Here is a 144,179-nt window from a genome sequence, read left to right as displayed (position 1 = left end):
AAAAAACAAAGGAGGAATGATCTCGCTGATAAGTGGATGATGATACATAATGGGGGGTGAGAGGGGTTAGTGTTAGGGTTAGGGTTAGGGTTAGGGAGGGGGGCAAGAATGGAGGAAGGAAGGACTGTATAGAGGGAAAAGAGGGGTGGGAGGGGTGGGGGGAAGGGAAAAATAACAGAATGAATCAAACAACATTACCCTATGTAAATTTATGATTACACAAATGGTATGCCTTTACTCCATGTACAAACAGAGAAACAACATGTATTCCATTTGTTTACGATTAAAAAAAAAAAAAGAATAGCTTGTACCTCATTCTTTACACTCATCATTTACAAAGCTTCTTACTGGAATATCATTTATTTTGGAATATGCTACTGAGCATTGGTGATAAAGATTGAGTAGGGACTGGGCATGGTGGTGCATACCTATAATCCCAGCAACTTGGGAGACTGAGGCAGGAGGATCACAATTTCAAGACCAACCTCAGCAACTTATTGAGGTCCTTAGCAACTTAGCCAGACCCTGTATCAAAACAAAAAATAAAAAGACTAGGATGTTTGTGGGTCAGTGTTAAAGCACCTCTGGGTTCAATCCCCCCACCAAAAAAAAAAAAAGATTGAGTAGGAAATATATTAGGCTCAGCAAATATAAGTAGTATTTCTTTAGTTATTTCTAACATGATCAGTTTTTAATTTTGATTTTTAAACAAAATTACATGGACATATTTTCTACAAATCTTTCACTATCAAATACTTCTCTGTAATTTTTCTAGTAATCACTCGCAGTTTAAGTATCCCATACTTTTCTTCTATCTCTGTTATCAGGTTCCAATTTAACTAGAGATAGAAAATATTACCAGAAGCTGGGAATAGAATTACATAGCTGGAAGAAGAGAATTCCTATGATTGGCTATAGGTTTCCTCCTCCACAATGTTAGATTTTCTTCACTTTTGGGATCTGGACTCGTTACTGATTGAAATTTACAGTACTGTCTACATCTGATAAATTTTTGCAGCTAGACTGGGTCTTCATTGCAGTCACAGCTCCCACCATGTTCTATAACCTTCCCTTCTTGACACATCCTTCCCAGTTTTATAGCTGGTCCTTGGGAAAAACATCCCCTTTACGCAACTCAGAACTTAACTCCAAACTCCACACCTCCAGTTCTGACCTCCCTTGTCTGTGCTCTGTGAGTTTTAGTTGAATAACCTATTTCCTTTTTAACCTATGAAACTTTGAAGAGACCATGACTTGCTAAAAGAAGGACTAATTTTTTTTGTGGTGCTGGTGATTGAACCCAGGGCTTTATGCTTGCAAGGCAAACACTCTACCAACTGAACTATCTCCCCAGTTTTTCAACAATAATGAGAGATCTGTATGTATAATATTAGTTTCCAAATTATAATAAGTAAAATAGAATAGAATAGAATAACTGAACACCAGTTTATCTCCTTTTTTTCCTTTTCAACTTTTAAAACATGAATTTATTTTTAATTTGAAAATAATAGTTGTGCATATTTGCAGAGTGAAATGTAGTGTTTTTATCTATATATATGTAGAAAGATTCAAATGAAATAGCTAATATATTCATTATTGCACCAACTCCTCTTTTTGTGGCAAGGATATTAAAAATCTATCCTTCCATCAGTTTTCAAACATACATTATTATTATTAATCATGGTCAACAGTCAGTGTCATGTGTCACTAAAGCTCATTCCTCCAATCTAACTGAAATGCCATACTTTTTTATCAACTTGTTTCCTTTTTCTAGCCCTTCCTCTTTCTCCTAGACTCTGCTGGTACATACCTTCCTATTCTATTTCCATGAGATCATTTTTTAAAATTTAGATTTCACATATAAATGAGATCATATCGTATTTGTCTTTCTGCCTGGCTTACTTCACTTAGCACATTGTCCTCCAGTTCCCTCCATATTTCCATATTGTTACAAATGACAGATTTCTTTTTTAAAGATAGTTTAGCATTCTACTCTCTCTATATGCCACTGTACATATAAACCACATTTCCTTTATCCATTCATCTGCTGTTGTACACATAAACTGCCTCTTTATTCTGGTCAATGTGAATGCTGAAATGAACATGGGAATACAGATGTTCTTGTGATATACCGATTTCCGTTCCCCAAAATTTTGTCCATTAGGTGCAACTGGATAACTTCATTTGGGATGGGAGAATTGCCAGGATGAAGCAATTTAATCTGTACAAAAGAATGAAAAGAAATTTCTGAAGCATTTAGTAAATTTGGGAATCAGTTTTGATGGAACAACCAAACTGTGTCATGGACATATGAACACTCCTCTCTCTGGGTGAACTTTCTGGGTAGTTCCATTTCCTGTTGACTGCATGACATAGACCATCAATATTTTGCTGACTTTCAACTCTATTTCCTCTTCCCATAAAGATCTTTGGAAATTCAGGGCCATATAGATAATTGTATCCTGAATGTTTTACTATATAATTATGATATTAAACCCTCAAAATGTCATGATTTCTTGCTATATCATACCTTCTGTTCTTTCTTTTTCTCTTCTTTATTTCAATGACAAGTCCAACCATTCATTTAGCGACTGAAATAAAACCTACAATTTTTAATTGTTAATAAAATATTTTCAATTTAAAAAAAGAAAGGACTAATTTAACTTGAAAATATTACTTTTCAATCTAGTTTCTAAGAATTTATTTTTCATATATAAACATAAATAGTTGAATAAACAAAGTAAACATAAAGAGTTGAATGAACAAAGAAATGAAGAAAAGAAAGAAAAAAATAGAAACGGAGAAAGGAAGTGAGGGAGGAAGGAAGGGGAGGAAGGGAAGCTTTTCTCACAGGAGGATACACGGTGAGATCATGGCATAAGCAAGGTCAGTGACAGCAACCTCAGCAACAAGAATGAGGGCAATCTTCATTGGTATTGGTTTTTCAAAACTCAACTTAGAGCAGTCCTTACAGAGTCACGTACTGCATTAGTGATACCATGAAACAAACATCATTAGTGATGCAATCAAATATTTTCAGAATTTATTAGCAAACAGCAACTTATTTGGCAGACACTGGTGAAATGTTTCACTTAAGAAAAATCGTGAACCATAAATGGTGGAAGAAACTAAAGAAAATGACAGCTTTCATAGGACTTGTATTTAGGAATAGATTTTGGAAGCATAAGTAAAAAAAGACTCTCTAGGGATTTTCAAATCAAGAGGAAATTTAAATGGAGTTCCACTAAAATGAAAAAATTTCAATATTCACTCCATTTACATATTAACATTTTCAATTTCAAAATTCTTTCCATTTACATATTAATATTTTATCATGGTTCTATATTTACTTATTATCCTTGAGATGGAAGAGAAGTGAAATTCTAACACTTATATAGTCTACTGTTCTTGATTTTCTTGCTGCAATGATAAATGGATTCTCAGCTAGATTTAATGAATTACACCAGGAAGATGTATACAAGTTCTAACTTATTCATCTGAATTCCTCACAGTAGGCAAGCTTTGTAGGCAATACTGTAATGATTAATATCAGACATTTCTTTATAGTCTTAATCTAAAATTAAACACAGATCTTCATTAACACAGATCTTCCTCCTTCATTTCTCTTAGTCTATATGGCGCTACAATCCTTTCATAGTCCAGGTAAAACATTTTAGTCATCTAACTTCATTTTATTGTGAATCTATATAACACATCTACAAAGTTCGATAAGTTATCCTAAATCACTAACATACAAATCTCTATTTTAATCTTACAACCAGAACATGAATTAAGAGAGTAATTGTTTTCCTTTCTGAATGCAATCAATAATCACTTCTTTACAATCTCTTGTTACCCCTTTCTCATTCTCAATTATTTCTACATATTACTATTAGATTAATTTTCTTTTCTTTTTAGTACTAGGGATTGAACCCAGGGGTGCTTAACCGCTATATCTCCAGCTCTTTTTTTATATTTTATTTACAGACAGGGCCTCTCTAGGTTGCTTCAATACCTCACTAACTTGCTGTGACAGGCTTTGAAATTGGGATTCTTCTGGCTCAGCCTCCCAAACCTCTGGATTACAGACATGTGCAACCAGACTGGGTTAGTAGACTAATTTCCCCAAAAGTAATTTTATTTTGATATATAACAAAAATATTTCAATTCTCTACTAAAACACCTATAATAACTTTATATTATCTATCATACTAAATTTGAATTCCTAATTCATGTAATTTCCAAATTATCTGGTCCTAGGATATATTTCTTATTAGGTTCATTAATTAAACAGGAATTATTTTGGTGATTTAGTAAATGTAGTAAACAGAAACATTAATTTGGTGATTTTTGCCTTCTTTTTTTTTTTAATTAATTAATTAATTTATTTTTTTATTTTTTTACGTTTACATAGGGTAATGATGTTTATTTCATTTTTCCCCTCCCCCCCACCCCTCCCACCCCTCCCACCCCTCCCACCCCTCTTTTCCCTCTACACAGTCCTTCTTTCCTTCATTCTTACCGCTCTCCTTAGCCTAACTCTAAACCTAACCCTAAACCTAATGCTAGCCCGTCCCACCCCCCATTATATGTCCTCATCCGCTTATCAGCGAGATCATTCGTCTTTTAGTTTTTTGAGATTGGCTTATCTCACTTAGCATGATATTCTCCAATTTCGACCATTTGCCTGTAAATGCCATAATTTTATCATTCTTCATTGCGGAGTAATATTTATTGTATATATATATATATGCCACAGTTTCTTTATCCATTCATCAACTGAAGGGCATCTAGGTTGCTTCCACAATCTGGCTATGGTGAATTGAGCAGCAATGAACATTGATGTGGCTGTATCTCTGTAGTATGCTGATTTTAAGTCCTTTGGGTATAGGCCAAGGAGTGGGATACCTGGGTCAAATGGTGTTTCCATTCCAAGCTTTCTGAGGAATCTCCACACTGCTTTCCAGAGTGGCTGCACTAATTTGCAACCCCACCAGCAATGTATGAGTGTTCCTTTTTCACCACATCCTCGCCAACACCTATTGTTGCTTGTATTCTTGATAATCGCCATTCTAAATGGGGTGAGATGAAATCTTAGGGTAGTTTTGATTTGCATTTCCCTTATTACTAGGGATGTTGAACATTTTTTCATATATCTGTTGATTACTTGTACATCTTCTTCTGTGAAGTGTCTGTTCATTTCCTTAGCCCATTTGTTGATTGGATTATTTGTATTCTTCGTGTAGAGTTTTTTGAGTTCTTTATAGATTCTGGAAATTAGCGCTCTATCTGAGGTATGGTTGGCAAAGATATTCTCCCACTCTGTAGGCTCTCTCTTCACATTTCTGATAGTTTCCATTGCTGAGAGAAAGCTTTTTAGTTTGAATCTATCCCAGTTGTTGATTCTTGCTTTTATTTCTTGTGCTATGGGAGTCCTGTTAAGGAAATCTGATCCTAAGCCAACAAGTTGAAGATTTGGACCTACTTTTTCTTCTATAAGATGCAGGGTCTCTGGTCTGATTCCGAGGTCCTTGATCCACTTTGAGTTGAGTTTTGTGTAGGGTGAGAGATAGGGGTTTAATTTCATTCTATTGCATATAGTTTTCCAGTTTTCCCAGCACCATTTGTTGAAGAGGCTATCTTTCCTCCATTGCATATTTTTGGAACCTTTGTCTAGTATGAGAAAATTGTATTTATTTGGGTTTGTGTCCATGTCCTCTATTCTGTACCATTGATCTACCTGTCTATTTTGGTACCAATACCATGCCGTTTTTGTTACTATTGCTTTGTAGTAGAGTTGAAGATCTGGTATTGCAATACCCCCTGCTTCGCTCTTGCTATTTAGGATTGCTTTAACTATTCTAGGTTTTTTATTCTTCCAGATGAATTTCATAATTGCTTGCTCTATTTCTGCAAGGTACATCATTGGGATTTTAATTGGAATTGCATTGAATCTGTATAGCACTTTAGGTAGTATAGCCATTTTGACAATATTAATTCTGCCTATCCAGGAACATGGGAGATCTTTCCATCTTCTAAGGTTTTCTTTAATTTCTTTCTTTAGTGTTCTGTAGTTCTCATTGTAGAGGTCTTTCACCTCTTTTGTGAGATTGATTCCCAAGTATTTTATTTTTTTCAATGCTATTGTGAATGGGGTAGTTTTCCTAATTTCTCTTTCTGAGGATTCATCACTTATGTACAAAAATGCATTGGATTTATGAGCATTGATCTTGTAGCCTGCTACTTTACTGAATTCACTTATGAGTTCTAAAAGTTTTCTGGTGGAATTTCCAGGTTCCTCTAAATATATAATCATGTCATCAGCGAACAGGGATAGTTTGAGTTCTTCTTTTCCAATTCGTATCCCTTTAATTTCTTTGGTTTGTCTAATTGCTCTGACTAGAGTTTCAAGGACGATATTGAATAGAAGTGGTAAAAGAGGGCATCCCTGCCTTGTTCCAGGTTTTAGGGAGAATGCTTTCAGTTTTTCACCATTTAGAATGATATTAGCCATGGGCTTAGCATAGGTGGCCTTTACAATGTTAAGGAATGTTCCTACTATCCCAATTTTTTCTACTGTTTTGAGCATGAAGGGATGCAATATTTTATCGAATGCTTTTTCTGCTTCTATCGTAATAATCATGTGGTTCTTAACTTTAAGTCTGTTGATATGGTGAATGACATTTATTGATTTCCGAATGTTGAACCAACCTTGCATCCCTGGGATAAAAACCACTTGATCGTGGTGCACTATCTTTTTAATACATATTTGTATGCGATTTGCTAAAATTTTGTTGAGAATTTTTGCGTCGATGTTCATTAAGGATATTGGTCTGAAATTTTCTTTCCTCCATGTGTCTCTGTCTGGTTTAGGTATCAGGGTGATATTGGCTTCATAGAACGAGTTTGGTAGAGTTCCCTCCTCTTCTATTTCATGGAATAGTTTGAGGGATTTTTGCCTTCTTAATATGAATATAAACTTCACAAGGGCAAGAATAATATCTAATATTTAACAGAATGTTTCATAATAATTTCAAGTGTATAGTTTTTAAATAATACCATTTAGAAATAAATCTTGGGAAAATAACATCATTTTCCAAATTTTGTAGAAATCAATTTCATATCAATTAAAATAATTTGAAATCAAGTTCAAATTTTATTCAAAAGCAAATAATGTAAGCTGGGATGGTGGCTCCGTGGCAGAGCACTTGCTTAGCATGTGTGAAGCACTGGTTTCAATTCTCAGCATGGCATATTAATAAAATAAAGATCCATCGACAACTAAAATTTCATTAAAAAAAAGCAAATAATTTTTATCGTTCAAAAATTATTACTATCATCATATTTAAAAGTTCCTTTCTATAAATGAAAAAATCAGCTTACCACATATTCAGAAAGATAAATACTTTTCAGACATCTTTCCATGGCTCTATCCACTGTGATTTAATAGGAAAAATGATTTATATGTTCCATGATAGTTGTGGAAGCTCCAAAACATAACTTACAATCTCTTCAATAATTACCTACTATATTGGAATTGCATTTGTCCAGTTCCCTTACAAAATTGATTCTTTTTTAGAAGGTAATGAAAATCAAATGACTTTAGTGTTGTTTTGACTATTTATAATAAACCAGTTTTATCTATTTTTCAAAATAGTTTTCTTCCTAATGAAAAGAAGCTTCTGCTCACTTAAGAGTAAACTACTGTTTCATTTCTCAGTGTCAAACTACATTCACTACATTTGCTGTATATTCTCAGATTTATAGTTTTATTTGGTACTGTGTAGAGAAAAGACTCGATACATTCCATAGACCTTTTGGCATATAAAAATCCTTGCTGTATGGTTTGGAGATAACATGTCTCCCAAAAGCTCCTGAGTTGATGAAGAAGTGTTCAGAGATGAAGTGATTGAATTCTGAAAACTGCAACCTATTCAGTCCATCTGAGTTCATATGGACTAAGTGGTAACTATAGACAGATCGGGCTTAACTGGAAGAAGTGGACCACTGGGGAGTGTCCTATAAGAGTGCACGTTCCCTGGGGTTCCTTCCTCTGACCCCCTTTCCTGACCATGCCATTAGTTGAGCAGCTTTCCCCTACTGGGTTATTCTCCCATATATACAGCCTCACCTTAGGCCCAGACCAATGGGGTCAGTCATCTCTGGACTGACACTGCTGAGAAAGAGCCCCAAACAAACTTTTCCCATTCTGAGTTGTTCTTGTTGGGTATTTTTGTCCTAGAAACATAAAGCTGACTAAAACACTTGCTTTTAATCTACTGAAATGTGTTTGTTTTTCTTCCCCAGCACACACTCAACTAAATGCTATTTTGTTTGCACTTATTTCTTGTAAGAAGTTAAGCTCATTATTTTCAACAAGTATATTCCTTGTTTCTCAAATAATCCAAGGTTCTCAATCACACATTTCTTCTTTCTTCTTTAGATAATATATTGGATGATTGTCTTTCCTGAAGATATTAAAAAGAGTGAGAAATTTTAAAAACCTATAAAATTGGTAGTATATAGGAGTATATAGACATAAGAAAGTCCCAACTATTTCTCTTGAATACTAGTGCTGACATCTGGTCACTAAATGGCCAGAAGAAATAAGATCCTGTTTTCTTTAATAGAAGTCTGGAAGGTCAAAATCTCCAGTTCTACCAAATGGTGAGTAGAAGTGAGTAGTGGAATCTCTTTTTCTTCATTGTCTCAGTTGTATAATTACATTGTAGAAGTGTGTCTTGGAAGTTCTTTTAACCTTGAAACTGGTCATAATTAATTCAGTGATTAGTGAGAAGACTCATTCTTATGGCTGAGCAGTCATGAATGACCAATATTGGAACTACCACAAGCAATACTACCCACAAATAGAGACTTGTCTCAGGCAATTATTTGTCACCTTGCATGTAAATTTCATATTGCTAAATTGAAAGAATGATGAATTTTAATCATAGTACTATGAAGCTTAATTATGACACATTATAAAAATATGCATTCTTATAATTAGCATTTCTCCTCAAAAGCATTTAAATTTTCCTGAGTTCCGTCTCCTTTTTACTAATGTGGCATAGGAGATCCTTTTCATTCTCTGAAAGTAGAATGAATTTAGAAAGGGGGAAAGAAACTATATTCTTTTGGCAAGATCCCCAGGGTTAGGATGCCAGTTTCATTTTTCTTTTTTGTTCAGTGTTAATTTGGTTCAGCTTTGTTTGCTGCCAGTGCAGTGCTATTTGAAATCCAGAAAACAAGAAAAGAAATTGCATCCTAGTAATTCAACATATTTGACACTTGAGGTATTCTGATTCTTAAGGTTTTAATAATCTAGTTGTTTATTTCTATTTATGAAATATCATTGGAAAATATAATTTGAATATGAAGATTTTTAAATATAATTTTAATATAAAGAATATTAAAATAATTCCATGAAATCTGCATAATGCCAAGTGTTATTTCTATCTAACCAGGCAGTTGACTCAGAAATTCATAACTACAATTCTTTGTCTTCTCATGTAGAATTTTGAAAAACAGAAAATATAACAAAATCTCTGCTAAAATAGGAGAAATGATTCTATTTTTGTAACTTTCTATTGAAGTCAAAATGCATAAACACATAATTATTCTGGTAGGAACCCTACAATGGATTTTATGGAGTTAGCATAAAAGGAGGTACTATTAATAAAATTATGTTCTACATGTAACTCTTTGATGATGTTTAAAGAAATGTAGTGTTGCTCCCACTAATAATCTATTTGGTTTTCTCCCACATAAAAATAAGAGTCTAATTTGGGGTTTTATTTCAGTTCTATGAAATTTTCTTCAGAGTTGGATTTGTTTTTGTTTTTTTTTTTTAAGAGTTTCTAAAAGAAACAGACAATGTTGAAAAAATAGTGTCATTTGAATCTTTTTATTTAGGTTAGCTTATGAGAAAGGAAAAGGTGGCAGTTGAAAAATCTCTCTCCCATTGTTGTTGTCCTAATTGCACCCTCTCCCTACCTCCCCCACGCCACTCAGCTGTGGACTTCAGAGGCTGACAGTGATACCTCAGACTTCCCTGAATCGGGCAGGAGGGATCTGGTTTAATCTTTTCCCCACTGGTCTTGATATCACTTTGGAATAAGTGGAAGGATGTTTATGATCTTTATCTAAAGAAATCAGATTCAAAAAAGAAGCAGGCCTGAAGATCCCAGTTCCTTCAAAGGCAGAAGCTGGCTCTGTCTTCCTGGGTGCTGCTCCTTGGAGGACTTGCTGGTCATTCTGCATTAGAAGAGGTTTGGGACACAAATCTGGCCTGTTGAATTCCTCCTACCACATCCCCCACCTTCAAGCCTGGAGCAGGAAACCTGGCTTGACCTCTTTTATAGAAAATACCTTATTTTGTACCTCTTTCCAGATTACTCCATTATTTGGACTGAGCCTTAGTGAGAAGGTAGAAGACTACTTGTGTTCCTGAGGGATCCCAGCAGATAGAGCAAAGGAAGAAGAGACAAAAGCAGCAGTTTCTAACAAAATACCACTGCTTTTAGGGGGATGACATTTTAAAGAAAAACAGCAGCTTTAATTGAACAAGAGTTCGTTTAAAATAGAAAAAGTATTTTAAGTCTGTGATTTGATGATATTGATCATATTTGAGAAGTTCACAACCAATATTTCCTCAGTAAGTATCTGCCCTAATACTTCTGTCCTTCTTTGTTGCAACTTCTATTACATGAATAAGAACCATTACCATTGTTCTCTGCCCCGCCTCCGCCCATGTTTGTTCCTCTACTGTTCCTACCTGGCCTGTCTTCCCTTCTGTTTGCTATTCTGTTTTGATCAATTCATTCAATGTTTAATTTCGGTTTACTTTATTTCTCAGCTTTAGGTTTTTCCAAGTATTTTCCCTCCCTTCTCCCCTTCCTTTCTTTTCTTTCTTTTCTGCTAATGTTTGAACCCAGTGTTTCCAGCATACTAACCATATCTCAATGGTTGTTTTATACCCCCAGACCAAATAACTTTCTGCTCTTGAAAATTCTAGTTTTATAGCACAGGTCTTCTTATTTTCCCTCTTAAGTATACTAATCATGGTAATTTAAAAATTCTTGTCTAAATTCTTATATCATAACTTCAATTTTCATCATTTTTATCACATCTTTTGGAGTTTTTGGAAATTATTTAATGCTAGCATTGTGATGGAAAAATTGCAGAAGCTCCGTATGATCCTATGGCAGTCTATTTACTGGGCTTGTAGAATCAGTTACAAGTAAAACCCTTTTGTGGGTCCAATAGAAGTAGAATAATTCCATCTTTGTGAAAGTTCTCAATTTCCTTTTGACTTTTATTATAGGTAATTATAATTTATGTCTCTGTTCTTGGCATAATTATTGCAGATCTCTTTACTACAATAAAATATTGGTTGAGACCAGGAGTCAGCAACCTTTTTCTATAAGGAATAAATGTTTTAGTCTTTGTAGGTTATTTGATCTCTGTTATAACAACTCAGTTCTGCTGCTGGGGCACAAAATCATCCATAGATAACATCCATGAATGACTGAGCATTTGTTCTAAATAAACATTATTTACAAAAACAGAAGCTGAGCTAAATTTAACCTGGGTATCACAGATTGCCAATATCTAGTTTATATCATAGATATTTGTTCCTATCATTTCTTAGCCTCTACACCATGATTGTAAGACATAGCTAAAGCATCAAGAAGAGAAGCAGCACAGAATAGCAGGCTCATTTTCCACAGTTTTGTTTTCCAGACTATCTTTTTCTTTCCTGTCTTAGGGTAGGTTGTAACTTTGAATTGCAATTATTAGCACCCTAACTCCATGAGAGCATCATAAATTTTGAACTACAGTGTTTGCTTGTTTACTGTTTCCTGCTCTTGCTAATCAACAAAAGCCTGAAAGGAAAAGTGGGAGGGAATGTCAACACTTCTGTCTCCTCTCTGTGATCTTGAACCTGTAAAATTTTGGTTTTCTAAATTGTGCTACATCACTTGGAATAACTATTTTTGGTATTTCTTATGGCTTTTCTTTTTATTTTTAAAGAGCTAAATTGATCTCATGTGTAATAATTTATCATTATGGAAAGCAGAAGTCCCCAAAGTGATAATTTTTAAAAAGCAATTTGTAGCCAGCTTGAATAATCAGCAAACTATAGCAGTGGAAAATGTAGTAAAAATTAAATACATAAAAGCAAACAGTAAATAAGGAAACAGAAGCACAATGAAGAATATCTAGTATTACACTGCAAAAAAAAAAAAAAAGGGAAAACTACTTAATCTTAATAAAGTAAAGTAAAATTTGAATAGTAGGATAATATGCTTTCATAGGAAGATTAATAAAAAGCATTATCTCTTTTGTCTAAATTACAGTAAAATTGCATATAAATTCCATTGTAAATCAAAGTGATTTTGAGTTTTATTTGAAACATAAAAGCCCAGTATAATCAAGAAAATTACAAGAAAGAAAAATACTTTTAGAAGACAACACTATCATAAAACAATCTATATAAAGGCATCAGAATTTTTAAGTCATGGGGCTCTCTTCACGGGGCGATCCAAGATGGCGGCCTAGAGGGAGACTGCACCTCCGGTCGCTCCACAACCCAGGAGTTAAGAAGGGGAGGCATTGAGAGACTCGGACTGAAGTGGAGCCACGGGTGAGTCTGCCCACTGGGTAAAGCTCGGCCCGGGTGGCAGGCCCAGGTAGAGGTGGCTTATCGGAGCCGGGCAGGGCAGCTAGAGTCATCCACAGGCAGTCCTGCGCACTTTGGCGGTGGGCCCCGCCCACACAGCCAGCTTCTCCAGGTTCTCCGAATGGAACTGGCCCGCTAGTGAGAGCCTGTCTGAACAGAGCAGGCTCCGAGTCCCGGAGCCCCTGCAGTGCAGTGTACTCCTGCAAAGAACCAGCGGAGAGCCTCGATCTGCAATCAGCCTCAGGGATAAGGGCAGGGCAGCCGGAGACCTCTTCAGGCGGCTCTGCCCACTCCGGCTGCGGGCTCTCTTCACGGGGCGATCCAAGATGGCGGCCTAGAGGGAGACTGCACCCCCAGTCGCTCCACAACCCAGGAGTTAAGAAGGGGAGGCATTGAGAGACTCGGACTGAAGTGGAGCCACGGGTGAGTCTGCCCACTGGGTAAAGCTCGGCCCGGGTGGCAGGCCCAGATAGAGGTGGCTTATCGGAGCCGGGCAGGGCAGCTAGAGTCATCCACAGGCAGTCCTGCGCACTCCGGCGGTGGGCCCCGCCCACACAGCCAGCTTCTCCAGGTTCTCGGAACGGAACTGGCCCACTAGTGAGAGCCTGTCTGAACAGAGCAGGCTCCGAGTCCCGGAGCCCCTGCAGTGCAGTGTACTCCTGCAAAGAACCAGCGGAGAGCCTCGATCTGCAATCAGCCTCAGGGATAAGGGCAGGGCAGCCGGAGACCTCTTCAGGCGGCTCTGCCCACTCCGGCTGCGGGCTCTCTTCACGGGGCGATCCAAGATGGCGGCCTAGAGGGAGACTGCACCCCCAGTCGCTCCACAACCCAGGAGTTAAGAAGGGGAGGCATTGAGAGACTCGGACTGAAGTGGAGCCACGGGTGAGTCTGCCCACTGGGTAAAGCTCAGCCCGGGTGGCAGGCCCAGATAGAGGTGGCATAGCAGAGCCGGGCAGGGCAGCTTGAGTCTTCCCAAGGTAGTCTTCCACACTCCGGCAGTGGGCTCTTCCCACACGGCCAGCTGCACGGTGCAGGCCCACAGTGAGAGCATTTCCGCACAGAGCCAGTTCCAAAACGTGGAACCAGTAGGGGGCTAGGGGCAGTATTCTTTGAATGAGCTGCTTTATCAGATTCCTCCAAGACATCAGGCTACTGAAGGCTGGGAGGTGATACACTGGAAATCTACTGGGACACTATAAGCCAATAGTGGAAAACTGCAATATCTCAGGGTCCCACTGACAACTGACCATTATGAGAAAACAAGGGAAGAAAATGTCCCAAACAAACCTAGATACTACATCAATAAAACCCAATGACAGCACAGCAGAAGAAATGTCAGAAAGGGAGTTCAGAATGTACGTAATTAAAACGATCAGGGAAGCTAATGAGGAGATGAAAGAGCAAATGCAGGCATTGAAGGAGGAGATGAAAGAGCAAATGCAGGCATTAAATGATCGCACCAATCAACAGTTAAAAGACCAAATACGGGAAGCAAGAGATCATTTCAATAAAGAGTTAGAGATACTGAAAAAAAACCAAACTGAAATCCTTGAAATGAAGGAAACAATAAACCAAGTTAAAAACTCCATAGAAAGCATAACCAATAGGATAGAACACCTGGAAGACAGAACCTCAGACATTGAAGACAAAATATTTAACCTTGAAAACAAAGTGGAACAAACAGAGAAGATGGTAAGAAATCATGAACAGAATCTCCAAGAACTATGGGATATCATGAAAAGGCCAAATTTGAGAATTATTGGGATTGAGGAAGGCTTAGAGAAACAAACCAAAGGAATGAACAATCTATTCAATGAAATAATAACAGAAAATTTCCCAAATCTGAAGAACGAAATGGAAAACCAAGTACAAGAGGCTTATAGAACTCCAAACATACAAAATTACTACAGACCCACACCAAGGCACATTATTATGAAAATACCTAACATACAAAATAAAGACAGAATTTTAAAGGCCGCGAGAGAAAAGAATCAAATTACATTCAGAGGGAAACCAATAAGAATATCAGCAGATTTTTCAATCCAGACCCTAAAAGCTAGAAGGGCCTGGAACAACATATACCAAGCCCTGAAAGAAAATGGATGCCAACCAAGAATCTTATACCCAGCAAAACTTACCTTCAAATTTGACGATGAAATAAGATCCTTCCATGATAAACAAAAGCTAAAGGAATTTACAAAAAGAAAGCCAGCATTACAGAACATTCTCAGCAAAATATTCCATGAGGAAGAGATGAAAAACAACGATGCAAATCAGCAACAGGAGGCGCTAGCCTAAAGGAATAGCCAAATAAAGGAGAAACCAAATCATGTCAAAAACAAATATGAGTCAATTGACTGGGAATACAAATCATATCACAATAATAACCCTGAATGTTAATGGCCTGAATTCATCAATCAAAAGACACAGACTGGCAGATTGGATTAAAAAGAAAAATCCAACAATATGCTGCCTGCAAGAGACTCATCTCATAGAAAGAGACACCCATAGACTAAAGGTGAAAGGATGGGGACAAACATACCATGCACACGGACACAGCAAAAAAGCTGGAGTATCCATCCTCATCTCAGATAATGTGGACTTCAAACCAAAACTAGTCAGAAGGGATAAAGAAGGACATTACATGCTGCTTAAGGGAAGCATAAATCAGCAAGACATAACAATCATAAATATCTATGCCCCGAACATTGGCTCATCCACGTACGTCAAACAAATCCTTCTCAATTCCAGAAACCAAATAGACCACAACACAATAATACTAGGCGATTTTAACACACCTCTCTCACCACTGGATAGATCGTCCAAACAAAAATTGAATAAAGAAACTATAGATCTCAACAACACAATCAGCAATTTAGACTTAACGGACATATATAGAATATACCATCCAACACAGAATGAATACACTTTCTTCTCAGCAGCACATGGATCCTTCTCTAAAATAGACCATATTTTATGCCACAAAACTACTGTTAGTAAATACAAGAAGATAGAGATACTACCTTGTACTCTATCAGATCATAATGGATTGAAATTAGAAATAAATGACAGAATAAAAAACAGAAACTTCTCCAATACCTGGAGACTAAATAATACACTATTATATGATGAATGGATAACAGAAGACATCAGGAGGGAAATAAAAAAATTCTTAGAAGTAAACGAGAACAAAGACACATCATATCAAAATCTCTGGGACACTATGAAAGCAGTACTTAGAGGAAGATTTATTTCATGGGGTGCATTCAAAAAAGAAGTAGAAATCAACAAATAAACGAGTTAACACTACAGCTCAAAGCACTAGAAAAAGAAGAGCAGACCAATACCAAAAGTAGTAGAAGACAGGAAATAGTTAAAATCAGAGCCGAAATCAACGAAATCGAAACAAAAGAAACAATCGGAAAAATTAATAAAATAAATAGTTGGTTCTTTGAAAAAATAAATAAAATTGATAAACCCTTAGCCACACTAACAAAGAGAAAGAGGGAGAAAACTCAAATTACTAAAATTCGGAATGAACAAGGAAACATCACAACAGACACGAGTGAAATACAAAACATAATTAGAAGCTATTTCGAAAATCTATACTCCAACAAAACAGAAAACCTTGAAGACATCAACAAATTTCTAGAGACATATGAACTACCTAAACTGAACGAGGAGGACATACACAACTTAAATAAACCAATTTCAAGCAATGAAATAGAAGAGGTCATCAAAAGCCTACCAACAAAGAAAAGTCCAGGACCAGATGGGTTCTCAGCCGAGTTCTACAAAACCTTTAAAGAAGAGCTCATTCCAATACTCCTCAAACTATTCCATGAAATAGAAGAGGAGGGAACCCTACCAAACTCGTTCTATGAAGCCAATATCACCCTGATACCTAAACCAGACAGAGACACATCAAGGAAAGAAAATTTCAGACCAATATCCTTAATGAACATCGATGCAAAAATTCTCAACAAAATTTTAGCAAATCGCATACAAATATATATTAAAAAGATAGTGCACCACGATCAAGTGGGTTTTATCCCAGGGATGCAAGGTTGGTTCAACATTCGGAAATCAATAAATGTCATTCACCATATCAACAGACTTAAAGTTAAGAATCACATGATTATTTCAATAGATGCAGAAAAAGCATTTGATAAAATACAGCATCCCTTCATGCTCAAAACACTAGAAAAAATTGGGGTAATGGGAACATTCCTAAACATTATAAAGGCCATCTACGCTAAGCCCATGGCTAATATCATTCTAAATGGTGAAAAACTGAAAGCGTTCCCCCTAAAAACTGGAACAAGGCAGGGATGCCCTCTTTCACCGCTTCTATTCAACATCGTCCTTGAGACTCTAGCCAGAGCAATCAGACAAACCAAAGAAATTAAAGGGATACGAATAGGAAAAGAAGAACTCAAACTATCCCTGTTCGCTGATGACATGATTATATATTTAGAGGAACCTGGAAATTCCACCAGAAAACTTTTAGAACTCATAAGTGAATTCAGTAAAGTAGCAGGTTACAAGATCAATGCTCATAAATCCAATGCATTTTTATACATAAGTGATGAATCTTCAGAAAGAGAAATTAGGAAAACTACCCCATTCACAATAGCATCAAAGAAAATAAAATACTTGGGAATCAATCTCACAAAAGAGGTGAAAGACCTCTACAATGAGAACTACAGAACACTAAAGAAAGAAATTAAAGAAAACCTTAGAAGATGGAAAGATCTCCCATGTTCCTGGATAGGCAGAATTAATATCGTCAAAATGGCTATACTACCTAAAGTTCTATACAGATTCAATGCAATTCCAATTAAAATCCCAATGATGTACCTCGCAGAAATAGAGCAAGCAATTATGAAATTCATCTGGAAGAATAAAAAACCTAGAATAGCTAAAGCAATCCTCAGTAGCAAGAGCGAAGCAGGGGGTATTGCAATACCAGATCTTCAACTCTACTACAAAGCAATAGTAACAAAAACGGCATGGTATTGGTACCAAAATAGACAGGTAGATCAATGGTACAGAATAGAGGACATGGACACAAACCCAAATAAATACAATTTTCTCATACCAGACAAAGGTTCCAACAATATGCAATGGAGAAAAGATAGCCTCTTCAACAAATGGTGCTGGGAAAACTGGAAAACTATATGCAATAGAATGAAATTAAACCCCTATCTCTCACCCTACACAAAACTCAACTCAAAATGGATCAAGGACCTCGGAATCAGACCAGAGACCCTGCATCTTATAGAAGAAAAAGTAGGTCCAAATCTTCAACTTGTTGGCTCAGGATCAGATTTCCTTAACAGGACTCCCATAGCACAAGAAATAAAAGCAAGAATCAACAACTGGGATAGATTCAAACTAAAAAGCTTTCTGTCAGCAAAGGAAACTATCAGAAATGTGAAGAGAGAGCCTACAGAGTGGGAGAATATCTTTGCCAACCATACCTCAGATAGAGCGCTAATTTCCAGAATCTATAAAGAACTCAAAAAACTCTACACGAAGAATACAAATAATCCAATCAACAAATGGGCTAAGGAAATGAACAGACACTTCACAGAAGAAGATGTACAAGTAATCAACAGATATATGAAAAAATGTTCAACATCCCTAGTAATAAGGGAAATGCAAATCAAAACTACCCTAAGATTTCATCTCACCCCATTTAGAATGGCGATTATCAAGAATACAAGCAACAATAGGTGTTGGCGAGGATGTGGTGAAAAAGGAACACTCATACATTGCTGGTGGGGTTGCAAATTAGTGCAACCACTCTGGAAAGCAGTGTGGAGATTCCTCAGAAAGCTTGGAATGGAAACACCATTTGACCCAGGTATCCCACTCCTTGGCCTATACCCAAAGGACTTAAAATCAGCATACTACAGAGATACAGCCACATCAATGTTCATTGCTGCTCAATTCACCATAGCCAGATTGTGGAACCAACCTAGATGTCCTTCGGTTGATGAATGGATAAAGAAACTGTGGCATATTTATACAATGGAATATTACTCCGCAATGAAGAATGATAAAATTATGGCATTTGTAGGCAAATGGTCGAAATTGGAGAATATCATGCTAAGTGAGATAAGCCAATCTCAGAAAACTAAAGGACGAATGATCTCGCTGATAAGCGGATGAGGACATATAATGGGGGGTGGGACGGGCTAGCATTAGGTTTAGGGTTAGGTTTAGAGTTAGGCTAAGGAGAGCAGTAAGAATGAAGGAAAGAAGGACTGTGTAGAGGGAAAAGAGGGGTGGGAGGGGTGGGAGGGGTGGGAGGAGTGGGGGGGAGGGGAAAAATATAATAAACATCATTACCCTATGTAAACGTAAAAAAAAAAGAAATAAAAAAAAAGACAAAAAAAAAAAAAGACAAAAAAAAAAAAAAAAAAAAGAATTTTTAAGTCATTGGTATAAGAATAGAAAAACCCAAGAGTGAAACAATGTAGAAAACAAATAGTTTCCAGTATATACGTAATTTATAATTTTATGTTTGATAGCATATTTTAATTTTGTGGGATCATGACTGTTATAACAAATTCATCGACCCAAATGACTTTTCGAATGTGAGAAAATAGATTGTCATCTCACTATACTTACAAAAATATTTTAAATGAAATAAAAGTAAATAAAAAAATTAAACATTTTAAAATGACATTTTAAAGATTAAACATTCTATTTATTGTGAACTTTTTTAATCATTTCAGAAAATCTAAAAGATACGAAAAATACACATTTGACTGTATAATACTTAAAATATATATTGCATCAAAAACTATACCAAAAACAAGGTTAAATTACCTGTGATTGACTAAGATTAAAATTTAAAACTGAGTTAGTATCTATAATATGGCAAAACCAGACATTCAGAAAGTGGGAAAACATGCATAGTCAAATAGTTTATTAATTTTGCATTACAATATATGACACATTCAATATGTTTTACTCTCATGAGCAACAATTATTGGTGGCACAACAAAAGAAGGCATTGCAATATATTGCAAGTAGAAATATAAATGTTACAATACTTGGAAATTTGGATGGCAAAACTCATTAAAATAAGAGTGTGCATATTCTACATTTCTTCTGTGAATATATCTGATAGCAATACAAACCTCACTCACATAGGGTATTTATTATAATTACATTGAGGTACAACTCAAATGAGATGGATGTTAATCTATAGGAAAATGGCTTAATATAATATGGCATATCCAAACTATGGAAAACATGATGATATCAAAAAAGAACGTTCACTTAAAAGTTCTTCCAATTTGATCTAGAAGATGAAAACTGTAAATACAATATGATCCCATTTTGTAAAATAAGAAAGTAATTTAAAAATACATATTTATACATCTAAATATGATGTCGTATGTGATTTTATTAGCAAGCATAAACAATAGAGACATATATATATATATTAGCATCTTTGAGTGGAGCTGGGGCAAGGGATGGTGGCTCAGAAAAAGGAGAAACTAAATTTACTTAGCCCCTACAGATCGAATTCAGCAATAAGGAATATATATATATATATATATTTATATATATATATATATATATATAGAGAGAGAGAGAGAGAGAGAGAGAGATTGAAAATTAATAGAAAAATTAGAAAGCTTGAAAAATATGGAATATAGGTAAGAGATCTTCACAGACTGGGAAGTACCAGTTTATCTGGGACACGCAAGAGAATCTTGAATGGTACTGAAACTGATTCCTTAAATACACTTCCTATAAACAACTCTTTAGAGTCTTGCTTCTCAAAGTATGGGTTAGAACTAGCAGCACTGGTATCACCTAAAAAGTTGTTTATATAGACATATATCTGGCTTAGTCCAGAAATATCAAATCAGAATCTTCATTTTTCCATCTCCCAAGATATGGTATGCAGTTGCACATCTGACAAGCAATGCCTTAGTGGACAACTGACAACTGACGGACTAAGGTCAGAACTCACAATACATTTTTCCTATTAGGTATCTACAAATATGCATAGAAAGTATGTACTATAAAGATTTTTATTTTTAAAAATCTTTATAGTACATTAATTTTAAAGAGAAAAGCAGAAATAATCCAACAAAAACTGTGACAGATTTTTATGGGCCACACACCAAGTTTATTGCTGCAAAATAATATAGATTACTTATCACTGAAGCTGTTGACTGAGTCTTATTCATCAAAATGGAATTTTAACAAATTAATATACTTGTTTTGTAGAACAGTCATCAAAGTATGAAAAATAATTTAAACCTTATATCACATAAAAGCATCATTATTTTCATGTTCTTTTCATTAAATGCCCATATATCTTTTCATTCCATTTTTTTACTTTGTTTTTCAAATTTAGTACTTTAAAATTTGAATTTCCCTGATGGTCATGAAAAAATTTTAATCAAAAACAATGAAGGCATAAAACCTATTTAGTCACTGACACACATTCACAGATTCTTAAAATTTTGCCCTAAAATTTATTTTTCTATTTTCCTTCAAAAATACTTATATAACAGAAAAAAGATTTGATGAAAGAAGCAGGGAGACTACTAGAAAAGAGGAAAGGAGACCAGAGAGAAGGGGAGGGGGTGTAATATGATTGGAGTAAGTTAAATGTATTTATAGAGATACTACAATGAGCTCAATTATTCTGTATATTAAAATACACAAATAAAAACTATTTTTATGATTTGCATTAATCTCATGTTGCTTTTTACCAACTTTTAATTTTTTATAATTAATGAATGCATATTGAATAGTTACATACAATTATAAATTGGATTTATTGTTAATTACAAATAATATATCTGGAAGATAAAATGATGTGATATGTGATTGTGTATTTATCTCAATACCAACAAAAATAAATCACAGGTCACAGTATAAATGAAACAATCTCTTCATTGGTAAATGAAATAATTTCTAATTTTTAAAACTGTCAATGAGCTAATAATACCAATCTCATTGCCAAGATGTCTGTTGGGTAAATCTTCTTTTATTTTTTGTCTTTCCTACATATAAGTATTATTGTTTAATATTTGAATAGCAGTATGCATTACAGAGCTTTTATTACAGAACCATCACAAACTAAACTATGGTCATTTTCTCAAACCCAAAAGAAATGTGAGGAAACTCTTACAAGTTTATAAATATTGGGTTATTCACATAAATAGCTATGATATAAGTTGTTATGAAGTTGACCAAGGGAGATGCAAAAGGAATCAACAAGAGGACAGAGAGAGAGAGAGAGAAAGAGAGAAAGAGAGAGAGAGAGAGAGAGAGAGAGAGAGAGAGAGAGAGAGAGAGAGAGAGAGAGGAAGAGAGGGGAAGAGAGACAGAGGGAGAGAGAGTGAGGGCACTCATTGTCAGTATTTCTGGACCAGTGAAACAGTTGGAGGAATGAAGGAACTAGAAGGAGATAATTCAAAAGTTTGAGAATAGTAGTAATGGTGTAAGTAGCAAATAAGCAAGAAAGTACAGAATAAACATAGGGGAAATCTTGAGTTTCCAACAGAAAGGCGCTATGAAAAATATCAGAAACATAAGAACCTTTTAGTCAATCCTAGTAAAAAAAATAAAGTATATATCACAAAGTTTTTTAATAAACATTTCAAAAATGGAATCTTCCATGAGATTCTAGAACTTCTTTTTTTTTTTTTTTTTTTTTTGAGAGAGATTAAATTCTGTTTATTCCTCTGCTTATAGGCCACTGCTGCCCAGGCACGGGCAATCCAGAGGGTTGGCCCAGAACGGGAACAGCTGGGACATTTTGCTCTTGTCAGAATGATGCAGTCTGTATACAACGTGCCTGTCCTTGTGAAAGTCATCCTTGTGACCTGTGGGAATTCCAGTCACTCACTGCCATCCATGCAGCTAGACTCATCTCAGTAAGGTGAGGAGCAACAGTAACACATGAAAGGGAAGTGTCTGAGAGGAATGGGTCCAGGTGGGAAGAGCCATTCAGTCCTACAGTCTAAATTCTCACAACTGGAAGGAGCTATGCATTAGTGTAAAAAGAAAAGTGGGAGACTGGCAACACGAGTTCTGTACTGACATTTGGTTCTCAACAATAACATCCGAAATGCATTCTGTTCTTATAGCATTGGGTGGAGGGTGTATGTTGCCGGAGTCTCTCTGGTGGTGAGAGACACACACTGATTTCTCTTTGGGACCTATATGCAGCCAGGTGGAGGGCTGCTGTACCTTGGTTCTGATAAGGGACGGGGAGGCAATCCCAGCCAGCCTGCAAATATGTGGGCAGAGTCCCTTGCCCCCAGCCCGCGAGAACACGGTTGCTGATGGGGCCGGTGGTGGCAGCTCCAGGGGGGTGGAGGGGAGGCTGGGATGTTACATTCTTGATGCCTTCACAGGTACATGTCATCAAAGCCCGGCGGGAGGAGGTGGTCTGGGTTGGGTCCAGAGGGGCTGGTCCCAATGGGCCCCAAGGGGTCAAAGTGAGCTCCTGGGGGCACAGCGCCTGGAGGAAGACGGTTTGGGAGGCCTGAAGATGGGTCAATAAGTGCTCTTGGGAAGCCATATCTCAGGGGGTCCACAACCATGCCACCTTTCCGACACCCAAAAGGGTCCAGGTCTTCTCCCCCGACAGCAAATGGGCCCAGGGGATCACACCAGGGAAGCTGCCAGCTGGTGTGCGAATGGTGAGGGGGAATCCGGAGGGGGTCCACCTCTCTGGCAGTGGCAGGGGGGAACTCCCGATAGGGACTGCTTACACTGGCCTTGTCCCACTGCTCATGGAGGGGTGTGATGAGCCCAGACACGATGCGGGACCGCAGCTCCTCACTGTTCTTGTAGGTCCTGTGGAAGTCCTGCAGGTCTTCTGCACTGATTTAATCATCTAAGTTCAGGGTCACGTCTGCCACCTGCTGTGAGCCATATTCCAGCACAAAATCTTTATTTCCATATTGTCTTCATAATCTGAGAATTAACCTATGGCTAGTCATTGAGGTTACCCTGGAGATGTAAGAATGAATGATGCTACTAGAAAGGGGTTCAGTGTTTTTCATTAAGTGTACTGTTCAGAAGTTATACACACAATGCTTTCAAATACATCCCTTTGGCTAGAATTTAATCACATGGCAACACCATGATAGAACAGAGACTGCTACATGTCTTCTTTCTTTTGGGTGGTCACATGTCTAGCTATTGTTTGGGGGTTATTACCATAGGCAAAGGGAGAACAGTTTTTGGACTAAATTAGCAAAAAATTAGGAGGGAAGATCCAAATCTCAGCAGATCAAGAAATTAAGGTATAAATAGGTTTATGTTTTCTTACAACCCTAATAGAATGGTGGAGCCAGCACTATAATTAGTGACTACTTTTCCTGAACGTAATTTTGTTTTCCATAAATTAAACTCAATACCAGAGAGAACTAGACCTAAACCAATACCAGATTTAGAATAAGAATATTAAAATATTTTCCATAGTAACTGGTGATAAATGTGAATATGAAAATTGCTATTTGTGAAATGCACATTTGTTCTAGAAAAATATTTTAAAATCTCAGGCTAAGCTTTTCTAGCATCATGATATACTGTATTAGGCTTTTTTTTTTTTTAATGAGAAAGAACTTTTGATTAAACATGAAACTTGATGACTTCTAGATGAAAATATGTCAAATGGGGAAAAAAAGTAGCTCTCAATTTTACCAGATACCTTACTTTTTATAACTAAATGTGCGACATTAAAATATTTTCTTTTCATAATACTTTTTTTAAATGCACACCCTGCTTTAATTTATTGCCCCACAATATACCACTATATCAAGAACTTTCCCAGTTGTACTCAGTTCTACTTAAGAGCTCTACTTAATTCAGGTAATGGGATGACTATTTCTGCCCTAAAACTAGAACACAACCTACAGACAGTCATATTGCTCCATGTTTTTCTGCAGAATTTTGCAGGAGCAATAACAATGAGAAAGAACTTGCTTGTTTTCTCCTGGTCCTCAGAGCACAGAAAACCTGAATCAAGATGAACTGGCAGAAGTTCTCCTGGAGTGGTTGAGTTGTGAAAGACTTTTTTTTTTCCAACTGAAAGTACAGACCTCATAGATTAGATCCAAAGTCCATAATTTCCATCACTGTCAACAAATTTTATCTTCATTTTTAAGACTCGTTCCTCAGGGTGAAGTTTATATTTCAATATATCTATGCTGAAACGAAATACAAAAGATACTAAGACATTAGTTAGCAAAAGATCTTAGCACAAATAGTTTAACAGTTCTCTTAAATGAGGGCTAACCACAGAGAGCAGTAGAATTCAGAAGGATACTTGTATGGTTCACAAAGAAAAAAATCCTCTGTGAGATGACACACTGATAACTGAGGCTGCGATTGGATACTATGGAGCTGTCACAGAAAGACTCTGAAGGAAATATATAGATTTTCCAGGAAACTTTCTTTTACCTAGAATTTTGTATAGATGTTTTAATGAAGGGAATTAAAATACTTGACCCATGATTCTCCTTTATTTAAAGTAATACCGCACATGATTTTTTCATGAAAGATGTATGAACTGAAGCTCCCCATGCATCACAGACCCTAGATTATGTTAAAAGATGTTTTTGAAAAAATTATTTGATTTTTGATGAATGGATAAGATTGTTCTAGATATATTTGTATTTGTAAAGGAAAGGTAAATGTATTTATTTAAACACATTTATAATAAAATGAAAAATATAACTTTAAAGAAAAAGACTAGATTTGATAATTTTCAGGATCCTATGAATTCTGTATCACAAAGTTCTGTGGCATGATCAAATTATTTAAACCATTACTGAACTAATTTTCTGATCTTGTAAAATGGAGTATCAATACCTAAACTTAGATGCCTCCAGTTTTAAAAAACACATTTTGTGATTTAGGAATACAGCCTTAAAATAAAATTTTAGTTTTCTTGGTATTTATGTAAAAGTCTTTACATAAAGGAAGAATAATTGTGTTTGAAACATACATTTTATATGACATTAGCAAATAAGGCAAATTGGATTCAGTTTCAAGAAAATATGTGAAACATATTAAAGAAGAGAAATACGCTTTGCAGAAATCAAGTGGTTCAATAGAAAGAATAAAATTAGAACTATGAAAGTGTAATTGTTAATTGGAATTATTGACTTGGTTGGATTAATAATACCAATGTTTAAGAGGTTTCTGGGTGTGTCAATGAGGGTGTGTCTAGGACTGATTGGAATGTGGGATTAGAACCTAAGTGGAGGCCCTCCCTAAGCATGGGCAGCACTGTCCAATAGGATGGTGGCTTGGATGGAATAAAAGTTGGAAGAACAAGGGAGCAGATGCAGTTGCAAGCTTGATTCTTTTTGAATGGGTTCTTGATTGCTGCTCTGATTATCTGAGGATAGTGGACTCTCACTCTTCCAAAGCAGACTGTGCCAGTGATTCTGCAGGGAGTTTCCAGAAGCCTTTGTCTCAGACTGGGGTAGCACAGTTGATCCCTCCTGTACTGGGGCTTCTTCTTCTTCTTCTTCTTTTTTAAATTATTTATTTATTTATTTATTTATTTTTCCAGACTGCATTTTGACTCATTGTACACAAATGGGGTATATCATTTTCTTTCTATGGTTGTACATGATGTAGATTCATACCATTCATGTAATCTTACATGTACATAGGGTAATGATGTCTGTCTCATTCCACTATTTTTCATACAAATGGATGGAGTTGGAGAATATCATGCTAAGTGAAATAAGCCAATCCCAAAAAACCAAAGGCCAAATGTTTTCCCTGATAAGTGAATGATGATATGTAATGGGGGAGGGGAGTGAGAGAAGAATGGAGGAACTTTAGATTATGTAGAAGGAAATGTTCTGGGGTTTCTGTCTCTTGGACTGCACACCTGCAGCGTCTTCCAGCTCTCCAACTGCAGATGACCATTGTGGACTATTCAACTACTGGTCATGTAAGTCAATCTAATAAATCCCCTTTTTATAATCATACTTCCTGTTGATTCTCTTCCTCTAGAGAACCCTTACTAATACAGAAGGCCAAAATTCAAAATTCAAGTTTCCTCTGACAGAGAATGAAGTGGGAGACAACAGAGCTGTCATCAAGATGCATCTAGAACCCAACACTAAGATTTAAATTCAGTCTCTTTGTCCTATTAATTCTTTGAACATGAATGTGTTTATTTATCTTCCTCATATTCAGTTCACTCATGTATAAAATGAGAGTTTTGGGAATTAAATGATATAACATGTTAGCAGTGTGTAAGAGAGTGCTTAGCACTTATTTCTGTTTTAGTTCTCATTGCTTAACTAGTGCCATAATATTCCAAAGGAGAAAGGACATTTGCCATTCAAAAGAAATATTGAACTACTGTGTAAGTGTTGTGAGACAATTTAACCAAGGTCTTTCTTTACAGATTGTGTTTCTAAAGTTAATTCAGATATATAAAACCTCTCTTATGTTAGAGTTCCTATATATTTCTTAAAATGTGATTATGTTTCAAAAGTCTGAAGAGACCAGGAGCTGAGGTACCAGGCCTGGGAAACAGCATATATTCTAGAGTTTACTCATGAGAGTGAGAAAATCGTCAGCCTAGTAGGAGCCTGGGGCTAGTGAGTGACCCTATGTGGAATGGAATGGTCAAGGACTTTAGTGTCAGTAGTGTATATATGAAGTTTTATTGTGTGTCCTGATATACTCTAAGAGTTATGAAGTATCTTTAGCTTTAGGGGAAAGACTACTACAGGAGGTTTGTGTTAGTTGAAGTTTGAGGAAGAAGATCCTGCCATCCCATCCTATACCTTCTACTCTGCTACAAGATTGCAAGAGAAGACACAGAAGCATGGGTCGGTTTGAAGATATTCCTTCCCAAGAGGCTAAACTAGAAGCAACAATGCAGAACAAGAGCTTATAGGCAGCATTATGGATTTAAATCATCCTATCACTCTCCCCAGTTACCAGAATGAACCTTGAAATCTAGAGAAACATTTAGGAGGTTCTTGAAGTCTTGGCTATTTTATTTTGTTAATGAAGTTAATTCTGTACATGAAAGAGATACAGAGTGGTACAGGAAATATGCACGAAAAAGTAATGTTTTCATTTAAATATGTTACTTTCAATAGCGTGTTTTAAAAACATCTATCTTCTAAAATAAAAGTTATATGAAAGTAGGTATTCTCAGGTGAGTTTACTGCTGTCACTCCAATCCTAGAGTATTGCCTGATACAAAGGAGTTATTCATCAAGTATCTGGAAATGAATGAATGGATTCTTTATGAATTTTGGAAAATAATTATTTTCTTTGTAATTTGTTAGAACATTTTTGAAAATCAAAAGTTTATTCAGCATCACTTAAATATTTTTTCAATTGAATTTTTAAAATACAGTCATTTCAATCTATCAATTCATTTTTCAAAAGTACAGATTTACCCCTTTTTGCATCAAAACTTACTGTTTTAAAAGTACTTATAATTAAATCACATTAAAAGTGCAGAAAGCATGGTTTAAAAGAATATGTACAAGATTAAGTACAAATAATATTTTTAAGTAAAAATTGTATGAAACAAATTATTTAATTCTTTTTTTTTTCATTTTGGTCTGAACATTTGTGTTTTATTATAGTCTCTAAAATGAGTTTTACATTGTTTCTTTGTCTCTCTGGAGATAGATGTTTCTTTCACAGTTAACTGAGCAGAAATTTAAGAACTTTATCAGAAAACAACTCTGAAAATGAATGCTTTTCAGGAAAACTGGGCTGTGTTTCTTCTATGGAGCCCAGCCAGGATTAGTTAACACTAAGGAAATGAGACAATATTTTCTGTTGTTCACACATACCACATTTGCCACAAGCAGTAAAAGTAAAGCTTCATTTTGGCAACAATGAAATTTGGCCTGGCATTTCCAGCTCTGATGCTCTCAGCTGCATGGAACAACCCCAGAAGAGGTGACTCGGTAGAGCAGCTATTGTTGTCTCTTGCTGCAAACAGGATTTTGAAGTGCAACCAGAAGAAGTATTTTCCTCCATTTATATGCACACTGATAATTAGGCTCAAGGAAATGAAGTGCACAGAATGGGAATTGAGATTTTGTTTTTTAATGTGAACTTGTTTGATATCAGCTTCCACTCTTCTGACAGATGGATTCTTTTTGGCAGATGATTATGCAAACTGTTCCTTTCGTGCCTGTCTACATGAAATGTATTCTATAAACACATTGAAGCATCATGCTCCTCTGAGTCCTCAGTGCTTGGGAATGTATTAGCACCACAGTGATTTGGATGACAGGATTTAAAAGTGTCTGAGAGTGGAAACTGGTAGAATACCAGTGTGATTGCTCTGGGTCTGTCAAGGGCCCTGGTTGATAAAAAGGTGGTTCCCTTGAAATTTGAGATAGGGTATTTTCACACCAAAGGAAAAGAGAGTAATTCACACATAATAGGATAAATCCCAAATAAAAAAAAAATTGTAAATGGTTTTTAATAAGTGTTTTCACAGGTACTGGAAAACTAATGCATTTGGAAAGTAATGAACAGGAAATTCAAAATTCATGACAAACATTCACAGAGATCATTTTGCCATTCAAAATGGAATAATCAGTTATATTTCCTAATGATTTTATAGTTTTATAGTGATTTCTCTAATACTTTGATCACAAAGAGACTTCAGCCTTTATATTTCTATAGTCAAGGAAATAAGAGCTGACTTAGTTGTACATTTGCAATCCAAACTTTAGTGGGAATTTTCTTGATGAACTACCACCAGAAAAAAAAATTAATCTCCATCTTTGGATTAACAACCAGGTTGTTTCAATGAAAACACAGGTAATTTGTGTTAGATAAACAGATTTAGCCATTCTCTTGATGAGCAGTATGAGATCTCTCCATTATAATTTTAGTGGGTCAATTTAAGCATTGGTAAGGTTAGATACCTTATTTAAATTCTGCTAGTTTCCTTGAAGGTACGAGGATAGTATTAAGACTTCTTTTCTTTTACTGATACTGTAGGGGACTTTTTAGAAGGCAAAGGGGAGGAGATGAAAATGAAAGATAACAAGTCCATTCAGTAAAAATTTGGTAGACACCAGACCCTAAAAGAAGTTGGAGATAACAATGAACTATGTTCTATGGATTCCATATACAAAATTTACACGCTAAAGATTAGATTTCTTTTCTTGAAATAGATTATCACCTTTTATTTTCCAGTGACTGGAGCCATATACTACAGAGCGATGATACACAGTTATAGATGTTTCTGGGCAAATGTGATGGTGACGAGAGTGCTCTGAATTATTTTTAAAAAACTGGAGGAAAGCATGTGTGTGAGAAGAACTTTGGAGATATAAAGCCATCATCTTACTGAAAATGCTGTGGTGACATCAAAGAGGTAGGCAATCCATGAGAGATACTTCAGGCACATCTGCAGCCACATACTGCTTAGTTTATTGTGATTGAATTGGAGAAGTTAATGTTGGAGATTTTTCCAATATATCACTATACATTAAATCAGGTAAATTCAACTTATACTAGTTTGTGAACAACAAAAACAACCTAACAAGTATCTGGATATTTAGATTGCATAAAACATTATTGTCTTTGGTAGGTAAATGGAATCAAATTTAGTTAGAATATAGTTAGTGACCCAATATTTGAGAAACAATGGGAAAATTACTTGGGATACAGTATATGAATCCTCAAACTTCTAGAACTCTCTGTTTCTATTCCCACCTAATGAGGTCCTCTTTGATGGTGAAGTTAGTAGAACAGAATTACTAATTCATCTATTCAATAAATATTTGAGCACATATTGAGACATTGCTCTAAGTGAAATAAATATACCAAATAAGACAAACAAATTTCTATATTGTTTGAATCTTTTATTCTAATTGTGATGGGAGAGGGTATAAGTCAATAATAAACTCAGGAAAAAGAAATAAAAATTATAATGTGGTGGGTTTAAGAGGAGATATCTAAAACTGGGAATCTATTCTTATATTATTGCATTGAAATGAGTACTAAATAATGGACACAAATGAACTGAGCAAAGATTTACATGAAGAGAAGTAAACACTAATGGAGCAGAAACACACTACAGTGAGAATACTCTGGGGTTACAATCATCTATTCATGTGTAATAAGGCTGAGACTTGGTGGATGAATACAAATTTATTTTGCACATGACTCTGTGGATGGGGGCCATGGGAAGGGCTCTGTAGTGTTCCCACATTTGTTGTATGTGCTATAGTTGGGAACAGGGATTTGCAATAGTAGATAGAGAAGATACAAATCTGATAAATTGTACTAACTGATAGCTACACACTTAGCTGGGGCTGTTGGCTTGTGGTTTCAATTATTCCTGATATGAATCTCTCCAGGGGCTTGTAACAGCTTCCTTACAATACAGTGACTGGCATTTAAGGGTGAGCATTCCAAAAGAAAGGAAATAGAAACTTCCAGTCTATTATGTGTCACTTCTGGCATGGCCAAAGTAGTCATAGAGTGTACAGATTCCAGGAAAGAGGGTATGCATTTTTACCTTCAATGAAAGAAGTGTAAAGGATGTGTGACTGTGTTAGTAAACTTTTCATTACATTAAATACTTGAGATAATCATCTTAAAAATAGGAAAGGTTGAAATAGGCTTAAAGTTTCGGAGGTTTTAGTCTAGGGTTTATTAAAACTGTTACTTTTAGACCTGTGGCAAGGCATTACAAGGGGTATGTGGCAGAAGAAACCCTTTGTCTCATGGCTAGGAATAAAAGAATCATGAAGCAACCTGTCCCATATTCTCCTTTGAGACAATGCCCCCAGTTATCTAAAACTTCCCATAAGGCTCCACCTTTCAAAGGTTTCTGCCACCTTACAATAGAACCAAGTTGAAGACCAAGTCTCACACATGGGTCTTTGAAGAACATTTAAAATTTGAATTATAATAATGACCATCTTTAATCCGTCATGACAGCTTTCTGATAAAAAAATATATTTACACTGTTCCCACATGAATCATATACTAATGCCTCCCAAGACCCCAGAAGTTTCATTCAGGTACATTATCAGTTTCAAGATCAGGATATAGGATTTAGCACTTTAATCAGATTTTGTTGATGATGGATATCCTCTTATGGAATAGCAAGTGAGTGATGGCTGTTGTCTGGGAACTCAGCCAGGCTAGTCTTCTCCAGCGTCATCTCTGGCTTATTCACAAGATGGTGGCCGCCTTCCAAGAGTGAATGTTCCAAGAAATATGAAGTGGAAACTGCCAGTCTCCAAAGGCCTGGAGCCAGAAGCAGACACAGCAAAACTTCCAATATATTCTGCCAGTCAAAGCAGTCACAGAGACCACCCCTTTGATGGGAGGAAATCAATGAATTTGTCACTTTTCTTTAATTTGCACATCTGGTATATTCAAAGTACAGAAAGATGAATTCACATGCAATATACTATAACTGTCCTTTATGTACATATAATTTAAAATAATGTTCTTTTAAGAGCTCAGGCAGGTTGGTAGTATTCTAAATGGTATTTTTAAGTATAAATTAAATAGCTATTTATAAATTACTTTAGAACTAGGTCAATTCAGAGTGTGAGTCAACCAATGAGCACAGAGTTCTTGGTTCTAGGGTGCAAAGATGAAATGGGGTACGTCTGACCCAAAGTAGTCAGGAGCTCAGTATTGAATCCAGAGCTAAAATGAGATGAGTACAACTTCAAGTCCATTGGATGGAGCATAAGAAACAAATTGAGGTAAAATTAGTTTGAAGGTCAAGTTCAACAACAACACAGGAGGAAGTGAGAACAAGGAGGAGAGAAAAGTAAGGGAATTCTAGTAATTGTCATAGGTAGGGCTGTATTACTAGCTTCCTAGTACTGTCTCTTGATTCCACTGTGGATGATTAGTTAGGCCTGCTTTAAGATTAGATAGTCAGGCTGGGTGCAGTGGCGGATTCCTGTAATTCTAGCAACTTGGGATACTGAGGCAGGAGGATCAAAAGTTCAAAGCCAGCCTCAGCAATTTAGCAAGGCTCCAGGCAACTCAGTTAGACCCTGTCTCAAAATGAAAAAAAAAAAAAATACAGGCTGGTGATGTGACTCAGTGGGTAAGAGCCTCTGGGTTCAATCCCTGGTATCCCCCCCCCAAAAAAAAGAGTAAAAAATAAATTAAAATTACATAGGGAAGAAAGACATAAGAAGTAATGAATAATTTTCTTCCTCTGGGCAACAAAAGTCAGGTGATTATTTATTGCTTAGACTGAAAGATTTTTTTTTTTCTCAAATAAGATTTGGAAAAAAATGGATTACTAAGCTCCAAAATGTGTCCAAGTATTTTTGAAGATCCAACGGAGAACTGCTTTGTTATTTTGAGATACTCTTTAGATCTCACTGGTGGCATTCCCTAACCATTATTTTCTTGTATAGAAAGTATAAGACTAAAAGGAAGAAGTGCTAGAACAAATCACAGTGAATAGAATAAGAAATACAAACAGAAATCATAGTGAATAGAACAATATATTTTTGAAAATGGGCATGGCCAAGAGTCTTTTAACTTGGTAAGAGCAGGAAAGGATCAAGTTGACTCTAACTCCTACTCATCCCTCAGGATAACTGCTTTTCATTCCTTTTGAAATTTCCTTGATGTCTCCCCATTTTTTTAAAACTGAGTTAGAGCACCATTGATACACTCCTTTCATTACTTTATGCCTAATATTATAATTTTCACACTATATTTTAGAATTGAAACTTATCGCTTCAATTGCCCAATATTATAAAAATATGGAAATACTGTTTTTATCATAGAGTTATTAGGTTCAATGTGGTAACCACTAGTTACACATCACTAGTATTTAGATTTAAAAATAATGTATGTGAACTCTTATTAAAATAAAATTCAATTCTCCAGTTGTACAGAAGACATCTCTGATGAATAATGAGTAGATAGTTGTTATCACTTTAAAATGCATAGAAATAAAACATGATAATTATCACACAACTGTATTGGACAATGCTAGTCAAGATTTTTAATAATTTTTATAGAAGGAAAAAATTATTGATAACATTATTATAGTGATTTAGTTGCATGTAGGAAATGATTCATGCATATATATATATACATATACATTATTGTGAAACACATATAAACATATACATTGAATTTTAATTTCCTTGGCATGGAATTGTAATTCAATATAATAGAATATGAGATATAAATGTATTCAATATAAATTACTTCAGAAAATATAAATTAAAACTTGGTTACGTCAAATAAAAGCATTCTCTTTCACCAAAATAGTTAATAGCTACATATAGCTATTAGTTGTATTTGTTTCAGAGATTATTTGGTTAATATGGCTTGATCAATTCTAAAATATAAACTCAATCTCTTCAGTGGTCCTTACTGAGAATCTTACATTGATGAAAAGTAGGTGTAAAAGAAAGACACTATAAAAATCTGCATCATGTAAATTCTGAATTTTATGTCACAAAGAAATGTATCCTGATATTTCTTTGAATCTGTCATCAGAATTAATTTAAGCTATAGAATGCTTTAAAGAGACAATCAGAGACAATGATGAAAACTGCTCAGAGTTACTACAGTGATTTTCACACACAAAGAGGTCTAAGTTATATTAACCAGACATCGAAAAAATATGCACCCAAAAGAAGACACTTTTCTAATGTCTTGTTTTCAGCTGTTTGTAAAACCAGGTATGACTCTACAAGCTATTTTTTTCACTGACCCATATAAAGAGGACAGTGGTGAGGAAACATTTGAAAGAAAACTCTCCTTAGCCCTCAGGGGTACCAGTACTCCTGCCCCCAACCCAGTGAGTCTTCAAAGAACTTCACTTGTTGAACTTGAAATGAACTACAGCCCCTCAATTCTAAATAACTATGGGAGAGGAAACTCTTATGCTTTGGAAAATATGAGAGAAAGAAAATTAAATATTGACTGAAGAGAAAATGTTCTAATTGGATGGGAAAACTTAATTCACTGTGGAATGGAAAATGATACCATATCTCAAAATGGTCTCAGATACATGAGCTCTTGTAGTCATATTTTTCTATTATAGATTGCCATGTATGGAACTGTAAATTTTTTATAATCTCTCTACACATTCCTATATTGCATGCTTTTGCATCTCTGCTTTTTTTAATAATCTGAAGAAAGCACACTTTTGATTAAATATATGTAAATCAATTACTATCTTAAGTTATTCATGCAGAGTTTTCTGCTTTTTCATTCATTTGATGGAAATTTGTATATTCAAATTTTTATTTTTCTTCACATAGTCTTCACCCTTATTGTCTTTATTTATTTATTTTTAAAGTTTTTTTGTTATTTGATTCTATTTAGTTATACATGACAGCAGAATGCCTTTTGATTCATTGTATCCAAATAGGGTACAACTTTTCCTTTCTCTGGTTGTGCACAATGTAGAGTCATGTAATTATTAATTCAATATTTCAAAACTTGCCTCTTAGTCCAATGTTCTTTTCTTTAATCTCTCCATCAACGGTAGTTCTCCCTTCTGAACTACAAAGTATTCTTTTGTCATCCTGAAGTTTTTATGCTTAAGGATCTGATGTATTTATGTGCTAGAATAATGATCTTAAGGATACTGAGTGTAAAAACAAACAACAACAAAAACACATATTGTAACTTATCCTAATGTAAAATCTGTAAAATATATCTTTTGGGAATAAAAATTTACATAATGGGAGTAGAACCAAGAGCTTTCCCCTCATTCTTTGTATCAAGACTATTATATACTACAATTTTATCCTCTCTGTTAAAATTTTAATCTAAGTGTTACTAAGGTCTATAATTTATACACTATTTTTACTTGACAGTAGAGTAGAGTAGTTATTTGTGTCCATTTTCAAATTGCAGTTTCAATGCTGTGTCTGAAGCACAATACCAGCGATCACAGCACCACTCTGTTAAGAAATGTCCATGTCCTAACACCCCTAACTTAAATTACAAATTCCACAGTGTGGTTTACAAGTTTAAAATATATTTCCTAATTATTTTTTCAACCATATCTCCTGCTATCCCCTGCCCCTCATACAATGCTCATACACTGTTCCATAAAATAGCCTTCAGATTTTCAAATCACCATACTGTATACTCTCATAGACTTTAGAATGGGTATTTTTCCTGCTACATTGACAAAACCCATCTTGTTCCTTTCCCAATCCACAGGAAAGTACATAGCTTTTGTTCTTCAGTGTGATTTTCAAATATCTGCTAAGCCTTTTTGTTTACTTCTATGATGAACTCTCTAACCACCTTCTCCTCTATATAGAGCAAAATAACTAGAAATCCTATCATAGGCCTGAAACTGATAGAGAAGAGGAATGGTCCTTTCATCAAGATAGAAAATAAAAGCATATTAATTATTGCATTTGATTAAAGTATGATTCATGTTTTATATTTTGAACAGAGATATTTGTGATGGACTTTTCCTTTGTTTCCCCAAATACCATATATTCCTGCTAGGTAAATGTATTTGTGGTAGATACAGAGATACACTGTCCACACCTCATAAAGAAGAAAGTGTTCCTTGCTTTAAAGATTGTGGTCAGTACTCACCTTCCATTTGTGAGCTGTTTAAGGATCTGCATTGGCTGAAAAACTCACTTTGTCCTTGTCTGAGGCCATGATTTTTCCTGGCGCCGCCTGATGTTGACTCCTTATAGTACAGATGAAAAGTTACTTATTGATATTTTAAAGTAACTTTAAACCAAGAAAAGGGGTTTGCCAAGTTAGAAGAATGAGGATCAGAAAGTATGAAATAAAGACATATGAATGGATGTATATAGATGGGTATGAGGTAAGAAGATTTTCAGATCACACTAATGTTCAGTGGGAGGCATCTACAACAGAGGATGCTCTACAGAGTCAAGTGGACTAAACAGACCAGTCAGATGATATCAGGTTATGTTTGTCCTTGGTTCCACCAATATGAACACCATGAATACATGCATGGAATGACCATGGTTGTTGTAGTTTTGGAGTCTGTTCTTAAATCAAATAATGTATACTCCACTAAGTTTGATCTACAGGAGCTGGCAGCAGATGCCAAAGATGAGCTCTGCATGGAGACCATTGCCAAGGAGATCAAATGATCACTTGATGTCAGGTTGACTACATGTCTCCCCTTGTATCTAGGAGTGGCCAGGGATTTATCAGAAAAAGACACACATAGTCCAAGCACAGTTTTTGTTGTTTTTCTGTCTTTAATATCTCAGCCAACATTGCTATTTGAGGGCTTACAGCATAATTGAATGACTGATCAGGTGACTTCCTTTCTGCAAAGGAGGTCTATTACACATGTCCTCATGTACCATAGTACACAAGCTGTCACCACTATACATTGTTGTAGAGGTTTGCTGAAGACTCAACTGGATGGGTAACCTGGTGGCATCATGCTTCAACTGTGAGAGGTCATAAATCAGTATGCAGTATATGCATTGAATTAAAGAATATCTTTGTCTCTTTAATTGTAATAGGAAGAATATATGGCTTCAGCAGCCTGGAATGAAGAGTGACCTTTTTACCTTCACTCCCAATAATTCCTTGGGTCCCTTCATGATAAGTTAGACAACCTATGAAAAAGGAAATACACTTTCCAGTCAATGCAGTCAGAGTCCCCTTGAATTGTAAGCTAAGGATATGACTATGTAACATGTGTTTCCTAAATTTCATAGAAAATTGGTTTTCGTTCTTTATAGAGAATGTATGATGTGTTACACATTGTGATAGCTTCTAGAGATAACACAGTAAAGATGATAAAACAATATCCCTTCAAAATTATACTATCTACAAAAGGCAAATATTAGTGAACTATTATTACAAGTTTATTCTCCGGATGTAGACACTAAAATAGAATTTTGAGGTGCAAGGTGTTTGTTAGGGATGAACTTCTGTGAAACAAAACAGGTTGTAACAAGATTGAATAGTAGAGAAGCTGAGACTGCAAATTCGGGTCCTTTAAGCATTGACAAAATCTTTGAACAATTTTAGAACAAGTATTGAGCATCAAAGCATCCTGTATCTAGTGAAATGCCAAGGTATTCTTATTACAGCATTTGCCAGTTGCCAAATGTAGATTGCAAAAGAAAGGGTATAGACTTGAAAAATGTGCTCAATGTGGTTGAGATAGCCCCTGAAAACCTGTCAGCCAGAAACTGTCTGGACAGCCTTCCTGGAAGCTGGACAGCTTTTAGTTCAAGGGGGATGAGGGTGACATTTTGTCATATATAGATTCTTCCCCAAGTACATCTAGGGGTAGCTACTCTAGGAAATAGATTAGAAGATTAAAGAGAGGATTGCTTTTGCAACTGATCAAGGAAGCAATTGATATTCATAGTGTCATTCTTCTTTTATCCCATCTAGCTTCTGTTCACCTTCACCTACCATCTGTGTTTTTCTTGGTGGCTTGTCTTAGGGAATGACCTAGAACCTAGAGTGATCTGAGCTCCTACTCAGAATGACATTCTCTGACTAGGTTTATCTTAATTATCTATGTACAGAAAAAAATTAAACACGGAAAGTATAAGGGGGTACCCAAATGGTTCCAGTAGGTTCCATGAATATCTTTCCTAGTCCCTTTGTTATTCACAATCTTAACTCCTGATGAACAGGATCAAATATAGTGACTTTTTTAATAATCATTTGTTTGTTCCTGGATAGAGGAGCTGATAATATATAGATGGAATAGCCTATAACTCTAACACAATTATATTGTTCAGATAGAAAACTATTTTTAAATGAAAAGAAAACCATATTACACATTTTTCTATATGTAAATAAGGGCTACTCCATAATTTTATTGACTCTATATAATGTGATTAAATAAAACTGCCGTGCCTAAAATTTCACAATGCCTCAGAGACAGCCCTGCTGTTTTCTTTAAAAGCATTTATGCCTCTAAGTAATTAGTGGGATATTTAAAATAAGTCCACAGATGGAAGAGAATGGGATAACTTTAAGTTTCTAACTTACTTTCATTAGGTTAGCTTTATTATTTTGAAATATTTAAATTCGGGGTATCTAGAACAACAAAGAAACATTATCTTCTATCATTGGTGGCAAATTCAAACTTTTTATATATATTTGAATTTTTTTTTTCTGGTGAGGAGTACTAGGGATTGAACTCAGGGGCACTTGAACACTAAGCCACATCCTGGCCCTATTTTGTATTTTATTTAGAGGCAGGGTTTCACTGAGTTGCTTAGCACCTCACTTTTGCTGACTCTGGCTTTGAACTCATGATTCTCCTGCCTCAGCCTTGGGAGCTACTGGAATTACAGGCATGTGCCATTGTGCCAGGATTGAATTTGTTTTTAAAGTAATTCTTCATGGTAAAACCGACTACAACAAAATTTCTCCAAAGTAGGGAAAGGAAGGTACTGTTACATTTTGATAAATCATGATAAATTTATAAAGTTTTGCACATTTCCCAAAAATAATATCTTGAAAAAAATTAAACATTGTTATTGAAATATCCTGCTGTGTCTAAAAAAATAGAAGATGGGCTCATTTGACTTCATGAGCAAATAGGTAAATTTTCTCATATTAGAACTTCATATAATTTTGTAATAAAGCTTCTTTTTTAAAAAACATGGAATAGCCACTGTATTAAAATTGATACTTAATCTTTTAAAAAAATTCTGGTACTTGGAATTGAAACCAGGGGAATTTTGTAACTGAGCTACATCCCAGAACTTTTATATATATATTTTTTTTTATTTTGAGAGTCTCACTATGTTCCTTAGGGCCTCACTAAATTGTTGAGACTGATCATGAACTAGCAATCCTCCTTTCTCAGTCTCCCAAGTTGTTGGGATTACAGGCATTTGCCACCATGTTGGACAACATTTTTTCAAAAACTGAACTATTAATATCAAAATGATAGTATGAAAAATGTTATCCCCAAAGTCACATTACTAGAGAATAAATATAGTTATAATTATAAGAAAATGCAATTATCTTAATTCATTATTGCTTTTATGGAATAAAGTCAAGTGTTTTTTTGATGCACATTTTGTATACTGAAGTTATAGGAATTGTGTTAGAAGTACAATACACAATCTTTAACCTTCAGAAGCCTAGCTTAGGCTGCCAAGGTGGCATACACCTGTTATCCCAGGGATTCAGGAAGCTGAGGCAGGAGGATGGAGAGTTCAAAGCCAGTCCCAGCAACTTAGCAAGGCACTTAGCAACTCAGCGAGACCCTGTCTCTAAGTAACATACAAAGGGTTGTGGATGTGGCTCAGTGTTTGAGGACCCCTGGGTTCAATCCCCAGTTCCAAAAAAAAAAAGAGAGAGACTCTAAGTTTGGCAGGATGCCTTCACAGCATTCTTACTGGAAAAAGTACAGTTGTGAAGTAAAATTACTAAAGATCAGATCTTGACTCAGCTAATTTCTAGCTGTAATACTCTCAGCTAATTTCTTCATTTTTCTGTAGTTCAAAGTCCTTACCTGAAATAGTGATGGATAAGATTACCTACCTTTCATTATTGTTGAATTTCCTTTTAGCCTTGTTAATAGGCATTTCTGTATCAATTTGCAGTGCAAACAATTAGATTTGTTCCTTAAATATCTATTCTTGGTTCATTGCTTTTCTTTCTCCACATTTGTGTTGCATGATTCCATTCACTCAAGTTTTCCTTAACATTTATTTAGTGATGAAGGTCAATGTTAACTCACCAGGCTGGATATCTTCCCAGAGTTTGCAACTTCTTCACTGGGCATATTCATCCGGTTGTTTGCACAGGCGCCTCAAACAGCTACATAATTGATTTCCTCATTCTCATTCCACTCTCAGATTTTCCCTCCATTTTAGTAACACCCTAGTAATCAACATATTAGGAAATGTTCCAAGTCAAATTTCATCCCGAAAGCTCCAATACTTGTAATTCCTTCACTCACTTTATCCAACATGCTTTTGTGGGAAGTACAAGTGTCATCCTATGGCATAGTTCACCATGTAAAAGAAAAACAAAATCTTTTTTGTCCAAATTACCATTTTGACATGTCCTTCTTCCAGAACACATTTTTTTTTTATTGCCTTTCTTTTGGTATATAAGGCTTTATATGCCTTAAGACGTTTAAGTCTTCCTCTCACTTCTGCAGTCTGGTAATAGAAAGTTTATGGGCTTACCTTGATTTTCATCACAGACCATATTTTCTCACAGCTATACATTTATCTATTTAATTTTCTTTACTTGGGATAGCCTTTGGTATTAAATTAAAGTATCTTGAAATGAAAATTCAGGAGGTTCCAAGTTGAATTTAGTTTTCCTCCTTTTAGTATCTATCATATTTAAAATTATTTGGTTATACACTGTTTTTCACCTCACCCTCCACCTGTATGCTTATGATATGTACAGGGCAGCTGTCTATCTATTTCATTTATCTTTGAGTATTGAGCAAAGCACCTGTCAGTAATTGGTAGAAATAAAGTTTATAAAGCAATAGGGAAAAAAGTTGTTGGAGTGAGGGACTTTACTCAACATGATCGCCATTAGTTCCTATCAAAAATGACCACAATAATTGTATCAAATAAGTGACAATGGTTATTTACAGGTAATAGTATATGATAGATATTTTAGTCCTCAACTTCCAAAGAGAGTATCACCCATATTCTTTGTATATGAAAATTATAGCAATATCACTAAATGCTGATTAATAGAGTTACTCAAAATAAAACCAAGATTATTAGTTACTTAAAAGTTTCATATTTTTGTTATAATTATTAATATGCTGGCATTTTACATGGTTTGAAATAACAAATTATTTTAATCAAATTTTTAAAGCAAGTCACCAATATTTTAAAATAGTATTTTCCCCAATTTTAATACTAACTTACATGATGTGAATTATTTCTGAAGATATTTCTCTTTTCCATTATTGAAATAGTTTTCTACATCATAAATCCTCTATGATTTGCAGACAAAATAGTAAGAACTAAGTGGAAGAAAAGTAAATAGTTCAGCCTCCTCACAACTTCTAAACTTAAATCACTTTCTACTACTCTGGTTGTTTATATGTTTACACAAACATCATTTTAGAAACATCTGTCAGTATAATCTTAAGTAAAAATGTTCATATTCATTATATTTGAATCAAAATATATTTGAGTTCAATATGACAGTATGTAAACAAGAGAATAAAAATAGCTTCTTTCCTGTATTTTAGTTACTTCCTACTATTTCATCAAAGAAATATTTTCAAAGCCTTAATACGTTCTAATGGGATATTTCATTCTGCTAAGCAAAAGCATCTTTACATTTATAGAAGACTTTTAAAACCTGCTGCAATTTTTTTAATAGCCCTAAGTGGATTCACGACTTGCACTAAGCTCATCTTGAGCTATTCTTAGGTAGGCACTTATGTGCAGAAGGACAGGTCCATACCAAGGATGTGATTCATGCACCTGAAGACCCCAATTATGAGAAGATGTCAACTAGAATCACCAAACCAATTACTTGGAAAAAAGGAGAAGAATGATTTTAACAGCAGGAGAGAACAAAGAAAGAAGTGGTCCTTTGGTACTTGCAGGGGTTGTGAAGAACAATTTCCTAGCTGCTGTGAGATATTTTGTCTTGTCTACAGCACTCCTGATAGGAAATGTCTGAATTATTGCCAAAAAACACTGATACTGAAACAAGTAACTACTTATTGACATTAATGATTCTATCGAAGTACAGTTACTTGAATTCAGCAAATTATTTGAGTTGATTATAAAATCATATTCAAAGTGTTCATTCATTATAAGTAAATGTGACCATTTCCTAATAAAAATATTAGTCTCTATTTTAACTTGTAGATGTAGCATTCATCAACAGTTTTGCATTTTAAAATCTTGGGTGGCATTAAGAATGAAGATGACCCTACTTGCTAAAAAAGATTACAATACATATAATGGAAAGATTTCAAACATACCATTTCTGAAAAGTGAAACAATATGATTTAAAATGTCAGATTTTAGATATATGGATAAACTTTCCATAATCCATCATCCAAAACAAACTATATTATTTAGGAACTTCTTGAAGGCAGACTAGCTAAAATCATGTTTCATAAAATCAAAGGGATTATACTCAGGTGTTAGTGTCAAGAACACAGAATGATATTTTAGAGATGTGTATGTGAGCTGTTGTTTCTTTCTGTTACCTAAGTAGCTTCATATTTTCAAACTCTGCTCTCAAATCCTCCTCTAGTTTTCATTAAAATCATCTAGCCTGTTCAATAAAATCCAGTGGAATCAGCATGAACAGTATTGATGAAAGAAAAAAATAAAACCTGTGTTGCTGAGCAGTATACACAGGGTGATTCCACTGGAGAGAGGTGGTAAACATACATAAATATACAATGTGAATGAAAGGAGATTTTCATGTTACACATGTTCATAGTTTTTAAATTTTCAGTATATTCCAAGTTAAATATGAAATTAGGAAAAAAAAATCTTCATTTGATTTGAATATAAAGTTCTGTATACACGTAGATACTTTATAAAATTCACTACCTCTCAGTGGAAGCTTATCTTGCTTATCTACAGGTTATCCTCTTTATATATCCTTTTACCCTAGTTTCATATTTTTCTCATTAGCATCTTACACTAGCTAAGATAGTATATATTTTCCCTGTATACCATGCCTTCTGTTTTCTGTTTAAAAATCTAATTCCAAGAAAGAGTTTATCTGCTTGTTCATTTCTAAATCTCTAGGACGAAAATATTGATACATGATAGGCAAGTACTCAATACATACTAGACAGATTAAATAGTATGTATAATTTTGTTCTTAAATTTATTATGCATATGTACACACTCTAATATATAAATATGTGTTACATATAGAGAGTCATTGTTCCTTTGTTTTGTTTGTTCCCCGTTTTTTAAATAAGGGGAAGAAAGAGATACAAATAACAAAAATTTCAAAACTGTTTGAAGAATGAAGTTTGTCTATGTAAATAACTGCTGTTTTTAAGTCACATGACAAAGTTTAAAGTGCTTAATGAGAGCATTTGAAAAGTAATCTTTGAAACACCGTAAGAGCAAATGAGGAATGTGATAGATTTATGTTTATAAGCAAAATTGTTGCTCCAAGTGTGCATCTACGGGTTTTCACAATTCATTTCATTTCTATTACAGTCTTTGAAAACAAACCAAATTCCATGATGTGTGCACTGCTTGCTTCCTGCTGAGGAAGAATGTGTATCCAGATGAAAAATGTGCCAGCTATCAGGACAGTGGCCCTTTGTCAGAATCTTGAGCCTTAAAAATTAAACTATGAATTCACTTCGTTCACAAACACCTTTTTGTGTTCTGATAGAGTTAAAAGGCTGGGATGAGTATTTTGAAGTCAGAATGCCAAGATGACCTTAAGTACACATATGAAGAAGAGAGCCACTCATCCTTACCATAGCACATAAATTGAACAGTTCGGTGATCAATTACTAAGAACAAACCACAGTCAAGACACCAGGATAAACCCCAGGGAGGATACAAAGATGAGCACCCCATGACCCTTCCCACCTCTAACAGCATCACCACCATTCCCAACGCTATCATTTACTAAGCTCCTGTTATGTTCCAGACACTAAATGAGGCACAGTAGTTTTACGCATCTTGAAAGTTTCTTGAAAAATTCCTTTGGCAATGTATTGTAATCATCATTTCACAAAAAAGAAATGGAGATACAGAGAGGTTGACTTATTTCTTTCCAAACTCCTATTCATTACCTCTTGGTGTATGTGTCTTTTCTATGAGGAAGCTTTCATCACCCATAAAAGATATGCTTTTCAGTTGCAATGGTCATCATAAGTGTTGATTTCACCTGCGATTCTTTGGTTCAAAAATAGACACTAGAATCCATTTAGGCTATTAATAATCTCTTAGAAATTTCAAATCAGGAATGATAGCTTCCAATTCATTTGACCAGAATATTCAAACACATTAGAAATAAATTCAATATCCTTTGGATGACACTTCATCTGCAAGGGGAAGCAGAAGTTAAATCTGCATAAAGAATGAAGCAAGCAAGCATGTACAGCAAAGAAGATCTGATGCACATTTTGAGAGGATTTCAATTTTCTTTGGTAAAGGTAAGGTATATTTGATTCTTTGGGAAATTTCCTGTATTGATAAAGATTAAAGGAAATTGCTGTGCGGTTCAACAAACATCTGCAACCATGTGGTGGTGCTTTGCTAGTGTACAGAGCAAGCCTCCAGTCTAGTATGCTGTTGTTTTCAAATTCAATTTCTGATCCCTTAAGAGGAATCTAGTATACTTACTATGCTCACTAATATCTCTGAATGTTGATACACTCAAATGGTAACTGCTAATTTTCTTTTCAAATTTTACCACAGAGGTGTAATACACCAAACAGAGCATTATGTGTCAAATTTGGCTCTTTCCTCTATAATATGATTTTAATATTATGTCATCTTTGATGGAACACTATCATATTACTCTTTCTCTAGTAAAATAGAGACATTTTTGTAATGGTGAATTCAAAGATCTACCAGAAATTAATTTTTAAAGAAACATTAAGAAATATGTATTTGGAAGGGAATTAATAGCAACTGTATTCCTTTGGGTTAGAAAATTTAATAAAAGAAAACTGTCCTTAAAACTGCTGATTTATTGCAGATATAATTTCAAAATACATAGCAGAGATAGTGGTGCTGTTGAAACACTACCAATAATAGTTATTACTGTTATTAATATTAAGACTAGCACTAAAACTTGTTTCTACTACTATCATAGCAAACATTTATATAATACTTACTATGTATCAATATTGTTACAGAAGTTAACTCAAAACTCTGGATATAAAATCAGAAAGTATTAGTTCATGTAGTTTATATCTTGAGTTGGTACTGTATTAAATCCAAGCAAGCAAGTCATTTGAAATGATTTCAGAAAAATGTTCCTTGTCACTAACATATCAGAAATTTTTCTACAATTAAATGTGATGATGGAAATGTTAGTGCTGTCTGAAATTCACAACAGTATGCACATAGAATTAATTTTACTCTGCTCCAAAAGCCTGCCATTGTGGTTATTGACTTTAATTAATAGTAAAGAAATTTACATTTTTGATGATTGTGGAATTGTGACTAATGATTTAAATTATCTTTTGGTTATCACTTATGACTAGAAATGTTTACCATTTCAAATCTTTAATGGATTTATCTTTATTCCCTTCAGTGGTCAGGCAATTGTTCATGTAATACCTTACATTACTATTGTTTTAATATCTTTTACATATGTTGTAGTACATTTGAACCTCTGTTCCTATCAGTGTACTCAAAGTTAACATTTGGTGTAATGAATCCCTGAGTTTCTTCAATATGTTTTGAATCTCTTCACATGAAATGAAAATTTCTGTTCTGTAATTAATGATGCCATATACTCCTTTTAAATAAGGATTTTGTCAGGCTATATAACTAATGACAGAGTCACCTAAATGACCAGTTGGCATCATTAAATTTACCAACTGTGCAATCATAAATTCTAATTAAATTCTAAGTATGTCTTTTACCAACATGTAAACACTTTTTCTAATTGGGAAGGACCATGATGAATAAGTTTAATGGTGCCAAGTTGGTCATTTAAGGGCTTTAGTAGTTTAGTGGGAAATCACTTGACTTTGAAGGAATTCCTTTTCTAGTCCTCAAATTTTTTGCCAATGGGAATGCATCCGTGTGATAAAATTTTTCTAGAGAAAATCATGAAAGATTCATCTATAGGCCACTTACTGCATTTGGCAGTGACCAGAGGTGTTTTAGGGACAGCATGTTAGCACAACAGCTGAACTCAAACTATGAAGCACTAAAGGGATACTAAATAGTCAATGCAGAATGCATGTGATGAGTAAAACCCTCAGGTCTTTGACTAGAATTTCGTTCTAGAGAAATTATTTTTCCCTGTGACATATCAAAACAGTTAAGGAAGCTATCTAGTCTTTTCTTATCATTTGTTTCTCCACAGCATCTAGAAAATATTGTCAAACACATACAAGATTGTTGAATGAATGAATGAACTGCAGAAGTAGCTCAGTGACAATATCACTTTTTAGTTTTGAGCATCTAAGTAATAAAAGCAATAATATCTGATATTTATCAAATGAATTATATTCTGGTGGCTAGACTAAGAGTTTTTTACATGTTTTATGGTCTATAATATCTGAAAATATAATCAACCAGGATTTTAGACAGAAATAAGAAACCAGTATAGTTGTTTAAAATTTTAAAAGGTTAAATATAAGGAAGTAGTTTCTTCACCATATTGTAAACATTGGGACTGTGTGGACTCTAGGGTATCCTACAGCAAGACCTGACAACAAAGCAGTTACCCCTGAGCCACAGCGACCTTCAACAGACCAGGGCTAGAGCACTCATATGGACATCTCTCTCTTCAGTTGCTGGCAGAATATGTCAATGCAGTTGGGAGATGATCATTACAACATTTTTACTACCTAAAGCTCAGAGGAAGGGTGTTTCCTAGTAACTTTTTTTATCTAGAACTTTAGCAACAATACCAGTTTTGCATTTTAGCTCAAACTGTACAGGAAGGAACAAGGGAACTAGGTAGAAGGAGATTCTGAGTCCCACTAATCATGTTCCTTGGATTGTATTATTCCCACATGCAGATGTGGAAATTGTGACTCAGATAATTTAAGCAACTTGCTCACAACTGCAAAACTACATGCAGTGAAGAAGGCATTTAAATTAGACAAATCAGTTCACAGGAACTGTAGAAAGGACAATGTGAACATTTCAAAATTTCAAGGGCTTGTATTAGCAGTGGTAAATTGTCTCTCGCATCCTGAGGTGGTTGTAGACTGCAGTGTTTAGGTCATAGGAGCAGAGAAAAAAAGAATGTAACAAACCCAATATTGGCTCTTTAACTTCTGCTCAGAAGTGACACACATTTGAAATAGAAATAAGCATAATAAATTTTGATACTGCACAAAGGCCAACACGAATAGCATTTAAAAATAATTGGTGATAATGACAAGAGGTGAAGTTGAAAACAGAAAGGTCTGTACCACCATGCAGGGGCTAGTGGGGCTGATGTAGGATTTTTGTCTCTGTCTTTAGATTAATAGAAAACCATTAAAGGACTAAAAGCTGGGGACTGACATTATTTGTATTTTACATTCATCATGATTTTCTAAAAATATCAATTTATTCAACTTTCCAGTTCCACATATCTGAGAATTGATGGAAGCTACCCTTCCCAGAATGCTCATCTACAGCAGGATAAACCAGTCATAGAGAAATGATTGTGTGGGGGTTGGTGGTGGTGAGGAAGAGTGTGGTATACTAAAAGTGCAACCTGACAATTTGGAGGGCTGATGAAAAACTAACTATGCAGACACTTTCAGATCAGGCAGGACAGAATAGGTAGGTGTGAGGTGCATTATATCACAAACACCAGAAAAAATTTCACTTTAAGCTTACTACAGCTGTCCTGAAATTATAAATAGGACCATGAGAGAAAAAGAGTGAGATTAGGTTTAATCAACAAGAGTCTAAAAAAAGGAAATTATTTTCCTACTTCTGCACAAAAAGGAAAAGATTTTAGCAGAAAGGAACCAAAAAGTCCAAACCTTTATTTAAAGTGGAAACATGGACTTTCTTTGCATAAAGAAACATTAAGGACTCAAATCAGGGCTAAAGGCTACCCTAATCTGACTTTCTGAACTTGCCAAGCATAGATTTACCTACAGTTCTTGAAAAATCTATCTTTGAAAATGTCTTTAGCTTGGACTATTTTGAACCATTTTATCTGCCAATAAATTATAAAGTTACTTTTTATAAACTGAGAAGAAAATTGAGGCTACTAGAAAATAAAATTCAAGAAATAATTATAAAGCCCAAGACACCAAGAAGGTATGAAAGCAACTAAACTTTAGAAACTCCTGTGACCTAGAAATCAGGTACAACAGAATTTTACTTCATTTCATTTACTTTTGACTGCTGCATCTATCAGCAAGGCAGACAGGCTTTCTTAGCTTGACAGTAAATATAGCTAACATTTAAATTATATTTAATATATTATATTCCCCTCCATTTATGGAAGATACTTCCTGGAACTGCCTTCTAAGGATAAATGTTAAAATGTGGGAGAAGATGTTGCACCAGGTGCTACTCGTAATGGTGGTAAGTGCTGAGCCCCACATACCATGGTATGGGTCACAATTATCCATGCAAGTACTATTTTTGGTGGGGGGATACTTTGGTTGTGGGGAAAAGAAGCATTTCTTGACAGACAAATTCATGGTTTACCATCTGATCAGATAACCTACTTTTTATGCTTCATACATTTGCTAAGATGTATTATCTCTTTATTGAGCATCAAGACTCATATACATATCTCCAACTGTTTCTTTACCTACTCCCATTATGGTTAACACAAAAGGGTATTCAATTTACTTGTTTCTTATTTCATACTTCTGAAGAAATATTAAGACACTTGGAAACAGAGAGTTTACTTTGATAATATAATAGCACAAAGACTTTCAAATAATACAATTTTAATAGGAATTGATCTTTATTTCAGTTGGATATTTTTAAACACTTCATGCTGAGAAACTTAATAAGGATTATTACATTTATTCTTGGTAATCACCCTGTGAATTAGTTACTCTTATTATTGCCACTTTGCATAGTGTAAAATTTAGAGTTTTGAAAGGATATTGAAGTTTGAGATCATAACTGGTACATGTTAGAACTGACTTTTTAAAAATTTTTTTTGATTTGTTCTAGTTTGTTGTACATGACAGAATGCATTTATACATTTTGATAGGTCATACATAAATGGAGTGTGATCTCTCATTTTTCCGATTGTACATATTGTAGGATCACATCAGTCATGCAGTCATATATGTACATGAGGTAATAATGTCTGTTTCACTCTACTATCCTTCCTACCCCCACACCCCTTCCCCTCCCTTCACTCCCCTCTACTAAATATAAAGTAACTCTATTCTCCCCCCCACACACTTATTGTGAATTAGCATCCATATAGAGCTGATTTTAAACCTAAAAAGTCTAACATTATTGTGCTCACTTTTAATCATGATATTAAATCATAGTCTTTCAACCTTAAGAAACATGACAATTATGACACAAATCTGAAACATTTCATTTTGCTTAATGAATGCTTTAATCATGAAAAATTATTATTTATTCAAAGAAGAGAACTTGATTAGTACTGAAAAAGTGAAGGAAAGTGGCACCTGTATAGACAGGGCAAAGACAGAAAACAATTATTTGACTAATATAGGAAATGAAAACAAAGTAAGATGGAAAGAAGCTATTTTTTTTGAAATTTAACAGTATCAGTCATTATTTAGAAATTTGAGTATATATCATTTGCTTTAATCTTTTCAACAAAATTGTTCATTAGGTGGTGATTAAATTGATGCTGAGATAGTAACCAGTTTAAAGAAACAGAATGTTTAAAAGACGGCATAGGATTATATCTGATTCTTGCTTAATAATCATTTTAATATGATAAAAGTAATTTATAAACATAAAATATATGTAGAATTATAAGATATTTGTGTGTAGAGCTCAAATGGGTTTACCCTGTAACCAGAATATTAGAGTAAAAATTCACATAGTAAGTCGCACTGTTTATTGGGTAAAAGATCTTATAGAAAAAGTACATATCCTCAGAATCTGTATTTATAAACATCTATTGATTAACATAGTAGAAATATTTGTAATGCTAATAGTCTTTCATCTTTCAGGATAGGCATATCAAAAGCTTTAGCATTTTGCTCACTAACTTTATAAATACATGAGATATTAGTCTTAATTTTTGCACTATTGATCAAGCAACTCTTTTGCTTTAAAATGCAGTATAAAACTTCTACATTTTTGAAGCTGAAAGGTAGTGGTAAATTCCCCCAACAAAAACAACATCTGTGACTCTAAGACAAAATAATTTGGATTAATAATGACTTACACCACAAAATATATTCACATTCATTTTAACTCATAGATAAATTCCTTTCCTCTTGGAATGTTTCATGTCTTGACTGTGACTTCACAACTCCTTCTGAATCCACAATAATCAGATAATGGAATCAAACTAACAAGGCATTTGAATAATTTTGGTAGCATTTTACCACAATAATGTTAAAATTTAGTAGAAGCTTTTATTATTAATTCTATTTAATTGGAGATACTGAAATGGAAAATCAGGATTTTATAAGATATATGGATAGAGAAATTCTGAAAGATTTATGGTGCTTTTAAAACCACATATCCCATACATAATTTTAGAATTAAAAAGGAAGGTAACTCATATTTTCACAGAAGGAATAATGAAAAAATATTGAAAATATATTGGTCCATGGGCAAAATTTAATCATTTACACAAAATATGTGACCATGAATATTCAGATATTTTTAGCTTATTTGAAGACTACTCAAGGATTCATATCTCTATATATCAAGTCCTTCTTGGGGACAACTGAGAAAAGAACCCATTTTTCTTTTCCTTTTATAACTTTATTGAGGCAAAATTGAAATACGATAAAATGCACATATTTGAGGTATGCAATTTGATTAGTTTTGACATATTTGATACTCATGTAACCAACACATGATCAATATAAAAAGCATTTCCATTACTTTTTTTTTTAAATTTGAAATCACGCAGACTGTTTCTTGCATGCTTTATTATACTAGAAATCAATCACCTTCAGATATATATAATCTCACTCCCACATGTAAATTACTTCAAAATTAAATGGCACACTTATAAATATCTCACAGGTAAAGGAAGAAAGCACAAGAAAAGTAAATAAAAGTAAATAAAAGTAAAAAAAGTAAGTGATAATAAAAGCTTAAAATAACAGAATCTCTGGGATTAAACAGTACGCAAAAGAACATTTATAACTTAAAGTACTTGTATCAGAAAGAAGCTAGAGTAATAATCAAATTATTTTCAAGTTAGGTAGCAGGTAATTAGGTAGTAGGTAAGACTAGGAGCAGAAATATATGAAACAGAGAAAAAATAATATGGTTCAAAGTTGATAAAAATAAAACAATCTAATCAAGAAAAAGCAAGAACAAAAAAATCAATGTCAATGGAAATGGAGCTAGAGATACTAAAAACATATTAAGGTAATATTACAATTGCCTGCAAACATATGTGATAGCTTACATAACATGGTCTATATTAGAGAAGGATTCATGTGCTGTTGAGAGTATATTCAGTCATTGATGGATAAAATATTCTATATATGTCTATAAAATCTAAATTAGCAATTGTATTTTTTTAGTTCTATAGCTTCTTTATTTAGTTTTCGTTTGAAGGATCTATCCAATGGTGACAGAGGCATGTTAATAATACCTAGTATTATTGTGTTGTGGTCTATTTTATTCTCGAAACTCAGAATGGTTTGTTTTGATATATGTTAATATTCCATGATTTGGGGCATAAATATTTACAATTTGTTGTGTCTTATTGATGTATAAATCCCTTAAAGCAGTATCAAATGTCCTTTTGTCCCTTTCTATTAACTTTGACTTGAAGTCCACTTTATCTGCTATGATGGTAGAAATCCCTGCTTGTTTACAAGATCCACGTGAATGATATGTTTTTTCCTATCCTTTTACCTTCAATATGTGGATGTCTTTGCCTATGAGGTGAGTCTCTTGAAGACAGCATGATGTTGGGTCTTGTATTTCAATACAATCTGTTGGTCTCTGTCTTTTTACTGATTGGTTTAGGGCTTTTACATTCGGTGCTATTATTGAGGAATGATTTTTATTCCCTTACATTTTGATTTATTTCTGGTTTTTATTTTGACTTAGTTTCTCCTTTGATTGACTATTCTAATAGTGTAATTTTCCTCCCTTTGCTGGTTTTAACTTTATTTTTTTATTTCTTCTACATGGAATATTTTATTGAGAATGTTTTATAGTGCAGTCTTTCTAGTTGTGAATTCTTTTAACTTTTGTTTATCATGGAAGGGTTTTATTTCATCTTCAGTTCTGAAGCTTAATTTTTCTGGGTGTAGTATTTTTGGCTGGCATGCAGTTTCTTTCAGAATTTGGTCTATATTATTTCAAGATATTCTAGATCAGAGGGTCTGGTTGAGAAGTCACCTGAGATCCGAGTTGGTTTCCCTCTAAATGTTACCCTCTGTTTTTCTCTACTTGTCTTTAAAAATTCTATCCTTATTCCATATGTTAGGGATTTTCATAATATTGTGCCTTCTTCTGGATCTGTTGTAATTTTGTATATTTTGGTTCCTGTAAGCCTCCTGTATTTCATTTTTCATTTCATACTTTAGGTTTGGGAAATTTTCTGATATTATTTCATTGAAAAGACTGTGTATTCCTTTAGTTTGCATCTCTGAGACTTCATCTATCCTGATAAATCCAAAATTTGATCTTTTCAAGTTATTCCATATTTCTTGGAAGTTCTATTCATGGTCTGAGAAAAGAGCCTCTGATAGGACTCCTATGTTAGGGATGTACTTAGGATGTTCCTCTTAAGAATAGAACTCACCCATATTGATTTTTGTACAAGTAGAACAGCAACTTGGGAACAACTCTCATTGGCTTTGGAGCAAACTGAACTGTCTAGATATAGGTTGAGCATGTTTCTTTACATGGGTGTAACAAAGGATGCAAATTATAGATTATATGGGTTCTTTGCCCGTAAAGTTGATTGTGACACACTCAATTAGTTACTGAGGAGAAACATGGATGAATCTGAAGTATTAAGTATTTTCAAATGTAATCAAAGAAAGTCAGACAATTAAAGATTTAAATCCAGCTCCAGAAACAACAGTGCTCAACTTTGAAGGCTGTCTCTTGATACCAACATTAAGGTTGCTACATTTAGTTAGGTCCTTGAGACTTCATTTTTAAAAAGAAATTGTATATCAAATGCAAGTAATTTAAAAATCAAAGAATGCCTAGAGAAAAGAAAGGGAAAGAATAGACAAGTTGAAAGACAGGATAAATATACAATAATTCATCAGTTAATGGGACTGAATGAATATTTATTAAGAACCTATTCTTTATGTAAAACAATCTGTTAGATCTAAATATTAGTAAGATTTTTTATTGTAGATATGACAACAATATGTTACTGAATAAAATTTTTAGGGAATAATGAATATATTTAAGTCAACTTGTCCCAATTCTTTGGGGCCTCTCTTCTGAAAGTAATGCATGACTCAGAATTTGCCCATGTATTTCAAAGAAAGAAAAAAAATCCATAATCCTGTAATGAAAAAGTGAAAATTTATAATAATGCTACGAAGCAAAACTCTGGGAGTAGAGATTTCTAAATCTAAATTAACCATATTCCATGAGCCTCAAATTTTCCTTCCATAAATGCATTTTCATGAAAAAAAATGATAATTTTACAGACCTATAAAAAGAATATTAAAAACTCTAACATGAATTGAATTGATAATTTTTTTATGCTTTGGTGTACTATATACATGTGAAAAAATAATACCCAGTTTCAACATTTAGTACTAAGTAGCCTTCATTGGCAATGTACTAAAAGTATCTTGTAAACGGTGCAGGTCTTGTGATCCCCTGGGGTCACTTGGACTTAGTTTTGGCTTATTATTTAGCTGTCATAGTTATGTGATAAAATAATTTGGGGCTATAGCAACTGACAGACTTGAAAATTTCAAAACACTGTCAAAATTTTACAATAAGATCACATTTTATAACTTCAGCAGTAACTGACTGTTACAAATGAAATGTTATTACAGCATTTATTAAATTGGATTTCAGTTCACAACCCTCTCATATAATTAAAATATGAAGTGCGATAATTCAGAAATTGTCAATGATAAAAATATTTTATTTTCAGCTTCTTTTCTGTTCTTGAAACATGAGCAAACACTTTATGTGACTATTTGAAAAATGATGTTATATTATTGGATTTTAAAGACATCTTACCTCTGGGATCATACATCAAGTACACATACATATTTCAAGATGAGATAGATATTAAGTTGACCATTTTTTATTTGTCAGATATAAACTGATACACAGCATCCCTGTTAAAGTATGTATGCCTTTCTGACATTATATCACTGATTCAATACATGATCTATGTTGCTTAGGGAGACAGTTAACTGTCACAAGGTCCACAATAGCATGGTCTCCAGAGTGATATATTTCCATCATTAAACTGAGCAAACTCATACATGCAAACACATATGTAATTTACATATATTCACCATTATAATAAAATGGTAGACAGTATAAGTCATATATAGCATTAGAAATTAAAATGATGGAGCTATGAAAGATATTTAAAACTTTTTAATTTATTTAACTTATCTGTGGGACCCACTAGTTTTGTTTTTTGCTTTGAATAGTTATGATGTCATATGGGTCATTCTTTATTTTTTGTTAATTTTTATTTTTATAGACTGCATTTTAATTCATTGTACACAAATAGGGTACACCTTTTTGTTTCTTATTATTTTGTGGAGTTTTCTGAGTCAAGACAAAATGTTTTTCATGACCCCTTTTAGTAAGTGATAATTTAAAAATATTATGAAGACCAAGTTAAGTCAATAATTAAATTGTTTTGTCATCCAATGTTTTTGGATCTGTGCCATGTTTTAATGTAAGTCAGAGCTAGCAGGAAGGGAAGAAGCTACAGTACCTAACCATGAAAACAATATAATGTGAAGTGTTTATATTTGTACCTTAATTCTGAGAAAACCAGGATTGTATTGATTCAGAAGAGAACTATATAGCTAATAACACAAAAAGATCTTTCCATAATTACTTCATCTTGTTGAGTCAAGGATTCCAGTTGAAATTCTGAATGTATAACAACCAAAAAACCATAATGTTAGGTATAACAGAAATCTATTTTGAATAAGAAATAACCATGTGAATAGAAAATCAATGTATTTTCCAATATCAAAATTTGATTCACATCTGTGATCTTAACTGACCAGTAGGCTACAGCATTCTTCGTATATGTCTTACATCAATAAATGTGATGACAGTAATATGACAAAAGCATTCTCTTACTTAAATGATTATATTAATATAACATGTATATACAATAAAAACACTTTTTGTTAATATGAAACATACTGGTCTATATGATGGCTCTCAATTTAATAAAGATTCATCTAAACTAGCCATGATTCAACTTATTGCTTAGCATAATAAACAGATCATTAAATATTGTACATAATTGAATTTGAGTAAAGAGCTCTTTATCTAGGTTTCATTGGGCTAGCTTAATTGGCTTTATTAATGAAGATAATTTGTAATAATAGTTAAGGATGAATGTGTACAACCTAATTTTTCACTGTGAGTATCTAAATGATACTTAAATTGAATACTTTGATTTAATGATTAAAAATAAGTCAGGGTAAATGTATAATTATCTTATAAATATTCAAATAATAAAAATTAAAATAACAGATGATTACAAGTGCTTTAAAAAAATACAACTGAGAGACCCTTGGGAATTTTTGTATTAAAATATGCCTAATTATAGATACAGAAAATGATGGTAATAAATAAACAAGAAGTAACAAGAATCTACAGATCCACAAAAATGGGGTGAAGTGAGTAGTGAAATGAGAAATTATCAGTTTTCTATTATTGTTTCAACCTAAGTGTGTAGATGTGTGGGGGAAGAGGAGAGCAGAATGATTACCTGTAAAATATTTCTAGGGAATTTTGCCCTTTATGATTGTGAGTTTTAATGAATATAATTCAACCAATAAACCATTTTATCAATTATCTAAGCATGAAATTTTTATCTTAGTGTTTTTTATTATATTAATGACATGAATTTCTAATAAACAGGAGTAAGCTACAATTAAATAAAACATCTCCTCTAATAAGAAAAGTACATTATGCAATTGTGGAAAAGTTTTGTAGACTATAAATTAATTTTCCCCCATTAGCCCAAGATTACATAATACAGACATCTGAACATCCCCAAATTGTTATAGTATATGTTAAAATAAAAGATCAGGTTTTTCTCACAGTTATGATATGGCATAAGAACTGTGGATCAGCAGAATATTGTGTATAAGGTATTCTTTGGGTTTAACTAAACTCTTTCTGAAATATGTATATTCATTTTGATTTTGAGATTTTATGTAAGTGTGATTATTTTTGTATTAGTGCATTATAGTTATGCATAATATTGGAGTTCATTTTTACTTAATTATACAAGCATGTAAAATAATTTCTTCTAATTTTAGTCCTCAATACTTCCCCTTTCCTCCCTCTCTTCCATTCCAACCCAAATTCCCTTTCCTTTACTGCAGTGGTCTTCTTCTATTTACTTATGTTTTTAAAGTAGTGCTTAATAAATATACATAAAGGTGAAATGTACTATATTATATCCATATGCAAACAAAGGGTAGTTCAGTCAATTTTATTCCCTTCTTCCTCCCTTTTCTCTCCTTCCATTCCCTTCAACCCCCTTCCTCTATTCCATTGGTCTCTATTATTTATATATTTCAATTTCATTTAATTATTCTGCTTTCTATATAAGATATCTAATATCACAAATTTATTTTGTAAAATTGTTTGTATTATTACGTGGTAAAATTGGGAATATATTAAAGAGACTTGAATGTTAATTTCAGAAGGTCTTTTCTTCATGCTTTTTCATTAGTCTTAACAAATTATATAAGAAAGTCTCTTTTCTGTGACCTATTCCCACCTATTAAGAGCCATAAAGATTCATATTTTTATCTTGTAGATCAGTGTATAGTCTTTGTGCTAACTACTACTTAAATGCACTGTAAATTTGATGTATTATTTTCCTCAACTTCCATTAGAAGAAACTCTCTTTTTCCATTGTAAGCACATTTAAAAATAATTTAAGAGTAAAAATAAACTAGAAAATATTGCAAAATTTATTATGTTTTTAAAAGTTATTTTATTAATATTGGAGGAATATTTTCAGATAACTTGTTATAAACTACCAGGATTTCTTAATCCAAATTTTATCTATAAAACTCAACATTTTTTTCTTCTTTTCTTTTCAGTGGTGAGGATCAGACATAGTCTCTTGTGCATGCTATGCAGGCAGTCTGTCACTGAGTACATGCTACATGATTTCTAGAATTTAGCATAGAAAAATATTGCACCTTCATCTGCACTAGTATCTAAATGAAATTTAGCATTTCATTTTGTTATAAAAATATCTACCAGACTGTCATATGAATAGAACCTTTGTCATCATATTACCTGGTTGTGGTACATACCTTAAAACATTATTTATGATCACTATGTTGTCCATAATTTTTCAGTTATTTACACATTTGTAGTTTTCTTATCTTCAGATGCTTGTTGTTTCCAACACAGTTGTATAATCACTGGACAACTCTGTTGCTTTACCAGCTATTGAAAACTGAAGTTTTAGAGTCCCTCCATGAAAATTCAAATCCTATATTTCTTTCTCTATTCTATATTATACTTTCTTTGTTAATTAATATGTAGAAGAAGTGTGTCCTCTCTCAAAATGTTCAAGGCTGTATAAGTCAAGTGAAACTCTTTTTAAAGAATTGTTGTAACATAGATAAGTATGATTGCTGTGTATGTAGTGTAAGTACACTGGAGAAATTCAAATATGTCTCTTGAAAAGCATTCTTTTAATGTACCTGTTGACCATTTGAATGTCTTCCTTTGAAAACCACATCTACTGAGTTCTATTATCCATTTTAATTTAGTTACTTAGTTTTTAAACATAATTTTTAAAACTATTATCCATGTGTTGTATCATGATGAGTTATTTACCAGTCTATAAGTTCTAAAGACTGTTTCTTCTTGATTCCTTTTTAAAATATCATTTGCTTTATGAAGTAAAGAATTTAACATACTGCATATGGTTTAAATCTTGTCTTTGTATTATGATTCTTTGAAAATATTACCTTTAAGAAATAGTTTTGCATAAGAATCTCAGAGTATAACAGAAGTTAGAATCACTATTTCTGGGAAGGCATAAAAACATTTATTTATTTACCCACTCCTTCTTCCCAACAATATAATTTGATTTACATTAAGTCTTATGTACCTCTTGTTAGTGTTGCATAAGTTTAGAAAGTAAAATGCAATTGGTTCTTCTGATAATGCTATCAACTGTCTGTATGCTGAATGACCTAAGATTTAAAAGTAAGAATTAAGAAAAAAATGTATTAGAATGACAAAAATATTTTGGAAAATAATACTATCATAAATATAGATCGGTGGTTTGGATGAGTTAATCTTAAATACAATGATATTTTGACTGATATAATAAATAATGAAACAATAAGATGCCAGGATAAATGATAGTATGTTGATAATTTTAAAAGACATGGGAGAAGAACAAGATTTCCTCCTATGTTTGAGCTTTGATTACACACACACACACACACACACACACACACACATACACATACAGATATATATGTATATACGTATTATATATATATATATGTTATATTGAGTGAAGTTAAAATACATTTAACTATTATTCTGATATTAGGATTTGGTACTTACCTTAAGACATCTCTTTGAAAGTAAGAGGCATAAGGATTGAAACCTAATGACCATTCATCAAGTTCTCATGTGATTATCATTAAAACATACTTACTTTCTGGTATACGTGGTTAATGATTCAATTATTTTCAATTACCAAAAGGTGTCAGGTAATCAATTAAACATGTGGGGAGCACATGGTTATTTTATCCTTAACAATATTAACTACGAGTCAGAATTTAAAAGAAAAAAATTACCTTGTTCAGAATCCAATTTAGGTAGCATGGTGCAATGGCCATGTAAATACTGAAGGGACTATTGTTTACCATTGGCATTTGGCATGTTTACTAATGAACTACCAGACTAGTTACTATAGTGTCCAAATGATTCTTTAAAAATATTGTCAAGAGTTAAAACATCATTGGTAAAAGAAAATGTGAGCTGACCAGAATTCAGAAGAGTGCAATTCCAGTCCCAGCTCTGTTTATCTGTATGATAATAACAAGCCCATTTAGGACATGTTCATTTACCTCCTGGTGTTTGGTTTACATGGTTTAGGAGACATATATAAGACATGTAGGGTCTTTTTTTTTTTTTTTTTTTTGTCTAAGGGTCAAGTTCCTTTTAAAAAATTATAAAGTGACCCAATTAGATAAGTCCACCAATGTAGACATAGATACCTGCCTATAATTGAGGTCAGAGAACACCCAGAAGATAATTGCCATAAATTCCTGTTTAAAAATAAGTTTATTTTTAAACAGTTTTAAACAGTTTAAAGTTTGAATGCAAATTTAATAATGATAACTATTAAATTTCAATCAGAAATATCAGATACAGGAATATCCTTAGTTTATTTTATTTATAACAGTCTTTAATTACTGACTTCTTTTTTAACCCCACAAGCCCATCAGAGAGCTGATGATGCTGAGAATCTTCTCTCAGGAACAAAAAATAATGGGAGGTATTTAAAAGAGTAAGTTAACTAATTAGCTATAGAAAGGATGTAGATTGATTTTATTAATAAAATAAAATATCAAGATGAAAGTATTTGGCATAATGTGTATCTATTGATTTCTTCTGAAAATCAAGGTAATTCTTCATGAGTTAGAATTTAAAGATATCAGTTTGCAATGATTTAAAAAAGTTTGTCTTAGAAGTTCAATAATTAGATTCAAATATAATAATCCATAACACCTATGTCAGCTATTTTTAAGAAGACATACAAGAGTTTCCTAATTAGAATAGCCAGAAATTCATTCTTGTTTTATTTCTACATATATGCAGACAAATCAGTTTCATATTCCTGAGTCATATCTCAAGGTTTATATTAGCACTACATGTTAACAATACAAAAATGAATAATATATTCCATAAAAAGTATTTTCTTTAAAGATAAATCAAATGGGTACATTGAACTGTCAGTTGAAAAGTTGAGTTGACAATAACTGCATAATTTAAATTGTATAATTTGAAAGTTTAATATATTTCCGCACTCAAGAAACTATCACCACACTGAAAGTAAGCAAAACATTATTATCCTAAAGAGTTTCCTTTGGCCTTTTGTAATCTCTCCCTACTACCATTCTGCAATCCCTGCTACCAGTAACAACTGATCTTATTTCTGTATTACAGATCAGTATGCGTTTTCTAGAATCATATGGTTCACTCAGGATATTTGAGATTCATCAAAGTATAGTGTATATTGACAGTTCATTCTTCTTTTATTATTGAGCACCATTGACTCCATGAATATTTTGCACTTTATCCATCTTTATCCATTTGCTTGATGATGAACATTTGGGTTTATTGTAGTTTGGGGTTATTATAAATGAATCTGCTATGAAAACTCCTATCTTTTGTATGAACTAACATATTCTTTCATTTTTCTTCAGTAAATACCTAATAGTACAATGGCTAGGTCATCTAATAGAAATATTTTAATTTTTAAAGAAACTGTATTTTCCCATCCACAATGTAGATCAGTTCTAGTTTCACTACATCTCCAGTTCTTTAACATCTTTACTATCAATTGTAGTTGTGATCATTATTAATTTTAGCAAATTCAATACATGTAGAGTGATATTGTGATTTTAGGTTGCATTTTTCAAATGCTTAATAATGCTAAACTTCATTGTGCACTTAAATTACTATTCATATTATCTTTTTGGTAAAATGTCCATTCAAATATTCTGTCTAATTTAAAATTGGGTTGTTTGCTTTTATATAAGATTTTGAGTTTTCTTTAGACAAATGTGATTAAAGAACCTTTATCACATACATTTGCAAATAATTTTCCCCATTCTGTAGTTTGTCTTTTCATTCTTTTAATGGCACATTTGAAGAGTATACATTTTTAATTTTGATGAAGTTCAACTTACCATTTCATTTTAGTGGTTATTCTTTTAGTATGTTTTTAAAAATCTTTTCCTAACTCAAGGCAACATTTTGTCTTGTTTTAATTATATTATAAATTTGGTTTTATATTTAGGTCTATAATCTATTTTGAATTTTTGATGATGGTATGTGATATATGTGTCAAAGTTTATTTTTGCTTTATGTGGCTATCTACTTGTCCCAGCACCATGCATTTAGATTGTCACTTCTTTACTAATTTGTTTATGCACCTTTGTCAAATATATATTTCTCAACTCTATTTTATTCCATTGATCAATTTGTTAATCTTCATACAAATCAAACTTTATCTGCAATATTATGTCTATTGTATTGTCTTAAGATATTGTTCAATTTCTAAATTTATTCTTCCCTTGCAAACGTATTCAACTGTTCTAAGTCATTTGCATTTATCTATGAATTTTGGATTGACATACCAATTTCTAACAAAATGTGGCTAAAATTTTTAAGCTCAAAGTATATTTATAGCAGCACTTTGAGGACATTGATGTAAGTACAAAGGAAATTTTCACATTTGAAAATCCATTTAGTTGTGCAATGAAGTTCTTCCACCTAACCTTTAATTGGAAGAGATAAATGCATAATGTAGTGACATGTTTAAAGATGAACATCTAGAAAGGAATCTAACACGGAGGACAACAGACATTTTTCTGTTAAAGGATAGTCAACAAATGCTTTAAGACATTGCAGACAACATATTGATTGTTCTAATAAAAAAAACAGATCTTTAAAAATATAAAATCAAGAATTTCTTAGCTTAGGTGTGAACAAAACAGGCTATGTGCTGGAACTGTTCAGGACTTCAGTAGAATTCTTTAATACCTTCCAAACGAGAAGGTACTCAAAATCTGACATTCAGGGTTTGATGTAATTATTTGTACATATATAGTGAAGAAATAAGATGAAATACATAATAACTAAATGACTGGATCTGGGTCTAGGTATTGGGATGTAATCATTCTAGATTGTCACTTATGAATTAGAGTCATAAATATTCACAAATTATTTTAATGTGTTAGTAAGATGTAGAAATGGTGATCCAAGATGGCGGCCTAGAGGGTGACTGCACCCCCAGTCACTCCAGAACCCAGGAGTTAAGAAGGGGAGGCATTGAGAGACTCAGACTGAAATAGAGCCACGGGTGAGTCTGCCCACTGGGTAAACCTCAGCCCGGGTGGCAGGCCCAGATAGAGGTGGCTTATCGGAGCCAGGCAGGGCAGCTAGAGTCTTCCACAGGCAGCCCTGCGCACTCCAGCGGTGGGGCCCGCCCACACAGCCAGCTTCTCAAGGTTCTCGGAGCAGGTCCCCTAGTGAGAGCCTTTCTGACCAGAACAAGCTCCAAATCCCGGAGCCAGCGCAGCGTACTCCCAGCATACTCCAGCACGTAAGCAGCTTCAGGGACCAGGATAGGGCAGCCAGAGACTTCCCCAAGCAGCCTGGACCCCTGCAGTGGGAGGTGCCTTTCAAGGCTAGCTTCTCAGACCAGACCGCCCAGTGAGAGGCTTTCTACATAGAGCCAGCCACAAGTCCCTGAACCAACGAAGAGCTTCGATCCGCAAGCAGCCTCTGGGATCAGGGCAGGGCAGCCAGAGACCTCTTCAGGCGGCTCTGCCCACTCTGGCTGCAGGCTCTTTCAACGGGGTGATCCAAGATGGCGGCCTAGAGGGTGACTGCATCCCCAGTCGCTCCAGAACCCAGGAGTTAAGGAGGGGAGGCATTGAGAGACTCAGACTGAAATAGAGACACGGGTGAGTCTGCCCACTGGGTAAAGCTCGGCCCAGGGGGCAGGCACAGATAGGGGTGACTTATCAGAGCAGGGCAGGGCAGCTAGACCCTTCCCCAGGTAGCCTTCCACACTCCGGCAGTGGACTCCTCCCACACGGCCAGCTGCACGGTGCAGGCCCCCAGTGAAAGCCTTTCCTTCCAGAGCCAGTTCCAAACCCTGGAACCAGTAGGGGTTAGGGGCAGCTTTCTTCAGATGCACTGCATTATCAAATTCCTCCAAGACATCAGGCTACTGAAGACTGGGAGGTGATACACTGGAAATCTACCGGGACACTATAAGCCAATAGCAGAAATCTGCAATATCTCAGGGTCCCACTGACAGCTGACCAATATGAGAAAACGAGGGAAGAAAATGTCCCAAACAAACCTAGATACTACATCAATAAAACCCAATGACAGCACAGCAGAAGAAATGTCAGAAAGGGAGTTCAGAATGTACGTAATTAAAACGATGAGGGAAGCAAATGAGGAGATGAAAGAGCAAATGCAGGCATTGAAGGAGGAGATGAAAGAGCAAATGCAGGCATTGAAGGAGGAGATGAAAGAGCAAATGCAGGCATTAAATGATTGCACCAATCAACAGTTAAAAGACCAAATACAGGAAGCAAGAGATCATTTCAATAAAGAGTTAGAGATACTGAAAAAAAAGCAAAGTGAAATACTTGAAATGAAGGAAACAATAAACCAAGTTAAAAACTCCATAGAAAGCATAACCAATAGGGTAGAACACCTGGAAGACAGAACCTCAGACATTGAAGACAAATTACTTAATCTTGAAAACAAAATTGGCCAAACAGAAAAGATGGTAAGAAATCATGAACAGAATCTACAAGAATTATGGGATATCACGAAAAGGCCAAATTTAAGAATTATTGGGATTGAGGAAGGCTTAGAGAAACAAACCAAAGGAATGAACAATCTATTCAATGAAATAATATCAGAAAATTTCCCAAATCTGAAGAATGAAATGGAAAACCAAGTACAAGAGGCTTATAGAACTCCAAACATACAAAATTACAACAGACCCACACCAAGGCACATTATTATGAAAATACCTAACATACAAAATAAAGACACAATTTTAAAGGCCGCGAGAGAAAAGAATCAAATTACATTCAGAGGGAAACCAATAAGAATATCAGCAGATTTTTCAATCCAGACCCTAAAAACTAGAAGGGCCTGGAACAACATATACCAAGCCCTGAAAGAAAACGGATGCCAACCAAGAATCTTATACCCAGCAAAACTTACCTTCAAATTTGTCAATGAAATAAGATCCTTCCATGATAAACAAAAGCTAAAGGAATTTACAAAAAAAAGTCAGCATTACAGAACATTCTCAGCAAAATATTTCATGAGGAAGAGATGAAAAACAACGATGCAAATCAGCAACAGGAGACGCTAGCCTAAAGAATAGCCAAATAAAGGAGAAACCAAATCATGTCAAAAACAAATATGAGTCAATTGACTGGGAATACAAATCATATCACAATAATAACCCTGAATGTTAATGGCCTGAACTCATCAATCAAAAGACATAGACTGGCAGATTGGATTAAAAAGAAAAATCCAACAATATGCTGCCTGCAAGAGACTCATCTCATAGAAAGAGACACCCATAGACTAAAGGTGAAAGGATGGGGAAAAATATACCATGCACACGGACACAGCAAAAAAGCTGGAGTATCCATCCTCATCTCAGATAATGTGGACTTCAAACCAAAACTAGTCAGAAGGGATAAAGAAGGATATTACATGCTGCTTAAGGGAAGCATAAATCAGCAAGACATAACAATCATAAATATCTATACCCGAACATTGGCTCATCCACGTACGTCAAACAAATCCTTCTCAATTCCAGAAATCAAATAGACCACAACACAATAATACTAGGCGATTTTAACACACCTCTCTCACCACTGGATAGATCGTCCAAACAAAAATTGAATAAAGAAACTATAGATCTCAACAACACAATCAGCAATTTAGACTTAACGGACATATATAGAATATACCATCCAACAAAGAACGAATACACTTTCTTCTCAGCAGCACATGGATCCTTCTCTAAAATAGACCATATTTTATGCCACAAAGCTACTGTTAGCAAATACAAGAAGATAGAGATACTACCTTGTACTCTATCAGATCATAATGGATTGAAATTAGAAATAAATGACAGAATAAAAAACAGAAACTTCTCCAATACCTGGAGACTGAATAATACACTATTATATGATGAATGGATAACAGAAGACATCAGGAGGGAAATAAAAAAATTCTTAGAAGTAAACGAGAACAAAGACACATCATATCAAAATCTCTGGGACACTATGAAAGCAGTACTTAGAGGAAGATTTATTTCATGGGGCGCATTCAAAAAAAGAAGTAGAAATCAACAAATAAACAACTTAACACTACAGCTCAAAGCGCTAGAAAAAGAAGAGCAGACCAATACCAAAAGTAGTAGAAGACAGGAAATAGTTAAAATCAGAGCCGAAATCAACAAAATCGAAACAAAAGAAACAATTGGAAAAATTAACAAAATAAATAGTTGGTTCTTTGAAAAAAAAAATAAAATTGATAAACCCTTAGCCACACTAGCAAAGAGAAAGAGGGAGAAAACTCAAATTACTAAAATTCAGAATGAACAAGGAAACATCACAACAGACACGAGTGAAATACAAAACATAATTAGAAGCTATTTCAAAAATCTATACTCCAACAAAACAGAAAAACTCGAAGACATCAAAAATTTCTAGAGACATATGAATTACCTAAACTGAACGAGGAGGACATATACAACTTAAATAAACCAATTTCAAGCAATGAAATAGAGGAGGTCATCAAAAGCCTACCAACAAAGAAAAGTCCAGGACCAGATGGGTTCTCAGCCGAGTTCTACAAAACCTTTAAAGAAGAGCTCATTCCAATACTCCTCAAACTATTCCATGAAATAGAAGAGGAGGGAACCCTCTGAAATTCGTTCTATGAAGTCAATATCACCCTGATAACTAAACCAGACAGAGACACATCAGGGAAAGAAAATTTCAGACCAATATCCTTAATGAACATCGATGCAAAAATTCTCAACAAAATTTGAGCAAATTGCATACAAATATATATTTAAAAAATAGTGCACCACAATCAAGTGGGTTTTATCCCAGGGATGCAAGGTTGGTTCAACATTCGGAAATCAATAAATGTCATTCTCCATATCAACAGACTTAAAGTTAAGAATCACATGATTATTTCAATAAATGCAGAAAAAGCATTCGATAAAATACAGCATCCCTTCATGCTCAAAACACTAGAAAAAATTGGGGTAGTGGGAACATTCCTTAACATTATAAAGGCCATCTACGCTAAACCCATGGCTAATATCATTCTAAATGGTGAAAAACTGAAAGCGTTCCCCCTAAAAACTGGAACAAGGCAGGGATGCCCTCTTTCACCACTTCTATTCAACATCGTCCTTGAGACTCTAGCCAGAGCAATTAGACAAACCAAAGAAATTAAAGGGATACGAATAGGAAAAGAAGAACTCAAACTATCCCTGTTTGCTGATGACATGATTATATATTTAGAGGAACCTGGAAATTCCACCAGAAAACTTTTAGAACTCATAAGTGAATTCAGTAAAGTAGCAGGTTACAAGATCAATGCTCCTAAATCCAATGCATTTTTATACATAAGTGATGAATCCTCAGAAAGAGAAATTAGGAAAACTACCCCATTCACAATAGCATCGAAAAAAATAAAATACTTGGGAATCAATCTCACAAAAGAGGTGAAAGACGTCTACAATGAGAACTACAGAACACTAAAGAAAGAAATTAAAGAAAACCTTAGAAGATGGAAAGATCTCCCATGTTCCTGGATAGGCAGAATTAATATTGTCAAAATGGCTATACTACCTAAGGTGCTATACAGATTCATTGCAATTCCAATTAAAATCCCAATGATGTACCTTGCAGAAATAGAGCAAGCAATTATGAAATTCATCTGGAAGAATAAAAAACCTAGAATAGCTAAAGCAATCCTCAGTAGCAAGAGCGAAGCAGGGGGTATTGCAATACCAGATCTTCAACTCTACTACAAAGCAATAGTAACAAAAACGGCATGGTATTGGTACCAAAATAGACAGGTAGATCAATGGTACAGAATAGAGGACATGGACACAAACCCAAATAAATACAATTTTCTCATACTAGACAAAGGTTCCAAAAATATGCAATGGAGAAAAGATAGCCTCTTCAACAAATGGTGCTGGGAAAACTGGAAAACCATATGCAATAGAATGAAATTAAACCCCTATCTCTCATGCTGCACAAAAATCAACTCAAAATGGATCAAGGACCTCGGAATCAGACCAGAGACCCTGCATCTTATAGAAGAAAAAGTAGGTCCAAATCTTCAACTTGTTGACTTAGGATCAGACTTCCTTAACAGGACTCCCATAGCACAAGAAATAAAAGCAAGAATCAACAACTGGGATAGATTCAAACTAAAAAGCTTTCTCTCAGCAAAGGAAACTATCAGAAATGTGAAGAGAGAGCCTACAGAGTGGGAGAATATCTTTGCCAACCATACTTCAGATAGAGCGCTAATTTCCAGAATCTATAAAGAACTCAAAAACTCTACAGGAAGAATACAAATAATCCAATCAACAAATGGGCTAAGGAAATGAACAGACACTTCACAGAAGAAGATGTACAAGTAATCAACAGATATATGAAAAAATGTTCAACATAACTAGTAATAAGGGAAATGCAAATCAAAACTACCCTAAGATTTCATCTCACCCCAATTAGAATGGCGATTATCAAGAACACAAGCAACAATAGGTGTTGGCGAGGATGTGGTGAAAAAGGAACACTCATACATTGCTGGTGGAGTTGCAAATTAGTGCAGCCACTCTGGAAAGCAGTGTGGAGATTCCTCAGAAAGCTTGGAATGGAAATACCATTTGACCCAGCTATCCCACTCCTTGGCCTATACCCAAAGGACTTAAAATCAGCATACTACAGAGATACAGCCACATCAATGTTCATTGCTGCTCAATTCACCATAGCCAGATTGTGGAACCTACCTAGATGCCCTTCAGTTGATGAATGGATAAAGAAACTGTGGCATATATATACAATGGAATATTACTCCACAATGAAGAATGATAAAATTATGGCATTTACAGGCAAATGGATGAAATTGGAGAATATCATGCTAAGTGAGATAAGCCAATCTCAAAAAACTAAAGGACAAATGATCTCGCTGATAAGCGGATGAGGACATATAATGGGGGGTGGGAGGGGTTAGCATTAGGTTTAGGGTTAGGTTTAGGGTTAGGGATAAGGAGTGTGGTAAGAATGAAGGAAAGAAGGACTGTATAGAGTGAAAAGAGGAGTGGGAAGGGTGGGGGGGAGGAAAAAAAATAATCAAACATCATTGCCCTATGTAAATGTATGATTACACAAATGGTATGCCTTGACTCTATGTACAAATAGAGAAACAACATGTAAAAAAAAAATTAAGTGAGCTGTAAAAAAAATAAATAAATAAATAAATAAATTCTGTCACTGCTATTTAAAAAAAGAAAAGATGTAGAAACTGCACAAAAATATAGAACAATATTCAGTTTCATCAGTAAAAGGATACTTATGAGGCTTTAACACTGCAAAGGGGTAGATGAGGAAGACATTTTTTGGCATCTCATCTTAGCAAAGATACAAAATTGCCAAGTCCTTTGGATGGTTCTCTTTTGGTATAGTGCCATAGGTGGGAGTGGTAGGAATGTCAGCTTTATAAACTATGGTGTCTCATATGGCTGTCAGTGCATTTCTTACAAAGAAAAATGCAATTTCTCTGGACAATGCAACATGTATTGAAATATCACATATTTGAAATTATATGTTCTTTAAAAATTAAAATATGTTTAAGGAGAGGGAAAGGCTAACAACCTTGCTTTGATCATTACAGATTTTATACATATATCAAATTATCACTGTCACAGATATATATGCAATTAAAACAGTAATTATTAATTTAAAATAGAAATGCTACATTTGAAAAATATTGATTTGATATTGATTTTAATTAGAATTATTATTTTAAAATACATTGTATATTTTACTCACACAACATGATATTACAGAATGCATGATGATAATAAAGTGGTTACTATGATAAAGCAAATTAACCTACCCACCATCTTACATAGGTATCCTTTTTTTTAAAATTTTTGTACAAAAAAAGCAGCTCACATCTAGATTTAGCAGAAGTCTCTAATATTATACAATTTTAGTAACTGTAGCTCTTATATAACGACCATCTTGGCCATCCCTTCATAGCTGTCTTGGTCATCAGGTCAACAGCCATGATATCAGTGCTTGTGTTTAAGTACCCCTTACTTAATAAACTCTCCAGAGCATAAGAATGGTGATGCTAGTCAGGCACAGTGGCATACATCTGTAAACCCAGCGGTTCTAGAAGTTGAGGTAGAAGATCACAAGTTCAAGAGCAGCCTCTGCAACTTAGGGAGACCTTATGCAGATCTTATCTCAAAATAAAATATAAAAAAGATCTGGGAATGTAACCCAGTGATAAAGCACCCCTGGGTCTACTTCCCAGTAACAGAGAAAAAGAAACAAGAAAAGAAGTCATGGCTGACAATATGGATGTGCCACAGAGAAGTGGTGAAGTGCTTTTCTTAGGTGAAAAGGTGAGCATTTTTTATTTAATAAGGAAAGAAAGAACATAGTATGCTGAGATTGCTAATAACTACAGATTACTTTAACTGATTCCTTTGCTTTTAGGAATGTGTTCCATTCCTAAAATTGTGAAGTGGAAAACAGATCCCATTGGTTTCACTGTCATGTGTCAAACTACATGAGTTATGGCCACAGAGCATGGTAAGCACTTGATTGAGATGGAAAAGGAATTAAATTTGTGTTCTATAAGGAAAAACAGTATTTAAAAACTTCAGTACTACTCCAGATTGCCAGCAGTCCCTGGAGGTCTTAGAATGTATCTCCTATGGATAAAATGGGACTGCTGTAATTGTTCTGGAAATTATTAGAATTAAAAGTATGATATAGGTCATGAAGCATGAGACATAAGAAGTTTTCTACATAAATTTTAAATATAATTAATTGTATTGAACTGGTTAGCCATTAACATCTTTAGATAAGAAAGGATGTTGATAAATATTTATTTATATACCAATTAGCACAGAGGTACAAAGGCAAAGATTAGCCAGAAGTTAGATTTGATTTTTCTTTTCTTCTGAAGAAAAAATTGGGAACTGGGATATAGGTAAGCAGCTGATTGCTATGGTTTGAAAGAGCAAGAATAGAGTAATGATGGTGTTTTCATCAGCTTTTTCATTGCTGTGGCCAAAAGGCTGACAAAAACAGTTTTAGAGAGCAAATCTTCCATTCCTCTGAGCTCAAGATAGGGCATGACATCATGGTAGAAGAATGTGGTGGAGGGAAGCAGTTCAAGACCTCACAGCAGGAAGCAGTGAGAGAGCTAAACTCAGTTCACAAAATATATACCCTAAAGGCACATCACCAGGGACCCATGTCTTCCTGGTACACCCTACCTGCCTTCAATTGCAATTGCTGCTCAGTTAATCCCTATGAGGGGATTAATTCACTGACTGGGTTAAGGCAATAATTTCACTCCTAAACCTTCTAGCATTATTTCATACATGAGCTTTTGGGACACACCTAATCTAAACCATAACAAATGATCAGAATCATGGATAATTAATCTTATTTATTCAGGAAGTAATATTAGAGATATAACACTGTTAAACATTGAATGTTTCCTTTTAACTATGCTAAAATAAATATATTAAAGGGTTTTCTAATTCTTCCCTGACAGGCAATCAGTCCTCTATATCTGTAGATTTTATATGTGAAGAGTTAACCAACTGGAGATCTAAAATATTTGAAAAAAATTACATCTATATTGAATATGTACAGAATTTTTCTTGTCGTTTTTGTCTAAATAATACAACATATGAACAATTAGCATTCAATTTACCTTATACTTGGTTAAAAGTAAACTAGAGATTATTCAAAATATGCAGAAAGTGACAGATAGGTTTTATACAAATATTATACTATTTTATATAAGAAACTAGAGCCATCTGTGGACTTTGACAATTAAGGGGTCCCAGGTACATCATTCTAGATCTTCAGAAATTATTAACAGTTTAGGTGTAAAACATATGAGTAAAACCTACCAACCTCTTTGCCAATAATTTTATTTTCTTTAATACTCTGCATTGTATTGGGCTTATAGTTAATAACTACAGATTACTTTAACTGATTCCTTTGCTTTATCTTCAAATACTTTGCTGGAAAAAGCATCATTATCTACCTTTTCATTATGTCCTTAACAATTATCTTCTAAAGCAACCAAAGATTATTAAAATAAAGTTAACTATGCAATTTATTATAAATTCCATGAAAATGCTTCCTAGTTAGAAATACTCAAAGTTCTCATGGATTAGCATCAGGGTCAAGTTATTCTAAAAAAAAAAAAAAGTCATGATTGTCATACCCTACAATTTTTCCTCATGCATTCTCTTAGTCACCAGATATATTAATAAGCATCTATTTAATTAATCAATTAATCTCGGGATTACTAAATTTCCCTTAATGCCATACTAAAATCAAGATAGGTAGCATCTCATTACTAACATCTCCACTCAAATATTGAGATGGCTATCACTCAGCAAAAACATCTAAGTAACAGAATTTCATCACTGTCGTTTTCCTCTAACTTCCTTTATAGGAGGCTCACATAGATATTTTTCAAAGTAGAAAATGTCTCTTAGTATCCTAAATTGAACTTGGACTCTGTCTTTTCATTTCAAAGGACTGTATCCATTTTGTTGATAGAAATAAAAAAGATTAATGACCCATTTTTCTTTGGCAACAGCAGCATTTTACATTATAATAGAGAAATTCAATCAGGCTAGAAATGACAGTCTTTGGTCAGGAAATATATGAGAACATCGGAGGCATATGAATCAAGCATTTAAAATATATTTGTTGACAATGCAGCAAAATTCAATTGTTTTAGGAACTACCTAATGGATAACTCATTCCTCCATCAAATATTAGACAAACAATGCTATTCTTGAGGTTCTTAAAAACCATAGCAGATGATCAAAATATCTTCCTGCTGTTTTCTCTGATCTCTGATACGTAAGGTATTGTTAGAAAATGAAGAGTACCTGAAGTTGTGTGTCAATTTTTTTAGACTACTAGAATTCTATTTAAGGATCTATTCTTTCAGAACTTAAACGATAAGCTTAGTGGTCTTAAAGAATTAATGAAGCTTCTCAAATAAATATCAAATTGTTCTAAGTGAATATTTGGCATATCTGTTTAATATTGGCATATCTTGTCTCTAAAATAAAATAACTAGAAACATTTTAAAGTAGATAATTTTGGTTCAATGTTAATGGATCTATATTTTTCCCAACATAAATAGAAGTAATATTCATTTCCATCTTTAATTTGAAGGAAATATGGAAATCATTTATCATAATAATTAGTTATGAAAATGAAAAATAAGGTTAGGTTCAGAGAGTCATATATTTCTAAGTAAATTTGTCATGTCAGTAGTATGTATGTTTCATTAATTTCTAAAAAAAATTTAATCTGTTGTCATGTTTGTACCTGTCTTGTCACTGTCCTCATCACTACAGACCTCTCAAGAGCCAGCCAGATTATTCCTTGGGGAAAAGTCTGTTTTAGTCATCATGAGAAACTATCAGATTCCACAGCTAGGTTGTGAAATTGGACTTTGTGTAGAACATTTGATCAATTTCACGTTCAGAAACTTGCATTTCCTGCTCTGTTTGTAGGAGAGAGCTGTCTGGGCACCAAAGAGAGAATCACAGTGACCGTGACATCCTCATAGGTGAAGTCACTTGGTAAGCTCTCCCCAAGACTACAGGGTCACAGGAGCAGTGATGCCTAACAAGACTTTAGCCTAACTAGCAAGACAGACCCAATCTCTTCCTATACAGGCACAGATATAGTTGCTTAAAGATTCTAATGTTCTCTGAGTATGTTCACTGCATGTCTTTAGATAAAGATGAGGAGTGAGGATAGAAAATGTGACAACTAATGCTGTTTTGGGCAGGTGGAGACATTTCTTATTGTCTTGTAGGTTTGTAATTGCATTAGAGAAAGACCATTTACTGCTTTTCAGGCTACGTGCTGGATGAAAACTGTCTTGAAATCTGAATAAGGGAGTATGCTGGAGAAGAATAGTATTATGGCATCTGCAAATAAATGGATAGAACTGGAGAATATCATGCTAAGTGAAATAAGCAATTCCAAAAAACCAAAGGTCAAATGTTTTCCCTGATAAGTGGAGAATGATATATAATGGGGTTGGGAGTGTGGGGAGTGAGAGAAGAATGGGGGAAATTTAGATTATGTAGAATGAATGAGAGGGAGGGGGGTATGAAAAAATGGTTGAATGAGGCAGACATCATTACCCTATGTACATGTGTAATTACATGAATGGTATGAATCTACACCGTGTACAACCATAGAAATGAAATGATGTACCCCATTTGTGTACAATGAATCAAAATGCAGTCTGTAAAAAATAAAAAAATAAATAATTAAGAAATGCATGTGAACTAATTAATACACATATGTTGCAATGTTTCAACTTTAATAATAATTATTATTAAATTTCCTGTACTTGGATAATATCTAATTTAATCATCAAAACAATCCTATCAGCAAGCTATATTTATTCTATTTTACGTTTTAGGAAACTGGGGTTTAGAAAGGAAAATGAGTACCATAAGATTAAAATTGTCACTCAAATTTAAATATGTCTAGTCCCAATGCCGTGTCCTTAACCACTACCTGCCTTGCCATCCTCTTCTCTCAGAGGACTGAGATGTGTGTCTCTTGATCTGAACAAAAAGTGATTTCAAAGAAAAAAACCTCCATTTTATCACTGTATCTTCTTTGGAATTTAGCTTATTGAATATTTATACCTCAAGCAAAAAATATCTGCCCAGAACATCTGAAGAGTGAGTTTTTATTTTTTAACATGAAAGACAACACATTTTCTTCTCATAAATTCTCTGGGAGAACCTAGAAAAAAGTGTCAATGCTTTTCAGTTCCTTCCATAACACTGCATCACCCTGAGTCAAAACCCCAAAAAGAAAAAAATGTAAAATCATCGTACTATCTTATTACTTCATATTCTTTAAAATAATCACATCAAGTCAGTCTGAAATTTTCAAAGACTAAACTAGTATAGTTCAATGACATGCAGCAGTGGAGCAATACAAAGCACTATGATGATCATTTCATCTAGTGTTGGTAGGTATATCCAAACCTATTGTTAAAATTTAATAAAAAACAAAATGGGACAGAAACTTAATGGCAAACAAAAAAGTAAGAATTAAATTCTATGAAAAATAGTATTACATAAAATAATAATACATTTATTATTTATTTTGAAAGCTTAAAGGCATCCTCATTATGTCATGCAATGGAAAGTATGTGTTTTTTACCATTATTATTCTAATTGTTCGGAAATTTTAAATAATAATAAGATTTAGAAATATCGACCTGTGTGTATGTCATAAAAATAGTAGACAAAAATTTTGTTCTGATGCACTAATATCATTTAAAGAAAGGTAGATTTTTCTATAAATGGCAACAATGACTGTCTTTCTAAGGTGTTAAAATTCTCCTTGATTTATACAAAGTATATTTTAGATGGACTTAATTATTAAAACAGAAAAAAATAATAAAAAATTATAGTGAAATTACTTTTATTTTTAAATGGTGAAATCATCTAAAAGCAAGGAAACAAGCAGTGGAAATTGATAGAAAATGACTATTAGAAGTTTGGAATGGGATTCTCCGTTCCTTCTCCCCACCCCTTATTTTGCTCTAGCTTTCACATATGAGAGAAAACACTAGACCTCTGACTTTCTGGTTCTGAACTACTTCATTTTGCAAGGCATTTCCAGTTCCATGCATTTACCACCAAATGCCATAATTGAATTCTACTTTATAGTTGAGCAAAATTCCATTTTGAATAGATGCTAACTTTTCCATCCTATACATACATAAATATATCACAGTGAATTTCGCCTGTATTTGTAACAGTAATGTACTAATTTAAAAAAATTGTAAATAGACAAAAGACCAGTAAAATAGAGGAAAGGGAATAGGAGGAGGGAAAAGGAGAGGGAAAGGGGAAGTACTGGGGACTGAAATGGAGCAAATCATACCTCATGCATATATGATTATGTCAAAGTGAATTCCAGTATTATACATAATTACAATGCACCAATAAAATGATTCTTACATATACATACAATGTATACAAATGTATATTAAAGATTTTTTTACAACTTTCAAAAGGTACACTCATACATTGTTGGTGGGACTGCAAATTGGTGCAACCACTCTGGAAAGAAACTTAGAGATTCCTCAAAAAACGAGGAATGGAACTAGCATTCGACCCAGTTATCACACTCTTCAGTATATACTCAAACGACTTAAAATTAGCATACTACAGTGACTCAGTCACATCAATGTTTATAGGAGTTTACAATAGCAAAGCTATGGAACCCACCTAGGTGCCCTTCAATAGGTAAATGGATAAAGAAAATGTAGTATGTATACACAATGGAGTATTACTCAGGCATAAAGAGGAATGAAATTATGGCATTTGTAAATGGATGGATCTGGAGGATATCATGCTAAGTGAGATGAACCAATCTCCAAAAACCAAAGACTGAATGTTCTCTCTGACATGTGGATGCCAAAATACAATAAGGGGTGGTGGGAGGAGAATAGTAGTTCATTGGATTAGACAAAGTGGAATGAAAGGAGCGGAGGGAGATCAGATTAGGGAAGATAGTTAGAATGAATTGTACATAACTTTCCTATGCTCACATGTGAATACACAACCAGTGAAACTCCACATTCTATACAACCCTAAGAATGGGATCCTAATGAGAATAAGTTATACTTCATGTGTATATCATATGTCAAAATATACTCTACTGTTATGTGTATCTAAAAAGAACAAATATAAAATAATAACTAACTAACTAAATATATAAATGAATAAAGAAAGTTTCAAATGGGTTGGGAATGAAACTCAGCATTGAGTGTTTGCCTAGTATGCTTGAGACCCTGAGTTCCATCCCCAGCAGCACCAAAACAGAGAAAAGCAAAACAAACAAATCAGAATTCTACATGGTAGAAGATACTTTAAACAGCTGGGCATCATGGCTCAGACCTGTAAACCCAGCTACTCCAGTGACTGAGGCAGGAGCACGGCAAGTTTCAGGTTAGCCTTGGCAATTTAGGAAGACCCTGCCTCACAGTAAGAAATGAAAAGAGTGGGAGATACAGCTCAGTGATAAAGTGTCCCTGGTTCAATCCCCAGTTCCTAAAAAAACAAAAAAACAAAAAAAAACAAAATTGCAATACAATGACAGCCTCACCACTAGCTATCCATGAGCTCTCAAGGCCTTGAGTGCCGTGGCTACATCCAGCTTCAGAAGCATCTACAAATTAACACAGGTAGGAGAGATAGACTTGCTCTGAGACACTATTTTTGATAGTAGTAAGCAATGCAGATTTGCCCTCAAAATTCAATAGTTACCATATGCATAGCAAATATCAGCAGCTGGAATTGTTGAAAGAAACATGTCAGCAAACAGACGTCTACCTCTGATAATCAGAGAATCAGATCAACAGAGAGCTACAATTTCCTAATCCGTCTTTCAAATCCCCAGTGGAATGTCTTCAGCTAAATGTGCAGTATAGAAAATTTATTTATTATTTTTCATGCTATACTGAACTCTACTTTCTATTTTTAATGATAAAAAAAATTGTATCTAAAACATGTTAAGAATCTTCGCATTGCTGATTTTGAATAACCTCAGAGAGTTTGACTTGACAATGTGAGCCAAGGTTAAATCTCCTGAAAGTCAAGTGCAAGAACAAAGTGAGACAGACATTCAAAATTGCAGAGTTAAAAAACTAAAGACATTAAATTTGGCTTATCTTGAAAGCAAAAATTATAAAATTTTTATCTGAAATAAAAAGAGGAAAGGGATATGAAATATGGGTCATTCCACTTTAGTTCAGAAAATGTGAAAGACCATAAATGTTTACATGATAAAAAATTCCATATTTTTTACTATACTTAGATGAACCTCCAGTTTTTGATGAAATCTATCAAGAATTGTTTCAGATTACTGATTTAACGTTGTTATAGTGTAGACCAGCTTTAATATATCAAGGTTTTCTGTTCTTCTGGGATCTGAATTACATTCTCTGGGGTTTTTGATTTGACATTTCATTTAATTTTCAGTATAATAGTTTTCATGTTCCAGTGATGGGTTAGAATATTAGCCAAATTTAACTATAATTGGTAAATCTGCCCAAAACATGATAATGTCAAAAGGTAGAGTTTCTATCTAACAAAAACAAGAGGTCAGACTCATTGAGCTACTGTATTTAATCTAACTCCAAGAATTAATCTACCTGAAATACTTCAAATGTGGTTTTTTATTCAGTCATGCATAGAGTAAATAAAGCAATTTTTAAGTGGACTATTTTGAATGCATATGTGAGTTTATATTAAAAGGAGGCAACATCTGGAAGAGACAGAAATAAGACAAATCAATATTTGGAAAATAAAGAGTGGAAGCAAACCAGTATTAATGGTTTCATTTACTACTTTCTACTCTGTGTATAAAAAAGCTGTTCTTATACATCTTTATGAATAAGAAAGTCTATGACTGGAAGATTCATTTTATTAATAAATATTCTCAGATACTTAAAAAACACTATGTAGACCAGAATCACATTGGTTCTGTAAAGTAAAACATGTCCTATGCTCATGTACAAGGAACTCGTAACAATGAAATACTCCTGGAGTCTTCAGTTCACAGTTTTAAGTGGATGCTTTTATTGCAGTTCATGCACTTTATCCATGTTCCAAAACAAAGTTCCCCTGGTTAGAGGGAGGACTAGTTTGCTCCCATCACTCTTTCAAGGACTTCTCGACTATTCTTGCTTGTAATTTTTCATATGAACTTAATGATCAACTTGACAAATACCATGAAGAACATTAAAGAAAAACCTTGAAAATATATTTGTTAAGATCAGAGTAAATGTATAATATATGATTCTTAGGCTTTTAAGTCTTGGAATATAAAAAAACAGTATATTTCTTATTCATCTAAGTGTACCCTCGTGTCTTTAAGAAGTATGTGATAGTTTTCCTACATAGATTTTTTTCATATTTTTAGTTTATGCCTTGGGGTTTGGTTTTGTATTTCCTATAGAGAATAGGGAGTTGTAGCATTTGTCTTCTATTAACTATTAAGTTTTATGAAATTCACAAATAAAACATATACAGATCAATGAACATCACTACTTAAAAAAAATACAAGTAATAACATTACCATTCTAGTCATTTTTTAATCAAGAAATGGAACAGAGCCAGGTGCCCCAGTGCATGCTGTAATTCCAGCTACTTGAGAGGCTAAGACAGGAGAATCTCAAGTTTGAGTTCAGCTTGGGTATTGTGGCCAGATCCTGTTCCAACAAAACAAAACGAAGAAAAGAAATGTTAGTAACACCCTAGAAGAGGAGGCCCCTGGTGCCTCTTCAGGAGCATTATCTTTCAGGATTCCGACATGTGATAACATAATCTAATCTGATTTTGATCTTCACTTTAATATAATCATGGAGTATGATCTTTTTTTCTTACTTTTTTGCCCACATTATGTTTGTGATTTTCATTTATGTTTGTGTAGTTGTTGTTTACTCACTGAATATATTCCACTCAATGGAACATTGAAGAATTACAGATTTGAATTAGATTCTATTTTAGATATTGCATGTTGGGGTCTTTAGCCCCCTTGCTCTTCTCCAGCGATAAGGGAAGGGGACACTCCCCAACAAGGCCAGACCGGGAAAGGTAGGGCCCACTGACCACCCACACCCAGCCCTCCGGGCGGAGGACAGTCAGACGTGTCAGGGAGACCAGTCACAGCAGGAACTCATTTATTGAGGAAGTCACACAGCTTTTATGTAGGGTGGAGGCTAGGCGGGAACCAATCAGCTTAAAGGTCAGCAAGGCACAGGGGGTTCACGCAGGTGAGAGTCCCTTAGAACTATATGGCAAACAGGAGCTGATCGCCTTCGGAACTGTTGTTAACCAATCCCTGAAGGCGGTCCAATTTATCGTCATTAACCTTTGAAACTTCCTTGAGGCCTTGATCTTGCTCACCAGCTAGGAAGTAAGGAGTCAGCCTGAGTTAGTTAGTCCCAACGATTGCAAATAATGGTGGTAAAGACCTTCTTGTGTATGCTCTCGGTTAATGTATATATTTGTTTAGCATTTATCTATTTCTGGTAGTTATATATTTATACTAGGATTACAATTGTTGGGTTATGTGATGTATACAATTCAGTTTTAGTAATTAATATTAATCATCGTCCTAAAGTAATTGTACTAATGATTTACAACACTCTCATAATGTTTGAGAATCCAATTATTGTGTGTAAAGATGTGATCTCTGAGCAGGAAACTAGTTTCTAATATTGGATATACAGTGCACAGTCAGGTGACTGCTGTCACCTGGAAGATATCTCATCTTTCTGTTCCTCATATCACTAATGCTTCCATCTCAATAAAAGAATGTTGAAAAGTACAAAACATTGTGAGATTATATTAATGATACTAAAACAGATCTTTTGGTAATTTATGGTATATGTGTATATGCAGATATGAAGTGTGGATACTTTAATTTTCCTGGTACCTGGAATTGAACCCAGGTTTGCTTAACTGCTGAGCTACATCCGTGGTCCTTTTCATGTTTTTTTTTTTTTTTTTTTTTTCAGACAAGTTCTTGCTAAGTTGCTTAGCACCTCACTAACTTGCTGAGGCTGACTTTGAACTCTAGATACTCCTGCCTTAACCTCCCTAGTTGCTAGAATTACAGGAGTATGCCTGAAGCTCTGACTCTTTAATTTACAACATTTAAATATGTATAGCACAATTCAACAGTGAACTTTGAAGTATGTGATACTTTTCTATAAAACGTTTTCATTTCCAAATATATAATATGTTTTCTTATCCTCTATTTTTCACTCAACACTCCAACTTATTGGCTCAAGCTTGGAATTCATTACCAATATCCCTACAGCTCAAGAAATAAAACCAAGAATCAATAAGTGGAATTCCGTCGAATTAAAAAAGTTTCTTTAAACCAAAGGAAATAACTCAGAATTTGAAGAGAAAGCCTACAGAATAGGAGGAATTCTGTCATTGACTCAACCTACAGGGGATTAATATCCAGAATATATGAAGAACTCAAAAACTTCAACACAAAGAAAACACAAATAGCCCAATCAACAAATGGAAAAAATAAAACAGACATCTCTTAAAAGAAGAAAACAAACTGTTAACAAATATGTGAAAAAATGTTCACCATTCCTAGCAAACATGGAATGCAAATCAAAATTATACAGAGATTTCATCTCACTCCCATAAAAATGGCAATCATCAAGAACAAAGATAATAATAAATTCTGGGGTGGATTTGGGTAAAAGGTACAATTATTCCCTTTATCTAAGTTTAACCTCTTCAGAAAGTAAATTTTTTCAGTTGTCCTGGTTAACACATAAATGGAAGAATAACCCAACAAATGTGAAACTATACTCTTATTTATGTCATAAATAATGTGGACTATTATGGAGATCAGATTTAAAATTAATGGCATTTCCATGCCCAAGACACACAAAGCATGTTAGTGTGATGTAAAATTATCTCACCTAGGTAAATGTTGGTAAATTTGAATTCTAATTTTAGTTGAAAATTGAATAGTACACAGTTGTGTTAGTCTACCATGGTTTTACATAGCTACCATTGAAAAAAATTGGAAAAGCATGCATGTTATCTCTCTGTACTCTTTTTAAATTTATTTTTATTGTAAACAAATGGGATACATCTTGTTTCTCTGCTTGTACATGAAGAAGAGGCATACAAATTGTGTAATCATACATTTATATAGGGTAATGGTGATGATTCATTCTGTTATTTATTCCTTCCCCCCCACCTCTCCCACCCCTCTTTTCCCTCTATACAGTCCCTCCTTCTTCCATTCTTGCCTCCCTCCCACCCCCCATTATGTGTCATCATCCCCTTATCAGCGAGATCATTTGTCCTTTGGTTTTTTGAGATTGGCTTATCTCATTTAGCATGATATTCTTCAATTTCATCCATTTGCATGCAAATGTATTCTTTATGGCTGAGTAATATTCCATTTTGTGTATATATATATATATATTTATATATTGTATATATATTTATATATTGTATATATATATTTATATATTGTATATATATATATTTGTGTAATATATATATATATATATATATATATATATATATATATATATCACAGTTTCTTTATCCATTCATCAATTGAAGGGCATATAGATGATTCCACAATCTGGCTATTGTGAATTAAGCAACTATGAACATTGATGTGGCTGCATAACTGTAGTATGCAGATTTTAAGTCCTTTGGGAATAGGCCAAGGAGTGGGATAGCTGGGTCAAATGGTGGTTCCATTCCAAGTGTTCTAAGGAATCTCCACACTGCTTTCCAGAATGGATGCACTAGTTTGCAACCCCACCAGCAATGTATGAGTGTACCTTTTTCTCCACATCCTCGCCAACACCTATTGTTGCTTGTGTTCTTGATAATCGCCATTCTAATTGGGGTGAGATGGAATCTTAGGGTAGTTTTGATTTGCGTTTCTCTTATTACTGAAGATGTTGAATATTTTTTCAAATACCTGTTGATTGCTTGTAGATCTTCTTCTGTGAAGTGTCTGTTCATTTCCTTAGCCCATTCGTTGATTGGGTTATTTGTATTCTTGGTGTAGAGTTTTTTGAGTTCTTTATATTTTCTGGAAATTAGTACTGTATGTGAAGTATGAGTGGCAAAGATTTTCTCCCACTCTGTAGGCTCTCTCTTCACATTGCTGATAGTTTCCTTTGCTGAGAGAAAGCTTTTTAGTTTGAATCTATCTCAGTTATTGATTCTTGCTTTTACTTCGTGTGCTATGGGAGTCCTGTTAAGGAAGTCTGATCCTAAGCTGATATGTTGAGGATTTGGACCTACTTTTTCTTCTATAAGATGCAGGGTCTCTGGTCTGATTCCAAGGGCCTTGATCCATTTTGAGTTGAGTTTTGTGAAGGGTGAGAGATAGGGGTTTAATTTCATTCTGCTGAATATGGAATTCCAGTTGTCCCAACACCCTTGTTGAAGAGACTATCTTTTCTCCATTGCATATTTTTGGAACCTTTGTCTAGTATGAGAAAATTGTATTTATTTGGGTTTGTGTCCATGTCCTCTATTCTGTACCATTGATCTACCTGTCTATTTTGGTACCAATACCATGCTGTTTTTGTTACTATTGCTTTGTAGTATAGTTGAAGTTCTGGTATTGTGATACCCCCTGCTTCATTCTTTCTGCTAAGGATTGCTTTAGCTATTCTGGGTTTCTTATTTTTCCAGATGAATTTCATGATTGCTTGTTCTATTTCTGTAAGGTGTGTCATTGGGATTTTAATTGGAATTGTATTAAATCTGTATAGCACTTTTAGTAGTATGGCCATTTTGATAATATTAATTCTGCCTATCCAAGAACATGGGAGGTCTTTCCATCTTCTAAGGTTTTCTTTAATTTCTTTCTTTAGTGTTCTGTACTTCTCATTGTAGAGGTGTTTCACCTCTTTTGTTAGATTGATTCCCAAGTATTTTATTTTTTTCAAGGCTAATGTAAATGGGGTAGTTTTCCTAACTTCTCTTTCTGAAGATTCATCACTTATAAATAAAAATGCATTAGATTTATGAGCATTGCTCTTATAGCCTGCTATTTTACAAAATTCACTTATGGGTTCTAAAAGTTTTCTGGTGGAATTTTTTGGCTCCTCTAAATATATAATCATGTCATCAGCAAATAGGGATAGTTTGAGTTCTTCTTTTCCTATTCATATCCCTTTAATTTCTTTGTTCTGTTGTAATTGCTCTGGCTAGAGTTTCAAGGACAATGTTGAATAGAAACAGGACATCCCTGCCTTGTTCCAGTTTTTAGGGGCAATGCTTTCAGTTTTTCACCATTTAGAATGATATTGGTCATGGGCTTAGCGTAGATGGCCTTTACAATGTTAAGGAATGTTCCCACTATCCCTATTTTTTCTAGTGTTTTGAGCATGAAGGGGTGCTGTATTTTATTAAATGCTTTCTCTGCATCTATTGAAATAATCATGTGATTCTTGACTTTAAGTCTGTTGATATGGTGAATTACATTTATTGATATCCGAATGTTGAACCAACCTTCCATCCCTGGGATAAAACCCACTTGATCGTGGTGCAGTATCTTTTTAATATATTTTTGTATGTGATTTGCTAAAATTTTGTTGAGAATTTTTGCATCAATGTTCATTAAGGATATTGATCTGAAAATTCCTTTCCTTTATTTGTCTCTGTCTGGTTTAGGTTTCAGGGTGATATTGGCTTCATAGAATGAGTTTGGGTGGTTTCCCTCCTCTTCTATTTCATGACATACTTTGAGGAGTATTGGAATGAGCTCTTCTTTAAAGGTTTTGTAGAACTCAGCTGAAAACCCATCTGGTCCCGGACATTTTTTTGTTGGTAGGCTTTTGATGTCTTTTTCTATTTCCTTACTTGAAATTGATCTATTTAAATTGTGTATGTCCTCCTTGTTCAGTTTGGGTAATTCATATGTCTCTAGAAACCTGTTGATGTCTCGAGATTTTCTATTTTGTTGGAGTATAGATTTTCATAATAGCTTCTATTTTTAACTAGTTTTGTGTTTCAATTGTGTCTGTCATGATATTTCCTTGTTCATTCTGAATTTTAGTAATTTGAGTCTTCTCTCTCCTCTTTGTTAGTGTGGCTAAGGGTTTATCAATTTTGTTTAGTTTTTCAAAGAACGAACTTTTTATTTTGTCAATTTTTTTGATTGTTGCTTTTGTTTCAATTTCATTGATTTCGGCTCTGATTTTAACTATTTCCTGTCTTCTACTACTTTTGGTGTTGCTCTGTTCTTTTTCTAGGGCTTTGAGCTGTAGTGTTAGGTTGTTTATTTGTTGATTTTTTTCTTCTTTTATTGATTGTGCTCCATGAAATAAATTTTCCTCTAAGAACTGCTTTCACAGTGTCCCAGAGATTTTGATATGATGTATCTCTGTTCTCATTTAAGTCTAAGAATTTTTTAATTTCCCCCGATATCTTCTGTTATGTAGTTATTATTCAATAGTGTATTATTTAATCTCCTTTACGTATATGGATGAGTCACTCTTTGGGGCATTGATATTCATGATTGTTGTCTTGCTGATTTATGCTTCCCTTAAGCTGTATGAAATGTCCTTCTTTATCCCTCTGTCTAAACTGGCTTGAAGTCCACAGTATCTGATATGAGGATGGACACTCTGCCTTTTTTACTGAGTCCATGTGCATGGTATGTTTTTTCCCATCCTTTCACCTTTAGTCTATGGGTATTTCTTTCTGTGAGATGAGTCTCTTGCAGGCAGCATATTATTGGATCTTTCTTCTTAATCCAATCTGGCAGTCTATGTTTTTTTATTGATGCGTTCAGGCCATTAACATTCAGGGTTATTATTGCGATATGATTTGTATTCCAGGTCATTTGACTCATTTTTGTTTTTTCACACAACTTGGTTTCTCCTTTATTTGGCTATTCCTTTAAAGTATTTTCTCCCTTTGCTGATTTACATTGTTGTTTCTCATCTCTTCCTTTTGGAATATTTTGCTGAGAATGTTCTGTAGTGCCAGCTTTCCTTTTGTAAATTCTTTTAGCTTTTGTTTATCGTGGAAGGATCTTATTTCATCGTCAAATCTGAAGGTAAGTTTTGCTGGGTATAAGATTCTTGGTTGGCATCCATTTTCTTTCAGGGCTTGAAAAATGTTGTTTCAGTCCCTTCTAGCTTTTAGGGTCTGGATTGAAAAATCTGCTGATATCTATATTGGTTTCCCCCTGAATATAATTTGATTCTTTTCTCTCACAGCCTTTAAAATTCTGTCTTTTTTTTTGTATGTTAGTTATTTTCATTATAATGTGCCTTGGTGTGGGTCTGTTGTAATTTTGTGTATTTGGAGTTCTATAAGCCTCTTGTACTTGGTTTTCCATTTCATTCTTCAGATTTGGGAAATTTTCTGTTATTATTTCATTGAATAGATTGTTCATTTCTTTGGTTTTTTTCTCTGAGCCTTCCTCAATCCCAATAATTCTTAAATTTGACCTTTTCATGATATCCCATAATTCTTGTAGATTCTATTCATGATTTCTTACCATCTTGCGTTTGGTCAACTTTGTTTTCAAGATTAAATATTTTATCTTCAATGTCTGAGGTTCTGTCTTCCAGGTGTTCTATTCTATTGGTTATGCTTTCTATGGAGTTTTTAATTTGTTTTATTGTTTCCTTCATTTCAAGGATTTCTGTTTTTTTTTTTTTTTTTTTTTTTTTTCAGTATCTCTAACTCTTTATTGAAATGATCTTTGCTTCCTGCATTTGCTCTTTTAATTGTTGATTTGTGCAATCATTCAAAGCCTGCCTTTGCTCTTTCATCTCCTCATTTGCTTCTCTGGTCATTTTAATTATGTACATTTTGAACTCCCTTTCTGAGTTTTCTTCTGCCATGCTGACATTGTATTTTATTGATGTAGCATCTAGTTTTGTTTGGGACATTTTCTTCCCTTGTTTTCTCATATTGATAAGGTATCTACTCCTCTAGTAGTGAAACTCTGAGATATTGCAGATTTCCTCTATTGACTTATAGTGTCCCTGTAGATTTCCAATAACTTACCTCCTAGCCTCAGTAGCCTGAAGTCTTGGAGAAACTTGATAATGCAGTGATACACAAGGAAGCTACCCCTCTAGGGGTGGTGACCTTCAGGTGGGGTAAATTCCCTGCTTGTGGGTAGAGGCGCCTCAACTTGTTGACCGATGGTCAGTCAGAAGGGGGACTAGACTGCAGGCTGGGGCATGGCTGGCCTGGGCCTGTGTCTCTGGTTCTACCACCCTGGTGGGAAAGCCCCGCCTGATGGGGAAGACTCACCCAGGGGGGAAGTCTCACTGGACGGCCCTCCTTCAAGAAGCTGCCTGTGTTCGAGTCCTGCCACCGATCCGGGGTCCCTTGCTCTATGCCGAAGCCTCTTGTGAGCGGCCCCTCCTCTACAACGCTCCCAGTTTTCTGGGTTCACATGGGGGAGTCTTACTGGGCAACTCTACTCCACAAAGTTCCCTGCATTATGGGATTATGGCCCTGTCTGGGTAGCCTCACCCAGTGGGAGAGACTCACCCGGTGGCTCTGAGTTGGTCCCAAGTCTCTCAATACCTCCTCTTCTTGAATCCTGAGTCCTGGAGCAACATGAAATGCAGTCATCCTCTAGGCTGCCATCTTGAAAAACCTCTCTATACTCTTTCTTATAGCTACATGTGAATTCACAATTATCTTAAAATTTAAAAAAATGCAAAATAATGATAGTTATGTTGGATTTTAATTTATCATTTAGTTATTATCAGGAATAATTTAGGTAATGCATATTCAAGTGGTTCATAATATACAAAATCTTATAGAAATTAAAGATAAAACATTATATACTGGGTTGGTGAGATAGCTCAGCTGGTAGAGTGCTTGTCTCGTAAGCACAAGGCCCTGAGTTCGATCCCCAGTACTGCAAAAAAAAAAAAAAAAAAAAAAAAAAAAATTATATACTTAAGTAGCCAAAAATTTAAAGAGAGATTCAAAGGTAAACAGCCTAGAGAAAGACACTTATCTTACCTATAACTGTAGGCTATTTCAAAGTTGTTTTCTTTCAAAGAGTACTTAGGTATATGTGCAATGAATAGAATGTCTTCTGGTACACATTCAGTATTTCTTAAGATGATGTCATAATGATTCAGATAATTAAATATTGATGCATAAACAATACTTCACCTTAATTTCTAAACACTGAACACTTCTCATAATTCAGTGGAAATGATACTTTTAAGCAAGATGTAATTGCAATAATCTATTGCAAAAATGTTTGAAAACATAACATAAATTTATTACACAGAAATTCTACCAGGATATGATGATATTAAATGTAAAATTGAGGACTATAAAAATAAAATGCCCATATAATTGGTATTTTTGATATGACCAGAGTTTGAACAATTCAAAGTGAGAAAAAGACTAACATCTAAATAGAAAATATGAAAAGAACATGATTTATATTCTTTTTCTTCTATCACATTGTCAAAGTTCAGTATGTTTGATCACACACTGTTTCAAGGGTGAAAGGAAAAAAATGCCTTCAGCTTCCACTCTTAAAAATACAAATTGTCTTGACAAGTTTGGAGAGCAATTTGACAATACCTATCAAAATATATAATCATAATACCTTTTGATCTAGCAGTGTTATTTCTAGTTTTTAGTCATATAAATGACATCTGGGAATGTTCTTAAAATACATGAAAATTTATTCACTGCTACAGTATTTTTAACATCAAAAGACTAAAAAATTCAAATATCTTGAAATAAAAGATTGGTTATGGTTACACAAAGAAATACCATCTAGTCACTAAAAATCAATATAAATCTCTTTTTCCTTTTATTTTAAAATTGTAAATATGTCTTTGAATAAAGAAAGTAAGTTGTAAAATATTGTATAAGCTGGGTATGACAACATACATCTTTAATCTCAGCAACTCAGGAGAGTGAGGCAGGAGGATCACAAGTTCAAGACCTCCTTGGACAGCTTAGAGAGACTCTGCTAGAAAAATAAATAAAAAATTTAAAAGGGCTGGAGATGTAGCTCAGTGGTAGAATGCCTCTGGGTTTCAATATCCACTACCATAAAAAATGTTTATTACAATATATAACATATATTGTGAGATATATATATATATACATATATACACATGCACATATATATAAATGTAAACCCATGATATACCATATATACATATATATATATATATATATATATATATATAATTTTTATGATACAATTTTTGGATAAATCTTTGAGAAATGTGGTCAAATTCTCTCATATTCTTAACTGAAATGATGGAACTCATAAATAAGATTTGCAAAAGTCCTGACAGAAAAATGGTTTCATTTTTAAAAATTTTAAATTTGTATATTTTTAAAATTTATTTTTCTTTCTTTGGTGGTGCCAGGTATTTAACTTAGGACTGGTTTTACAACCTATATCTAGTCAAGAAAGGGTTCATAGATTTAGAAAGAGAATACTTTCAGATGCTTTAATTGTGTAGGATGGGTAGGCAAATCTTTTACATCATTTGAGGAGGAATTTAATGGGTCTTGTTAAAGCACTTGTCCTCCATAGTGTGGAAGATACTTTGTGATCACTTCTGATTCATGTTTGAGGAGTTAAAGACCAAAGGCTGTGTTTGCATCTTCAAATTCTGGTGGGAAAACAAAGGTAGCTCTTTTCTGCTAGAAATAAATCACTGGTATGAAAAGAGCTGCATGTGACTATTTCCCTGTATTACCTGTGATAAGGGACCTTCAAAATTACTACAAATGCCCCAATTTTTAAAGGATCTGCTTAATAAATGTTGATAAATGCATACAGTCATGTAAATTTTAGAGTAAATAAGACAAAGAAACTTTCAATCATTGCACAAATGTCCTTCACTGCCCTTCGTAATCAACACTTTCCATATTTTGGGCAAAACAAATCTATTTTCTGTGAATATAGATTGGTTTTGTCAGTTCTAAAATTTAACATAATGGAAGACAGCTAGACTCTTAATCAAAGGAAATCACAGATGTAGCAAGCCATTTTCCCCAAGACTTTAGAGTAGCATGGAGAAAGTGGAAGGAAAGCCTATTAGTCTAGGCTTTGTCAGATGATGACAATAAATGTGTGGTTGGTTTACCACAGTGACTTGCCAGGGATATTAAGTTACAGACTTTCCAAATACCTAACAAAATATAAATGCCTTGTCATGGTGATAACAATGTATTGTTCAGGGGAAAATGACAAAAAAGACTGTATGTTCAATATGGATATAGTTTTTTTTCACATAGTCTTGATATGTAGTTGGTTGTATCTGCAAACATAGAACCCATGATGGGACAGCCAGGTGCATCTCCTCCAATACTGGGCTGTCTTTTCATCTGCTAACAGGGGCTGCCAGAGAACAAAATGTTGATTTTCAATTTAATGTAATCTAATTTACTGATTGTTCTCTTTTATGTATCTTTCTTTGTGTATAGTGGAAGAACTTTTCTCCAAGCCAGAGGATACTCTCCTGTTTTGTATTCTCAAAGCTTTGTACTAAAGATGAATATCTTTATACTTCAGGTGAATATCTTATGCGTTTAAATCTATGTTGCATTGTGAAGGACATTTTGAGGGATATGCTCTGTGAATATCTAAGTGCTCTAGCATGATCTGTTGAAGACTCTTTTTTCATTAAATTACATTTGTCCCTTTGTCAGTTGGCCACATTCATGTGGTACTATTTCTGAATTCCCAATTGATCTTTGTCCATCCCTCCATGGTATCATATTCTAGAGCATTAGACCTATATATCTTTTAAACTTGGGTAGGATAATTATCCTCATTTATTATTTTTCAAAGATGTTTTGTTATTCAAAGTTTCTTTTATATTTCCATGTAAATTTTAAAATAATCTTGTCTATTGTTAAAGAAATTATTGATGGAAGAAGTATATGAAGAATTATATTAAGGCATATATTAGTTTGAGAATTAAAATTGTTACTAGATTAAGGGTTCTACTCTATTTAGATAATTAGATTTAGATTTCTTTACTGTTTTATAATATTCAGTGTGGAGGTCCTGTATCTGTGTGTGTTGTGTGTGTGATTTTTTTTAGTTTGTTCAAAAGTATTTGATATATTTTGAGCTAGTGTAAATGGCATGACTTTCATTCCAGTTTTCCAGTATTCACCTTTAGAATCTATACTTATCCAAGTTAATCTTCTATACTAACACCCACTCAATTTATTTATTCATTCTGTGAGTTAATTTATGATTTCTTCTAGTTTTCTACATAAAGCATCATATCTTTGGCAAATCGGGAGAAGTTTATTTCAGTTCTTTATTTGCCACTTACTACATTTTCTTGCAGAATTGTACTATTTAGAACTTCCAGAATTATCTTGAATGACAGTGATAATTGTGGGCATCTTTACTTTATTCAGGATCTTAATGGAAAACATTTCAGTCTCTCACTAGTAACTATGACACTGTTTTCGTATATTCTTTATCAATTTAAGAAGAGCCCCTATATTTCTATTTTTTCTGAGTTTCTTTAATTTTTAGTGGATGTTGATTAGTTCATAATAGTTTCATAAAATTATATTATCATAACATTTCATTCCATTGCATATCAATGCTATGTTTTTCAAATACTGAACTAGCTATGTATATTTGGAATTAGTATCATTTAGGCATGTTGCATTTTTCACTATATTGATGAATTCTACTTATTAGTATTCTATTTACTAAAATTTGCATCTATTTCAGGATGTTATATGAGCTGTACTTTTTCATTCTTTTCATAATACTTCTCTTTTCTAGCACCATTTGTTAGAGTATCCTTTCTCCACTGTGTTCTTGGCATCGTTTTCAAAGATCAGTTGACTTTAAAGATGAGGACTTAATTCTGGGATTTCTACTCCATTCCTTTGAACGACAAGCCTGTTTTCATGCCAGGATTATATATTTTTTTTGGTTACTGTAGCTTTATTACATATTTTTAAATAAAGAAATACTATGTATTACCTTACTCTTTCTGAATATCTATTCTATTTTCTATTGATGTTCTATGGATTCTAATTATAGAATTGTTTTTCATTCCCACCCTCTACTTCTGTGAAATATCATCATAGAGATTTTTCCAAGGAAAGCATTAATCTAGATCAGTTTGGTTAGTTTGGGTAATTTTGTATCTTTAAGTTTTCCTATCTAAGGACAGAAGATGACTTTCCATTTGCTTGGGTCTTTTAAAATTGTTTTCATTAGTTTTATAGTGTGAAAACAACAAATCTTTCACTTTTTTTCTGGGGTGCTGGAGATCCAACCTCAGGCCTTGTGGGTGTGAAGCACAATCCTACCACTGAGTCACATCCCTAGCCTTTCACTTCTTTTATTAAATTTATTTTTAAATATTTTATTTTATTTTTGGGGTACTATTGTAAATGAAATTGTTCTCAAATTCGATTTCAGAGCATTTGTTATTGTGTAAGAACACACTGATATTTATTTTAATTTTGTTTAATTTAATTTTAACTTTGCTAAATTTATTAGTTACATATTTTATAAAATGGAGTCTTTAGTTTTTTCTCCACAAAAGATCATTTTGTCTGCAAACATGGACAGTTTCATTTCTTCCTTTCTGAGTTGGTTGCCTTATTTTTCTTTTTCTTATTTAACTGAATTAGGATTTCCAGTACCATGTTGAACAGAAATGATGAGAGTGACATCCTTGGCTTGTTTTGGATCATAAAAAAAAGTTTTCAGTTTTATTTACTTTCAATAAGTGTCTGTGCAGTTTGTATATGGTCTTTATTGTATTGATGTAGTATTTATCTACTTCTAGATTTTGAGAGATTTTTCTCATTAAACTGTGTAGAATATTTTTCAAATATCTTTATGAATGTTGAAACAAACTTGTGCTCATCATCTTAGTGTGATGTCATATTATTTGATTTTTGTATATTTAAATCCCTTTGCACTCCAGGTATGCAAATCCCATTTGATCATGATGCATGATCTTCTTAATATGCTGTTGTATTTTGTTTGCTCATATTCTATTGAGAAATTATATGCCTATATTCATCAGGGTTACTTTTCTCTAGCTTCTTGTGGTGCCTTTGTCTAGTGTAATATCACGATATTACTAGCCTCTTAAAATGAGTTTGGAAAGCTTCCTCTTATTAAATTATTTGGAAAATTTTGAGAAGGATTGGTATTAATGTTTTATAAAATTCATTCAATGTTTTCTAGAATTTTCCTGTCAAATATGCTGATCTTGGTCTTTTATTTATTAGAAGGATTTTAATTAACAGAAATTAAACCTCAATATACTAATTTTTGCTCTGTTAAAATTTTCTATTTCTTCTTCATTATATAGTCTTGGTAGGTTGTGTGTTTCTAGGAATTTAACAATTCCAGGTTTTCTGTTTAATTAGGATATAGTCAATCATAGTTGTATCTTATGCTCCTTTTTATTTCTGTAGCAGCAGTTGTATCTGTTTGATTATCTGATTTGAATCTTCTTTTCTTTCTTCTTACTGTAGTTAAGGCTTTATTGATTTTGTTTATACTTTCAGAAAAGCAATTCTTGGTTTAATTGATGATTATCACAATTGTTCTATTTTCTCTTGTATTTGCTTTTGCTCAAATATTACCTGCTGTTTTCCATTATATTTACCAACTTGCTCTTATTTTAAATTTTTATTGGTTCTTTTTAGTCATTCATGATAGTAGAATCTATTTTGATATATTTATACAGGTAAAATATGTATCTTATTCTAATCTAATCCCAGTCTTATGGCTGTACATGATGTTGAATACACTGTGATGTACAGAGCAAAGTTATGTCAGATTCATTGCACTTTTTCTAGCAATTTGACATGTAAAATGAGGTTCTTTATTTGGACCATGTTAACAAAGAAGTGTTCATTACAATAATCTCTATTACTCTTCTTCATATATTTCATAAGTTTTTTAATTGTTTCCATTTTTAAAAATTTCACTTGATTTTTAAAAATTGTTTTTTATCCTAAATTTGCTCCAGTAGGTAGTAGTTGGTTAATTTTCATTCTTAGAAATCTTTCAGTTTTCCCTGTGCTCTTGATTCAAGTGTCACAGATTTTCAAGTGTCAAGTGTCAGATTTTAATCATCTTGCATGTGTTAAGACATGTTTTATAAGTTAATCAACAGTTTATTTTGAAAAGAAGATCTTTGTAGTGTTTGAGAATCATATATATATACACACTAGGAATTTCATATATATATATATAGAACTTACATATACACATAGGACTTACATATACACATACACACACACACACACACACACACACACATATATATAGGACTTACATATACACATGTGTGTATATATGCGTATATATGTAATTCCTAGTGTGTTGACCTTGTTTTCATTATGAAACATCCTTCTTTGTCTCTTGTAACAGTTTTTTAGTTGAAACTCTGTTTTGTCTGATGTAGATATTGCCTTCCTGCTCTCTTTTCATTATCATTTGCATTTAACATTTTTTTCCATTGTTTCATTTTTAGCCTATGTGAGTTAGATCCAAAGTGAATTTCATGTGGTCAGACTATGGTTGGGTCTCTGTTGATATTGTTCATTCATCCATTCTAGGTTTTTGTTGGAGATGATTCATCAGTTTAGATGTTTTTTATGTTGTAGATGGATTTATGTATTTTTTTGTGTTGCTAAGGATGGAACCCAGTGCCTCACATGAGCTAGGAAAATGCTCTACCTCTGAGCTACGACCCCAGTCTTCTATTCATATTTAAGTTAATCATCGATAATGAATATTTCCTATTGACATTTTGTTAATTGTTTAATGATTGGTAATTTCTTTTATGTTTCTTGCAACTGTGCTGTCTTCCTTTGTGTTTTATTGATTTTATGTATTACCTTTGGGATAATAGAAAATATTATATCATGAATAATACCCGTTAAGCTGATAAATTAAGTTCAATGAGATGCAAAAGTTCTACATTTTAATTATCTTCCCCTGCCACACACTTTATTTACAGGTGCCACATTTACATCTGTTCACATTTTGTTTTCAATATAACATAGTTGTTTGTAAAGTTTTTCTTTTTTAAATTTTAGACTGAAAGTTATCAACCACTATCATATTAGTACAGTGTTCTGTATTTGTCTATATATTGAACTTCACCAGTTTTCTTTTGTTATCATTTTGCTGTCTAGCACACATTTATTTTAACTGGAAGAACATTATTTAAACTTTGGGTTATAACAGATCTTCTCTGTCACTACTCCATGTTTTGGAGAATAATGACACTTCCTCATTAGGGTCAGGTGGGCTGATTCACCTTGAAATTTTCCACTGCTAATCTTTACCTCCCAGGGCTGGGAGTGGAGGGACTCTTTGTTGCAGGTGAGTTGGTGGATGGACAGATTCCTGGACTGGTTTGCTACTTCAGGGTCCTCTCTAGGACTCTCATTTTAGTCAGCTTTTTTGCTACTGTGACTAAAATATCTGACCAGAACAATTTTAAAGGAGCAAAATTTTATTTGAGGACTCACGGTTTCAGAGGTCTTACTCCATAAAAGGCTGGCTGCATTCCTCTGGGACTGGTGGTGAGGCAGAACATCGTGGCAGAAGAGTGTGGCAGAGGGAAACAGCTCACATGGTGATCAGGAAGCAGAGAGAGAGAGAGAGACTCCACTCTTCACATACCAATATATACCCCATAGCCATGCCTCCAATGAATCACTTACTCCAGCCACACCCCACCTGCCTCCAGTTACCAATCAGCTAATCCCATCATAGATTGATCCACTGGTTAGGTTAAGGCTATGACCCAGTCATTTCTCTTCCAAACCTTCTTGCATTGTCTCACATGTGAGTTTTGGGGGTGCATCTCACATCCAAACCATAACAACTCTGTTGATAATGCCCTGTCTGAAAGAAGGAAGTCACCTCATTACTGCTTAGCAGTTGTGTATTCTGTATTTTCACTAGGCTTCCTCTGAAACCATCACTTTTGGTGGAAAGGAAAAGATACCTTCTGACTGCTAGGTAGGAATAGAGACTTAGTAGTAGATTTGGCTTCCTATTCTCTCATGATCTCACAGAGCTAGTTCAGTACCCCCAGCTGGGATGAAAGGTTCAGGTTCATTTTTGACATCACTTGGCAAAAATTTGTAGTAATCTATATGGACTGATGAGTTGAAAATTTATCTCTCCACTTGACCTTTTAGGGAGACTCCTGGAAGGTCAGCAGTTCTTTGCTAATTTCCTCAAGTGCAGCAGTTTTTTTTTCTGTCTTGCTAGACTGCTCTTTTTTTCAGGTACTTTGATTAGAGAGTATTTTCTTTGGAATTTGATCGTTTTATTCTTTTCTACATTCATTCACATTTCTGGTTTGGTAACCTCACTAGTATCCATGGGGCAAAAAGAAAACCCACAAAAATCACCACTGTCCTCAGTCCTGAGATCCATACTGGGTCCACCCTTTTCTTTCCACTTCCTACAGTCTCATGGCATATATTTTAATTCCCAGGACTTTTAAGTTCTCAAAACATTATAAAAAATAAACATATGAAAGCATAAAAATAAAACTCAGTCAGAAAATTCTAACTGGATTAGGATGAGGGATTTTTTGAAAGAGGTAATATAGATGGCAAATGATGGAAAGAATCTTCAAAATCATTAGTCTTCACGGGGCGATCCAAGATGGCGGCCTAGAGGGAGACTGCACCCCCAGTCGCTCCAGAACCCTGGAGTTAAGAAGGGGAGGCATTGAGAGACTCGGACTGAAGTGGAGCCACGGGTGAGTCTGCCCACTGGGTAAAGCTCGGTCCGGGTGGCAGGCCCAGATAGAGGTGGCTTATCGGAGCCAGGCAGGGCAGCTAGAGTCATCCACAGGCAGCCCTGCGCACTCCGGCGGTGGGCCCCGCCCACACAGCCAGCTTTTCCAGGTACTCGGAACGGAACTGGCCCGCTAGTGAGAGCCTTTCTGACCAGAACAAGCTCCGAGTCCCGGAGCCCCTGCAGCGCAGCGTACTCCGGCAACGAACCAGCGGAGAGCCGCGATCCGCAAACAGCCTCTGGGATTAGGGCAGGGCAGCCAGAGACCTCTTCAGGCGGCTCTGCCCACTCCGGCTGCAGGCTCTCTTCACGGGGCGATCCAAGATGGTGGCCTAGAGGGAGACTGCACCCCAGTCGCTCCAGAACCCTGGAGTTAAGAAGGGGAGGCATTGAGAGACTAGGACTGAAATAGAGCCACGGGTGAGTCTGCCCACTGGGTAAAGCTCGGCCCGGGTGGCAGGCCCAGATAGAGGTGGCTTATTGGAGCCGGGCAGGGCAGCTAGAGTCTTCCCAAGGTAGCCTTCCACACTCCGGCAGTGGGCTCCTCCCACACGGCCAGCTGCACAGCGCAGGCCCACAGTGAGAGCATTTCCGCACAGAGCCAGTTCCAAACCTTGGAACCAGTAGGGGGCTAGGGGCAGTTTTCTTTGGATGCGCTGCTTTATCAGATTCCTCCAAGACATCAGGCTACTGAAGGCTGGGAGGTGATACACTGGAAATCTACTGGAACACTATAAGCCAGTAGCGGAAAACTGCAATATCTCAGGGTCCCACTGACAACTGACCAATATGAGAAAACAAGGGAAGAAAATGTCCCAAACAAACCTAGATACTACATCAATAAAACCCAATGACAGCACAGCAGAAGAAATGTCAGAAAGGGAGTTCTGAATGTACGTAATTAAAACGATCAGGGAAGCTAATGAGGAGATGAAAGAGCAAATGCAGGCATTGAAGGAGGAGATGAAAGAGGAAATGCAGGCATTACATGATCGCACCAATCAACAGTTAAAAGACCAAATACGGGAAGCAAGAGATCATTTCAGTAAAGAGTTAGAGATACTGAAAAAAAAACAAACTGAAATACTTGAAATGAAGGAAACAATAAACCAAGTTAAAAACTCCATAGAAAGCATAACTAATAGGATAGAACACCTGGAAGACAGAACCTCAGACATTGAAGACAAATTATTTAATCTCGAAAGCAAAGTTGGACAAACAGAAAAGATGGTAAGAAATCATGAAGAGAATCTACAAGAATTATGGGATATCATGAAAAGGCCAAATTTAAGAATTATTGGGATTGAGGAAGGCTTAGAGAAACAAACCAAAGGAATGAACAATCTATTCAATGAAATAATAACAGAAAATTTCCCAAATCTGAAGAATGAAATGGAAAACCAAGTACAAGAGGCTTATAGAACTCCAAACATACAAAATTACTACAGACCCACACCAAGGCACATTATTATGAAAATACCTAACATACAAAATAAAGACAGAATTTTAAAGGCCGAGAGAAAAGAATCAAATTACATTCAGAGGGAAGCCAATAAGAATATCAGCAGATTTTTCAATCCAGACCCTAAAAGCTAGAAGGGCCTGGAACAACATATACCAAGCCCTGAAAGAAAACGGATGCCAACCAAGAATCTTATACCCAGCAAAATTTACCTTCAAATTTGACGATGAAATAAGATCCTTCCATGATAAACAAAAACTAAAGGAATTTACAAAAAGAAAGCCAGCATTACAGAACATTCTCAGCAAAATATTCCATGAGGAAGAGATGAAAAACAACGATGCAAATCAGCAACAGGAGGCGCTAGCCTAAAGGAATAGCCAAATAAAGGAGAAACCAAATCATGTCAAAAACAAATATGAGTCAATTGACTGGGAATACAAATCATATCACAATAATAACCCTGAATGTTAATGGCCTGAATTCATCAATCAAAAGACACAGACTGGCAGATTGGATTAAAAAGAAAAATCCAACAATATGCTGCCTGCAAGAGACTCACCTCATAGAAAGAGACACCCATAGACTAAAGGTGAAAGGATGGGGAAAAACATACCATGCACACGGACACAGCAAAAAAGCTGGAGTATCCATCCTCATCTCAGATAATGTGGACTTCAAACCAAAACTAATCAGAAGGGATAAAGAAGGACATTACATGCTGCTTAAGGGAAGCATAAATCAGCAAGACATAACAATCATAAATATCTATGCCCCGAACATTGGCTCATCCACGTACGTCAAACAAATCCTTCAATTACAGAATTACAGAATTCAAATAGATCACAACACAATAATACTAGGCGATTTTAACACACCTCTCTCACCACTGGATATATCGTCCAAACAAAAATTGAATAAAGAAACTATAGATCTCAACAACACAATCAGCAATTTAGACTTAACGGACATATATAGAATATACCATCCAACAAAGAACGAATACACTTTCTTCTCAGCAGCACATGGATCCTTCTCTAAAATAGACCATATTTTATGCCACAAAGCTACTGTTAGCAAATACAAGAAGATAGAGATACTACCTTGTACTCTATCAGATCATAATGGATTGAAATTAGAAATAAATGACAGAATAAAAAACAGAAACTTCTCCAATACCTGGAGACTAAATAATACACTATTATATGATGAATGGATAACAGAAGACATCAGGAGGGAAATAAAAAAATTCTTAGAAGTAAACGAGAACAAAGACACATCATATCAAAATCTCTGGGACACTTTGAAAGCAGTACTTAGAGGAAGATTTATTTCATGGGGTGCATTCAAAAAAAGAAGTAGAAATCAACAAATAAACGACTTAACATTGCAGCTCAAAGCACTAGAAAAAGAAGAGCAGACCAATACCAAAAGTAGTAGAAGACAGGAAATAGTTAAAATCAGAGCCGAAATCAACGAAATCGAAACAAAAGAAACAATTGGAAAAATTAACAAAATAAATAGTTGGTTCTTTGAAAAAATAAATAAAATTGATAAACCCTTAGCCACACTAACAAAGAGAAAGAGGGAGAAAACTCAAATTACTAAAATTCGGAATGAACAAGGAAACATCACAACAGACACAATTGAAATACAAAACATAATTAGAAGCTATTTCGAAGATCTATACTCCAACAAAACAGAAAGCCTCGAAGACATCAACAAATTTCTAGAGACATATGAACTACCTAAACTGAACGAGGAGGACATACACAACTTAAATAAACCAATTTCAAGCAATGAAATAGAAGAGGTCATCAAAAGCCTACCAACAAAGAAAAGTCCAGGACCAGATGGGTTTTCAGCTGAGTTCTACAAAACCTTTAAAGAAGAGCTCATTCCAATACTTCTCAAACTATTCCATGAAATAGAAGAGGAGGGAACCCTCCCAAACTCGTTCTATGAAGCCAATATCACCCTGATACCTAAACCAGACAGAGACACATCGAGGAAAGAAAATTTCAGACCAATATCCTTAATGAACATCGACACAAAAATTCTCAACAAAATTTTAGCAAATCACATACAAAAATATATTAAAAAGATACTGCACCACGATCAAGTGGGTTTTATCCCAAAGATGCAAGGTTGGTTCAACATTCGGAAATCAATAAATGTCATTCTCCATATCAACAGACTTAAAGTTAAGAATCACATGATTATTTCAATAGATGCAGAAAAAGCATTTGATAAAATACAGCATCCCTTCATGCTCAAAACACTAGAAAAAATTGGGGTACTGGGAACATTCCTAAACATTATAAAGGCCATCTACGCTAAGCCCATGGCTAATATCATTCTAAATGGTGAAAAACTGAAAGCGTGCCCCCTAAAAACTGGAACAAGGCAGGGATGCCCTCTTTCACCGCTTCTATTCAGCATCGTCCTTGAGACTCTAGCCAGAGCAATCAGACAAACCAAAGAAATTAAAGGGATACGAATAGGAAAAGAAGAACTCAAACTATCCCTGTTCGCTGATGACATGATTATATATTTAGAGGAACCTGGAAATTCCACCAGAAAACTTTTAGAACTCAAAAGTGAATTCAGTAAAGTAGCAGGTTACAAGATCAATGCTCATAAATCCAATGCATTTTTATACATAAGTGATGAATCTTCAGAAAGAGAAGTTAGGAGAACTACCCCATTCACAATAGCATTGAAAAAAATAAAATACTTGGGAATCAATCTCACAAAAGAGGTGAAAGACCTCTACAATGAGAACTACAGAACACTAAAGAAAGAAATTAAAGAAAACCTTAGAAGATGGAAAGATCTCCCATGTTCCTGGATAGGCAGAATTAATATCGTCAAAATGGCTATACTACCTAAAGTGCTATACAGATTCAATGCAATTCCAATTAAAATCCCAATGATGTACCTTGCAGAAATAGAGCAAGCAATTATGAAATTCATCTGGAAGAATAAAAAACCTAGAATAGCTAAAGCAATCCTCAGTAGCAAGAGCGAAGCAGGGGGTATTGCAATACCAGATCTTCAACTCTACTACAAAGCAATAGTAACAAAAACGGCATGGTATTGGTACCAAAAGAGACAGGTAGATCAATGGTACAGAATAGAGGACACAGACACAAACCCAAATAAATACAATTTTCTCATACTAGACAAAGGTTCCAACAATATGCAATGGAGAAAAGATAGCCTCTTCAACAAATGGTGCTGGGAAAACTGGAAAACCATATGCAATAGAATGAAATTAAACCCCTATCTCTCACCCTACACAAAACTCAACTCAAAATGGATCAAGGACCTCGGAATCAGACCAGAGACCCTGCATCTTATAGAAGAAAAAGTAGGTCCAAATCTTCATCTTGTTGGCTCAGGATCAGATTTCCTTAACAGGACTCCCATAGCACAAGAAATAAAAGCAAGAATCAACAACTGGGATAGATTCAAGCTTAAAAGCTTTCTCTCAGCAAAGGAAACTATCAGAAATGTGAAGAGAGAGCCTACAGAGTGGGAGAATATCTTTGCCAACCATACCTCAGATAGAGCGCTAATTTCCAGAATCTATAAAGAACTCAAAAAACTCTACAGGAAGAATACAAATAATCCAATCAACAAATGGGCTAAGGAAATGAACAGACACTTCACAGAAGAAGATGTACAAGTAATCAACAGATATATGAAAAAATGTTCAACATCCCTAGTAATAAGGGAAATGCAAATCAAAACTACCCTAAGATTTCATCTCACCCCATTTAGAATGGCGATTATCAGGAACACAAGCAACAATAGGTGTTGGTGAGGATGTGGTGAAAAAGGAATACTCATACATTGCTGGTGGGGTTGCAAATTAGTGCAGCCACTCTGGAAAGCAGTGTGGAGATTCCTCAGAAAGCTTGGAATGGAACCACCATTTGACCCAGCTATCGCACTCCTTGGCCTATACCCAAAGGACTTAAAATCAGCATACTACAGAGATACAGCCACATCAATGTTCATTGCTGCTCAATTCACCATATCCAGATTGTGGAACCAACCTAGATGCCCTTCAGTTGATGAATGGATGAAGAAACTGTGGCATATATATACAATGGAATATTACTCCGCAATGAAGAATGATAAAATTATGGCATTTGTAGGCAAATGGTCGAAATTGGAGAATATCATGCTAAGTGAGATAAGCCAATCTCATAAAACTAAAGGTCGAATGATCTCGCTGATGAGCGGATGAGGACATATAATGGGGGGTGGGAGGGGCTAGCATTAGGTTTAGGGTTAGGTTTAGAGTTAGGCTAAGGACAGCGGCAAGAATGAAGGAAAGAAGGACTGTGTAGAGGGAAAAGAGGGGTGGGAGGGGTGGGGGGGAGGGGAAAAATAAAATAAACATCATTACCCTATGTAAATGTAAAAAAAATAAAAAATAAAAAATAAAAATATGAAGTTGAAAAAAAAAATTATCAGAGACCTGGGAAATAATAAAAGAACAACAAATATTACAGTAAAATAGAATGAAATTGCAAAATCTCCTAAATGTTAGTAACCATCATTAAGGAAACCAGTTTCTTGGTGTCCATGTCTCATGGAGTTGAAAATTTAGATGGTCTTTCAGTTGAGTTTATAGACATATGAAATGATCACACACATGTACAAACACAGCCTATATGTAGAGTCTTATTGAATATTTCCATTTTGCAAATCCATACTTAATGCAGTCATTATTTACTTGAATTTGTTTTGTAAGTGAAAAATTCTATTTAATTGGTCTTGGGAACATTTTAAGATTTAAGCAAAGTTAAGCATATGGAAGTATAAGTGTCAATCACATTGGGGATTCTTTTATGCCATAAATTAAGTTAGTTCCTGAAAATAACCTAGACAGTATATTGGTAAAGAAGTAGGTTGTTTGAGGACTGAAGAAGGGAAAATAATAATGTATATTTCTATTTTTTCCACTGCTTCTTACTTTGCCTCCTTAAAGGTACGTGGTCTGTTCTTTACTTAAATTTATTTTTAAATGATACATAAAACCACAAAAGTTTTACATATTAATGGGGTACCATGTGACAATTTGATACATGTATAAATTTTATAATGTTCAAATCAGGTTACACATATCTATCACCCCATTTTTTTTTTAAATAAAAACTTTCAAAATCTTTAAAAAAAAAATCATTAGTCATTAGGGACATACAAATTAAGACCTGGAAGAGATACTATTACACATTCATTATAACACTCGAAATTCAAAACAGTGACCATACCAAGAACTGGCAAAGCTATATACAGAATGAATTTCTTCGCCATTGCTAGTAGGAATGTGAAAGATATAGTCACTTTGGAAAATAGTTTTCTGGTTTCTTAAACAAACGAACAGATAAAAAACTAAGCATTTACTTACCATATGATCCAGCAACCACATTTTAGGTATGTATCCCTGCGAAATGAAAGCACTTGTATAGATAGTTATAGCAGATCTACTTTTAATAGATAAATTGTGGAAATAATAAAATATCCCTTAATAGGTGAATGATTAATCAACCTATGGTATATCAATGTGATGGAGTACCCCTCAGCAATAAAAAGAAATGAACTATTGGCATAAGCAACAACTCGAATGCATTGAAAGAGCTATTACTCTGAGTGAAGAAAGACATTTCAAAAGGTGACATGTTGTTTGTTTCTATTCATGTAAAATTCTCCAAAGGACAAAATTAGAGAGCTATACAGATAAAGAACATGAGAGTAGAAGTTTGGAATTAAGGATGGTATACTTGTTTTTTAGAAGTGCTGTAATAAAGCTCTGCATGCCAAGTGGTTGAAAACAACACAGATTATATTCTTTTATAGTTCTGGAGGCCAGATTTCTGAAAGTAATGTTGGAACCTCTTAAAGAATCTCATAATCTGTTTTGTGCCTCTCTTAGCTTGTGCTGACTGTGGACAGTCATTGACATTCCCAGCTTCTTGTTGTATAACTCCAGTCTCTACCTGTGTTAGCCCATTTTTTCACTGTTGTGACCATAATTGTCAACAAGAACAAACCCAAGTCAAAATTTTTATTTTGGGTTCATAGTTTCAGAGATTCATTCCATGGCTGGTCAATTAAATTAGTCTGGGCTTGATGTAATGCAGAGCATGATGGTGAAAGGAGATGGCAGAGAAAAGTTGTTCGGCTCATGGAATCAAGGAAGGAGAGAAAAAGGGGGAGAGAGAGAGAGGAGAGAGGAGAGAGAGAGAGAGAGAGAGAGACAGAGAGACAGAGAGACAGAGAGAGAGACAGAGAGAGAGACAGAGAGAGAGACAGAGAGAGGCTAAGGTTAAAATATAATTCCTTCCCCAGGGCATACCCTCAGTGGCCTATCTCCTCCAGTCACAGCCTATCTGACTACGTTACCACCCAGTTATCTATTGAAATTGTCACTAATGAGGTTACAACTCTCATGGTCAAATCATTTAACCTGTGAATATTCCTACTTTAGTACATGAGCTTTTGGGGGGATGTTTCCTACCAAAATCACAACACCATCTGTGTTTCAATATGGCCTTTTACTTTATGTTTTTGTGTGTCCTTCCACTTCTTATAAGGACACTAGTCATTTGACTGAGTTTCCATCCATGTGTACTTATGTCACATTCGATGGCTCTGGTTAGCAATGAATTTTCAAAGGACACAATTCAACTCACTACATGGTGAAATGTAAGGATTTCCTCATGGTGTTGATAAGGTTCTGTATCTTATTTGTAGGATGGTTACATGAATATACACATTTGGTCAAAGGGTATAAGACTATAAATAAATAATTTTCTAGTCTTGATATTCAATTGCAATTATAGAAAAAGCAATCATCAGGGAAAATAGGGTACAGGGTATATGAGACCCCTCTGTATCATTTTTTTTAATGCCTTACAAATCTATTATTACTTCAAAATAAAATTTTAATTTTCTTACAGATCACAATCTTTCTCTTAATTATATGTATAGGAATGTATATACTATGTAATATATACTTAATATGTACTAACTATATATATATACATATATAATACACACAAAAACACATATACATATATTCCTCATTCTCTGTGCCTAATACAATGCAAGAATTATTTCTCCCTATTCAAGAAATGAGGAAACATCATTGATAATTGCTAAAGTGTACCACGAATCATGTATTCAGTATGATAGTATATTGTTCATACTGTCAAAGAGTTTGTATATCTTCTCAGAACATGTATGAATGATATACAGCAATTGTCTTACTGACCATTCCTTAATTCAGTATAAAGCCTGGAGTGTCATTTTCTATAAAATAAAAGTAATGTTAAACCCAAATTAATTTTAGAGTGTCAGATTACACTTATATTGTCAAAATACTTTCTATCCTCAAACTAATTTGTGTCTATTGAAGAGGTTTAGTTGAAAAATAGGATGAAAGAAAGATTAAAGACTTTTAAAAACACAACTTTGCCCTGAAGGTAAAAGGTAGCATGTATTCTCTGTATTTGCATAAAACTTTCACAAAATGGGTGAAATACAATGTTGTTCAGGTAAAATTGTTAGCTTTGAAATTTACATCTACACAAAAAACACACACAGAAGCACACACACACACACACACACACACACACACAGTCAGTGCTACATGTCTTTTTACATACAATCAGTGCTAAATGTCTTTTAAAATAACTCAAACATACTATTACCAAAAGTTATTTTTAAATCATTTTTCCACTGAATTTTTTAATAACTTGAATGTTTATGAAGATTTATTCCTGCTTCAAATCCATGTGATGGCTGTATTTAGGTCACTTACAGTCAGGTGTTTGTTACATTAGAAATGAAATTCCTCTTCTGTCCACCTCAAATTTAACACAAAATATTTCACCAAGGAGAATTTAGACCTGATTTGAATTGACATATCTTTGCAGAGAACCTGAATAGGTGAAATCAAAATGTCATGAGGGAAATAAATCTGTAATATAACAGAACTGCAAAGAAAGAAAAAAGAATTATAACTCCAGTTACAGAAAATTTGTGAAAAGAAAAATGCTATTGTACAAATAGACTTGAATTTAAATTTTGTATCTACAAAGAGAAATGAGTCATGGCTGATAATTTAGAACTCTCATTTTTAATCTTAGTGATAACAGGCTTATGATGAGTTTTTAAATTATGTTTTACCACTTAGTATCATAGCATAAATATTAATATCAAGAAGTGTATCCTACATTTATCTAGTATCTCCAATGTTAAAATATCAAAAGATACATTACAGATTAAACTGCCTCACCTCTATTGTACAACTCACTAGAAATTCAAAACTAGGTACAGTGCAATGCAAAGTGATCTCATATGTGAAGCAAAATGTATAATACAGTTTCAAAGTCAAGTCAAGTTGAAGTGGCCAAGATAAAATAATTAAATGAAGAAAAGTGTGAAATATTTGCTATAAATAAAAGTTAAGTCAAATATGAGAAACATTGCATTAGACAAACCTTTTCAAGTTTTTAGGATGTGATTCAGTATTCAAATGTGTTTCAGTACCTTTGTTGTGCAAGGTTACCACTGCAATATGTGATGCTGAAGGTAAATGGTGATTACATAAGAAATCTTGAAGTTTAGGTCTTTGCATGAAGTATCCTCCTTTATTAATTAATTTTAATACACTAATTTAATGTAACAAGAAATGTTCCACCCCCTAACTCCACCCCAAAATAGTGCGTTTAAGATTCTTGTGCTTCTTAAGTTTCAGAGTGTTGAATTAATATTTTTGATTCTGTTATTCCATTGTGTCATCTCACCCCATTTCCACTTCTACTTTATTTCAATCTCCGCCCCAAGGAACTAACTGACCAGCAAAAGAGTGATTAAATAAATGTCAAATAAATTATTGCACTACAATGCATAACTGTAGCATCTCTCTGTTTTCTCTGTTTAACATATATACATTGTAGTGCAATTATGTATTTAAACATTGATCTCCTTTACTGGTCAGTTAGCTCTTTGGACATAAAGACTGTAAATTATCTACATCCATTATCCTGCATACCTAGTACAATGTCTAGGTACTGTCCTTTTGACAGTTTTTTTTTTTTTTTTTTGTCTTGTACTATCTTCTCAAAGATATTTTCATAGAAAACTCCTTCAAAGGAAGAGATCATTTCTCCTGAGGATAATATCAACATCCCAGACAAATAACATATTTGCAGCCAGGGACAGGTGACACATGCCTGTAATCCCAGCGGCTTGTAAGGCTGAGGCAGGAGGATTCAGAGTTCAAAGCCAGCCTCAACAAAAGTGAGGTGCCAAGCAACTATGTGAGACCCTGTCTCTAAATAAAATACAAAATAGGGCTTAGGGGTTGAGTGAACCTGGGTTCAATCCCCAGAATCTCCCCCAAAAGAACATATTTCCCCAAAGCCTATTATAAAATATTTGGATCCCAGAGTTTCTCAGCTACAATTCAAACCTATTACGTACATACTGTCTAACTGAACTACTACATATTGTCCCCATGGTACTTATGAAGAAGAAAAAATGATACTGATACAAAGTTTATATAGTGCCATGAGTAATAAAAACCCTTGTCTCATACCTAGGAATCAAAGGTCTCTTCTGTCAACATCAATGAAGCAATAGCAAGTTAATTTATTAGCATTCAAATAGGATAAAGTCAGACAGTGCACATTTTTTTACATTAGTTACCCATAGATGCTTGTTGAGTACATTTCATTGAATTATGAATGGAAAAAGTAAAAACCTCTTAAATCATCTGCTTTATGCTTCTTGTCATCCATTTTACACATGAAGAAGTGTCTTAATCTCTGAGGTGATAATTAAAGCTTATTTTGTGAGAGCCCTTAATGATCCATGTGTAATTATGAGTTTTTTAATTTTTAAATTTAAATATATTGAATGAATTTTCTGTTCATGCAGAAAATGACTATAAATGCCTACAGCTATATGATGTCCATGATAATATTTATCATTTGCATTTATAATCATTGATTCCATGTTGTGCTTTTTAAAGTATTCAGAATAATAACAAAGAGAAAAGATATCTATTTATCTATATATATACATAGATATATATAGTCATGATTAGACAAGACCATATTATGTTATGACATGCTATATAAACAAAAGTTCTTTAGTAGTATAAATAGAAAGAAAGTGAAATAATTAATTTCCAATTTATCTAAGGTAGCATAAAATATTATTGATTTAAGTTTTATTGATTTTTAAAGTAAGATCATATTTAAATTTATTTTTTTGCGAGATATTGGGGAAACCATGTAAATTTTCAAACCCAGGACCTCATACATGTCAGGCAATGATTCCACCACTGAGCTATACCTTGGTCCCAATTGTGTTGGTGTTTAAAATCTGTATGGAGATAAGGAATCTACATTTACTTTATTTTAAATGTAAATAATACTGTATTATAACAATCTGAATAAACAGGGAAAGTCCACAAGAAAGTTTTCTTTATAAAATTAATATCTTAATTTACAGATAAAATTAAGTAGATTCAGTCATTCTATATGACTGTGTCCTAAACAATAAAAGAATTCAAAATATCTTAAAAGAATTTTCTCAAAGAAATCTGTGCATGTATATTGACTTAGATATTAACTCTATGTTTTGCTCAAAATCAGTTAATGATAGAACACATAGTTTATTCAAGTCAACCTTTTTGAATTGTTACTATTTAACTAGAGAATAGTCAAAAATTTTCCTCTTGTCTCTCGAATTTTGATGAAGTGAAACACTTTCAGAATCTTAAGTAATCTAGTTGTAAAGAGTAGTAAATGATATAATAATGGTGATTAAAATGTTTCAAGTTCTCCTGACAAAAGAAAAGAGCAAAAATATAATAGTATTATTATTGACCATGTATTGCAATATACTTTAAAGCAGATGTGTGGAAAAAATCAATATTCAACTAAATTTGTGCAATCCCTTTATTTTCTCATCAAACATCATAACTTAAACATATAACTAAGATTCTTCCTATTCTCAAACATTTCATTCATCAAAAGATAAAAACAATCATTAGTCAAATAATCTCACATTCTAGTAATGAGTGCAATTTTACTTTGGTGTGTTTATCCAATAATGTTTATCAAGTTAAGTGTTCACAACCCCACACTCATTCTCTATGACACATACCATTTATACTAACATCTTTTCCAACATACCTCTGCTTTGCTTCTTACTTTTGACAGTTATTGCACTGATAGGATGGCTGACTAAAGTAAAACATTCCTAGAAATTATTCTTAGTAAATGCAATATAGGTAAAAGCATATTTTGAAAACTTACACATTTTAAACAGACTTTACACTTTGAAATTTAATCAGTGATCTCTATTAGCACGATGTATACCAAAACTGATGATGTTTCTCAACAGCAGAGTCAGAAGGAATCAATCTTTTCCTGACAAATGTTTAACTGGAGGATTTATTTTCCTTAAAAAGTAGTAATATTAAATCAGTGGTGCTGAAATGCCATTGACTTTCATACTATATAAATCTTAATAACTGAACCCTGTCGAAAGACTGGACTGGTATAATGTCATGCAGAGGATTATTCTGATGTCTGTTATATTAAAATAAACTTGGTTTTATTAAGGATGTTTGTATTTATTAAAATGAGATTAATAAGAAAAAACTATACCTCTTTTGAGTAATAATATATTAGCAACCAAAATCCTACAATTTTTCTGTGACTCAAAATATGTTGATTGTCTTTCATTGATAGTGGAAACCCCAGCAGCATAGTCTCAATAAAACACACAGAAACAGTTGGAAGCAGTGGCATATACCTGTAATCCCAGCAACTCCAGAGGCTGAGGCAGGAGGATGACAAGTTTGAGATCAGCCTCAGGAACTTGGTGAGGACCTAAGTAACTGAATGAGACCCTATCTCAAAATATAAAATAAAAATGGCTGGGAATGTGACTTGATGGTTAAACCTCACCTGACTCAATTCCTGCTACTAAAAAGAAAAGGAAAAAAGAAGAAGTCATGAAAGTAATATTTAACAACCCCTAAGTCCTAAGAAATGAGTGAAGAAATCATCTGAATGGCCAATGGAGCTCATTTCCACCCCCATTTATAGAGTTTGTTCAGAACCTACTCAGCAGGTCTGAATTAGCTCAAGAAAGTAAGCTGATAGCAACTGCTGTATTCTGAAGATTGGCCCATTCTAATTAACCAGACCACTTTATGAACCAGGAAACCTCCATTGTCACATGAACATGTGACATAGATTTCCTGTGATCTTCCTCCATATTGTTCCTATAACTATGTAAAAGATAACAGGATGGAGTCTTCTGTACTGAACGTTACTCATGATACTTATGGATTATTTTGGTTTTTTTTTTTTTTTTGCCCAATGCAAGATACAGGAGAATGAAATTTCCTAGCTGTGCACTGTGCACTTACTTATTTTGTGTTTTGAGCTAATAAAACTCTTTATTATTTGTACCACCCCACACACTCATAGGGTGACAACAAATATTAACTGATATCAGGACAGGATCATGTATATATATTAAGCCTCTATTTTTTTAAATCTATTTTTGTCATAGTTCCTGGGAGGAAAAGGCATGCAGTTTCTGCTTAGCTCATCCTCTTTATCCCAGAGAATTCCAAGAAGAAATCATGAATACCAAATATCCTTAAAAACAGGTCTTCACTTAGTATTAGTTAATGGGAATATTACTGTTGGAGTTCTTTTTGTGGGATATGTATAGTTTGGTTAAGGTATATAAATGGAAAGCATTGATATAACTGGTATGACCAAATTGGAAATTGTCAGAATATGTTCTACAATTGTTTAAGTAAAAAATAAGGATATTTGATGAGTAAAATAGGTCTTTGTGTAGGTTACGTCCTATGTGTATTTCTTAGAGTCCTTGCCCATTAAATCTAGGTCAAAGCTTACCTTAACACTCCAAAGAAGGAGGCTGACCTTCCCAGATTTCTGCATGCTTTCACTGTGGTTCACAATTTGGTATATTCTTTGAATTTTTATCAAAGTTTTACACTAGAAAAAATATCTCTTTCTTATGAAAAAGATTTTAAAATATGATCCTTTGCAGTGTTTCATATCTATTTTGAAAGAGGTCTTCTTTCCTTTGTTCAGAGAAATGATTAATGTTTGTATTCAAGCCAATGTGGAAGACAAATTGGAAGACATTTGTTACATAATAACCAATAAGACATAGCAGAATGACAACTCCTTTGCTGGTGTGACCTTAGGTGTCTTGAAAATCTTTCAGCTTTCTAAAAAGTCATCTTCCATTTATCGAACCCTTACTGGGTATTTGGCATAGACCACCATTTGTCAACATGTGTCATTCATTCATTATAACAAACAACACAATGGTGCATTACTATCTTCCTTTGACAGATGAGAAAACTGAAGCTCAGAGAGACTGGCAACTCTTATTTGGAAGTACTGTTATTAACAAATGAGACTTCCTCTGAGCTATTCTTTCCCAAATATCTTTCTCCCAGGATAACTCAAAATGTTCAAAAACAATGCTTGCATTTCATAAACATATAGAGGTTTTTTTAGCATATTGCACTGGATGAAAAGTAAACTTAATTATATATTACTCCTTTAAATGTAGAGTGCTAGATTGTCGGGGTCTTAAGCCCCCTTGCTCTTCTCGACCAGCGACAAGGGAAGGGGACACTCCCCAACAAGGTCAGACCAGGATAGGTAGGGCCGACTGACCCACTGCTCCCAGCCCTCTGGGTGGAGGACAATCAAACGTGCGTCAGGGAGACCAGTCACAGCAGGAACTCGTTTATTGAGGAAATCACACAGCATTTATGTAGGGTGGGGGTTAAGCAGGAACCAATCAGCTTAAAGGTCAGCAAGGCATGGGGGGAGTTCACGCAGGTGAGAGTCCCATAGGACTATATGGCAAGCACGAGCTGATCACGTTTGCAGAACTGTTGTTAACCAATCCCTGACGGTGGTCTGATTTATCGTCATTAACCTTTGAAACCGCCTGAGGCCTTGATCTTGCTCACCCACCAGGGAGTAAGGAGTCAGCCTGAGTTAGTTAACATGTCATTAGTCCCAACACTAGATGATTTGTTTCACTGTTCTGGAGATCAAACCCAGGGCTTCATGAACATTAGGCAAGCATTCTACCAGTGAGCAATACCTGGCCCTGGATTTGTTATTTTTAATGCTCTAACTGGAACATAAATATTTGAAGAAAAAAATTCTCATGGAAGCACTTTGATAAGAGCAATAAATTGTAATCTTGACTGTCAAAAGAACAAAGTAGGTGTTCTTTTGTCTCCCTACTTGTTCTAAAATATTACGAATATACTGTATGAATCTATGAACTAATGCATCTATATACTACCTACATGCAGTGTAAAGAAACTTCTAATTCAGTAATTCTACTATGGGGTACATATCCAAAGAAAATGAAGTCGATATGTTGAAGAGGCATCTGTACTCCCATGTTCACTGCAGCACTATTCACAAGGTATAGAACCAATTGAAGTGTCTATCATTGGATAGACCACCAACTCTTAATTATTAAACCATTTATCTTTGCTTTCTCATGTTTCCCTAGTCAGAAAGAATTAACTTCCAAATATTTCTTCTTCTATGGAAAAGATTCATCTCTGACACAGCCTCTTCATTTCTAGAGACACTAATCCTGGGTCAACATTTAGTGGTATGCAAAGAGAAACCAGTTTTACTGATTGAAAATAAAGCAAAGCAAAGCAAACAAACACATACAGTCATTGAGAAGTATTTAAAAATATTAACTTTTCACATATACATGGTTTCCTGCAATGTGAACTTGCTTTTAATATAATTTTTAAACTAGTAAGTTATATATTATTATTTGTTTCACATCAGATCCCCTTTTTTGTGAAATATTTCTAACTTAAAACAAGTTGTAGCTATTGTTCCAACAATTCCAATCAAGACTAAAATCCTACACTAAAAGAAAAAAACAATGTTTTGTTGAAAGATAAAACCATCTTTGCACTTTCAGAATTTCTAGGAAATTAATAAAGATTATTGCTATAAAGTACACTCAACTTTTTAACCTGAAACTACTTCAAGCAGAATATTTGTAAATTCTAAAGAACTGGAAAATATATGATTAATTAATATAGTCAAGAAGAATATCAAATTTTAAAGAACTGGAAAAATATATGGTTAATATGATCAAGAAGAATGTCAAATTTTTGATCATTTCTTTTTTGTGGTACTTGGGATGGAATACTGGTTTGCTTTACAAATTAGCTACATCTCATCTTATTGTGAGAGAGGGTATCCATATAGTGCTGAGGCTGATTTCAAATTTGAGATCCTCCTTCCTCAGCCTCCTGAATCGCTGGGATTACAGACATGTGTGACCATGCCTGGCTCTTCTTAAAAAATAAAATATGTAACAGAATTTCAAAGAGTTTATCTTTTTTCAAACAGTTAAAAAGGTTGTGTTTACAGTTTAGCCATTATTATTTTCTTTTTCTAAAAGGAGAATTCAGTTTTTTCATTCTTTAATTCCAGCCCTGCCCATCCAAGACAGCAGAAAGCATTCTTGAATGGAGAAGAGAATACTAAGTCAGGGAAAACTGTGAGAACTTCATATTTAAATATCCTTGAGTATGTAAAATCTAAGTACCTAGTTCAACATTCAGTGTCTCAAAACATTTTATGATTATTACTTTAAAATATACTATGGGTGGTCTGGAAGTATGGGGCTGCGTCTGAGATACAGAACAGTAATTTACTAGCTATACAGCATATGAGGTAAATGCCAAAAATGGAAGACAAAAAAAATGATACATTGTCAAATAATATTTATGAATTTTAACTGCATAGGGGAATCATCTGAGGAGTTCTGAAACAGCCTGGATATCTTGTCGGGGAATTGATTTAATTGGTCTTGGGTATGTTTTGCACTTCAGGATATATAGACTTCTGGATTATTCTACTCTACATCCAGAGTTCAGTACCACTAAAGTCATATTTAATTTTGAATATTTCAATTTCAATGGAAATATTTTAGATAAAAGTTAGTTATAATTGTAAATAGAACATATCTCATTTTTATAGATGACTCAGTTTCAATTTGGATCTAAAATATCATTAATTATATACCTTGGCTTGAGTTCTGGGTGCTTACCCATAACAAGAGAGGGTAGGGAGGGAAAGTACAGAAGTTCATTGGATTAAACAAAGGGGAATGAAGGGAAGGCGGGATGGGAATAGGGAAGACAATAGAAGGAATTAGACACAACTTTCCTATGCTCATATATGAATACACGACCAGTGCAACTCCACATCATGTTCAACCACAAGAATGGGATCAAAATTGTAGTGGGTTGTACCCCATGTATATATACTACGTCCAAATACACCGCATTGTCATGTATACATAAGATCAACAGCAACAAAATGAATAAGTGATTCTACAGGATAATGGATAATGCTATGATGATGATGACTCATAATTGAGGCAACTCAATAAATACTATTTTAATTACAAAAAGGTCACCAACTCAATATACAGTGTTACTTCTGTTAAAATAAAGTGTATTTGATATAACTGCAGAGATTTTCAAATTTTTAAATAAGAATTTCTACATGAACAATGTGATCCTATTGCTTCCTAATGGTTGATTACTAGTGAATGTTCATAAGTCTTCCTGCAGGAAAAAAAATAAATCTGTGCTACACAAAGGGAAAAAAGAGAAAACACACCAGAAAAGAAGAAACAAAATTAAATTGATTATTGCTAGGCACATTCATAGCAAAAATTAGTGTATACTGTTTAATGCAAAGTATACTTATTAAAGATTGCTTTTACTAAAGGTTCAGACCATAATTGTATATATAATCAATTCACCACAATTTACTTTTAAACTATTTATAAATAATGTTAGATATAAAAGACTTCTAGATGACTTTTTTGTTATTTTTCAATTGCTTCTCATGTATTCTATATTATTTTCTCTAGCAATGGAGAAGAAGGTGGTCAATGGAAGTAAAATAAATACAGGTTGCAGGAAGAATACATATACTTAGTCCTTGTTGATCTGTGAGCCACACCACAAGACTGGGATATTCTACATTAGGGAGTGCTTTTCCATGAAGATGGATTTACCACCACCACAACACTGGAAAAAGTGTATTAAAAAACAATTGTAGGTAAATGACTATATTTGTATATTTTTGTTTTTCTTAAAATAAAAAATGAATGACATCATAGAGCAATGACATGTTGATAGTATTTGCATATATGATTTTTTGTAGGTAGCCCTCACTCAGAACAAGTACATATTTGCAGAATGTGATGATAAAGTTGGCCAAAGCAATGACTTCCCTGATAATTCTTGAATATATAAAGTTCTCTACTTACTTAATATTGCAAAAAAATTATCAATAAAAAATTAACAAATTGAAGTAATAATAAAAACTTCAAACGTGATTTATAATTTTGTCACCTTCACAGTTCCAGTATGTTTGAGGGAAGGAATCTGACTTTGGGAAGATCATCCAGTCAGTTGTTAATTTTAGATTCCTCATGTCTGAGAGATCCAGGAATTATTTTTGCATTGTAGAAGATTTTAGAATAAACTTAATGGATAAATTTTCTTGGGTACAGATATTTCAAAGATATTGGAGCATTAAGTCAAAATATGCATTTTTTCAAACTTCCTGTTATGGTTTGGATCTAGAAAATCCCCACAAAAACTCACATATTGAAAGCAGGGTCACCAATGCAGCAGGGATCACGGGTAGGGGCTTTATGCAATGAATAAATGGTGAAAGTTGTAACCACATCAGTGAATCAATTCATTTGACAGCTTAATAATTTGAATGGACTCAAGTGGTAACTGTAGGCAGGTGGGTGTGGCTGGAGGCAATACATTGCTGGGAGTCTGGCCTTGGGAGACTATATCTTGTCCCTGCACACAAGTCAGTGCTGTCTCTCTCTCTCTCTCTCTCTCTCTCTCTCTCTCTTTCTAGCTGCCATGAGCTGAGCAGCTTTCCTCTGCCCTGCCCTCCTTCCTCCATGATTTTTCTGCCTTGGAGTCACTCAACCATAGAATGAACATCTGAAACTGTGGACCAGAATAAACCTTTCCTCCTTTAAATTGTTCTTGTAAGGTATTGTGGTCACAATGACAATAAGCTGACTAACATAGTCACTAATCACCTATCTAACTACAGATCAATGTGTTTACATACTTATTTATATTTTTCACAAAATTGGAATGGAATTTTTTTCATTCATATAGATTACTATTCAGGAAGATAAAGGCAATTCACCAAACAGATCATGGAACTTCAAGTAATGATAATGATAAAAGAGAAGGAAATACATTTATAAAAGAGATGGCAAAGAAAGAAAGAAAGAAAGAAAAAAAAGCAACAGAAAAAGAGAAAGATTTTAGTGGTGGTCACTGAATGTGTTAACAATTTTCATGTGCCTAAGGACAAGCTATGAGATGTCTGGTTTTGGATTTTTGAATAGATGAAGCAACAAGGTCAGTGGGTGTATTATTAGTTCAATGCTCACAAGATGAAAATATTTGATTTGATTTGATTAGAAAAAGCAAAGAGATGCCTGGTAGAGTACTGTCCTCCGTGGCCTCATAAAGGGACATTAGCTGCTACCTTGGAAAAAACTCTCATAATTAAGGTATAATTTTCAGAGTAAAAATTATGATACCTATGAAAACATAAAATTAAAATGCCAAGTGTCTTATCCAACTTGTTAATTAATGAAGAACAAGTAAGATATTATAACAACCTCAAAGAACATGTGAAAAACAGATAATGTTGGGATAGGATTGCTGATTTAGAAAACTGGTTAATGACCAGAAAGGGAGACAATGTAAACTTTATGGTTACCTCTTTTTCTGGGAAGAAATTATTTTTATCTCTACCAGGATAAAGTCTATAAGTCAGGCAAGGTTGGGGTCCGGGAGTGCAGCTCACTGGAAGATTGCCTTCCTGGAAATCACAAGGCCCTTGGTTTTATCCATAGCACCACATTAAAAATCAATGACAACAAATGATAAGTTAATCATATCCATGTGGAGGTGTAAAATATCTGAGAATATGGGAAAGTCAAGTAAGGCACTGCAGTGAAAACACATCTTTTAATCTCTGAATTATCATTATAGCTTAACAGAATATTAGAGGAGCCTGAAAATGACACTGGAAAAATAAAGAATAAAAATAAAAAATGAAGATATCCTGAAATTCAGATGAGGAAGAGCAAAATAAATGAAGATAATGTAATATAATACTGTTGAAAATGGTAAGCTGGAAAAATTGAAAATAGTCTCTTTTTGTTGAAAGTTGCTCTATGTGCAAGCTTTTCTTTGTTTAATATTAAGCATTAAAATAAATTGTTTTAGGGATCTTATGGAATAATTTTTCTCTTTAAAGAATACTTTGAGGCAAAAAATAATTTTCTTTAAGAAAAGAGATGAGTAAATGCATAGTTAAAAATCCAGACAGTCTTTTGGAAGTACAAACAATTTGAAGTCATTAAATCATCTCAAAAGCTCTGATCCTTCGTGTATGCAGATTAGTACCCTCTGAGTTCTATATATGTGTTTGATCTTCAATGAAATGTACTTTTATATAAGTCACAAGAAAGTGAAAAAAACTTTCAGCAATAATTGTAAATGAAAAGAAGAGAGAAAAAGTTTAAGTGCAAATTATCAATAATTCTAGAGTATATAAGGGTCAAAGCCCCAAAAATCACATTAAAAGGGTTCTTAACTTATGATGGTTTCACTTAGAAAATTTTGAATGGGAGATGGTGTAAAAGTTACAACATTCAGTAGAAACCATACTTCAGATTCAAAGATTAATCTTTTTCCAGCTAATCATATGCAGAACCATAGTCTTGCAATGCTAGGTAGCAGCAGTGGACCAAGTCTCCAAGTCAGTCACATGATTCAGGGTAAACACCAGATCCTCAAGTGTACTGCCTTACCAAGTATTAAGTTCTGAAGGTCAGGTGCATTAAACCCATTTTCTACTATATTTTCACCTTATGATGACTCTTCAAGACAACCCCATCATAAATCAAGGAGTACTGTATTTATTTAGGGATTCATGACACAGTCCTAATTAGTATTAATTATTACACATATGAAAAATTTAAAAATGTTCTTGGAAATTATTGGTTGGACATTTCAAGGAGTAGAGAAAATTTTCTAGTAATTCATTTTTAGAGTCTTCATGAATATATAGTCTTCAGAAATTCACTGTCATATTAAGGATCACTGAAACATTTTCTAACATTTGGAATAAATCTTTATTCCTCCTTTTTCTAATTATTAGTATGAATAAATCCTTATTCCTCCTTTTCTAAATATTAGTTATCCTTATTCTCCAAATTAAAATAATCTTCAATATTACAAATATCAAGATTTAGAGGGAGTTTTCATGTTATCATGACTTATCTTAATCTTTTTCCTTTTTGTTGATTGTACAAAAATGTCCTAAATTTTTATTTTCTCTTCACATGACTACACGAATGTCAAATGTGTTCCTTTTACCTGACTATAAAAATAATAATGAAATCGTATCTGAAAAAATTTGGAGATTTTTAAAATATAAATAGCATGTCTTGAATTTAAAGAAAATTAGTGGGTATTAAATAAGATAGGACCTCATTATCTCCAAACAAGAGAAAAAAAAAAAAAAAACGAAAACAGAAATAAACTACAAGTTAGGTAAATATGACCATTATTAAAAATATATTGTTAAATAGCTATTATTAATGTATTTAGACACATGATTTAAACAGAACAATTTCAAGTAATGAAATAGAAAATGCCATCAAAAGCCTACCAATTAAGAAAAGCCCAGGACCAGATGGATTCTCAGCCAAGTTCTACAAGACCTTCAAAGAAGAATTAACATCAATACTCCTCAAATTATTCCATGAAATAGAAAGGGAGGAAACCCTTCCAAACTCATTCTATGAGACTAAGATCACCCTGATACCAAAACCAGACAAAAACACATCAAGGAAAAGAAACTTCAGACCAATATCACTGATGTACATAGATGCAAAAATTCTCAATGAAATTCTGGCAACTTGCATACAAAAGCATATTAAAAAAATAGTGCACCACGATCAAGTGGGGTTAATCATAGGGAGGTAGGGTTGGTTCAATATATGGAAAACAATAAATAAAATTCATCATAGCAATAGACATAAACATGAATCATATGATCATCTCAATAGAAACAGAAAAAGCACTTGACAAAATGCAACACCTCTTCATGTTAAAAACATTAGAAAAACTCAGGATAGTAGGAACATTCCTCAACATTGCCAAAACTACCTAGGCTAAGCCCAAAGCCAACATCATTGTAAATGGAGAAAAATTGAATACATTCCCTCTAACAACTGGAAAAAGTCAAGGATGTCCTCTTTCACCACTTCTATTCAACATTGTCCTTGAAACACTAGTGAGAGCAATGAGACAGATGAAATAAATTAAAGGGATACAAATAGGAAAAGAAGAATTCAAACTATCACTATTTGCTGACGACATGATTCTATATTTAGAAGATTCAAAAAATTTCACCACAAAAGTTTTAGAACTGATAAATGAATTCAGCAAAGTAGCAGGATACAAAATCAATACCCATAAATCAAATGGATTCCTATACATCAGTAATGAATTGACTGAAGGAGAAATTAGAAAAACTACCCCATTCACAGGAGCCTCAAAAAAAAAAAAAAACAAAACACAACTTGGGAATCAATCTAACAAAAGAGGTAAAAGACCTCTACAATGAAACTACAGAACACTAAAGAAAGAAATTGGAGAAGTCTTACAGTATAGAAAGACCTCTCATGCTCCTAGATAGACAGAACTAATATTGTCAAAATAATCACACTACCAAAAGTGTTATACAGATTTAATGCAATTCCTATTAAAATCCCAATGGCATTCTTCATAGAACTAGAAAAAGCAATCATGAAATTCATTTGGAAAAATAAGAGACCCAGAATAGCCAAAGCATTCCTTAACAAGAAAAGGGAAGCAGGAGGCATCAAAATATCAGACCTCAAAGTATACTCAGAGCTACAGTAATAAGAACAGCATGGTCTTGGCATCAAAACAGATACAAAGACCAATGGTACAGAATAGAAGACACAGAGACAAACTCACGTAAATGCAGGTATCTCATGCTAGACAAAGGTGCTCAAAACATACATTGGAGAAAAGATAGCCTATTCCACAAATGGTGCTGGGAATAATGGAAATTCACATGTAACGAAATGGGATTAAACTTTTATCTCTCACCCTTCATGAAACTCAACTGCAAGTGGATCAAAGACTTAGGCATTAGAATGGACGCTAATTCACAGTAAGGGGTTGGGGAAATAGGGAAGAATAGAGTTATTTCATATTAGGGAGATGGGAGTGAAGGGATGGGAAGTCATATGGGGGACAGAATGACAGTAGAGTGAAACAGACATTATTACCTCATGTGCATATGTGTCTGCTTGACTGATGTGATCCTACAATATGTATAATCAGAAAAATGAGAAATTACACTCCATTTATGTACCATCTGTCAAAATGTATAAATGCATTCTACTGTCATATTAGAACAAATAAAAAATTAAATCCATCCCATTTATTGATTTTTGCTTTAATTTCTTGTGCTTTGGGAGTCTTGTTAAGGAAGTCTGATCCTAAACCAACATGATGAAGATTCTGGCCTACTTTGTTTTCTATTTGGTACAGGGTCTCTGGTCTAATTCTTAAGTCCTTGATCCATTTTGAGTTGAGTTTTGTACAGGGTGAGAGATAGAGTTTTAATTTCATTTTACTGAATATGGAGTTCCAGTATTCCCAGCACCATTTGTTCAACAGGTTATCTTTTCTCCTTTGTATGTTTTTGGCTCCTTTGTCTAGTATGAGGTAACTGTATTCATGTGGGTTTGTGTCTGTGCCTTCTGTACTGTACCATTGGTATGCCTGTCTATTTTGGTGCCAACACCATGCTGTTTTTGTTACTATTGATCTGTTAGTATAGTTGAAGGTCTGGTACTGTAATACCTCCTGCTTCACTTTTCCTGCTCAGGATTGTTTTGGCTATTCCAGGTCTCATGTTCTTCCAGATGAAGTTCATGATTGTTTTCTCTATGAGGAAAGTCATTGGGATTTTAATTGTAATTGCATTGAACCTGTATAGCGCCTTTGGTAGAATGGCCATTTTGACAATATTAATTCTGCCTATCCAAGAACATGGGACATCTTTACATCTTCTAAAGTTTTCTTTAATTTCTTTCTTTAGTGTTCTGTAGTTTTCATTATAGAGGTCTTTTACCTCTTTTATTAGATTGATTCCCAAGTATTTTTTTTTTTTTTGAGGCTATTGTGAATGGAGAGGTTTTCCTAATTTCTCTTTCAGAGAATTCATCTCTTATGAACAAAAATGCATTAGATTTACACATACTAATTTTATATCTTGATACTTTGCTAAATTCATTTATTAATTCTAGAAGTTTTCTAGTGGAGATTTTTGGATCCTCTAAATATAGACTCATATCATTGGCAAATAGTGACAGCTTGAGTTCTTCTGTTCTATTCATATTCCTTTAATTTCTGTGGTCTGTCTAATTGCTCTGGCTAGTGTTTCAAAGATGATGTTGAATAGAAGTGATGAAAGTGAGCATTCCTGTCATGTTCCAGTTTTTAGAGGGAATGCTTTCAGTTTTTCTCCATTTAGAATGATGTTGGCATGGACTTAGTATAGATAACTTTTACAATGTTGAGGTATGTTCCTACTTCCCTATTTAAAGCTTTTTCTCAACAAAGGATACAATCAATAATGTGAAAAGAGAGACTACAGAGTGGGAGAAAATCTTTTCCACATGCACTTCAGATAGAGCACTTATCTCCAAAATTTGTAAAGAACTTACAAAACTTTACACCAAGAATACAAAGAACCCAAGAAATAAATGGACCAAGGAACTATACAGGTACTTTACATAATAAGACATACAGGCAATTAATAAATATATGAAAAAGTGCTCAACATCTCTAGTAATTAGATAAATGCAAATTAAAACAACTCTAAGATTTCATCTTACTCCAATTAGAATAACTATTATCAAGAACACAATAATAAATGTTGGCGTGGATGTGGGCGAAAAAGGCATATTTTTACATTGCTGGTGGAGTTGCAAATTGGTACAGCCACTCTGGAAAGCAGTGTGGAGAATCCCCAGAAAACTTGTAATGGACCCACATTCTGACCCAGTTATCCCACTCCTCGGTTTATACCCAAAGTACTTAAAATTAGCATACTGCAGTAACACAGCCAAATCAATGTTTATAACAGCTCAATTCACAATAGCTAGTTTGTGGAATCAACCTAGATACCCTTCAACAGATGAATAGATAAAGAAACTATGGTATATATACACAATGGAATATTATTCAGCCATAAAGAAGAATAATATTATGCCATTTGCAGATAAATGAATGGAATTGGAGAATATCATGCTAAGTGAAATATGTCAATCCCAAAAAACCAAAGGCTGAATGTTTTCCCTGATAAGTGGATGCTGATATATAATGTGGATTGGGGTGGGGGGTGAGAGAAGAATGGAGAAACTTTAGATTATGTAGAGGGAAATGAGAGGGAGAGGGGTATGAAAGATGGTGGAATGAGATAGACATCATTACCCTATGTACATGTATGATTACATGAAGAGTATGAATGTACATCGTGCACAACCATAGAAACGAAATGATGTGTACAATGAATCAAAATGTAGTCTGTAAAAAATAAAAATTTAAAAACTTAAAAAAATTTAAAAATGCATTTAGAAAATAAAATCCATTTTAAAAAAGAAAACTAATTACAAAAATTTGCAATCTTTATGAACACAATCAGATGAGCATTCTGAAAATTAATACCACCATATATGAATTTAAGAAGTCTTTGGTTGAGACAGCAAATTGGGTACTATAGTAGAAAAACTAAAAACACAGGAAGTATTTTTATTTTTTATTTATTTTTATTTTTACAGACTGCATTTTGATTCACTGTACACAAATGGGGTACAACTTTTTGTTTCTTTGGTTGTACATGATATAGATTCATACCATTCATGTACATAGGGTAATGATGTCTGTCTCATTCCATGATCTTTCATACCCCTGTCCCCTCTCCTCTCTCATTTCCCTCTATGTAATCTAAAGTTCCTCCATTCATAATAGAAAAAGTAATAAAAAGAAAGAAAAACTAAATATGGCTGAAGGTAAAAGCATGTGCTTAAGTCAAAATTTCTAGCATGTGTATAATTTAATTCCAACTGGGGAAGACAGAAGAATTGCAAAGAAACAATATGTGAAGAAGTAGTAGTGGCCCAAGGTAGTTTAGTGGTAGTGCATTTACCTAGCCTGCATGAAGTTTTGGGTTTGATTGACAGGAAAAGGAGAAAGAGAGAGAGAGAGAGAGAGAAGCAGGAAGTACTTAAAAGTGAAAAATATATAAATATATTGATTAGCATATTGGATAAAGGTTAGAGAAATAAAAAGTAGAATAAATACAATGACTGGAGTATTCTACAATAACACATTTGACAACAAATACAAAGAAGCCACAAAAGCAACCAGAGGAAAAAACATAAAAAATAAGGCTGAAAATCACATAATGAACTGAAATTGTTGGAGTTTCTATAGCAATGAAAGAAAAATAATTATCAACTGAAAATTTTATAGTCAATAGAATTATTCTTCAAAGATAAAGATGAAGTAAAATTTTTGAAAAACACTAAGAATTTAGGCAAGTAAATGTATTAAATGACATGATAAAGTTCTTCAGCAGGAGAAATTTAATTCCTAATGGATAAAAGGGAAAGCAGAAAGTAATTAAGAAACATAAGTGAAACTATGAATTAATATCGAGTATATAATAAACACCACTAAAACATTTTATTAAATATTAAAAATCTAGAAGGTTAGATGGAGTTAAAATCTTCCAATGTAAATGTTCAAAGAAAATATAACATCTTATTCCAAAGATAGGGAAAATGAAATGAGTGAGGCTCTTAAATTTCGTTAGGAACATGGTGCATGTTTATATGCACAGGTGATGTATAGCTTTGTGGGTTTTTACAGTGGATCAAGAGTGCAAAAACCACTTATGGAGATTAGATTTTCATCTGGTTAGTTTGTGTGAATGTGTGTGTGTTTCAGATACTTTTGTCATACATCTATTCACAAAAAACATCAAAGGTAATTCAAATACAAAATTAATTTTTACCTAATATATGCTAAGCACTGTTACTTTTTATTTATTCTTAATCTCTGAAAAAGCATTTTATTGTTTCTATTTTATTGAATTTTTAATTTTAAAATTTGTTCTAAATAGTTATACTTAAAAGTAGAATACATTTAGACATATTGTACACAAATAGAGCACAACTTCTTCCTGTGCTGAACATTGTACAGTCATAATGATAGTGTAATCATGCATATATATATATATATATATATATATATATATATGGTAATAATGTCCATCTCATTACACCATCCTTCCCATCCCCACACTCCTTCTCCTCCCCCACACCCCTCCACACAATCCAAAGTCCCTTCACTCCCCATCCCCTTTATAGATCAGCATTCCTTATCAGAGTAAACATTTGGCTTTTGGTTTTATCAGTTTGGCTTATTTCACTTAGCATGATATCCTCCAGCTCCATCCATTTACATGCAAATGCCATAATTTCATTCTTCTTTAAGGCTGAGTAATATTCTATTGTGTATACATACCACATTTTCTTTATTCATTCGTCTGTTGAAGGGCACCTAGGTTGGTTCCATAGGTCAGCTCCTGTGAATTGAGCTGCTATAAACATTGATGTGACTGCATCACTGTAGTATGTTGATTGTAAGTCCTTTCGCTATAGACCAAGGAGTGGGATACCTGGGTCAAATGATGTTTCCATTCCAAGTTTTCTGAGGAATCTCCATACTGCACCATTGGTGGTGCAGTCCCATCAGCAATGTATGAGTGTAACTTTCTCCTAACATCCTCTCCAACACTTATGATTGCTTGTATTCTGAATAATTTCCATTCTGATAGAGGTGAGATGAAGTCTTAGAGTAGTTTTTTTTTTTCTTTTTTTATATTTTTTTAAATTCATTTTTATTGTAAACAAATGGGATACATCTTGTTTCTCTGTACATGAAGTGGAGGCATAACATTTGTGTAATCATACATTTACTCCTTGGTATAGGCCAAGGAGTGGGATAGCTGGGTCAAATGGTGGTTCCATTCCAAGCTTTCTGAGGAATCTCCACACTGCTTTCCAGAGTGGCTTCACTAATTTTCAACCCCACCAGTAATGTATAAGTGTACCTTTTTCTCCACATCCTCGCCAACACCTATTGTTGCTTGTGTTCTTGATAATCGCCATTCTAATTGGGGTGAGATGGAATTTTAGTATAGTTTTGATTTGCATTTCTCTTATTACTAGAGATGTTGAACATTTTTTCATATGTTTGTTGATTGCTTGTAGATCTTCTTCTGTGAAGTGTCTGTTCATATCCTTAGCCCATTAGTTGATTGGGTTATTTGTATTCTTGGTGTAGAGTTTTTTGAGTTCTTTATATACTCTGGAAATCAGTGCTCTATCTGAAGTATGAGTGGCAAAGATTTTCTCCCACTCTGTAGACTCTCTCTTTGCATTGCTGATAGTTTCCTTTGCTGAGAGAAAGCTTTTTAGTTTGAATCTATCCCAGTTGTTGATTCTTGCTTTTATTTCTGTGCTATGGGAGTCCTGTTAAGAAAGTCTGACACTAAGTCAACGAGTTGAAGATTTAGACCTACTTTTTCTTCTATAAGATGCAGGGTCTCTGGTCTGATTTCAAGGTCCTTAATCCATTGTGAGCTGATTTTTGTGCAGGGTGAGAGATAGGGTTCATTCTGTTGCATATGGATTTCCAGTTTTGCCAACACCCTTTGTTGAAGAAGCTATCTTTTCCCCATTGCATATTTTTGGGACCTTTGTCTAGTATGAGAAAATTGTATTTATTTGGGTTTGTGTCCGTGTCCTCTATTTGGTACCATTGATCTACCTGTTTATTTTGGTGCCAATACCATGCCGTTTTTGTTACTATTGTTTGTAGTAGAGTTGACGGTCTGGTATTGTTATACCCCCTGCTTCACTCTTTCTGGTAAGGATTGATTTAGGTATTCTGGGTTTCTTATTCTTCCACATGAATTTCATGATTGCTTGCTCTATTTCTGTAAGGTATGTCATTGGGATTTTAATTGGAATTGCATTGAATCTGTATAGCACTTTGGGTAGTATGGCCATTTTGACAATATTAATTCTTCCATCCAAGAACATGGGCGATCTTTCCATCTCTAAGGTTTTCTGTAATTTCTTTCTTTAGTGTTCTGTAGTTCTCATTGCAGAGGTCTTTCACCTCTTTGGTGAGATTGATTCCGAAGTATTTTTTGTTTTCGAAGCTATTGTGAATGGGGTAGTTTTCCTAACTTTTCTTTCTGAAGATTCATCACTTATGTATAAAAATGTATTGGATTTATGAGCATTAATCTTATATCCTGCTACTTTACTGAATTCACTTATGAGTTCTAAAAGTTTTCTAGTGGAATTTTCTTGTTCCTCCAAATACATAATCATGTCATCAGTAAATAGGGCTAGTTTGAGTTCTTCTTTTCCTACTCGTATCCCTTTAATTTCCTTAGCCTTTCTAATTTCTCTGGTTAGAGTTTCAAGGATAATGCTGAATAGAAGTGGTGAAAGAGGGCATCCCTGCCTTGTTCCAGTTTTTAGAGGGAATGCTTTCAGTTTTTCACCATTTAGAATGATATTGGCCATGGGCTTAGCATAGATGGCCTTTACAATGTTAAGGAATGTTCCCACTATCCCTATTTTTTCCAGTGTTTTGAGCATGAAGGGATGCTGCATGTTATCAAACACTTTTTCTTTTCTTTTCTTTTCTTTTTTTTTTTTTGTGGTGCTGGGGATCAAATGCTTTTTCTGCATCTATCACAATAATCGTGTGATTCTTGATTTAAGTCTGTTGATATGGTGAATTAAATTTATTGATTTCCAGAAGTTGAACCAACCTTGTATCCCTGGGATAAAACCAACTTGATCGTGGAGCACTATCTTTTTAATATATTTTTGTAAGTGATTTGCTAAGATTTTGTTGAGAATTTTTGCATCAATGTTCATTAAGGATATTGGTCTGAAATTTTCTTTCCTCGATGTGTCTCTGTCTGGTTTAGATATCAGAGTAATATTGGCTTCATAGAATGAGTTTGGGAGGGTTCCCTCCTCTTCTATTTCATGACATAATTTGAAAAGTATTGGAATGAGCTCTTCTTCAAAGGTTTTGTAGAACTCGGCTGAGAACCCATCTGGTCCTGGACTTTTTTTTGTTGGTAGGCTTTTGATGTCTTCTTCTATTTCATTACTTGAAATTGATGTATTTAAATTGTGTATGTCCTCCTGGTTCAGTTTAGGTAATTCATATGTCTCTAGAAACCTGTTGATGTCTTTGAGATTTTCTATTTTGTTGGAGTATAGATTTTCAAAGTAGCTTTTAATTATGTTTTGTATTTCAATTGTGTCTGTTGTGATATTTCCTTGTTCATTCCAAATTTTAGTAATTTGGGTTTTCTCCTTCTCTTTGTTAGTGTGGCTAAGGGTTTATCAATTTTGTTTATTTTTTCAATGAAACAACTATTTATTTTGTCAATTTTTTGATTGTTTCTTTTGTTTCAATTTCATTGATTTCAGCTCTGATTTTAACTATTTCCTGTCTTCTACTACTTTTGGTGTTTCTCTATTCTTTTTCTAGGGCTTTGAGCCGTATTGTTAGGTCATTTATTTGTTGATTTTTTCTTTTTTTATTGAATGTGCTTCATGGAATAAATTTTCCTCTAAGAACTGCTTTCATAGTGTCCCAGAGATTTTGATATGTTGCTTCTTTGTTGTCATTTACCTCTAAGAATTTTTTAATTTTCTTCCTGATATCTTCTGTGATCCATTCATCATTCAATAGTGTATTATTTAATCTCCAGGTGTTTGAGTAGTTTCTTTTTTTTTCTGTCATTTATTTCTAATTTCAATCCATTATGATCTGATAGAATTCAAGGTAGCATCTCTATCTTCTTGTATTTGCTAACAGTAGCTTTGTGGCATAATATATGGTCTATTTTAGAGAAGAATCCATGTGCTGCTGGGAATAAAGTGTATTCACTCTTTGTTGGATGGTATATTCTATAAATATCTGTTAAATCTAAATTATTGATTGTGTTTTTGAGATCTATGGTTTCTTTGTTCAATTTTTGTTTCGAGGATCTGTCCAGTGGTGAGAGAGTGTGTTAAAATCACCTTGTAATATTGTGTTGTGGTCTATTTGATTTTTGGCAATGAGAAGAATTTGTTTGACATATATGGATGAGCCACTGTTTGGGGCATAGATATTTATGATTGTTATGTCTTGCTGATTTATTCTTCCCTTAAGCATTATGAAATGTCCTTCTTTATCCCTTCTGACTAAATTGGCTTGAAGTCCACATTATCTGATATGAGGATGGACACTCCGACTATTTTGCTGTTTCCGTGTGTATGGTATACTTTTTCCCATCCTTTCACCTTTCGTCTGTGGGTATCTCTTTCTATGATGAGTCTCTTGCAGGCAGTAAGTTGTTGGATCTTTCTTTTTAATCCAATCTGGCTGTCTATGTCTTTTTATTGATGAGTTCAGGCCATTAACATTCAGGGTTATTATTGAGATGTGTTTTGTATTCCCGGTCATTTGGTTCATTTTTTTTTTTTTTTTTTTTTTGACATGACTTGATTTCTCCTTTATTTGCCTATTCCTTTAGGGTAGTTCCTCACTTTGCTGAATTACATCATTGTTTTTCATCTCTTCCTATTGGAATATTTTGCTGAGAATGTTCTGTAATGCCGGCTTTCTTTTTGTAAATTCTTTTACCTTTTGTTTATCATGGAAGGATTTTATTTTGTCATCAAATCTGGAGGTAAGTTTTGCTGGGTATAAGATTCTTGGTTGGCATCCATTTTCTTTCACAGCTTGAAAAATATTGTTCCAGGCCCTTCTAGCTTTTAGGGTCTGGATTGAAAAATCTGTTGATATGTGTATTGGTTTCCCCGTGAATGTAATTTGATTATTTTCTCTCACTGCCTTTAAAATTCTGTCTTTATTTTGTATGCTAGTTATTTTCATTATAATGTACCTTGGTGTGGGTCTATTGTAATTTTGTGTATTTGGAGTCCTATAAGCCTCTTGTACTTCATTTTCCATGTCATTCTTCAAATTTGGGAAATTTTCTGATATTATTTCATTGAATAGATTGTTCATTTCTTTCTTTTTTTTATCTAAGTCTTCCTCAATCCCAATAATTCTTAAGTTGGCCTTTTCATGATATGCCATAGTTCTTGTAGATTCTGTTCATGATTTCTTACCGTCTTCTCTGTTGGTCAACTTTGTTTTCAAGATTAAATATTTTTTCTTCAGTGTCTGAGGTTCTGTCTTCCAGGTGTTCTATTCTATTAGTTATTCATCCTATGGAGTTTTTATTTATTTATTTATTTTTGTTTCCTTCATTTCACGGATTTCTGTTTGCTTTTTTTTCAATATCTCTAACTTTTTACTGAAATAATCTTTTGCTTCCTGTATTTGCTCTTTTAACTGTTCATTGGTGCTATCATTCAATGCCTGCATTTGCCCTTTCATCTCATTCTTCAATGCCTGCATTTGTTTTTTCATCTCCTCATTTGCTTCCCTGATCATTTTGATTATGTACATTCTCAACTCCCTTTCTGACATTTCTTCTGCTATGCTGTCATTGGATATTATTGCTATACCATCTAGGTTTGTTTGGGACATTTTCTTCCCTTGTATTCTCATATTGTTCAGGTATCTACCCCTCTAGTAGTGAAACTCTGGGATATTGCAGATTTTGCCTATTGACTAATATAACTCACCTCTTAGCCTTCAGTAGCCTGAAGTCTTGGAGGAACTTGCTAATGCGATGCTCCACTAGGAAGCTGGCCTTCTACGGGTGGTGGCCTTCAAGTGGGGTATATTCCCTGGTGGCTCTGAGTTGGTCCCGAGTCTCTCAATACCTCCTCTTCTTGCTTCCTGGTCCCTTTTAATGGTCTTCTAGCCTCCTGTAGGTGCCTCAGGAAGGGAGTTGCCCTTCCAATTTTGATGGTCTCGCCCTCAGGAGTAATTCAAAATACCTGCACCAGCCTTGGCGTGGTGGTCTGACGGGGTCTTTCATTGGGACGTCTGTATTTGGCCTGGTGGTTGGGTGGGTTGGCTACCCGCTGCCCTGCTCCACAAGATAGGCGGATTGGGTGCCTGCCTGCTACCTCTGGGATGCAAGTGGCCTGATTCGCCTGTCTGCTCGCTCCGTGACTACGACCAACCAGTGATGGCACCGACCTAGGTGCATGGATCATGTGGAGTCGCTCAGTTATGATGTCTGTCCTTGGCCTGCTGGCTGGGCAGGTATCTTAGAGTAGTTTTGATTTGCATTTCTCTAATTGCAAGAGATGATGAACATTTTTTCATGTATTTGTTGATTGATTATATTTCTTCTTCTGTGAAGTGTCTGTTCAGTTCCTTAGCCCGTTTATTGATTGGGTTATTTTGTTGTTTATGTTGTTAAGTTTTTTGAGTTCTTCATATATACTGGAGATTAGTTCTTTATCTAATGTGCATGTGGTAAAGATGTTTTCCCATTCTCTAGGCTCTCTTTTCACATTATTGATCATTTCCTTTGCTGAGAAGAAGCTTTTTAGTATGAATTCATCCCATTTATTGATTGTTGATTTTACTTTTTGCACTTTAGGAGTCTTGTTAAGGAAGTCAGGTCCTAAGCTGACATGAGGAAGATTTGGGCCTACCCTTTCCTCTGTTAGGTGCAAGGTCTGTCTAGTGCCTGTCTTTGATCCACTTGGAGCTGATTTTTGTGCAGGGTGATAAATAGAGGTTTAATTTCATTTTATTATATATGAATTTCCAGTTTTTCCAGCATCCTTTGTTGAATGGGCTCTCTTTTCTCCAATGTATATTTTTGGCCCCTTTGTGTAGTACGAGATAACTGTATTTATGTGGGTTTGTCTCTGTGTCTTCTAATTTTTACCATTGGCCTGCATGTCTATTTTGGTGCCAATACCATGCCATTTTTGTTACTATTTCTCTGTAGTATAGTTTAAGATCTGGTATTGTGATGCCTCCTGCTTCACTCTTCTTGCTAAGGATTGCCTTCTCTATTCTGGGTCTTTTATTTTTCCAAATGAATTTCATGATTTCTTTTTATAATTCTATGAGGAATGTCATTGGGATATTAATAGGAATTACATTGAATCTGTATAACACTTTCAGTAGTATGCCCTTTTGACAATATTATTTCTGACTATCCAAGAGCATGGGGGATCTTTCCATCTTCTAATATCTTCCTCAAGTTCTTTCTTTAGTTTTCTGTAGTTTTCATTGTAGAGGTCTTTTACTTCTTTTATTAGATTGATTCCCAAGTATTTTATTGCTTTTGAGGCTATTTTTTTTTTTTTTTTTTTTTTTTTTTTTTTTTTTTTTTTTTTTTTTTTGCGGTGCTGGGGATTGAACCCAGGGCCTTGTGCTTGCGAGGCAAGCACTGAGGCTATTTTGAATGGGGTAGTTTTTCTCATTTCTCTTGCAGTGGATTTGTCACTTATGTTTAGAAATGCATTTGATTTATGGGTATTGATTTCCTCTGTCTGATTACTTTGGCGAGTTTTAAGAACAATGTTGAATAGAATTGGTAAAAGAGGGTATCCCTGTATTTTTCCAATTTTTAGAGGGAATGCTTTCAATTTTTCTCCATTTACAATGACATTGGCTTTGGGCTTAGCATAGGTATTTTTTACAATGTTGAGGTATGTTCCTACTATCCCTATTTTTTTCTAGTGTTTTGAACATGAAAAAATGCTGTAATTTTTGAAATGCTATTTCTGCATTTTTTGAGTTAATTGTATGATTCTTGTCTTTAAGTCTATTTATGTGATGTATTAAGTTTATTTTTTTTCCATTTATTGAATCAACCCTGCATCCCTGAGATGAAACCCATTTGATCGTGGTACATAATATGTTTTTGTATGCAAGTTGCCAGAATTTTATTGAGAATTTTGCATCTATGTACTTTAGGGATATTGGTCTGAAGTTTCATTTCCTTCATGGGTCTTTGTGTAGTTTTGGTATCAGGGTGATATTAACCTCATAGAATGAGTTTGGAAGGGTTTCTGCCTTTTCTATTTCTTGAAATTATTTGAGGAGTGTTGGTGTTAATTCTTCTTAGAACATGTTGTAGAAATTGGCTGAGAATCTGGTCCTGGGCTTTTCTTGTTTGGTAAGTTTTTGATGGGGTCTTTTATTTCATTGCTTGAAATTGATCTGTTTTAATTTTGTATGTCCTCCTGCAGCAGTTTGGGTCGATTGTATGTCTTTAGATATTTGTTGATGTCTTCAAATTTTTCCATTTTTTTGGAGTATAAATTCTCAAAATAGTTTCTCTCTTCTGTATTTCAGTAGTTTCTGTCATGATAGTTCATTTTTAATCATAAATTTTAGTACTTTGAGTTTTATTTCTATTTCTCTTTGTTAGTGTGACTAGGGAGTTATGAATTTTACTTACTGTTTTCAAAGAATCAAGTTTTTATTTAGTCAATTTTTTCAATTTTTTCTTTTGTTTCAATTTCATTGATTTCAGCTATGATTCAATTATTTCCTGTCTTCTTCTTTTTTTGTTTATTTGTTTTTCTTTTTCTACAACTTTGAGATGTAATGCTAGGTCATTTATTTGATGACTTTTTAGTCTTTTAATGTATGAGCTCAATATAATGAACTTTCCTCTTAGCACTACCTTCATAGCGTACCATAGATTTTGATATGTTGTATTGATGTTCTCACTTATTCTATTTTTAAATTTTCTCCTTGATTTCTTGTTTTACCCATTAATCATTCAGTAGTATTCTATTTAATCTGCAGGTGTTGTGTTAGCTTCTATTTTTATCTTATTGTTGATTTTTTGTTTCATTTCATTATGATCTGATAGAATGCAGGGTGATACTTCCAATTTTTTGTATTTGCTGAGAGTTGCTTTGTGGGATAACATGTGGTCTATTTTAGAGAAGTCTCCATGTGCTGCTGAGAAGAAAGTGTATTCATTCTGTGATGGATGAAATACTCTATATATATATCCATAAATCTAAATCATTGATTGTATTATTAAATCTATAGTTTATTTGTTCAGTTTTGTTTGGAAGATCTATGCAGTGGTGAGAAAGGACTGTTAAAGTCACTCAGTATTATTGTGTTGTGGTCTATTCGATTCCTGAAATTGAGTAGTGTTTGTTTGATGTATGTAGATGCTGCATTGTTTGGGGAATATATATATATATATATATATATATATATATAAATGTTGGTGTATGATTCCCTTAAGCAGTATGAAATGTCCTTGTTTATCCCTTCTGACTAACTTTGGTTTGAAGTTCACTTTGATATGAGAATGGAAACACCTGCTTCTTTACATAGTCCATGTGAATGATATGTTTTTTTCCCAACCTTTTGACTTCAATCTTAGAATGTCTTCTTCTAGAAGGTGAGTCTCTTAAAGACAGTGTACTGTTGGGTCTTTTTTTTAATCCAACCTTTCAATCCATGTCTTTTGTTTAGGTCATTAACATTCTGGTTATTATTGAGATGTGATTTGTATTGTTGGTGGTCATTTTGGTTTATTTTTGGTTTTCAACTTGAAGTACTTTCTCCTTTGATGAATTTTTCCTTTAGTATAGTTTTTTCTTTTGCTGGTTTTAATTTTTTTTTTCTTTCATTTCCTCCTCATGCAATATTTTGAAGAGGATGTTCTGCAGGGCAGTCTTTACAGTTGTGAAATCTTTTAATCTTTGTTTATCATGGAAGGTTTTTATTTCATCTTCAAATCTGAAGCTTAATTTTGCTGGATATAAAATTCTTAATTTGGGGTTTATTTTCTTTCAGAGTTTGATATATGTTATTTGAGGACCTCCTGGCATTGAGGGTCTGGGTTGAGAAATCAGTTGAGTTATGAATTGGTCTCCCCCCATAGGAAATTTGTTTGTTGTTCTCTTGCAATCTTTAAAATTCTATCTTTATTCTGTATGTTAGTCATTCTCATCAGAATGTGCCTTGGTGTGGGTCTATTGTAATTTTGTACATTCAGTGTCCTGTAAGTCTCTTGTAGTTGATTTTCCATTTCACTCTTTACATTTGGGAAGTTTTCTCATGTCATTGAAAATATTGTTCATTCCTTTGGTTTGCAGCTCCACGACTTCATCTATTCTAGTAAATCTTAAATTTGATCTTTTGATGTGATCCCATATTTCTTGGAAGTTCTGCTCCTGATTTCTTACCATCTTCTCTGTTAAGTTGACTTTATTTTCAAGAGTATATATTTTGTTTTCATTGTCTGAGGTTCTGTCTTACAAGTGATCTAGTCTCTTGGTGATGCTTTTTATTAATTTATCATTTTGTTTATTGATTCCTTCATTTTAAGGATTTCTATTTTTTTTCAAAATATTTAGCTCTTTATTGAAGTGATCTTTCTCTTTGATTTCATTCTTTATACTATCCTTTATTTCACAGATTAGCTTAACTACATACATTCTAAATTCCTTCTCTGACATTTCTTCCACCATGTTACCTACAGGTTCTATTGTTGGAACATATTGATTTGTTTGAGGTGGTTTGTTTCCTTATTTTTTCATATTGTTTGTGTGTCTTCCCATGTAGTCATATGGATCTGAGTCAGTATAATTTGTACCCTTATAATCTTATAGTGTCCCTGAAGTCTTCCAGTACCTCACTTTAAGGGGGAGATCAATAATAACAACACCCAATGCAAACAATATGCAACCTTAAACTTAATAGCTCCTATTAAGGCATCCAAAGTTTTGTCAAAATAAGCAGAAATGATGTGTACAATTATTATCTACAGTATAAACAATAAGTTTGCTAAAAGGGTTTATCATTTTAAATGATGGACAAAGAAGGAACAGAAGAAGTGTAGGATATAATGTTTAGGAGGGAGAAGGAGAGAAGATAGAAGTAAAATTTATAGTTAAGAGCAAAGGAGGAATTAATAGAGGTTGACTGTTAGCATTAGAGAAGTGAGAAAGAGAATCCATGAGACAGATAAGTGAGAGAAAAAATATATACATTTTTTAAAAAAAGGTAAAATCATAAGAATACAACATTAAACTATTATATACTATTCAGACTTCCCACTCTTGGATAAATTGATACATGAAAAATATTTGAATTCAAAGATGGTAGAGATGTGAGAGAGAGAGGGGGAAATTAAAAAAAGGAAAGTCTCTATGGAAAATTACTGATTGTTTCCATTGGCTTTCAAAATTTTTCTCAGCTTGTCTTCTCTGCTGGTAGGTTCAGTTGTCTGAAGTTTGATAGTTGCTCCGGTCTGGTGGGTGCTGGGTGGTTGGCAGGGTGAGTGGTTAGCAAGATGCCCTCATGCTCTCTTCCAGTCTTCCCACCCCTTGTAACTGACCCCTTCTGTCCGTGAGTTCTTCAGGAGTCACTGAACTGAAGAAAGCTCAGTTCCTTCAGTTTCTACAAAAAAACTCTCTCTGGGGAACTGCCCCTGGCCTCAGCTTTCCATAGACTTGCCAGACCCAGACTGGTCCATGCAAACCAGTTGCAATCTGATGGACCCTGGGTTTCAGATTCCCTAGGCTCTACCTTGCTGCAGTCCCAGGATCCCTATGCCATTCCAGGAATGAGACCACCAGGGATACACTCACACAAAGGAGCAATCCTGCAAAGAGGTCACCAGATGGCGACCATGAGTACTGGGTGTAACCAGACCTGTAGATACCCCAACAATGTATTTCCAGTCCCTGGCCAGATTCCCCAGACTGAGGCAGCTACCCCATCCCACAAGATGGCAGGGGTGGCTGCAGCAAACCTGCAGGACACTTGGACCTGGACTCCCAGGCCTTGACCAGTGTCCCAAGATGGTGGTTACTGCATGCACCCTGACAAAGAACTTCCAGGCAGCAATGGGCATTGGGTCAGTGGGACTCTGCAGGTGATCTGAAGGCAAACGGCAGGCACTCCATTGGTGTCAGCAGGTGTACTTTGGATGTCGGATTATGTGCAGGCTAAAGGTGGGCAATGGACAGGCAAAAGGTAGGCGAATGGGCACCCAGTGGACGCCACAGTGGCCAACGAGTGATCTGCATGCAAAAGGTGGGCAATGTACTGGTAGAGGTCTTGTGGAGGACAAAGCGGGTGCAAAGAAAAGGGAATCAAGTAAGTTTGCCATCTCGGATCTCTATTCATATTAGCTTCTCTTAACACCTATTGAATGTTCACTGAAACCTAAGGGCAATAACTAATTAGAAAATAAAATAAATCCTCAGAATTTCAATCAACTCCAAGAAGAAAATTAATATATGTTTTTCATGTGGATTTAAAAGCTTTTCCCCCTAAGATTTCATTATTAGTATCAGGTACTTTGCTGTTTTACACATACCACATTGAAAGTCTTGTCAGTATTTATTAAGGTGTGATGAATTATACTCCAGAACTATACATCCAGCCCACGCAAATGTCTAAAAAAAGATTTCATGCTGCTGGAGGCAAGAAAATTCAACCTTAAGAAAAATATGGGAATTCAAATCAAGTAAGAAATCTACTTTTTAAACTTTTTTTACAAAAATGTAAGATAATAATTTACATTAAATATGATACTAACAATAGAAGCATATAGAGCATTTTCCTACACAGCTTGTATCTTTAACTTGTATTAATAATTCCTGGTGTAATTGTGCCTTGTGGATATAGGCAACAGTGGTCCAGAATCCTGAGGCCATTATTTATAACCCTGAAATTTGAGCTACCAACCACTATGGAATACCACCTTACATAAGTATTTAAAATCCATGAACATCATTTTTCCCATGTGTCATGTAAGATAATTGTCCAATGATTTATATCGCCTCTACTAGCAATTTTAGTTGCATTCCAATTATTTCAGGTCTAGAGTCCTTTATATAATTATTTTAGGGTTAAACATAAGAGCAAATTTTATCATCCTACATATTTTATTTATTATATTACAAATGTGCACTTATTACTAAATTAAGCATTAAATGTGATAGACATTAAATATGAAGACCTATGGTCAATGCATAAGAAAAAGCTTCAAAGGGATACATTTCTGGAACATAATCTTGGGCTCATAGACACTCATTGAGTATACTTTATTATTTGTATTATATGAACTCCAAGATTCTCTCATGAGAATTGATTCATTCCTGATTTCTGTCAAAACTATTTTGTGAAAGAATAAATTATTTTATCTTATTTCCCCAAATTGGTAAATATGTGAATGACTGATGACTTAGATTCAAGCTACAAAGTTTTGCATTCCATTATAAATCAATTCTATGAGTCTTCTTTCATTCCATTTAGGTTTTCTTGTTTAACTAGCTATTATGTGCACGCCTAAGTATGGTTATTTAAAGATACATTAGTGCTCTGAAGCACTTACTACTAAGTAATCCTAGTTGCTCTCTTGTTTCAAAGAGAGCATATTAAATATTTATAATCAAAGTAAACAAAAACTACTTAAACCATGATTATGATTCTCTTAAAATAAATTTTATCGCATAAGTGTACTAAGCCATCTGTCAGTATTCAGAGATATGTTTTTATTTCCAAATTAAAGACAGAATTGTCAGCATACTAGCATTTTAAAATATTATTTCATCTAAGGTATAAAATTTTCTCATTCTGTAGCTAGTATTTATATATGTAGTTAGCTAGTATGGATTTAAGATATTAAATATTTATGTCACATTTTGCCTTTTCCTGTAGGACATGCATACTCCTAAACTCTGAGCAAAAGTCAGTGGTGGATGGTTGAGTGCCTTCATGAGGTCATTATAAAGTTGCCTTTCCTCTCAAGTGGAAGAAGAATGGCCTTAAGCAAACCTATTCTTTAGTTCAGCTCAAGACTTCAGGGTTTGATAGGCAGGTAGAACTGTGTGCAGTAGCAAGGCTGTGCCTTCATTATTCTACTCTGACAGCAGCAACACATTTGATAATTTTGGAATTTCTGGTGAGTTTTCTTCCATACACATAAATTCGAAATAGAGAGGTCCAAGCCTTCTTAGAATACATAGTCCTGTACAGATATCAGTCTTGTCCCTGAGCATCTTCCTTCACAACTGTCACTAGCATTCTCATATTTCCAAGTGGACTGAGATTTCCCTTTCCCATTCTATACACTTAGGAAACTTGGGGTAAAGAGACAAATTCATATGACCAAGCCATTTTCTCTGTCCTCTCTAACTGTAATTACTAATCATAAAATCCCATTTATTCAACTTGGAGAAAAAATAAAACAAAATTAAAAAGAGTTGAAAAGAATACAAGTCTCTAAATTGCACCACAGAAAACAGTCACTTCATGATTTTGTCATTGATTAAAAAAAATCTTCTATTTTGCTTTACCCATCGGACATGTTATAGGGTATATTTTTGTTTTAATCACTCAAACAAACTCAATCATCATTTTTGGCTGAGGAGATCTTTTTTTCCTGATAAACATGACTTCTTTGTCATTATGGTTGTGTGTATATTCCTAATTCTTTACCAGTTTGTGGTCTGCTAAACTAACTTCACCCCTGAAAATCTTTTTTACTTGTTTTATTATAACTCTTCTGATTCTTAAATGACTGTCTCACCTTATTTCTTTCATGTTTTTAACCGACTTCTGGAAAGTAATTTATGGTCTTCTTATACATTCAAGCCCTGTGCACCTGGTGACTGTAGATGCACCATTCCTCTGAACTCCACAGTAGTACAAACTTCTGGGACCCTTCCCTAGTCTAGTTAAGGCCTATGTTTGGCCTGTTTATTTGTACTCTCCCTGATTTCAGAGTTTGTTTTTCTAACTAGTCTTGGATTGACAGTTATTGTTTGAAGTCATTTGAAAGACTTGCAATGTCAACAACTAAGATGCACTACATAGCTAGTTGAGTGAATTCATGACCAAGTGAATGTGCGAAAAGGAAGTAGGATGGCATTCTGCTTAAGAAGGTAAGGTTTCAAATCAAGGTGGCTGGGTTCTAATCCTGGCTTCTTCACTTTCCAGTTATAAATGAGGAACTGTAAGTGACCTTGGAAATGTTTCCAAATATATGTATTTCATACCTTGCAAAATGTCCAAGTTGTAGCATCTGTAAAATGTTAATAGCCTTCATTAGAATGGAATTCTTTCCTCTTTTTATATCTACAAAAACATGTCTAGAAAACTCTTTAGGCAACTCATATACTTATTAAAAGAGCCCAATGGATATGCAAGGCCAACATTCTAAATATATTTGATTTTTTTTTTCAGGGGTGGGGTTTCACTGTGGCCCAGGCTGGTGCAGTTGTGGACTTCAGTGAGGCTTCCACTTCAGCTTCCCCAGTAAATAGTACTATAGGTATGTCCCCCTACACCCATCTGTAATTTGATCTATGTTAATGATACAGTGTTATTGTTCTCTTTGAGTAGTGTTTACATGACCTACTAGAATCTTAATCAATAAATGTTTGAATAAAGTAACATCCCAGTAATGGAAAAATGCTATAGGAAGAATTCAAAGTCCATTTTTATTGGCAGGTCTCAGAATGTTACTGTATTTCCTTTGGGCCTTCCTAATAATGCATCTAAATATTCTCCAGAAATTTAATAACTTGTAATTGGTTCTTGTTAGATATTAGGCTAACTTATTGAACAAAAAATAAAAATAAAACAAAATTTTAAAAAGCAGTATGAAAAAAGCAAATAACCTCCATAGAGAGGTTTGAACACAATAGAAATTTATCCATAATTCAGGTAATACTGCTGGACATATGAGCAGGTCGATAAAGTGACTGTCATTCAGGTAATCATGCATGGTTAACAGTGGCTATCAAAGTCATCCTTGGAATTACCTCTGTTCTAACCACCAAAGAAGACAAAAGATAATGGGAGAGCTTCTTTAGAGGTTTTTATAATCCAGACCTGCAGCAGTTGTATATGATTTCTGCTCATCTTTCCATTGGCTGTTATATTGTTCTGTGGCCAAAAATAAGTTTCATGGAGCCTTGGAAATAACATCTAGCTTTCAAGTCCATGTGTTTAATTTCTATATAATTCAAGCCCATGAATTTTGGAGAGCAATGTCTCACAATAGCAAAATGCAAAAATTAAAGTTTAGAATTAACAAAGCAAACTAATACGATAAAATAACATTGCACAATATTCTCTATTTCTGGCAACATATTATATCATGACTATGATAATATTAATTTATTAAGAAAAAGTTTAAACATCTCCCATATTTGTTACTATTTCCAATGACTGCTGACAATTTAAATTATGCAATATTTTTAGATATTGTTTTTAGTTTCTTTAGAAGTTTACATAAAAATTTATGTTACTAAAAATAAATTAATAGAAGACATTTTAATTTAGCATAAAAATGATGAATTTTGTAGAAGTTGATGGCAGTATAAATGGTTAGTCATCAAGAGTTTAGTTACAAAGTCCTACCAATTACAAATGAAGTTTGCTTTTTTAAAAGCTAAATTATAAAAATAAACAGAAAATACTGCAAAATGGAAATTATATCTATCAAAATAAAATCTTTTAAAACTAAATCTACAGAAAATCATTTGTATTGAAAAGTATACTGTAATAAACAAAGTAAAGTACAGGTTCATGGAAAAAATAAAATATCATTTCAACACTAGCCCAGAAAAAAATTTATATACATTATGTAAAAATCTCTGAAGATGTGGAGAAAAAGACTTGAAAATTCCCCAAGACATTTTCAAATATATTTCAAAGATAATTATGTGTAAATAGGCATTCAATAGAAAGCAAATATATCTGATCAGCTCTCATAGAATTATAGTATAAAATAATAGATAAATACATTGTATGGCAATGTAACATCTTATCCACAGTTAGCAATATTTAATATCACAGAAGCACACATGCTTATTACAATATTTGCTTCTAATACAAAGAAACTTGAAACAGTATTAATAAGAAAATAATTAAGTATAATGTGAATATCCATACAATGGAACACATTATAGCCAGAAGACATGGATTAGAGTTTACTAATATTTTCTCAGAAAGATTGCACTGATGTATTGTTTTTTAGTATCCATACCAAAAATTTATTCTTTACTATTTACACAATGATTTCCACCTGAGATTAATAATTGACTGAGGTTAATTATTGCAATAAAACTTTATTTAAATTTAAGTAGCCTACATTTTTGAATTTTCATGTTCTCAAACATAATCCAAATTATCAAGACTTTACTACTATTTAAACCACAATTGCACTCTTATCCAGAATTAAACAGGAAAACACAGGTTCTTATTAAAACTGTGTTTCTCTATTTTGTTATTATTTGTTTTTTTGTTTTTTTTTTAATTTTTTTTGTTCTAATTACTTATACATGACAGTACAATACATTTTGACATATTGGGTAGGATAGCCCTGATGAATTTTTTAACTATGAAAACAATCATACAGAGAATTGAGTTCAAATTATCTCATTAAGTTAATACATTCCTCCCAAATGAGGATGAAGTGTGAATATTTGAGTTATTGTGCACTTATTTTGTATGTATTGTGGGCAAATTACAACTGAAAACTGTAAAGTGAGGAAGAAATACAAAAGTAAATTCATGTTGAAATTTTTTCTTTTATATTTCTGATGCTATGAAACATTACCACAAATGGAATGGTTAAAATACCATAATTTATTGTATCAAAGATTCTGTGGATCAGTATGGGGTTAACTGGATCTGCTGCTTAAATTTCAGCAGGCTGAAGTCAAGGTTTGCTCACATTGTACATTTTCTGATACTTAGGATTCATTTTGAAATCCATGACATGACTATTCACAGAATTTAATTCTCCACAGTACCTGAGGATTTCATTCTCCCCTTCTCCCTTTTTTTTCCCTCCCTACCTCCTTCTCTGCCTTTCCTCCTTTTTCCTTTTGTCCCTTCCTTCCTTCTTGATTTTTTGCTGGCTGTCAGTTGTGGGTTCCCTCAGGGATTAGATGTTTCCCGCACTTCCTGGTCATGCCAACCCATTCTCAGTTTTTAACATGGCTGGCATCAGAGTCTCTCTGATGTTTCATCTTCTTCAACAATTTACCTTGTTAGTTTAGATCCACCCAAATAATCTCTTTGGCTTCACTCAAAGTCAGTCAGTTAGTATTCTAATCACAGAAGTGAAATATTCCTATTCACTAGTCTGGTTCACATTCAAGGGGAGTGGGCTACAAAAGATGTAAATATCAGGGGGCAGGAATTTTGAAGGGCCATTTTATTCTCCCTACCACCAAAACAATTTAAACAGTATGATTCAACTTTGATAGCAGTATGTATATATGCTTACATATCTAATTACATAAAAACATATGAAAGAATGACCAAGTTATTGATAGAGTCAAAGTTACTGTTTTTCAGATAATTATTCCATTCTACCCTATGATTTTTATATAGTATTAACTTCAGTTGTTTTATAATGATTTTCTATTGTTTACAAAATCAGGAATAAGGTAGTTTTTCTATTAAGAACATAAAATTGTCCTGTATATTGTGCCTACATTTAGATTATAAAAACATGTTTTAGGAAATTGTTCAGTGACTATACAAGGGGAATATTATGAATAATATGCTTGGATAAGTTGTTCAAGTATATAGTTATGCTGAAGTTTTAGTTTAATTCAGAAGAAAATAAATTTTAATTATATCAGTTCCCTTCTACAACTAAAATTCTGTTTTTTTTTTTCTTAATACAAGAGATCTCAGCACCACTGACTGGACTCTGGGTCTGTTTTAATATTCTTTAGCAGAGTGGTGTTTAATGTATTAGTTCTTTAAAATTGTGACCATATATTTATGAACAGGTGGTAATTGTACAATCTGTTACAGATATATATAAAATTTTGTTTGTTTACTATTTATTTGCATATTGATTAAATTTCAGTGTTTGGTATATTTAATTTTTGTCACTATAAATATGTTCTAGTTACTCAAATTGAACCCTTAATAGCATAAAATATTTTAGAATGTTTTGTATAAGAAGTATGTATAGAGGGAAAAGAGGGGTGGGAGGGGTGGGGGGAAGGGAAAAAATAATGAATCAAACATCATTGCCTTATGTAAATGTATGATTACACAAATGGTATGTCTTGACTCCATGTACAAATAGAGAAACAACATGTATCCCATTGTATACAATAATAATAAAAAAAAAGTAAAACTTGGATTAAAACCATTTTGAAAAGTTGAAATGACTTATCTTCCTGAAGTGGAAAGATAATGCAGTTGATTTTAAATAGAAGATTATTTGTAGCACAGTGTGTGTGTGTGTGTGTGTGTGTGTGTGATTGTGATTGTGTATATGTGTGTGTTTCCTAGATATTTGGATAGATAAAACCATGTATTGAATTATTTGTTTCCCCTGACAGATTCATATGTTGAAAACCAATTCCCAATGTGATATTTGGGCTATAACTTTCTTATGAGGTTATAGATTCCACTAATGGGATTAATGACCTCCGAAAAATAAACATGAAATATCTCTCCCTTTTATGTGAGGATTCAGGTAGAAAGCATTGTCTGTACTGTGAATATTCTTGCTGATCTAAGTTTGTAATATAAGGACAGGCTAAACGTTCACTACACAAAGACCATGCACGTGTCCCCAGTCCTAATTCTTTCACTAGGTCTGGTTTTTTAAATGCTAGTAATATATCAGATCTCATTTATTATATGACCATTTTGTGTTTTCAAATAATGCCTACTCTTCTAGGTTATCTTAAATGAACCTTAAGAAAACATGACCGTACATTTTGTGTAATAACTTGCAGAGAATTGGTGCTAATTTCAGATGTGTCTAAAGAATTTGTAACCAAAACAGGAAAAATTTAATGACAAACTAACAGTTGTTATTAAATGTATTGGAAAATTACTGTTTTTTTATTTTTAGAAAACAATAAAAAAGGAAGCATTGTCTGTAATGAGGAACAGGGCCCCAATGGGAACCCAATCAGCCTGGCACCTTCATTTCAGACCTCCAGAATGCACAATTATGATAAATAAATGTGTGTTAAGCTAGCCAGTTTGGTATTTTGTTAAGGAAGTCCAAAATAACCAAGACAGAAACACAGTTTCTGGATGAATGGATAGATGATATAATAGATAGATAGATATATACATACATAGATTTTTTTTCTTAACTGGAATTATATTTTTGGTTTATTTTAACATGAGTCTTTTATCTTATTAACCTCAACCTGTATTTAAAATTGTATTTTGTTATTTT

The 144,179-nt window shown here is 34.0% G+C and overlaps 1 non-coding gene and 1 pseudogene across 1 annotated transcript; one reads left to right on the top strand and one right to left on the bottom strand.

The window, feature by feature from the left end:
• Nucleotides 1-23,079: 23,079 nt before the first annotated feature.
• On the bottom strand, nt 23,080-130,200 carry LOC124986347 (proteasome inhibitor PI31 subunit-like; annotated as a pseudogene).
• A 13,278-nt stretch (nt 130,201-143,478) lies between these two features.
• On the top strand, nt 143,479-143,609 carry LOC124987735 (small nucleolar RNA SNORA72). Its single transcript, XR_007109251.1, has one exon. It is a non-coding gene; the product is annotated as a small nucleolar RNA SNORA72 (small nucleolar RNA).
• The last annotated feature ends 570 nt before the right edge of the window (nt 143,610-144,179 follow it).

This window comes from Sciurus carolinensis, chromosome 6 (genome assembly GCF_902686445.1).
Source record: "Sciurus carolinensis chromosome 6, mSciCar1.2, whole genome shotgun sequence".
Taxonomy (NCBI): domain Eukaryota; kingdom Metazoa; phylum Chordata; class Mammalia; order Rodentia; family Sciuridae; genus Sciurus; species Sciurus carolinensis.
The sequence above is the reverse complement of the archived record's forward strand: the minus strand, read 5'-3'. Positions and strand labels throughout refer to the sequence as shown.